Source organism: Bactrocera tryoni, chromosome 1 (genome assembly GCF_016617805.1).
Source record: "Bactrocera tryoni isolate S06 chromosome 1, CSIRO_BtryS06_freeze2, whole genome shotgun sequence".
Taxonomy (NCBI): domain Eukaryota; kingdom Metazoa; phylum Arthropoda; class Insecta; order Diptera; family Tephritidae; genus Bactrocera; species Bactrocera tryoni.
This window is the reverse complement of record NC_052499.1, coordinates 13,659,794-13,782,261: the sequence shown is the minus strand read 5'-3', so window position 1 is coordinate 13,782,261 and position 122,468 is coordinate 13,659,794. Positions and strand designations below refer to the sequence as shown.

General features: G+C 36.3%; 11 protein-coding genes across 24 annotated transcripts in view; 5 read left to right on the top strand and 6 right to left on the bottom strand.

Moving 5' to 3' along the window:
* LOC120782604 (protein dimmed) overlaps positions 1–8,421 on the bottom strand; it is a 22,020-nt gene extending 13,599 nt beyond the window's left edge. The window contains exons 1-3 of the mRNA XM_040114967.1: positions 8,069–8,421; positions 4,846–5,513; positions 4,465–4,772 (exon numbers count right to left, since the gene is read on the bottom strand). Of these exons, the coding sequence (XP_039970901.1) occupies positions 4,465–4,772; positions 4,846–5,165 (628 nt within the window). The 5' untranslated portion in view covers positions 5,166–5,513; positions 8,069–8,421. The remainder of the gene's footprint in view (positions 1–4,464; positions 4,773–4,845; positions 5,514–8,068) is intronic.
* Positions 8,422–15,837: 7,416 nt separating this feature from the next.
* Positions 15,838–18,744, bottom strand: LOC120782608. Of its 2 annotated transcripts, XM_040114976.1 has the most exons (5): positions 18,519–18,744; positions 18,312–18,412; positions 18,192–18,244; positions 16,591–16,773; positions 15,838–16,505 (listed from the first exon to the last, which is right to left on the bottom strand). In XM_040114976.1, the coding sequence occupies exons 2-5, from the start codon at positions 18,343–18,345 to the stop codon at positions 16,047–16,049; spliced, it is 729 nt and encodes a 242-aa protein (XP_039970910.1). In that variant the 5' UTR covers positions 18,346–18,412; positions 18,519–18,744; the 3' UTR covers positions 15,838–16,046. The 2 variants fall into 2 exon arrangements, with proteins under 2 accessions (XP_039970910.1, XP_039970909.1); XM_040114975.1 differs by lacking the exon at positions 18,519–18,744 and having other exon boundaries at positions 18,312–18,493.
* A 2,562-nt stretch (positions 18,745–21,306) lies between these two features.
* LOC120782607 lies at positions 21,307–26,220 on the bottom strand. Of its 4 annotated transcripts, none has more exons than XM_040114972.1 (5): positions 26,111–26,220; positions 24,391–24,474; positions 24,258–24,310; positions 22,111–22,299; positions 21,307–22,036 (listed from the first exon to the last, which is right to left on the bottom strand). In XM_040114972.1, exons 2-5 carry the CDS (start codon positions 24,431–24,433, stop codon positions 21,566–21,568), a joined length of 756 nt encoding a protein of 251 aa, XP_039970906.1. In that variant the 5' UTR covers positions 24,434–24,474; positions 26,111–26,220; the 3' UTR covers positions 21,307–21,565. The 4 variants fall into 4 exon arrangements, with proteins under 4 accessions (XP_039970906.1, XP_039970905.1, XP_039970908.1 ...); XM_040114971.1 differs by lacking the exon at positions 26,111–26,220 and adding an exon at positions 25,662–25,812; XM_040114974.1 differs by lacking the exon at positions 26,111–26,220 and adding an exon at positions 25,737–25,756.
* Positions 26,221–32,253: 6,033 nt separating this feature from the next.
* On the top strand, positions 32,254–35,819 carry LOC120782606 (ELMO domain-containing protein 2). Its single transcript, XM_040114970.1, has 3 exons — positions 32,254–32,477; positions 33,176–35,182; positions 35,251–35,819. Exons 2-3 carry the CDS (start codon positions 34,655–34,657, stop codon positions 35,680–35,682), a joined length of 960 nt encoding a protein of 319 aa, XP_039970904.1. The 5' UTR covers positions 32,254–32,477; positions 33,176–34,654; the 3' UTR covers positions 35,683–35,819.
* Positions 35,820–36,099: 280 nt separating this feature from the next.
* Positions 36,100–38,558, bottom strand: LOC120782603 (secernin-1). Its single transcript, XM_040114966.1, has 4 exons — positions 38,138–38,558; positions 37,826–38,013; positions 37,472–37,751; positions 36,100–37,398 (listed from the first exon to the last, which is right to left on the bottom strand). Exons 1-4 carry the CDS (start codon positions 38,285–38,287, stop codon positions 36,922–36,924), a joined length of 1,095 nt encoding a protein of 364 aa, XP_039970900.1. The 5' UTR covers positions 38,288–38,558; the 3' UTR covers positions 36,100–36,921.
* A 162-nt stretch (positions 38,559–38,720) lies between these two features.
* Positions 38,721–96,314, top strand: LOC120782601 (serine-rich adhesin for platelets-like). 9 transcript variants are annotated; one of them, XM_040114963.1, is made up of 13 exons: positions 38,721–39,095; positions 42,665–43,257; positions 43,329–43,525; positions 43,594–44,708; positions 44,778–44,865; positions 84,009–84,561; positions 84,640–85,126; positions 86,733–88,896; positions 88,964–89,192; positions 89,283–89,435; positions 93,332–93,845; positions 94,071–94,225; positions 96,226–96,314. In XM_040114963.1, exons 2-13 carry the CDS (start codon positions 42,903–42,905, stop codon positions 96,246–96,248), a joined length of 6,033 nt encoding a protein of 2,010 aa, XP_039970897.1. In that variant the 5' UTR covers positions 38,721–39,095; positions 42,665–42,902; the 3' UTR covers positions 96,249–96,314. The 9 variants fall into 9 exon arrangements, with proteins under 9 accessions (XP_039970897.1, XP_039970891.1, XP_039970893.1 ...); XM_040114957.1 differs by having other exon boundaries at positions 94,071–94,941; XM_040114959.1 differs by having other exon boundaries at positions 38,721–39,114; positions 94,071–94,941.
* LOC120782760 (myb-like protein AA) lies at positions 96,268–98,476 on the top strand (the record flags this gene model as incomplete). Its single annotated transcript, XM_040115221.1, has 1 exon — positions 96,268–98,476. A coding segment is annotated over one exon (1,173 nt), but the record flags the coding sequence as incomplete, so codon positions are not given.
* A 2,152-nt stretch (positions 98,477–100,628) lies between these two features.
* On the top strand, positions 100,629–104,803 carry LOC120766631 (laccase-3). Its single transcript, XM_040092248.1, has 4 exons — positions 100,629–101,094; positions 102,524–103,378; positions 103,453–104,192; positions 104,268–104,803. Exons 1-4 carry the CDS (start codon positions 101,037–101,039, stop codon positions 104,520–104,522), a joined length of 1,908 nt encoding a protein of 635 aa, XP_039948182.1. The 5' UTR covers positions 100,629–101,036; the 3' UTR covers positions 104,523–104,803.
* A 497-nt stretch (positions 104,804–105,300) lies between these two features.
* LOC120766630 (enhancer of yellow 2 transcription factor) lies at positions 105,301–106,097 on the bottom strand. Of its 2 annotated transcripts, none has more exons than XM_040092247.1 (3): positions 105,993–106,097; positions 105,845–105,915; positions 105,301–105,729 (listed from the first exon to the last, which is right to left on the bottom strand). In XM_040092247.1, exons 2-3 carry the CDS (start codon positions 105,898–105,900, stop codon positions 105,504–105,506), a joined length of 282 nt encoding a protein of 93 aa, XP_039948181.1. In that variant the 5' UTR covers positions 105,901–105,915; positions 105,993–106,097; the 3' UTR covers positions 105,301–105,503. The 2 variants fall into 2 exon arrangements, with proteins under 2 accessions (XP_039948181.1, XP_039948180.1); XM_040092246.1 differs by having other exon boundaries at positions 105,971–106,044.
* Positions 106,098–110,045: 3,948 nt separating this feature from the next.
* On the bottom strand, positions 110,046–112,320 carry LOC120766628 (tubulin alpha-1 chain). The gene is made up of 2 exons (XM_040092244.1): positions 112,199–112,320; positions 110,046–111,599 (listed from the first exon to the last, which is right to left on the bottom strand). Exons 1-2 carry the CDS (start codon positions 112,199–112,201, stop codon positions 110,250–110,252), a joined length of 1,353 nt encoding a protein of 450 aa, XP_039948178.1. The 5' UTR covers positions 112,202–112,320; the 3' UTR covers positions 110,046–110,249.
* Positions 112,321–113,441: 1,121 nt separating this feature from the next.
* Positions 113,442–114,585, top strand: LOC120766629 (40S ribosomal protein S3). The gene is made up of 2 exons (XM_040092245.1): positions 113,442–113,553; positions 113,814–114,585. The coding sequence occupies exons 1-2, from the start codon at positions 113,524–113,526 to the stop codon at positions 114,516–114,518; spliced, it is 735 nt and encodes a 244-aa protein (XP_039948179.1). The 5' UTR covers positions 113,442–113,523; the 3' UTR covers positions 114,519–114,585.
* Positions 114,586–122,468: the final 7,883 nt, after the last annotated feature.

The following is a 122,468-nucleotide window of genomic DNA, read 5'->3' as shown; positions in this document are numbered from 1 at the left end:
ATGTGGTTCGATGCTTTGGTGCTGTTTGTCGTGACATTTATGTTTTATTGAGATTCTTTCACTTGGGGTTTTCAATGAATACACTAATGGTTAACATAAGTATATTCGAAGATGAAATGTCGATATCTTCGCGTGTTTTTTACTTTGCGACGACAATATTTTCTAATACAGGATGTCTTAGTTTAAAATGTTTGCCCCGAAGCCAATGTAAGTTCGAAACATGTTCATATCTGGAATAAAAATAAAGGATTAAACGAATAGACAGTTTTTAAACGGCGAAAAGATTTGTTGTCATATTTTTTGTACCAGAATTGCTCTTGGGGATGTGATTGGAAAATCAACAATCGACCAGATATTCACCACGCACCAAATCTTGGGAAAAGACCCGTGAAAGGAGAATCGGCACGCACCACCTCTTCGTCGATTTCAAAGCTGCTTTTCGACAGCACGAAAGGAGCTGCCTTTATGATGCGATGTCTAAATTTGGTATCCCCGCAAAATTAATACACAGTTGTAACTGATGTTGAGCAATACCAAAAACTCAGTCAGGATGGGCAGGGACCTCTCCGAGACGTTCGAAACCAAACAAAGTTTCAGACAAGGCGACTCCCTTTTGTGCGACTTCTTCAATCTGCTCCTGGATAAAATAATTCGAGCTGCAGAACTAAATAAGAAAGGTACTAACTTCTATAAGAGTGTACAACTGCTGGCGTATGCCGATAATATTGATATCCTTGCCATCAACAACCGCGCCGTTAGTTCTGGTTTCTTCAGACTGGATAAGGAAGCCAAGCAAGTGGGTCTGGTGAGGAACGAAGGCAAGACGAAATATCTTTTATCATCAAACAAACAGTTTTCGCACTCTCGAGTAGGCTCCCGCGTCACTATTGACAGTCATAACTTCGATGTCGTAGATAATTTCGTCAATTTTTCGTCTCCCGACGAACAAAGACCAAATTCTACAAGTCATTCATCATCTCCGTCCTGCTTTAGGGTGCAGAGGCATTGACGATCTCAACATCTAATAGGTCGGCGTTACGAGTTTTTGAGATAGAAAGGTTCCGCGAAAGATTTATGGTCCTTTGCCGATTGGCGACGGCGAATACCGCAGTCGATGGAACGATGAGCTGTATGAGTTATACGACGACAGAGACAGCGGCTGCGCTGGCTAGGTCATGTCGTCCGTATGGATGAAAACACTCGAGCTCTGAAAGTATTCGACGCAGTTTCCGCAGGGGGAAGCAGAGGAAGAGTAAGACCTCCACTCCGTTGGAGAGATAAGATCAGGTGGAGAAGGACCTTGATGCATTTGGTATCTCGAATTGGCGCCAAATTGCTAAAAAAAGAAACGATTGGCGCGCTGTTGTTAACTCAGCTAGAACCGCCTAAGCCGTGTCTACGCCATTAAAGAAAAAGAAGAAAGCGAGTTTGACTACGTTCGTAGCCATTCGACTACAGAAATTTAAATAGAAACCCGTACCTTTAAATGAAGTAGAACCACAACCCACTTAGTGGTTATCTTATAACAACCGATTAAACCTTTGTTCAAAAAATAAATTGAAATTTCAAAAATATATAAATCAACGTATTTATTTACAAAATAAATAACATACTAAACGCATAAATATCTACAAACGAGCATATCAGTTCAAAATTAAAAAAACAAAACCAGTTCAAATAACTCAATCTCTAAAAGTGATCTTCCTTATCTTGAAAATAGGAACTAAAAAAGCACATCTTTCTAGTAAAATTGAAATTTATTTGTTTTGACAAGAGCTTAAAAAAATACTCCAAATAAGTTATAAAAAATGTTTGAAACGGCAAAACAAACTTTAAACCTTTTCCGTTTCGCCCACCCTTTCAGTTAAAAAATGGGGCTAATAAACATACATAAATGTTTGTCATTTTGGTTCACGATGAGTCAGCTTGCACAACGCAATTTATAGTCATCAAATTTATAATATATAACTGTATATACATACATATACTTATGTTTTGCAGCACCCTTGCCTATCCCCTTTTGCATGCGCTGCCACCTCATTCAATTTGAATAGAAGAATTATTAACCAAAACCGTGACTAAAGATGGTTTTATTAGCGGCTGCAGAAGGGGAAGAAGGTGTATGGTATAGGGTATTGCCACAAATACCACGTGCAACATGCATACACATGAGAGTATCATCGGCAATTTTAGAAATTCGCATTGGATGGCACTGAATGATCGATACTTCCGCTTCCCCTTTCAACTTAGGCGAGCACCTTTTTTTTGAAGGATTTCATGAGAAAAGTGTGAAAATTCTAATTAGTCACACTTAGCAGCTTATTGTGGCTGCTGTAAGCAGTAACTAATATAGAACTTGCACGCAAATGCCTGTGGGTATGTGTGTGGTGTGGTTTTATGTCTATGGGTGAGCTGTGTGCAAATGAATTTTGTGTTTGCCACCACCCGATCGTATTAGCGGTGCGGTGTATTACATCGAGTTCAAGCTGGTGTTCTCGCTCAAAGGATCTACATTTGAGTGTGCAGCTTGCGGCATAAATTCGCGGTAACACCCGATTCAAGCTATGAGTCGTCAATTTAATTCATCTGTTCAATCGGCCAAAAATATAAAATCGTGCACAATTTTTTTTTTGTGAAAAATACGAAATTTAAGGCAAATTATTATTATGCGATATTAAGCCACCCCGTGGCTTCAGTTGTGGGCGTACACGCTTGACCAATTTGATTGATGTTCATATGTCAAAAAGCATGATTGTATAACATTAACATCGCGTGCAAGATCTGCTTATGAGTAATAATTAGTTCAATTGAGTCGGCGAATATTTCAATGAACAGCTAAAATTTATATAATTGAAGTACAACCGTTAGAAACATACAAACTATATACATATGTATATACAGGTTATTAACCTTCAAAAATTTTGGTATGCTCCACAACGTCACGTGATAGCTCAAAAAATATTAACAAACTCACGTCGTCGCTCACAAGGAGTGAACGACAAAGATATCCAACCAATTTTATAAGATAAAAAGAGAAGAAATCTCCAAACTATCAGATCTCCACCAAACCTGAAGTTCTTTTTTGTAAAATAGTGGCAAACTGATCTCTTCAAAGTTCTAATCTATATATATATATACATATGTTCAATTCTGTTTTTAGTTTCGAATTCGGGAGATTTTGACTACAGTTCCTTGAAAATTCCTCGTTGAACTCGAAAAAATAATTGAATTGCTGTTATTACTTAACGTGTTCGCTTAAAAAAGAGATATGTTTATTGTTTCCTTTACAGCATTCCTTAAAGCAATTGAGGCCTTTTAATTTCACATTGGTAATACTACCCGAACCTATGGTTGGATAACATCAATGATCAGCAAGTAGCTGAAAATTTTTCGCTCAAATAAAAACAATTATTACCTAGCGAAGCCCGTAGATCTATGATCCTCCTCATGCCATTCTTACTCTCAAGTACCTGAGCTTCGACAGGCGACATTGTTTCTGGGAGAGTACAAAAAAAAAAAAAACAATTCAAAAAACTAATCATTCTTCCCCGAAACAAATTATGGCAGCTTGTGTGATTTTATACAGGTTACGGCAAGCTGCGATGTCATCTGCACAAATTAGGGTACTGTTACACAGATCAGTGTCGCTTTTGCGATCAAAGAGCAGAGACAACAGAGGCTGGATTTCCCCGCAATGGCAAGAAGAAGCAGTCAGGCTATCGGATAGTTGTTTTCGATGAGAGAATACATTGCAACCATAAACCCAGGAGCTTCACTAAGTCTCTTTGAATTGACTGGGTTAAACGAAGTTGTAAGATTGGATTATAAGAGAGGACAAAATAGACCACAGGTGGCATGACAATCCTTAAAATTTAATCTAATCGAATCAACTTACTCTCAAATCACTCGACTATGACGTCCATATACCATACACGAGATATGTTTAGAAAACAACAGGAGTTTTAAAATTTCGTGTTTGGGCAGTCTAAAGTCAAAATTTTTTTATTATGTGGATATTTGACGAGTTTTTACAAGGTTAGCGATTTTCGTTTGTCAAAAGCTGACACTTCGTTACTTTTTCGTGAATTCATGATCAAAAACAATATACTACCGATGCCCCAACCGCCATATTCGTATGACTTTTTCCTATTTCTAAAAATAAGGAGCTTTTTCTCCTCGTCTACCTCATTTGAGGCCTCGTTGACCTTGTTTGAGTTTGAGAAGTGTTTCGACGAGATTGTGAGAAGCGCTGGCATAAGTGCGAATGGGAACTATTTTTAAAGCGACAGCATAAACGTAGACGAATGAATATTTTCTCCGTCAAAAAAAGAAAATTCCAGTTATTTTTTGAACACATCTCGAAAATAAGCCGAGCAAAAACTCCGAGATTTGACAAATTTAAAATTTCATCTAATTTCATCTAAACGCTAAACCAAAGATCTAAGAAATATTATTACTACTCACTTCTGTCTTTTAGAATGATCTTCTTCGGCGGCTCCTTTTGATAGTTGCGCTGCAAACTCAAGCCCGGTTCATTGCCATTTTTATCCTTTTTCACCATCTCACTCAGAAAAGTGATATAACTGATGGCCAACTTCAGTGTATCCACTTTACTCAAACGTTTCTCATATGGCAAAGTGGGAATATGTGAACGTAGACCCTCAAATGCCTCATTGATACTCTGCATGCGACGACGTTCACGCAAATTGGCCGCTTGTCGCTGTTGAGCCATTTGCGAGGCACACTTCAAACGGCGCGTCTTATGCAAGCGACTAAATTCGAAAAGAAAGAAAGCATTGATATCAGAACTAAAACGAACCGCCATTGTAACTGCATGTGACCCACCTCTTTTCATTGTTCTCTTGATCACTATTGAAGCCACTGCTATACGCATCATCTTCATCACTCTCCGAGCTATTATCATCATCGCCGAAGAAAAACTCTGAACTGGAGCTGGAACCATTCGTCGCCTGTGAGCCTTCGAAAAAGTGTCGCGCCATTGTCGCTTCCAAATCGAAATTGTCGAGGGAAAACATTTTTGCGGTAATATTGGTCAAAGGTGCGGACTGACGTGTATTAATATTGTTGTTGTTAATGTAATTCCCTTCACTTGTTGACTCGTCCAATCGTTCGTAAACACAATTATTTAATTGAATAATTGGCATTTAATAGTTTTGGCATTTTCCTTTCAAAAATTCTGCTTTCTAAGTGCGCGCACGCGTCGCTTCCGATTTCAGTACTCGTATTTGACTTATGACTTTCGTCACAAAACGGTATGGCTTGTACTCGTTTATACGACGGGCCGCGTGTCCTACACGTGCGCTTTACACCCGAACAAGTGTTCTCCGGAAGCACACAGCTGTTGTCGTCTATTGTTTGTAGATTTGTTGTTAGATAACAATTAGTTTGTTTATCATCGGTATCAATGTTGTTGTTACCACCCCTCTACACTTCGGCTCTACCGACCACGTGCGGTGAATTTGATTTCCTTATCAATTAGCTGGGAAAGCGTTCTATGTAAAGAGATAAATATGATTATTATCTGATGATGTTTGTTCGGACTCTTATTGGACGGTTTATCATTAATTTATGATGACATTTTAAGTAGGGATATTTGAGGTTATTGATTTTTGCATATGTATTGTAATAAAAATGTTTTACATGAGTTTGGTTATCAAAAACATTTTGGTTTACATATTATTATCACTCATTATTTGCTCAAATATGGAAAATGTGCTGGGAGTACTAGACGAGAAGCGTTTGGCCTAACAACAAAGGAACTTTTTCGAAAGAAAACATGGCTTTATTCTTCGACATAATCTTCATCTACAGTAAGGCATACATACATATGTTGTAACGATACCTAATCGAAATTTGTGTGAAATCGTTTTCCAGCGAAACGCCTTTTGAGTCTGGGAAAGAGAAAGTAATTGCGAAGAGCCAAATGTGGTCAATATACGTATAATGGATGGGGAACTAGTTCAAAAAATAATTCCTTCAATTTATAGATTGTATCGCAAGCTGAATGAGTCAAAGCGTTGCTCAATTGAAAGAACATTTTTTTCATCGAGAGAGAACTGAGAACTCGGTTTTATCATGTTATTCATGCATTCAATCAGTAGTTGATGGACCATTGACGAGTTCTGTTCGATCGATATTGAAAAAACGCATTATTCCCTTTTTCATTCGTAAAAATGTGTGATGATATAACCTACGCGTTTTTTTTTTCAAATGCCAGTGATGTTAACTAACAAATTGTCGATGGTCGAAATAATAAAACTTTAGAACGGTAAGATGAAGTGTCATACAACTTTCATAAACGGAGATCCATTTCGATGATTTCTACTTTTTTAACGAAAAAACACATAAACTTCAAATTTAATGGGGAATGTTTCCTATCTTTCGAAAGAACATCCTTTGGCATTTATTTTTTGAAGATTATCTCTTTCAAATGTTGCCCGCGGCAATGTTGTACACCATCTTGAATCACTGCCTTATTGCTGACCAAAATTTGGCTCGAAAACGTCGGTTCTTCTTGGAACTTTTCAAGAAGGTCAAGCGCCTTAAGTTCTTGCACAAGCCGTATTTTGTACGCTTTCAATTAACATATCCACGTAAAATGCTCCAAGTCGTTCCATATGTCAATCCGAGTTGCTGCGAACGGCATCGAATCGACTCTCCACGGTCTTCGTGTACACTCTCAACTACGGCTGCTCTATTTTCTTCACTGCGCACTGGACGTGGTCTGTTCGGTCGAATATTATCAAATAATGAATACTGGATCCCAAGATGGTGTTACAAATAATACGCTGAGTATGCCGAATATGTTGATCATAAGTTGAGCGAAGCGGTCGAAACACATTTTTTCCAAAACGTGAACACGACTCACGAGCGATTTGTCAAAAAAACTCTTTTGAAGAAAGTACCTCTACTTTACCGTTAGTATTATAAGTATTTTAGTTAAGTCTAGTATTCTAGGGCAAGGAAAGAGAATATTCTAACCAAGAGTTGATAAACTTGCTAAAAAAACTTCTAAATATCGCCAGATTTGACACAAGTAAAAAATTCAAAGAAAAATTATACCATCGATTTCAGATTTACTTCAGCAGATTTTTGGACTCACGATTCACCATGTGATTTATATCAGAGCTCTGAATCACATGAACAGAAATTCACAACAAATTCGTAACAAAGTGAAAATTTAGTGGAAAGTGACTTACAAATTACTGAGAAATATTCTGGACTTGGAAAAAAATTTAAAACTTCGATACCTAGTGTGAAATTTTGGAAATATACATATCGTCACATGAAGTGCAATATAACGTAACAATATTTTCCAAAATTTGCAGTGGCATGAATGAAACACGAAATAAAATGGAACATGAGTGAAACAAAATTTTAATATTGGTTAAAACTGGTTTATATCTGACCGCAGAACCAGGAAATGTTGAACATATGTAATATTATGTATGTATGTAATTTGAAGTAGTGAAGCCTAATCAATAAGACTCGTAATTTCGAATTTTTCGATGATGCGTTATTTTGCATTTCAGGCGACGATTTACTTTTTTTTGTTTTTCCATATTTCGATTAATAGTTTATACCGTTAAAAATATTTTAAACGCTTTTTTCACAAAACCATAATTTTCAAATTTGTTTGAGTGATAACTCAAAGGCAAATGATCCGTTCATCATGAAATTTTCTTCCTGTTCTGTATATGATTTTACATACAAAGACTTATCGGTGTTTTGATCTGATCAGAAATCGAATTTTGGCAGGCCAAAAATCAAAAGCCAAAATTTGCGGTAAAATTCTATTTTTTAAACGCCGTCATTTCCCTTTTTTTTCATTTTCAATCGTAGGTCATTGTACGGAGAATATCTTCTAGTTTAAGAAGAATTTTTATTTTTTGATTTCATCTAGAAGACCGGAATCACTGCAGCAATGGAGTTACTTTTTTAAATTATTTAAAATTTCAAATATTTTTTCAAATTCAATTATAAATGAAGCGTTTATGCGCATTTTCATATTATTTTTAATTTTATCAAATTTTTACATTAAGATTACCTCATTCAGTTGCTAATGGCTTTAATTTTTCATATGCACAATTCATTTGTAGTTTCTGTTGAGTTGCTTTCTTTTGTATTTTATTCGTTGTTTGGCGCACTCTTTATTTGCAATTTCATAATGATAATATTTTTACATTTGCAATTAAACACCTAACACCACTTTATATTAAAAACCATTGAGTTCACGCATTGAATGAGAAATTACGAATTATGCATTTTATATTAAGTTTTTCTATTTTATTTATTTTTTTAATTAAAATGCACTTTTATATCCCGTCGGGTCTGACCATCGCCAAATTATATTTGAACCGCTTTTAGGCGCATAAACGCGCGCCACTTCCGTTCATGAGATCGCACAACAAATGAATGCCTGGCGGTAGTGTAAAGTGGCCGTTCAGTTACCGATATCCTGACAATTGATAAGTGAATGTTTATTGCACCCTCTCTGCCGCCCCACCATGCAGTAATATTCATTCATTTGAGGGGTTGTTTTTCCTGTTGCAGGGTGGTGGTTGTGCTGCCAGATTGTTTTGCTGCCGGCAGTGATAATCAACCAAATCAACGTGTGTATATGTATTTGTGTGTGTTGCGGTTCTTTGAAGGCCACAAGTTGGGTTGAGTGTAAGTTTATTTCGACAATGATGGCGGCAAACTTCAAGGAATGAACTTACTGGGCGGAGCTTAGCACTGTGCCAATCGGAGAGTGAATCGTGTGCTTAGTGAAGGAATGCTGGCATTTTTTTTTTCTTTTTTTTACTATTTAAAGGTGTCAAAGTTCAGTACGACAGGTAGCGCTATGAAATGCTTAGACATATGGGTATAAATAAGATATATCCATCGAAGATATTTAACGACAAGCAAGCAAGGTAATTACCATGTTTGCGTAAGCAAAAACTAAAGAAACAAGTAAGGACGGACAAAGTTCGAGCGCAATCAAACATTTTCTACTCTTGCAACTTGCAAGAGTTAAGGCCAGACTAATACCTTCAGGTGTAAAACCAGCCAAAATCCAAGCAATTTTATATATATATACATAAATACATACATATGTATACTATATAATACGTAACTCATACACTGACCGACAAATTCGGCATAGTTTACTAGAAAATCATTATATGCAGTTTATGGAAGTCGAGGTAGTATCGAGACCCGATTTTATCTCTTAACTATTATCATGCTCTTGTACTTAAAAAATGTTCTCTAGGTTTCATTAAGGTACCTTACATACAATCACCAACCATATGGAGTAAAGTCAGCCGGATGTTCGAAAAACCTGGTAATAGTTATATGGGAGCTGGGTCAAGTTTTCACCCAATTGTGTCTATTTAAGGCACAAAGATATACTGTTATGAGTTAAATTTTCTGTAACTTTCATTGAAATAACTCACATATTGGCCGACATTTCCAGCATACAGTCACCAGGAAGTTCGAAAATCTCTATATTAGGTATAAGAGGGCTCATTTTTGATACACAGTATTACTATTGCCAAAACATGACTCTCCATGAATTTCTATTTTACATCTCACACATTGACTGTTATTTTTGGTAAAAATGCAACTATAGTTACTGGAGTCCACATTTTCGGTACCTAGGGGCTCGATTAGTTTTGGTTGGATTTGGACAATTTTTGGTCATATGGTGGTATACTTTAAAGGAAATTACTGCAAAATTGTATCCCGTTATATTAATTGCTTATTGATTTGTGTAATGGAAAGTGAAAAAATCAAGTATATGAGAAGGAGGCGCTGATATAGTCCGATTTCGTCCGTTTTCATAGTGTGACATAAGAATATAAGGAGAATGTCGCTTACTTAATTTCGAAATCCCAGTTCATGAGATATGGGATTTCCCCAAGAAATGAGCGTTGCCACGCCCATCGTCCAAATTTCACACTGGCTCCCATAAGCTCTCTCATACCTTCTCGAAGGTGAAATTTAATGTCTCTGGCGATTTAGTTATTGATTTATTGCGCTTTTAGTAGTTTTTAACAATACCGTTATATGGAGAGTGAGCGGAGTTATTTTTCGATTTCATCCTTTTTGACACTTTCGGTAGGAATTTTCATAATTTTTGTGCTGAGCGAATTTGGTAATTGTGGCTTTATTGGGTTAAGAGATACATACAGACCATAGGTCGGTCCTACGCAAACATTTTCAAAAGTTTTTGCCCACAGATGGCCCTTGCTTCTCTTAGAATACTTTTTATCCACTTACGCGATCTGTTTTCAGGTAATCAAAAATTATATACAAACTTCAAATATGTTTTTCTGGAAAACGAGCTTTTCTTCAACCAACCAACCCACTAGTTTCTAGGCTACACCCATCTCTTCTATATCGTTTCTATGCTATTTAGTAGTCCTTAAAAAATACTGTTTGTATGTATTGATTGTGCGTTTTTGCCTTCGTACTAATTTGTTTATACAGCTGCACAGCTGCTCATCACACAAATTTTCGTTAGTTCGCTTGAACATAGTTTGTTTATCATTCCGATCCGCAGGACAATGCAATCATAACAGTCTGCTCGTAAAACAACAACAGCAACGATCGAAATGATAAAAGAACAATATGTAATTTGTTCGATGTTAGCCGCAAGCAACAACAATTCGAAAGATACGAATACATGCTTGTATGTACATATGTGTGACTGCCGAAAATTAACCCTCATAAACGTATCTGTGGGGTGATGACTTTCATGCATAAAGCACTTCATTATGTACTTCTAGGAAATTTTAGTGTTTGTGAAACTAGTTGAGAGTATTTCGTCATTAATTTATACTCGTAAGGAGGGTAAATGATTTGAAGAGTTTAAAAAAAAAATCGAATTTTTTTTTTTTAATTTTCAAATCATTTATCAAACTAATTAAAGTTTTTATTACTAGTTATTTTATAAAATAATTATTTATGACATGATATCCAAATTTTGAATATTTTGGAAATATATTTTAAAATGACAAAATGTTTCCTGCTGGGTCACATCTTTATTTGCGTTCATTTCTGGCGCGTTTTAAAAATTATGTCATTGAATGTGGCTAAACAATTGGATGAGGAATTATATTTTGACACCCTTGTCACTGGAAGTGCAGTTTTGAATAAGCAAATAATGAGCGTTACCCCCAAAGCGTGAAGGAGGTACTCGCGCATAATAGTATGGCTTATATGCCAAACTACAGAAAAGTTTTTGAAGACAATATAAAATGATGTGTATAAAAAATAAAAATAATAAATAAAATTTAAAATATTTTTATAATTGCTTTAAAAATAAGTTAATAAGTTTAACTGATTAAAATCGTCTTCTTCTCTATGGGCGTAAACGCCGCTTACGCGCTTATACCCGCGTTTACAACAGCGCGCCAGCCGTTCTTTCTTTTCCCTGTTTGGCGCCGATTGGAAATTCCAAGTGTAGCCAGATCCTTCTCCGCCTGGTCTTTCTAACGGATTAGAAGTCTTCCTCTTCCTCTGCTTCCTTCGGCGTTGACTGCTCTCAGAGCTGGAGTGTTTCCATTCATTTGTACGACTCTCTCTCTTTAATTAGGCTTCCGTTTGGAGTTGTTTGCAATCAACTGATATTCGAGCCCTGTGTTACACCATAGGTAGCTGTAGAGTGGTTGTCTTATGACGCAACTAAGCCTTTAGAAGGTCCATTGTGATTTTTTACACCCTAACAAGTACAAAATATGTAGAAATGCTAAGTTCTTTCTAGTTTTAATGCTGAAAAATTGTACTGGTTGACAATTAAAAACCTTATGCAAACAGAAAATTAATTTTACAACGTGGCAATTAGAAATAGTGTACGACATAAAACATCATTAATCAGAATTTGAGCGATTTGAAAACATCGAAATACAGATATACCAACAAAACGATTAAAAAAGAGCAACATACTTGTTTCAGAATGAAGAATGCATAGATTTGCAGCATTTACTGCCTGCCCAAAACCCAAAATTCAATATTCAAGCAAATGATTGACTCAGTGGAAGTTAGACTATTGATTTAATGAAACATATTACAGAATTTTTCTCTTAACAAAGTTAATAATTTTGTTTTCTTTCATAGCTCAGTTTGTAAAAAACACTGAATATGCGTATTAAAACCAAGTGTATTGAATTGAGCTCTTACCTAGTATATTATACCTGAAACCCAGAAAGACCGCCACACAAAGACTTTTACTTCCGCTAAATAAATTGTTTTGCCCAACTTTAACCGCAATTAATTTTTCATCATTTTCCAAAATGATTTCAAAATCTTTTTCCAAAAATATACCTACTTAAGATCGCCTATCTTGAAAGGATTACTTCAACGATAACTTCATAGAGCCTTATCACACGAGGCAACTTTTGTTGCGGCAACTCTTGGTTTATAGGCGAGGGGGCGACGAGGAGAGGGGAATCGCGCCGAGTTTCCAGTGTTCAGCAACTCGCTTTGTGTTCTTATTCGTAGCAGTTCGCTGCGACGTTTTTCGGCATTCGTGTTCTTTCTTTCGTAGTACATAGTTGCATTTGCGTATATTGTTTTGAAATTAATATTTTGAATATATTTAAAAAATTTAATTTCATCTTTTGGTAAGTAATTTGCAAATATGTATACAAATATACATAATATAATATAAATATTTTAGTAAATGGAGTATGACGAAAAAATCTAATTAATTAAAGATATTGTGAAATGTATGGAGGAAGCCATACAAATTGATTCAGACGATAGTAAAAGGGTGATATATGTTTGTTTTAATAAATAAAATGTATTTCTTAATTGACAGAGCTGATTAATATATGTGATAGAGTGGCCCAAATACCTATAAGGAAAAAGAACGACAATGGGTTAAAGTAAAGAGTAGACAATGGGTTAAAAGTAAAGTGAAAGAGAATGAGAAAAAAACTCGAGCAGAGTTGCGCAACACAAGTTGCTCGTGTGAAGGTAATGGGCGACAGCAAAAGAGAATCGCCCGAGAATTAGCAACTAAAGTTGCTTCATGTAATCGCAAACATACTCGTATGCATTTCCCCCTCTACAAATGAACACAATATAAAGAAATGCATGTAAAATATAATGGAAAGGACGAGAACCAAAAAACGAATATGGGATTATTGGAATGTCACTTAAAAAAAAAAAAATAAAAATAAAATTATATACATATGTGAACAATTGAGAAGGTAATTCCACAGTTAAAGCACATATCAAAACCAAACTGAACTATAGTAAAGTATCAAAAAAGGATCAAAAATTACTATCCCGGCGCTTATCACACACACAAAATCTTCCCTCCTCTTGAGTAATCGCGTCCGAGTTCGTAGTCTATTGACGCTGGGTATTAAGTGCAAATCCGCTTGAGTGCACGCTTGAAAGCGCAAAAAGTGGATGTGGTAAACAAGTAATAAAGGTATTTCCGTGAAATACATATATACACACATTATTATAACACATATACATACATATATATATATGTATGTATATGTAGTATTTAAGAGGATAAATATATGGAGCTTTGTGTAGTAACTATATGAACTTAGTAAGGCAGTAACAAGGATGGTGTTGCTTTAATCATATTTGTCCTTAAATAAACAAGTTTTTAGAAATTTCACATCCAAAAAATTAATTTGAGATTAAAATGAAAAAAAACCGCCTGCAGAAAGTGTCAGAACAAATCTGCATTTCTGTTCAGCAAAACTCTATTTATGGGACGTCAACTTTGTTTTCTCTATAACACCAAGGTGTGTGTTTTAAAGAACTAATTATTATTTGAAATTGGTTAAACCAATATACATACTTCAATCTGTAAACCGTTAAGTTTTACAGACATAGTCTCCTATAAAAAGTTTTCGAAAATAAGCAATATTCTGTAGATCTTGTGACGCGTTGCTCTCTACTTCTGTTATGACAAAAAAAGCTCAAGGAAATTTTAATTAAATTCCCCGGAGAAATGAAATTTCCAAAAACTGTATTTTGCTAAGTTGGTTTGACTGTCCTTAATTACAGGAATTGTCCGAAAAGTAATAGGTCTGATTTTCTTCCGCCGCGACTGTACTTCGAAGCGTGCGCGTTCCTAGCTAACGAACGAGCGGCTAGTCAGTTGTTTCCGAGCACCTCGATAGTCAAGACAAACATTTTCGCGCGATGTGTTTCTGTGAGCGGTGCAAGCCGAATATGCAGCGTTCGTTAGGGCAGAGGTATGCGATTAAATTCTCTGTGAATCACGGTAAGTCTGCGACAGAGGCGTTTGATATTATCAAGCACACTAACCCAGATGTTGCTTTAGCAAGAAGTGGTGAGTTTCGGTGACATCGAGCCTTTTTGGAGGGCCGGGAAGAGGTCGCTGATGAATGAGCAAATCAAAGGCATCGTCCATCATGAATTTTTTGCTTCTTGGACAAACCGTCAACGCCAAATTTTACATGGAAGTCCCTAAAAGACTCAAACGAAGGGTCAATCATGTCCGACAAGACATCGCAGCTGATTGGAAGTTGCACCACAACAACGCCCCAGCTCACACCGCCTTTCTTGTGAACAGCTACCTAACCAAGGCCGGCATCGCAACGCTTCCGTAGTCGCCCTAAAACCCAGATGTGGCCCCACCGGACTTTTTTTTGTTTCAGGCAAGGGAAAAGGCCGATGAAAGGCAAGCATTTTGAGACAACAGAGGAGATCCAAGCAGCATGCACCTCGGCTCTCAAGGCTATTCCAGAGAATGCCTTCTGTGACGCCTTCAATGCTTGGAAATCGCGTTGGCAGCGCTGCATCGAGACAGAAGAAGCCTATTTGGAAGTTTTTTAATAATTATAACGAGTGGTTCAATGATTTTTTTTTTTTAATCGACTCAGTCTTATTACTTTACGGATAAACCCTGTACTATGACATAAGTATATGAGCCCGATCTATCAACAAGTTGGTTTATATCAGCAGCTTAAGTCGGCACATCTCAGTATTGCGTCACGATTTTTACAATGGTTAAAGTTATCGCACAAAGAAATTGTCCAAAATTTTGTATTTCTAACCAAATTTCGTGTGTGGAATCGTAGCGAATGCTGGAAAAGACTCACGGTGATTCAGTTTTATCAAAAACACAAGCCTACGAGTGGTAAAAACCCTTCAAAGGCGGTCGAGAGATTATTGAAGACAAGCCACATTCTGGACGACCTTCGTCCTCTTCAACTGATGAAATATTAAAAAAGTGAAGGATATGGTGCTTAAAATCGTCAGCCAAGTGTTAGAGAGATGGCAAGAGAGCACGACATCTCTCGCGAGTGCGTTCAAATGATTTTGGTAGATATTTTGGATATGAAACGCGATCTTGAAAGAGTAACGTAAACAGGTTTCTTTGGGAAGCTTTAACGTGCGAATTCCGATTCCACATTCATAGAGTACATTATAACTGCGAATGAGACATGGATTTATGAATTTGACATGCAAACAAGTCAAGAACCATCGGAATATAAAGAAAAAAAACGAGACGAAACCAAAAAAACACGCCAAAGCCGTTCAAAAACCAAGGTCGTGGTTTGGTGCACTCTGCGTTTATTCCGGACGGACAGACGGTCAATAAGGAGTTCTATTTGGCCGTATTGAGGCGTTTGGGTGAGAACATTCGTCGAAAACGGCCGGAATTGTGGAACGTTTTCAGTCGATCGAAGAGATAAAACAAAATTCGCTGAAGGCCTTCCCAAAAATTGCTATGGAAAGTGTTTCGAGGACTGGAAAATTGTTGGCATAAGTGTATTACAACTGGTGGAGATTACTTTGAAGGCGACATAATAAATATTGATGAATAACTATGTATGTAAATGTTTTGCGTTTTATTTACAATTTCCGTAACTTATTTTTTTGTCATAATGTATTCTGATACTACTTTCACTTCTTTTGGTGAAGGTTCTTTATCGTTTGGAAATTATATTCACAATATCTGGATCTTTTTAGTTACATATATCTACTGCTTATAAAAATACATATTCCATTTTCATTTGACATAGCTCCTCCAAATCTCACAACCGCAAAGCCTCAAATGTGGCAAACTTATGCTTGGGATCTATTCGCTCCGCAAATGTTCTTCCCTCAAATGTAAACTCCGTGTATGGTATTTGATTCAAAATCTCGAAGTTAAATTTTCGTCCAATACGTTGCGTATGTATCGATGTGAATACTGAACAGACTGCACTTGGTTTGAGCACACGCACTTCTGCAGCTGGTAAATCTTCTGGTGGTAATGTGCCCTTTTGCAGACGCCGCGCATACTCAATTGTATATTCGGTTAGAGAACTGGCTAAGCCACGTTGCACATATTTGGAACTAGTTGCGAGAAAGACAATCTCAAGTACACAGTCTATTTGCAGTGTCTTATAAATGTCGGCACTGGTATCGATGCGTTCCAAAAAATCGTTGATACATTCTATAGCGGGAGACCGCACTGTATCAAAGAGTGTGCAGTTTTCAGATGTCGATGACTATGGATATAGCAAGTTTTTGGAATTAAAAAGTGTTTGGCCTACATTCGAATATACATATGTATGTATGTGAAAGATGAAATACCATTAGGTGATTAACAGCGATGGCGGCTAGCTCCCCATTGGCAATATTACGCGCTGCAAAGGAGATATCCTCTGTGAGTAACTTTCGGCATAAACACTGCAGCTCTTCAATCGCTTGTGGTGAACTGGGCGTTTTGGTAGCGATGGAAGCATTCTCTTGTGGTATAAAATTGTCGGTAAACAGCTGGAAAGAAAGAAGAGTGAATTCAACTTTAAGAAGCTACGTCCAATTTATGGTCGTCACAATCGTCCTGTCAGATCAACAATTGAGCGTCTAGTGGAAAAATTTGAACAGTACATTTGACAGTACAAAATGTTCCCGTGCCAGTGAGACGAAAAAGTGCCCGTAATGTCGAGAATATTGTTGCCGGTAGCGCGTCAATTGACGAAGACCCAAATCAGTCTCTTACACGTCGTTCTCAAGCGTTGGGCATCTTTATAACGTCGTTGTGGCGAGTTTTGCGAAAGGATCTTAGTTTACATCCTTACACGTTCAAATTGATGCAAGAACTGAATCTGCTTGACCACCAGAATCGTCGCATGTTCGTGAATTAGGCTGAGCAATAACAGCCCAAACAAAATGTTCCGGATTTTCATCAAAAAATCATCTTCAGCGAAGAGGCTCATTTCTGGCTGAATGGCTTCGTCAATAAGCAAAATATGCATTGGTCAAGCAGCAATCCACATGTACTCCATGAGTCACCATTGCATACCGAAAAAATTACGTTTTGGTGCGGTTTATGGGCCGGCGACGTCATTGGGTCGTACCTCTTCCGTGTTGAACAAGACCGACACGTTACTGTGAAGGGGAATCGCTAAAGCTCAATGATAACCGAACATTTTTGGCCCGAATTGGATGATATGAAGTGGGACAGTACGTGGTTTCAACAGGACGACACCATAAGCCACACAGCGAATATCATAATCGATTTTTTGAAAACCAAGTTTGATGGACGTGTTATCTCACGAAATGGCCCAGTCAAATAGCTCCCTCGGTCATGCGATTTGACGCCGTTAGACTATTTCCTGTGAGGCTACGACAAGTCTAGGGTCTATGCCAACAAGCCAGCGATGATTGATGAACGATTTATGCTTGAAAACCGTCGAAAATTGGGTTCAGGTTTGGACTTCAACAAGCGTGCCCGTGGTAGCCATATAAAAGAAGTCGAATTTCATACATAATGGCATTGAATGTACTTTCACAGGAATAAAGAACCTTTACAAATAAAAGTAAGTTTTCACACAAGGACTTGATTTGGATCCTACAGTTTGTATGGTAACATGCAATAGTGATGCTTCTTGAAGAAAAAAAGGACGTGTGCCAAATCGTCAGATCGAGATCTCAACTATTAAAAGACTAGTTCTTAAGTATTTACAGGTAGACGAACTTGACTAAATCGAATCAGCTCCTCGCGCTGATCATTTACACATATACTTGTAGATACATTTTGTAGGGTCTCGGACGTTTCCTTCTGGATCTTACAAACTTTGTGGCAAACTTAATTGACTATTCAGGATATTAATATGTAAGTAAAGATTGTAAACGAAGAAGTAATTAAAAATATATTTTTCTTTCCATAAAGACACAATTTAATGGCTTACCTTTACTGCCTCATCGTACAGCTCTGCAGTGATCGTGACAATCTCCAATTCACCTTAGAAAAACAAAATAATTTAAATATTGATTTCTGTTATTGAAAGTAAACCATTAGAACTACATACCATTGCTTATAATATTCGAAGGCTTCTCACTCATTTTGTTTTTTGTAGTAAGTTCTTAAATGTGTCTATAAAAAAAGTTGTCCAAAATGTGAACAATTTTCCTATTTAAAAGTCAAAGATACCGAAAAAACAAGCAATGAACACAAAAGCGCCGCCAAAAATCAACTGACCAAGAATATAAACGGCATATGGATTCAAACTACTCACCGGCCGCTGACAGTGCACGGCAACCGAGCGGGAGGCAGCTGAATGTTGCAAAATAACAACAATGAAATTATGACACTCTCGATAAAGGTCTAAAATTTTTACCGCCACTGATTCGACTTACTGTTCGGCGAGTTTGTGTAGAAGGAAGCAAAGTGTTTTCTTAATGAAGCAATTGACAAATATTGTCTAGGCTATTGTTTATGCGTACCGAACTGTTTACATCCATATGTATGTACATACTACATATGTGTTCATCTAGAACATAACAGTGAAATTGATAAAGGTAAGGGTGGATAGGGGGAGTTGTGAAATTTGAATAGTTTGCATTAAGGTGGCATAAAAAAAATATATATTAGGCATATAAAAAACAATGACCCGCTTAAGGGCTTATATACAATTAGAATTTTCGAAAAATCGATTTTTTTAATTTTATTTTTTATATAATGTACATATATTTAATATATATTAAAAATACACTCAGAAAATTTCATATCGTTCTGGTGAAATATTCACTTTGAAAATAAGTTACTCGCAAATTAGAAAAGTCGTTTCAGAGCGCTGAGAAGTACAAAACCAAACTTTTTTCTCAAAATGCTGTTTTCAAAGTCTGCGACCAACATTAATCGAAAAAGGCTAAGCCGATTAGTGTCAAATTTTAACACGAGCTTCTCAAATATATTTTTTAGTAATTAATCGAATATTTTTTCTAACCGATAAACATTTTTTTTATAAACAATTTAAGACCGAAATTTTGGTCAAAATTCGTTTTTTTCATAGAAACCGCTTTTTGTAAAAAAAAATATTTTTCTTATTCCTTAGATTAATTACTAGATTTAACATTATTTTAAAGAAATCTGTTTGGTTTTTTTTAATTTCAGAGGATCCAGTTCAGAGATATAGTGGTCCCCGCAAAACGTCTTTTTTGAAAGGAGCTCGCGGAGATCAGCTGTAGTTCCTTTCCAAATAAATATTTTTACTAATACTAAGTCTTAAAATGCAGTTATAAAATAAATTTAGATCAATATTTTTAAAGGTTATGTCAGAAAAAATTCTGGAAAATTCGCTTTTTCGACCATCTAACTGTATATGACCCTTTAAGAAATGAATTGAATCACAAACCTCACTAATATAAAGAAATACAAAAACCTGCTTCAGAAATGAAACCCTGTCCTATTCATAATAAAACTAATGTAATAAAAATAAACCAAAAAATATATTTCACTTGTTTCACCTGCGCCATCTGTCGGTTGAATAAAAATATTATCACTTCAAAGCGACCTAAGAGACTGAAAAAATTATATTATCTTTAATGACAATGAATTTGACGAAACTTCAAAGCCAAATACAAACTTCGAAGCCTTAATACTGTACTAAAATTGTGCAATAAAGAGATCAGCAAGATCTGCTGGAAACTGTCTTATCCAACATTATCTTATCAACGCAAAGCACTGCTCTACTATATAATACCCAAATACTATTGTTATTTTAATATGTATACCTACACATACATATGTATATTGTGTAAGCTTTCTATTTTCTTCTATTTTTGGAACTAATAAAAAAAGTCCATGAACAGTTGGAACAACTCAACAGCCGTGCTTGTTATGTGAGTAAATTTATTTAATTGAAACGTTTATTTCAAATTGAATGATATATTGCCTGCACCCTATTCTTATTTATACACATACATACATCAATTCGTAGGGGAACATAATGTATAATGACCATACAGGAAAAAATTTCGGCGTGCCTTTTATCTTAAACGGATCTGAATATGCTGAAATATTTGGTTCTTCCCTTGCAGACGGCGCTATTTTGCAAAGCTCTTCTCCAGTAACTAGTGAGTTGCTCCCAAATAAAGTACTATACGTTTCGATTTCATGAAAGCTGTTAAATTTTAAGCTGCCGCCAAATGACTAATTGTACGAAAAACTTTTTCAAGCCGAAATTAAGCCATAGCAGATCACCCTGAAGAGGATCGACTTCTATTAGGAAACAACTTCTTTTCTATACATAGCTCAGTTACTAAAGCTCAGTTACTAAAAATATATCAATATTAATCCTAATTATGCAATTGTTGCTATCCTTATATATAAAATGAGAGAAAAACTTTGCAGTGCTCTTTCCTACAGGGTATATTGAATATTTATGTAAATAAAAGTGTTCTAATTTTCAAGTGTGAAAAATTAACAACTAATCATGAAAAGAGACGACGCCGAAAATATGAACTAAGTATGTTTATTGGTGTGCAGAACATTAGGGCGGTGTGATATTTGCAGAAAAAAAAATTAGAAATTATATCAATTTCATTTAAGTATTATTTCGGTGACTCGGTGCCATATTTAAATTATTTATAACAATTCTTTGTATAGTCATGGTAAATAATATTTTCTTTTCCGTAAGAATTGCAAGTTTTTACCAATATGTATAGTATATAAGCTGACTATTTTCAATTTTCAAAAGTGTACCACATGCTTTGACCATCTTTCGGACCGTTTCGGCGACAGTCGGGTATACGTAACCGGAACGGACCCGGATTTTTACCCGGTCAAGGACTGTCAACTCGGCATAATTCTACCGCTACAACAACCATGTTTGAGTGACATCACATTGATGTTTGGACTCTGATTGTTCCACCATTTTTATAGTTCTAAGATTAATAGATGGCTCATATGTATGTAACACTCTTATCGGTGTAATCCTTAATGGCCATTCTCATTACATCTGTTGATTATATATAGTATATTTATTTTTATATATTTTATGTTACTATATTACTGATAAGACCCAACTTTTTAATCTTGGCTTTATTTGACTTTCCATTAAAATCGGTTTTTGTGCTAAGTTATACAAGTACTACATGTAACTCAGAAAACGATAATGATTTACTGCTAATAATTATTGGACAACGGCCTAGTGCAATAGCGTTTCAATCATAAAAATAGCTCTTTGGTTATCTGTATTTTACCAAATCATATCTCTTTCAAATAAAATGCACACCAGCCATTCTAAGTCAAATCAATACTGCAACTGTGTTTATTCTTACTTTACAACAAAAACACAGCATGTTCTGTTGTTTTGTGTATGGGATTAATAGATTGATCGAATGTTTTACCATTATAGGTAAAGCGTGTATAGGGCACACTGTTGATCACTTTGAAATTCTGCGAACGACCAGCCTTTTGTGAGAAAAAGGAAGTAAAGATTGCAGTCACAGCTTTGGGGCGCTTATCGCGTAGTTGGGGATGCATTTCATTGACACCAATGCCTTCGGAGAGCTCACGCGCCAACTGTACGGTGTAACGCGATAATTGTCTTCCGATACCACGACGACCCCATTCTTGCAAAGTTGAAAGGAACATAAACTCCAGGAGCGTGTCAATTTTATATAGCTCAAATACATCGTTCTCCGAATCTACCTCGATCATAAAGTCCATAAGGCCCTGAGCTTGTGGTGATTTTGTGTGCTCGTTGCGGAATTGTATGAAGAAAGGCTCTTCACCCTTCGGCGGTATGTACTGTAAAATCGGGAGGTATTGTGATTCAAAAATAACATATACATACTTTTTTTTAATAATTTATTTTTATTTACTTGTATTTTATTGAACGCAACTCCCACTATCTTTCCACTCTCCACGTGCTTGACTACCAACGATACACCGTCATATGCTGCTATGCGGCATAGTTCGCGAAGTTCGGCACGCGCTTGCGCATTTTCCGGCAGATTGATTTCGCAGGCTATGCAAATGGACTCGTGCAAAAAGAATGACTTATCTAGTATCTGAATAAGTAAGCGGAAAAGAAAATTAAACATTTACGGCAAAATAATTTAGAGTTCTTTTTGAGTGCATATTTCTCGACGTAGAAAAATTTAGGCATATTGGGGGTTGGTATGAAATTTTCGTATTACATGCGAATCATTTAATAAATTCGACGATAGTGATGACCTGGATATGTGGAAACTTTTATCCAAATGTGATCGACTCCTTTTGGTTAAGTTCATCGTATTGTTCAGGTTAGGTAATGGGCTGATATTCGTGAGACCACGATTAATCCAACTTGTCCGTCGTGATGTCCAGAACTCCTTAGTAAGGACCAAAAAGACCATCGCATATCGACAAAATGCTTAGAGCTTGTCATAAATGTATTGACGTGGCTAATATCAATTCCAGCCAACTTGTCGAGTTCGTAAAAGTATGTTGCCATACTAGATGGTATATGATAGTGAAGGAGAAAGAGTCGAGATGTTTCCATCCCATCCCACAAGTGCAGGTTGGTGACTAACGCTTACACTTGGTCAGTATGTGAGATTTCCTAATAATTTTAAATTATTATATGTACATATGTCACTTATCAAAACTCCCATTAACTCCAGATACCATAATATCATGACTGATTTCCTATTTTCCTAATTTATTAAAATCAACACCTCGCAGAACAAGTTAGTTTTACCAAGAACCTAGAACTACTTACTGGCTAGTCTTAATAAAGAAATTCAATACCAAAAAAGGGTCCAATGGACACACAGCTCCTTTTTTAACCGAATACTGATTTCCAATGCTAAATTTTAGTATGATTTATTTTAGCAGACAACTCATATATTCACATATTTTTACTCTTGAGAATATGCCATGTTCGTTCCCGCCAAAATTTATCGCTTTCTTATTTTAGTTTTGTGCTGTCGGCCTGATAACCAGCACACTTAGCTCTAGTAAATCTAAGTAAGTAAAGCTATTTTTTTGGAATAGAGATTGTAATCATTAAATGTTTATACGAGGTGTGTTCGAAAAGTATCGCGAATTTTAAATTTCTTAAGAAAGTGTTTATTTATTTATGAAAACCTATTTCGACCCCTTCAAAGTAATCACCCCTAGATATATTACACTTCTCCTAGCGTTTTTTTTCAATCCTCAATGCAGTTAAAGAAGTCATTTTTCGTGATCTTATTTACATAGCTTGTCCTTCGATGCAGATTTTCTCTCCTTAAACGTAGCGTAGCTTCGTCTTTTCATGGGCTTCTTCAATTATTCGAACAAAAAAAGTCAATGGGGCCCAGGTCTGGGTAATATGATGGCTGCGACACCATTAATGTGTTGTTTTAAGCCAAATATTCACACACAAGCAACGATGCTTGATCAGGGGCGTAATCATGGTTTCGCTCTTCCACAAATCCGAGCGTTTCTGGCAGATCGCACAACCCTTTGGCATGAACTCATGATGCACGACGCCTCTGTAATCAAAAAGAAACTATCTTTCCTTGATGTAGTCGGGCGTTCGCCACGCTCTTCGTTGTTCTCATCTTCTCAACCCTGTGAGAACTTTTTATACCACCGATAAACCTTGCTTTTGTTCAAGGTAGCTTCACCGCATGACACAGTAAACATTCTGAATGCGTCCGCGCACTTAATTTTGTTGTTCACACAAGATTTTATACAGATTCTTTGATCTATTTTTTGGCATAAGCAAATATCGGAGACGAACGAAAATGCGTCCAAGCCAAACAACTGACAAAAGTAACTAAACATTCAAAATCGCCGACCTCATCAGCAAAAGTAAGGAATATGAGTACCAACATAACGCAACCAGACAATCGAAAATCGGAACACTTTTCGCACAAATCTCGTAGGCGGGTATGTATGTACATATGTAAATACTGAATAAATGTAAAACAACACTAATAAATTACCTCCAAAGCTTCTTCCAAATCTTAATAAATGTAAAACAACACTAATAAATTACCTCTAAAGCTTCTTCCAAATCCGATTCAGTTAAACTTCTCACTTCGAATTCATCTAAAAGTGGAAATAAAAAAGTGTTTAAAATTAATAAATGCTTTCAATTTGCAAAATTCACACTCAATACGAGTACTTGCCGTTATTAAATTTACCCCATATTCGACCATTATTGGCTCTCATCTTGTAATATTTCGTATAGAAATGGTATGGAAACTAAAAATCTAAAAACAAATTTATTATTTAAATAATCTTTATATACTTGTATATAAAAATTTCGTGTTACGTTGTTTGTCCGCGATGGACTCCTAAACTACTGAACCAATTTCAGCAAAACTTAGCACACTGTGTGCAGTTCGAACCAACTTAGAAGATAGGATAGTAAAAAAAAAAGCAATTCGTAAAAAAAAAAATTGAAGCTCTGTTAAGCGGACATCGCCATTAACCATGCACAGTGGCCGGTCGCACAATTTGTTGATGTTTATTAAATACAATCTATTAACTGGACAGACAGACTGATTCGTTATTTTTTCCAATGAAATTTATTTGAATGATAATCAAAATGAAACCTCAAGCACAATCCCTTGGATTCTTATGTAGTATATTGACAAAAACGTTTTCGCCTTTAATCGTAAATTAGATTTCCACTGTCTTGAATAGTTTATTATACATATAAATACTGGTATAAAGTATATATGACAGCAACGTGTGGCTGAATCCACTAGTATTAACTATAAATTACGCTTAAGATGATAATAATAAGCGCTCAATTGTAAAAAATATCTTGAACCTCTCTCTTCTCTTCGTTAAAATAATATTACAGCCGAGAGGTGTAAAAACACTGTTTGTGCCATAAAAGAGAAATTTATAACCGCGTCACTTTTTGAAACGCTGTTACAACAAATTCAACACTCTGCATAGCAATTGTAATCAATTAGTAACGGGATATGATTGTACAAAATTACGAGAGTGTTGAATCGAACAGATAACCGATATTAATCAAGCATGCACACAATCAATTGCAGCCACTTCATAAGGAAACTAAGTGCTCACTTATGTTGTAAACAACTGTAAAAGTATGTTGTCGTTACACATGTGACTTGTAGTTGACTTTGGAAGCAACGAAAAGCCGCTTTTACGTTATTCATTATTCACCAAACAGAACAGTGTCACATCAGCGAAATTGTGGCGCTTGTGCGAAGAAAATCTGTGTACGTTTCGGTAGCAATCATCTGTAGTCGTTTATGAATAAAATTTTAATTTTTTTTTTTATTTAGTTCACTTCACGAAATTTTGATAACGAAAAGCATATTTGAGCACAGCGTATAAGTGAGCATCACATATTTACTCGCTACACAAAAACTTTTTAAACTTTTATTCATAACTGACTTCAAACGAACTCTTTATTTACCGTTATTATTGAAATTAAAATATTTTGAAGTTTATTTTACTATTTTTCTTTAATACCACCTCCAACACACTTAACTAAAACCGTTATTACAGCACGACAGCACGCGACTAAAATCTCTGCTTTGAGCGCAAGCATATGTAGTTTAGCTTATGCTGTCAGCAGCTTTGTGTTTTTATCAATTCCATTATCTAATCGTGTATGTAATAATATAATAGTTAGAATAGTTAGAATAAACATAAGTATGTGAGTGCAATTTCTATCGATTTGCACACCTGGACACACATAAATATATAAAGCTGTAATTACATATTCAAAAGCACACAGTTTTGTTAGTGCAAATTGCACTATTATTTCACATTAAATCATTATTGCTAATTAAAAAAAAAATATCGTACGTAGGTGTTAGCAACATTTATAGAATATTTATACAAATAATAATTCATGCGTACAAACAATTGCTTTAAGAAAATGTTCACAATTGGAATTTCAGTGCGAAATTATATGCCCGCACATATTTGCATTTCTCCAACATTAATTTTCCCCGACAACTTAGACATGTAGTATAATGAACATGTTTAAGTAGTTCCCTGCTTATATATTCATAGTCATAGTACCGAGCTGATTTTATGGGAGATTATAAGTATTAACAAGTAAGGAAGGGCTAAGTTCGGGTGTCACTGAACATTTTAGACTCTCGCACGATAAAATGATAATCAAGATTTCATTATCCGTCATTTACATATTTTTCAAATACCGTATTTTTGTAAAGTTTTATTCCGCTATCATCATTGGTTCCTAATGTATATACTCGTATTATACAGAGAAGGTATCAGATGAAATTCTAAATAGCGTTATATTGGAAGAAGGCGTGGTTGTGTACCGATTTCACCCATATTTCGTACATGTCATCAGGGAGTTAAGGAAATATTATATGCCGAATTTCATTTAAATCGGTCTAGTAGTTCCTGAGATATGGTTTTTGGTCCATAAGTGGGCGACGCCACGCCCATTTTCAATTTGTAAAGAAAGCCTGGGTGCAGCTTCCTTCTGCCATTTCTTCCGTAACATTTAGTGTTTCTGACGTTTTTTGTTAGTCGGTTAACGCACTTTTAGTGATTTTCAACATAACCTTTGTATGGGAGGTGGGCGTGGTTGTTATCCGATTTCTTCCATTTTTTAACAGTATATGGATATGCCTGAAAAAAACGACTCTGCAGAGTTTGGTTGACATAGCTATAGTAGTTTCCGAGATATGTACAAAAAACTTAGTAGGGGGCGGGGCCACGCCCACTTTTCCAAAAAAATTACGTCCGAATATGCCTCTCCCTAATGCGATCCTTTGTGCCAAATTTCATTTTAATATCTTTATTAATGGCTTAGTTATGACACTTTATAGGTTTTCGGTTTTCGCCATTTTGTGGGCGTGGCCCATCTTCGAACTTAACCTTCATATGGAGCCAAGAAATACGTCTACCAAGTTTCATCATGATATCTCATTTTTACTCAAGTTACAGCTTGCACAGACGGACGGACAGACGGACAGACAGACATCCGGATTTCGACTCTACTCGTCACCATGATCACTTTGGTATATATAACCCTATATCTGACACTTTTAGTTTTAGGACTTACAAACAACCGTTATGTGAACAAAACTATAATACTCTTCTTAGCAACTTTGTTGCGAGAGTATAATAAATACACAAACCATACCTTGCCAACTTTCTGATGGCTAGTTAAGAAAGTATTTACAGATGACACTCCCATTATATCGTGCGTGTAATCGTAATCGTGGGTGTCATTATTAGGTATGTATTTGCCTTAGTCAATTGATCTATTATAGTCAATCTAATAATAAATTGGTTATAATTAAACTATTATTATGTGCATGTTAAAATTTTGTTTATACATTGATAGCTGGACGATCATATATTGTACAAACTTAATTAATGACTACAATTTTCTTGACAAAAGAATTACGAGTTTTGAATATTTCAAAGACAGTTGCGGCTTTTCACGTTTTAAGTGGTTACATTTGTTTACAGGTTTTAAAAAAACGATATTTTTTTATTGTCTTATTAAATTCTACAACACCTCTAGAGTATTATCCTAAATTTTCAAGTTGATCCGAGTAATAGTTTCGGACATACAACCTTGAGAACTTGTGCGCTCGAAGCTAGCCAGGCTAAATGCGCCGTCTTGAAACGCGTTTTTCTCGAAACTGTATTTTTGAAGTCGGTTCGCAAGACTGCCCGAGAACTACTCAACCGATCTTCATGAAATTTCACAAAGATCTTTGAGATACAATTCTTAAAAACTTGGACGAAGGTTTTTTTTCGATTACAACTTCATTACAGTTCACTGAAATTTAATTTTTTTTTTGTAAAAATGTCTGTCAAAAATGCAGTTTTCAGTTTTTTCATCCGTCCAAGTTCTAAGTTAAGGTTTTAACTAAAACACGTATTTCTTCACTTTAGATGATCCTGTAAGGAGTTATGCTACCAACGCGGGCGCATCTTTTTTCCGAGGGCTCACCGGAAATGGTGAAACAATGGCCAAGTTTAAAATTCTTTTTCCAAAAATTTTAGATTTTTTTAATTAATAGTGTATATTTGTAACAATAAAAAATTCTAATAAAATATTTAATTTTTTATATGAGAAAAAAATTGTTGAAAAGGGCTGTTTTCTAACCGAGGAAACCCATATAACCCCTTAAGAAAATAATTGTATAAAAGGATGTGAAATAAAGAAGTTTCAGTTTAGATGAACTCACTAGGATCACGCGTGTCGTTATTCTTTTTAAAAACTCCTCAGCGTACGCATAAAATATAATTTACATTGCTAAATTCCTGCTGGGTAGTTAAGAAAGTTTTTGCAGATGACACTCCTTTGGAATGGCGCGTGTAATCATGCTCTTGTGGGTCATTATTAGATATTTGCCTTAGTCGAGTGATCTATTATAGTCAACGTAATAATAAATTGAGTATTATTAAACAATTATTATGTTTATATATCGATAAAACGGTCATATATTGTACAAATTTAATTAATGACTGTAACTTTATTGACAAAAGAATTACGAATTAATAATATTTGAAAGAATGTTGCGGCTTTTCGCGTTTTAACTTCGATTCTCCTAACCGCAGTCTGCTCGAATAACCGCCGATCTATATCCGGTGTGAAATGGTGCGTCCCTGTTTCTTCCGTTATTGCATATTCAACCAAAAACACGGATTATAATTATTTTGACCAATCTCAATATTGCAAACGTCCAAAATCTTTTCGGCATCAGTAAAATTGTTCTTATGAGCATAGCGCACCATTAACCCACGAAATAACTTTTGATCCATTCCATACAAATCTTGCGATACTCGAACTTTCATTTCTGTAACCTTCAACAACTGGGAACTTTATACATAATACGTCAATTTAAAAGGTTGAATCTTTCTACAAAGCATGTGGATTCAATTATAGTGCCGTGTGATCGAAAAAACTATACGAAAGTATATGGCGCCGAAGCAAAGCTTTTTAAAGAAAAAACTTCAGTGAAAACTTGTATTATGTATCTATGAACTATTGTAGGGACCGCGTGTCAAAATTAGCTAAACTGAATGTTTGGAACAGATCTAAAAGCCACAACTCTGAAGCTTAATATTCAGTTATTATCTACTATATAGGAGGAAAATCACTTCTGCGTTGGTAAATCAAAAGGACAAATAAATCGAGTGGAAACAGAGTTGTACAAATCTATTCTATAATACAAAACGTACAGAGTTTGTCCGCAAAGTAAAAGGACTGATTTTATTCCGCCGCGACTGTACTTCGGAGCGTGCGCGCACCGACTGGATTCGATAGAGGGCGTTCCTAGCTAACGAACGCGGGGCTGGTAAGTAGTCTCCGAGCACCTGGAGAATCAGGACAAACATTTTCGCGCAACGTGAGTGGTGCAAGCCGAAAATGCGCCGTTCGTTAGACCAGAGGTACGCAATTAAATTCTATTTGAAACTCGGCAAATCTGCGACAGACGTTTGATATGATCAAGCAGACTTACCCAGATGTTGCTTTGGCAAGAAGTGGTGTGTTTCGGTGGCACCAGCCCTTTTTGGAGTGGTCGCTGATGAAGACCGTCCTGGGAGACCTGCGACTTCGACTAACAACCGACAATGTGACTCGTGTCCGCACATGTGTGAAAGTGATGCCCAATTTTTGAATAACGTAATCACAGGTGACGACTCATGAATCTTTGAGTATGATCCCGATGAAAGGTAAGCATTTTGAGATGACAGAGGAGATCCAAGCAGCATGCACCTCGGCTCTCAAGGCTATTCCGGAAAACGCCTTCCGTGACGCCTTCAATGCGTGGAAATCGCCCTGGCAGCGCTGCATCGACGCAGAGGGAGCCTATTTTGAAGGTTTGCATTTTTATAAAGATTTTGCATAAAATATTAGTCAGGCCTTAGGTTTCATAAATATTCTATTCATTGAGGTATTTGGATATCAAAAAGTTGCAAGCGTCTTGCGGAATTTGATAAAGAAAAGTTCCTTCTTAGCTGTTTTAGGAGATGTAGTTGATGGAGAAGATTAATCTCAGATGACTCTCTCATCAGATCTCTTTATGACCACTTATGACTACACATAATATATAGTATATTACACAACTAATTTCCAATCGAAAAGTATCGATTATCGCTGTATCCCTGTCGCTAAAATTGAAATGATAATGGCTGTAGACCCCCACATAATATTAATTGTAATCTAATTATATTTACTGTAATTAAAACAATGTATCGGGACTTACATCGAAACTCGCTCACGCGCTATTACCGAGTAAATTGACGCGTGACTCAAATTATTTTGTCTCCCGTTCATAGCCAATGCATGTGATATATTAACCATCATAAAATAAGGTTATTACAGTCAGATTTCATTTAAGGAAAGTACATTTTTTTATAAAAGGTCGATAACTGTGTGCAAATATTAAAATCAGCTTTAATAAATTATTAAGAAAAACATGACTTTCGATAATTTTTAGTATTATTCTTATAAGCACTAATGAGATAAGAACCTACGGAATTCGTGTTCTATTAATATATTAAGTATATACATATGTATGTATACATACATATATAGTTAGTATATTATATACATATGCAGATTGAAACTCGAAAGTGTCATGTGACTATTTCTGAGTTCGAATTTGATAACTTGTGTCTCTTTAATCAGCGAAAGTGGCCGGCTGTTATAAGAAGATCATTTTCGTTCGCCACCATTAGTCCCAACCTACAAACAATTGTATTTAAATATATGTACATATGTATGTATTAAAGAATTTCGCAAGTCAACCAGTGAGATGAGCTTCATGACTCGCATCATGTGTGTATGTATCAATATCAAACTAGTAAGGTAAGATCAAGTTCGGATGCAACCGAATATTTTATACTCTCGATATTTGCAAGGATCAAACCTGAGGATACTTTCAGATGTTGGGAAAACTTTTTATTAAAACATTTTGCAAATTTACTATTTACACTATATTTTGCTACATGTTAGCGGTATTTATAAGATGTGGGTAATTTTGTAAGTAAGTCTAATAGATATAGCGTTAGTGGTTTGTGAGATACATACATATTTAGATGAAAGGGGCCACGCCCTCTTTTTAAAAAATGCAAACTCCATATCCCCTTGTCTACAGCGATTCTTCTTCTTCTTAATTGGCGTAGACACCGCTTACGCGATTATAGCCGAGTTAACAACAGCGCGCCAGTCGTTTCTCCTTTTCGCTACGTGGCGCCAATTGGATATTCCAAGCGTAGCCGGGTCCTTCTCCACTTGGTCCTTCCAAGTGGAGGTCTTCCTTTTCCTCTGCTTCCCCCGGCGGGTAGGGTTGTGCGCTGGGTTTGGGACCCGCCACGTAAGAAGCCTACCCCAATGAAAAATGACAAACAGCCTCGGATGAGAAACCCCTCTACAGCGATTACCTGTACCGAAATAAAGTCCGTAAATTAATTTGTGACTTTTTATTGCCTTTCTCATTCACGTCTCGCCCCCTGATCATTTACTGGCGTACCTAAATAAAAGCGTTGCACTGTGCAATTTTAACCGCTCACCATTAATGCCGTCGCGGCATCCCTAAATAAAGCGGCAACATTACGTCAATTTCGCACTTACTTTTTAAAATTAGTACAAAAGAAATGAAATACAAAACGAGTTAATTTATTACTATTATAATACTTAAATCCATTAGTACAAGCAATAATTATCGCGCGATAAAAGATTACTCGGAAAAATTACAAATTCTCCGCCTTCTGCAACCGACTTTAATTTTTAACGCGCTGTCAAAAACGAATGCGATGCGGTAACGTTTATTTAAGAAAATTGTCACTGTCACTTTTATTTAGGGACGGCAGTTATACACATATACCTTCATATCTACATATCTCTTATGGTTTTAGGAATTACACTCAACAGTTAGGTCAACAGAAGTGTTATACTATGTACTACATGTTGCGAGCGAATGTTTAAATTGTAAGCTAAAATGGCATCATAATAATTTTTGTGTTAGTAAGGTAGTCTGGCATCACTGGAATGTCAGTTTGTAGCTACAAATTCAAATGTATCCTTATTTAAATCAGTACAGTTCAATTTAATCAAATTTATCAACGAGTTCCAAATAAACCAACAATCACAAAGCAGTGCGTTTGCCAATTTAATACTCAAGAAAAACTCTGCAACACTTGGTTATTGCCCTAGCAGCGCCTAGTGTAATAATTTCAATTTAAAGGAACAAAAAATCGTGCTTGAATCTATTTAATACTCGTAAGTGAGAAAAGTCGGACTATCCTTGTGTTTATAATACAATTTCCGTCAAAATAATAGTAGTTGTCATTGTGCGGTATTTCTTCAAGGGCATAGGATAACATAATTTCCTGCATAATTCAAACATATGTGGGACGATCTATTGTTTTCTTAATCCAATATATCGGTCCAACACCATAAAATGAAATACATGCCCCAATCATAATACTGGACCTGTTTAACCGTTTTGGTAGAGTATTTTGGATTATACTCAGAGTTGGTTGGTCGCCTTACGTATTGACGAGATGTTCTTGCCCCGTATAGCATGATTTTGGGTTCATCTGTCCATAAAATGTTTCTCCTTTTCGCTAGGGGACAATAGAAGTGGTCAAACTTCAGCCGTTGAGCCACATGTTTTGTTTTTGATAACAGGTGCACTTTTCTTGGGCTTTGAGCTTCTACATCACAATCTCGCAAACATCAACGAACTGTTTCTACACTTGCCTCCAGACTCAGTTCTTCTTTAATTTCCGTTGCAGGTGAAAATGGTTCTGCTTTGAGAATCTTACTAGCCGCATAGCTTCCTTCTTAGTTATTGTTGGAAGAAGGCCACGTGTTTCAGAATTCGGTTTGTATTTTAAGGCATTTCGAATCATCGTCGGTGAACAACTTCTTTATACCTTTTACCTTTTGAAATATTTTTTTTTTTATAATTTCAGTGTATCTATATAACAGTATTTTAAGAAGATTGTCAAACAAAAAAGGCAACATAAAGAAGTTATAAACACTAACCTATTTGCCACAGTAGCACTACTATTATTTTGACCGCAACTGTAAGGGTGCGAAAGAAAATTGCGTTTGGAAAAATGAGTGTAAATCTCCAAATCGAGAAACTGGGGGAAAACAACTATGACGTATGGTCTTTGTATGTGCGAAGTGTTCTCATAACGACAGATCTATGGAACGTCGTATGCGGAAAATATGTAAAGGCAGAAAATGCCACCCCAGAAGAAGCGAAAAAATGGGAAACTGTTGACCAGAAAGCGTTAGCATGTTTAATTTTAAACATTACACCAACGCAGTTGATGCACATAAAGTCCTGCACAACCGCTGCAGAGGCATGGACAAAGTTGCGGGACATTCATTTACCAGTAAGTCCAGTTAAGAAGGTACAGCACTATCAAAAATTGTTACGTTTAAACATGCAGCATGGCGAAAATGTAGTTGACTATGTGAATGAGTTTGTCGCAACAGTCGACAAATTAGCCGAATTAGAAATTCAAATCGGGGACGAGCTACAAGTGGTAATGTTGCTTTCAGGCCTTCCCGATTCGTGGGAAAATTTTATTACCGCAATTGAAACGAGGGACAAACTACCAACATTCCATACAGTCAAAGCGAAAATTCTAGAAGAAGGGGCACGTAGGCAAGAAAAGGAACATCGCAAATGTACGCAAACGGTTTACGCAAAAGATGCTAATCATTATCAAATATCATCCCGAATAGGAGCTCCTAGAACATTTCCTTTGCCGAATATATTAGAGGTTTAGTCAGACAGACAGAAAACGGAAAGAAGTTATTCAGGGCCTACTATTTGGATGATCAGTGATCACTAATACACCTATTTGTGATACAAGAAGTATTAAATTACATAGCATGTAACATATAATTGCAACAGAGTATAAATATCCGATAATAAATGTACCCTGAAAATTAACTATCAGTTATATAACTTGTATTTACCCAACACCTCTGGAGTCTCGTTATACATAATGTCTAGACATTATATACATACATATATGGTGTAAATCACTTATTTTCTGAACTATATCGTATGGCAACGTCATCATCAAGCTGATTTTGACATTTATATATTTTTATTTACATTTGCACTGTATACAAAAATAAATCATAATCGCATCACATCTTAAAATTGCACAGAAATCGACAAAGAAATAAAAGTAAGGGCCTGAAAGCTACGAACGCATAGTAATAATTATTAATCTACATACGTGGCTCCAGTGCAAATACCACATAAGAAGGGCAAAGCAGACAGTGCACAGTAATCGCTAGATCGATAGCAAAGTTTCCATGACAGCAGAGCCATAACACTGCCGTAGTTTTGCAGATTTTTTTTATAACAAAACAGCAAGCAAATTCACAAATAGATACACAACACCTACGCTTACGGCATAAAAATGTTTTTGTTCGACTGGATGCTGCAACGTATTTTGCCAGTGATCTTCCTTTATCTAAGGCCGTTCATTAAATGGTTTTTGCACACATTCACGAGACTATGTGAGCTGCAACGCATTGTATATGGTGCACAAGCCGGTGCAAGTCGCACACGTCAAGTTGAACGGTCGTTAATGCTATCACAAAATGTCGATATACAGCAATTACTGCGCGAATTGGATACTGCAGTAGAGACATGTAGTGAAGATGAACTACGCCAATTACCTGTACGCGCTGTTAGTGTAGTACAACGCGTAAAGCGCATAAAATCAAAAATCCATCCTGACTTTGCGCCTCTCTTTGGCACTTGTGTACTGCACATATGGAGTTATCGACATCTGCTACATCAGGTAGAACAGTTACGTGCAGAGCCATACGATGCAAATAACTTGGATCACGAACAGAAGTTATTAGAATTGTGGAACCGTTTGATGCCAGAAGAACCACTCGAAGGACGCATCACAAAGCAATGGCAGGATATTGGCTTTCAGGTATGTAAATATATTTTTATAAACTGAACATAAAATGAAAGTAAATGTATGTACATATATAATCACAGGGTGACGATCCCAAAACGGACTTTCGTGGTATGGGTGTACTTGGTTTGGAAAATCTTCTCTTCTTCTCACGTGAATACCGTGACGCAGCACATCACGTCCTGTTACATTCGAAACATCCTGTATATGGTTATACATTCGCCATAGTGGGTATTAATCTCACCGCGATGGCATATCGCTTGCTCAAGTCTGGTGATGCTAAAGTACATTTCTATAATGTGGCGAATTCACTTAATCAGGCCTGCTCGCTTATACATTTTCATAAATTTTACTGCTATTTACTTTTCGAATTCGACCGGTTCTGGTTAGAATCGGAACCAACGAATATAATGGATTTCCGTGAAATATATCAACGCTTTGAAATATTAATCATGGAAGCTTTACATAATGACAAAACACTATTCAAAACGAATCTCGTAGTGGAGGATGTTTAAAAGGTGAGACAACAACGTTTTAGCTAATAACTATATAAAATCTACAATGTACAATTTAAAAGAATGTATGTAAAAATAAGTAAAATTCTAGCACTATTAATTAAATATAATTGAATAAATGTTTAAATGCAATATTATGCAGCTTTTCACTGTTGTGAAGCAGTTTATTTTCCTTTTCTACTGATTATTATCAAAAGCATAATTAACAAACTGTTAAAAAATCTTTACCATATAAAAAAGAATTATGAAGTGTGTTTAAATTTCTAAAGGTGCCAAAAAATTGAGTAATTTCAATTTGTATTCCTTGAAATAATAGTAGTTTTTTTTTGTTTATTTTGCTATTTAGCTTTATTTCAATTGCAATCGTTATTATTCACCATATTAGTGCGGAGCGCAGCGATAAATAAATTCAATAAATCTAAATATTTGTATGAGCTTCATTGTTTTATCGATTTATGTGTATAAAGTTTTTTTATTCATAATCGTATCCATGCAATTATGTGTTTATATGTGTATGCGTGTAAATATATGTATGTATGTAAATGGGTATGGAATTTAAATATCGCGTTTCTATAAATGTTATATTTACTGTTACACAAAATTGTCCCTTCAATGATAATTGAGCTTAATCATAGCATGCATTACAATTTTTATATACTCTCGCTATACTTCGTCAAAAAGTTTCGTAGCAAGCTTATCGTGCAGAGTGTTAAGTGCCTCATTGTTCTTATAAATACACATTTATATGAATAAAGTGGAATAATACTTATAAAATGAATGTATGCAAGCATTTTTTGTGTTTTGCATATAATCACAAAACTAAAAGCTATTCAAATTATATGCAATAAAACTATAATTTTAACATAAGAAGTCGCGGCTTTTACAGTATTGTTCTTAAGAGATTTAATCTTAAAACAATAGTCAAAGAAATCGTTAATATTTATCTTATTACATGAATAATGTACCTATATATAAGTGTTTAATAAAATAGTCATTGAAAGATCACAAATTTCAGCTTAAAATTATGAATGACGAACAAAAAAAATATCGTAAAAAACAAATAAATTAAATTCGTATAAAAATTACAAAAAAAATATCACTTAAGAAATGCATATTCGTTAAAACAGAAAACCCGTTATTCCAAAAGGCTAGTAAATGTCTTCAGCTTATATTTTACGAAATACTATGAACGTTTATGTTTGCTCTTCTTGCTCTCCGAGAAATCCTAAGTTCTACCGCTTAACGATAGAACTTCACCTCAGCTTCCACACAGTCTTTCATTAGTTCATCCAACTCCTCGTCAGCAGTTGGATGTTCCGCTAAATACGCGTTTAATTCGTCAACACAAGCAGCCTCCAGAGCTTTCAAATCTTCTACAGCATTCGGTTTGCGTTGAGCATGAAGCTTATGCAAGAGTGTGTGTGTGTTATCAGGTGGCACTTTGGTGAGTGGTGAAATTTTGGGATTAGGTGCAAAGACGAATGGTTTAAAGACTGATTCACTTGCATTAGGTGTCGCCGTAAACCAATGACATGAAATTCCATTTGTAAGCACAGAGACACTGGCTGAACGTGACGTTGCGCTATCGGCCGCCGAACGTAGTGTATCAAACATGCTAGTCAAAGTGTAGCTACCGTCTCCTTTAGGTTCTTCACCACTCCATTCAGCTTCCGCGGTTTCAGCTGCATCAAAACAGCTGGCAAAATTTAAATCACCCTACAATTTGCAAGCAGAAAGATAAAAAATATATAAGAAATATTTTGAAAAAAAAAAAATAAAAATGATTTACTTCGCCATCCCAGAGCCCCAGCGATTTGAGAGCATCACCTAAATCGTCAGTTGATTTATCAATCGCAGTTTTAACGCTGAGTCCTTTATTTGTTAAACGGAGGAATCCATCAGCAACCTGATGTGCAGCCCATAACTTTGCACCGCTGCTCACTAACCATACTTCTTTAGTATCACAGACCACAAAACTGAATTTTGCATTGTCGGACCCATGGTTAGCTACTAAATTACCAATGCGTTCCACTGCGTCAACAGCGGTTTTAGCGATAGCCAAAGTCAAACTATAAATTTATGAAGAAATACAAAAAAAAAATTTTAAAAAAATTATAAAAATATCATTGAAAAAATAACTCACCGTACAATATCAGTTGATCTAAGGGTATCACTATCGTTAGCTGGCTCCTCCGCTGACCAGGAAACAGCAATGCAAACATTATGGTCGTTAGCACCCACGTCACCACCCCAAATGCCGGTTTGAGTCTTTTGCAATATCATACGTAATATTTCACCATTCGCTTTAACCACATCTGCACCACCATCGGGCTAAGCAAATTGAAGGATGTGAAAAATGAAAATGCCACGTCATAGTATAGTGATCAAATTCACCAAAGATTACTCATCCAAGCAATCTTCAGTTAGATACAGACAATAGACGACATCCGCTTACCTTCCCCTCAAGTGCGAAATTGGCGTTGTAATATTGAACCTCTTGTGCTTCTGTTAATGCATCGGCATCTAAAGCATTTCGACCGAAGATTATAGTATTTTCAGCTGTATTTGGAGATTGTATGATAAAACAATCACCAGTTGCAGACATATCGAAAATTTTACACAATTCCAAAAGCAAAGCAAGTTATCAACTTTCAATTGATTTTTCGCACTGGCTGCTCTTGCCAAGTATTACTTTGATTTCAATTATAGATATTATAAGATCTTTGAAATATAATGGCACACACACGAATAATGGCCTATTTACAATTATTGGATAAGATTTTCAAATTTTATCGCAAATTTTTAATATACTGCAATAATATTGGCAAATTAGAAAATTTTTCAATGGTGTGCAAATACCGGCCACGGGTGGAATGTGAAAGCGAAGAGATATGTGTTACCAGCTTCTTTTAAGAAATAAAAACAAAGAATATGCCTGAAAATGTCATTTTAAAATATCTCTGTAAAGAGTGGCAGCACCTTTTCAGTTTCTCTTGTTCTCCTTCATTATGATAGAAAAGATGGTGTAGTGATCGCTTAAAAAACAATATATTTTGCTAATAATCTACACTTTAAGTGTAGAAAAAGTTTTCGACGTATAATTTAAGTGCTACGCTTGTCAAATTTTATCAAAAGTGTAAAGATTTTCAACTCCTTAAACCCCAAATACCGTCTTAAATATTTGTGCATTCGCGACGTATCTATCAACGAGGTGTGTTCAGTGTTGGCGCGTGTAAAATTTTTCTGCGGGAAAGGCCGTGTGGGATACGGACATTATTGCCATCCCTTTTGCTCATTTCATTAGTCCAATCAGAAAATGTATGGTTGGAAGAGCGTGCCAGGTGGATTATTTCAGCGAATAATGGCTAAAGCAAAAGGATAAATGTTTGAGAAGGGGAAATCGAAATGTGTGTGTAAGTAAATACTGAGATGGTAATGTAGTTCTTGTTTTTGTGGGCATTTCTAGTCGCTTTTGTTGGAATATCTTTTCGCATTCGTTTTGTGGTATTCGTCCGTCATGTAGTTGGTTCGTTTTTGCTGTATAGTTCATTGAAAAATTTAGTTCAAAGACAAAATAAAAAGAATTATAAGAAGTTTTTGTCAATAATTAACGCAAAATTATATATTATACAATGTCTGTGGTTCACAAATTGCGTTTATATCTGATGTGTACAAGTGGAGAAAAACATAAATTGAATTGTAACAAAACGCACTGAGGAGCAGAAAATCAATATTATCGCTCAAATAGAATAGAAAAATTTGCTGCATAGTTTTCGTTACCCAAAGGGCGCAGCACGATTGTCAAATTAATATCGGTTGTGATAATGAAAACATAAATAAAAGAAAAATGTGGTGCAATATTTAGAAAATATTTGTGTTCAACAATAATAATAGCATATCTATAAGAACTATTGAAAAAACAGTGCGCCAATGCGAGTTTTTTCGGCGCTCTGTTGGATTTTAATGGCTTTTGATACATGTTAGCACTTGCCGTGGCCGGTACATAACTTGATTGGCCTAAATAGAAACGTGTTCACTTGCTAAAAGAGTTTAAACAAAAGACTACAGGTGCCAAACAACTGAATGATGTTTAAGTAATGTTTAAGTCTGTCTACATTTAATACTTTAAGAAAAATCAATACTTAGTTCTCGTTAAAATTCGTGCTCTATTCGAATTTCTATGTGTACATACATACACGTATCTTTTGTGTATACTTTGCCAGAAAATATGTACTTGGTTTATTTGACAATCCAAAAAGTTTGTACGTGTGTACAACATTTCGATGCCTCTCTTGCTATAGTCTAAAACTTCATATACATTCATCCCGCTAAACAGGATCCCTGCATTAAATATGGAACACTTCCACCTTCAAACCCTTAAAACCACCCCCAGTGACACCAATTTAGAACGTTCAATGTTTATAAAAATCTCTTGATTTTGGCTTATATATTTTGTGTTCAATATGGTATTTCGACTTCCTTTATTTAAAAAGTAGTGAAATATATACTTACATAATATTAAATAAAAAAGTTTACTATAATATATTTTTATGATGGAGGGTATATCTTTTTGATATATCAAACAGTTGTCCCATTTTACAGTAATGTTTATATCGGTTTTAAGTTTAGTGTATTACAATTTTTTTGTAAGGAATAGTTTGCTGTTACGATACAAAGTGTATGGAAATCTTAACCTCTCACTGGGTGGAGGGTACATACATACATACACATGTATGCATTTTTGCTTGTAAACATCCTTACGCATGTTTTCACAGCCACCCTGTAACAAACTACAACCAACCCAGATTTATGACCTAAATTCCTCAATTCCCTCGCCGTCATTCCAATAGCCACCCACTATTCTGTATGTACCTATGTACATACATATATGAATTTAAATGTTGATGCTGCAATTGCTATATTTTATCTCTAGTAACGCCATCTTTCTCTTTTGAAAATAAGGAACTGTTTTGATATCTTTATGTGAAAATATGTGGTTGTTCCGTAACTTATAATTTTTACGAAAATATTTTTCAAACTCAATTACTTTATTACCTACTCAGACCTTCCCCTAATGTTTGTCAGAACTCATCGTGTTTTAATAATATTTTCATTTTCTTAAACTCTATAAAGTTTCCTGTGCTTTCAAAGACTGGAAATGGATTGTTGGCTACTATTATTGTAATTGCATCGTTGTGTTGAGGTTATTCCTTTTACTGATTCTTCACTTTAAAATTATTTAATAAATTATGATATTGAAATTCTTTCACACCTACCTTGTTATCAATTGCATTTCTAAAAATCGAAATATTCATACAAAGTTAGTCAATACTTGTATAATTTATGAATTTTTCCTATAGGCAAACTTTATTTAATATTTAAAAAATGTTGAATAGGGAAATAAGAGCGCTGGTCCAATTTATATTCAATAACAACGCATCATTTGTAAACAAAAAGATTTGAGAAATAATCACACTTTATCACTCTTATGCATTGCTGCTATTTATATTTTGAATTCATTTGTAGCGTTGAGAGAATTTTTGGCTGTCAAAAATTTTCTTCGTGATATTCGGAAAAGTTCGTTCACCTCTTTGTTCACACACAATCTTTCACTACTTCACGCGTTTGCCGTTGTTGTTGGTAATGTTGGAAGTTTACATTGTTGTTTTGTTGCTGCTCTTTTAAAGTTTTTCACCTTACTAACGCCTATTAAAGCAATGGATACGTAATTTATCCAGCCATTCCATGTTTTCTAATTCTTTCAATGTAGTTGTTGTTGTAGCGGCATAAAACATTCCTGCAGGAATTTCGAGTCATGCTGCCGAGTTGACAGTTCTTGACCGGATAAAAGTTTGAGTCCATTCCGGTTACTTAGACCCCACTGTAGATGTGGTCATTGTGGTCGGTTCTAAAACTTTACTTTATGACTTGAATGTTGATTAACGTACATAAATTTGAAGTATTTTATGTATGGGGATGAAATTTGGCTGAAAATGCCGTGATAGCTTTTAAAACTGAGGATAAACAATTTCTGTTATAAGAAAGTAAATTATTTGTATTGATCATAAAATTATGTGTAATCACGTTTTTTCGCTGGTTTTATAGCTATGTTACAACCACTTTACAATCGTGTTGAACATTATTTATAGAACTTGTTGCTTATGCTGCCTTAGTGGCTGTCGGCCCAATTCACCTTGACATTGATATTGCGAATTCATCCGCTTCGTCGCCACTACCATCGCCAGCTGTTTCTCCCGCCAACGCATTGTTGCTCACATTCGCAGCATTTTGCCATTCGTTTGCCTTTGTTATTATGTACATTTAAGTGAATGAAAATATATAAATAAATATACCGAAACTGGTCGTGTACATTTTACAATGACGTCTGAAATCAAAACAAACTACGAACACAATGTTGTTGTTGCTTAAAAAAATAATATATTTATGAATAAACAGTGGGAGCGGTAAAATTTTTTAAGTTTTGTATTTTGTGAAGTTGTCAAATTTTGTTGACAATGTATACCCATTATAAATAAAAAAGTGTCCATACCAGCACTTGCTTTTGATTGCATTGTTTGTATGGCAGTTACATATGTACATACATATGTATATGCTATATAGTAGTGAGCAGTTTCTTGGGTAGAAAATGGCGTATGCAAATCATATATCAATATCTCAAAACCTGAGGAACTAGTTCGCATACATACAGAGGGACGGACAGAAGGACGAGACTAAATCGACTCAGCGCCGACGTTTCCATCTGGATGTCACAAACTTCGTGGCAAATTTAATATATTCTGTTCAGTGTATAATTATTGCTATGAATAATAATCACAACGTACAGTTTAGATATCTCTTCTTCTCAATTATGTGTTTATATAGAAGTTGTAACTATAATATAGCATTAGTGGTATAATTTTAGTTTTTTTTATTAAGATGTCTAATTAAACTATACTTCTTCTTCTTCTTCTGTCATTACTAGTGAATTTGGTTACCGCTGCATTATCTCTTAAATGCATCGCTAAAACATTATAGTGGAAGGGGCAATTCCTCGGAGAAGTGTCAAAACTGCACACCAAACGACTTATTTATTTTTTAAATTTATATACAAGTTTTAACTGTTATGAGGTACACAGGCTAACCTACAATAATTGATTTGTCATCATTGTTGGTTGCGGTGAAGTACGGGTGAGCGCTTGCATAAATCGTAACTAACCAGTATGAAGGAGATGGTCGGCGGATGTTGTGTTTGTTCGGATGAGCGTGGATGGCCCGAAAATCCGCTCGTCTATTGTGATGGTCAGAATTGTACTGTTGCCGTGCATCAAGCTTGTTATGGAATTGTAACTGTCCCAACGGGACCATGGTATTGTCGCAAATGCGAATCTCAAGAACGTTCAGCTCGTGTGCGTTGTGAATTATGTCCATCACGTGATGGAGCACTTAAGAAAACCGATAATCAAGGATGGGCACATGTGGTATGCGCTCTATACATACCGGAGGTACGTTTCGGTAATGTCACCACAATGGAACCGATTATTTTGCAGTTGATTCCACAGGAGCGTTATGCAAAAAGTAAGTTTTAATTGTATTACCCGAACAAAATCATAATAATATTACAAAAATTTCTTTTTTTTTTACTGCAGCTTGTTATATTTGCCAGGAGTCAGGCAAACCCAATCGCGCCACCGTCGGTGCCTGCATGCAGTGCAATAAATCGAATTGCAAACAGCAATTTCATGTAACATGCGCACAAAGCTTAGGCTTATTGTGCGAGGAGGCTGGCAACTATTTGGACAATGTCAAATATTGTGGCTATTGCCAACACCATTACGGAAAATTGGTTAGCTGAATGCTTAACATTTTTCTTTAGAGAATTTTCAAGTAAATACTATTTCTATCATTTTACAGAAGAAGGGTGGCAATGTTAAGACCATACCGCCCTATAAACCCATAACACACGATACGTCGTCTGACTCGAGTTTGTCACCCGAAAAGGAGCTCGATTCCGGTATGAATGCGACTGCCTCATCAACTTCGGCGACAAGCATCAAAATTACCACTAATATAAATACTGCGTCTACCACGAAACAGCGTAAATCATCCACCGCCTCCAAACAATCAAACTCATCATCGTCGTCATCTAGTGCTGCTGCAGCAGCTGCCTCTTCAAGCGGGTTTGCTAGCAGCCTACACGGCAGCAATTTCTCAAATTCCAACACTGGGTCTGGTAATATTAATCTAGGGGGCGTTGGTGTTGGTTCAAGTGGTTCTAATAACACTGGCAACATATCAGCCAATAACTCGTCCATTGGTAGTGGCAATTCGTTGAGTGGAGGAGCGGGCGCAAGTTCCACAACGAATCTGAAAAATTCTTCGAACAGTTCGGGCAGCTATAAAGAAAAGGATAAACATAGTAAAAATGTCAATAAAACATCAAGTTCGAGCAAAGAGAAAGATGGCTCTTCATCGTCGTCATCATCGCGCGATTCCCGTGAGAAATCATCCAAATCGTCTAAAAACAAAGAGTTCTCCAATAATAATCCAATGAGTGGCGTATCCATGAATAGTTCAAATGCCACATCAGCTAGTACAGCGCTTAATATGAGTAGTTCCATGCATGATAGCCATAGTCATGGTGGCAACCTGTCCACTCAAAGTGCAGCACAAAATCTTACAACTACATCGACAGCCTTGAGCATGAGCGCTAGTGGCAATTCAAATAGTAGCAACAGTGGCAGCAAAGAGGCAACCAAGTCGTCTGGTACTTCGAACACAGTTGGAAATAGTGGTTTTGGTGGCAATAACAACGCGGCGGACCTGCATGCCAGCAGCACTGATAACAGTAACTTTGGCGGCGGCACGCATATGGACACTGCCACAAGTGTGGGTAGCATAAACGTGAACTCTGCAAATGGTGGTGGCGGTATGACAAGTGCTGGTGGCAAAAGCTCAGGTAGTTCAGTAGCGAAGAAGCGAAAAGCCGATTCAAAATCAAATAATAGCCTAGGAGACGACATAAATAGGTGCGTAACTATAGTGTTAATGAAAATGCACATTTTTTTATAAAATTTCTTGTTTGTTTCTCATTTCAGCCCATTTAGAGATATGATTAAAGACGTCAGTGTTACGTTAACGCCATTAACGGATTTTGAAAAGGAAATCGAAAAGAGTGCGAAAAAGGTAAGTCTCTGAATTACATTTAGAAGTTGTATAAGAAGTCTAATCATTAAACTGTAGTAATGCCAATCATTAAATTAAAAAATATGAATTAATTGAAATTCTGAAATTAAAACAAAAAAAAAACGAAAGCGCAATTCAGTAAGCAGTCTCTAGTCACTATTCGAGACATTTTGAATTAAAGTCTCAAGAAATTCTAGTGACTGTCACGAACTGTATTGCAAGATCGTTTCAAGTCACAAAAATTGTCTCTATTTGAAAGTCTCAAATTTAAAGACTTATAACTGTCACGATAGAGAATTTGGTATAAGTCTGATAAATGATTATATTGTGCTGGAAAACTAGCTTCGATCTGAATAACTATTTTAAAATTGTTGGCAGTTATGCTGGTAATACATATATCAAATTGCAGTTTAAATTCCCTGAGAACTTAAAATTGTTATTCTAAACTGCTTTTGTACTCTGAAATTGAAACAAATCAAAAATGTTAACAAACCCGTTACATTTTGTACAATATTTTAAATTAAATATTTTTAAATTTGCCAAAATGACAAAGATTTTGTTTATTTGGTTTTTTGTTTTTATTTGTGGATCAAATTTCACGACTACAAAATCAATAGTAAGCTAGTGGACTTTTATCTATGTATGTATATATTTCACGCAATACATTTTACAATACATTCGCTTTTTATACACTGAACAAGGTATCTTAAGTTTGCCACGAAGCCTGTAACATCCAGAAAGAAACGTCAGAAACTCTATAAAGCATAAATATGATCAGCGTGGCGAACTGAATCGATTTGGCCATGTCCGTCTGTCCGTATATACGTAAACTATTCCCTTGGTTAGATCCCTTAGAGAAAATGAAAATTTGCACACGTCCAGTTCTCCGAAGAAGCTACTGTTTCATCGGATTCTCAGATATCGTACCAACATAGCATATAGCTGCCATACAAACTTATCGATGTAAACCAAGTTCTTGTTAGAAAGAAAATTTATTTAACATGACATTTTTATCAAATTTTGCATAGATTTTTGTTCAAGGCAGCGTAACAATTGTTTATATCGGACCACTATAGCATGCAGCTGCCATGCAAACTGATCGTTCAAAATTCAGACCTTGTATGGAGAACTTTTTGTTTATCTTTACGAAGTTTGGCATAGATTTCAGCACAATCCCCGAATATATTGTTCATATCGGATTACTATATCATATATGTACTTATCTGCCGTTCAAACTGAGCGATTAACAATTAGGTTCTAGTAGGAAAATTTTTTTCCGAAGTATATTTTGCTTCGGTGCAACAGAAGTTTTTTTTTGTTGTTTGATCAATATTATGGCGAATATATTAATATTGAGTAGTCGAAAAAATCTTTTCGTATTTCTAAACAAACTTCAACTTATTTTTTTATATTTATACTAATAAATAAATAAACAAATATGTACCATTTTGGTCGACCACTTTTTCCATTTTTCTGCTAGAGACATTATTCCATAACTGTAAAACTTTCATCAGTGTAAATCAAAATTTCGAAATTTCCACGCTACACGCGGTACACGAGCTGATACAGCATCTTCTCCGAAAACTTCACAAATTTCATTGGTGGCGTGCGTGGCTCTCCCCTTTTTTATTCCAAAATTTCAATATTTAACGAATTTCTTCATTATTTTCACTAATTTTTGAACAGTTGTAACTTTTTTTCAACTTCCCCGAATTTAATTTTTTTTAAATGAAGCTTAAACTCTCACCTTTCCAACACTATATGATATGACACAATGTTATTGGTAGCACTGGATAGATACGACTGCAACGACATTTATTGAAAATATACCAAAATACTTTTTCGACTACCCAATATATTCGTTAATTTGATAGTTATATTACCAATTTCGAATCGAAATTTTCCCAATTCAGTTCAATTTGTCCAGCAATAAAATCAAATGAAAGTAATAAATTACAAGTGTGCGTTTAAAAATTATTTGAAACATTTATAAAAAGTCTTTGCCATTCTAACTGCCACGGCTAAGGAGTTGTTTATACAAAAAACCTGCTGCGAAAGGGGTTCAACAATTCCCATGCTGCTTCTGTCTATACAACCACAAACAGGCTATTAAATTTCCTGTGCATGCTGCACTGTGTTTATCCTTTATATGTTTTTTTTTTAATAAATGTACTCGTCTTTTAAATTATTGTTCCTCTAATGTTGAACAAACCATAAACGAAATTGCTATAATAAAATAAATGAAGCACAACTGTCAGGAGCCACAAATTGTAAAACATGTGCCCTTTCAAGCGACACACTTTTACGCTTTTATTCACCACATGTCTGTATGTGTGGTATGTACTATGCTATGTAGGAATGGGGCACGTAATAAATTACCACCTATCGATTTTCCATTACGACGTGCAATATTTTCTTATATATAATTTTTTTTTTTTTGCAATACTTCCGGGTTGAAGTAAACCCAAATAAGTTCACAGGCAGTGGCGGGCGGTAGATACGCGTTACACACATACAACCACACGCGCAAATGTATATTTATTGTTTTATGGCTGCGCAACAGTCGCGTGCAGGTTGCATTAGCACCCACCCCCTTTGACGTAATTTCAGTTTTATTTTTCTATTTTTGTTTTTCTGCTTTGGATTTCGCTTTACTTTTACGCATAAATAGCAAGCAACTTGTGCGTTGCGTTTTCGCTGCAACTTGCAGACTTAATTTGTGAACATTTCTTTTGCATGTGTTTATTCTCATTACGACTTCGTGGCTGTGCCGTATTATGAATTGAAAAATTAAATCAGTCGGAAGAATTGCCTTCATGCGCCTATGAAAAGGGGTGCGCTTTTAAAAACAATCCCTTCAAATACCATATTTCGGGGTGTTTGGAAATTATTCAAGTGTGTGTTTTCTTTTTTTGTGTTGAACAATGGTGTAGTGAGTTGTGCCTCTTTTGTTCTAGCAGCACAGGCGTCAATAACACCACGGCCTTTTCAAGTTAATGACTCTCGAACACTGTTGCTTGAGTCTAATGTTTGCACAGGCTTACTACTCACACTCCTTCAATTAGTCAATAATTCTATAATATTTGAACTATTAATGCATGGAATCGAAAATTAACGTTATGCTAATGTTGATTTTAATTAATTAAGTAAGTAAGCCAATATTAAGACGTCAAATTTAGACTCATAAATACAAATACAATACGAATATTTAACAAGCGAAAATGTTAACTTCGGACGCAACGCAACTAAAATACCATTCATAAACACAAAATATTCCTTACCATAACTTCATTTGAATACTATAATATTTGACGTAGTGATCCGATATGAACAATTTCTTTGGAGATTGTATAATTGCCTTAGGCAATAATAGTATACAGATAGATAGACGCACCATAGTACTAATTTTCTGTTATAAAAACTGTTGATATGATTTAAATCCAACTAATATATATTTTTATTATTTACTTCATGTCAAGTGATGTTGATAGCAGTAAAAATATTAGAAAAAAGCAATTCCTTAATAGTATTTCAAAAACAACTAACGTACATACAAAGATATTCAAATACAAATTTCAAAAATGCTGAGAACAAAAAAATAGAATTATAATATCTTACTAAAAATAATAATAATATTTTTTAAGAGAACTATGTAATTGAAAAAATTAATAATAAAATTTAAATTAAAATAATACAGATGCACATCTTCTAGACATAGACTGAATTAATTGAAATTCCAGACCTTTGGAACTTACTTCAGATTTTCGCCTTATTTTTCGGCTTAACAAGTTCCAGCTTTTCCTTAACGTTTTTCCATAAGTTTTCGATTGTATTCAGATCTATAAGATCCATAATATCAACATCAAGTTCTAAAAACCACTTTTTTGTAAGGCCCGAAGTATGTTTCGGGTCACTGTCTTCTTCGAATTGACAGGTTAAAAGCAAATGGGAATATGACTTCATCTAAAGTTTTAACTTATATGTAGCGATACATTTTTCTTTTATACAAAAAATAGGTCCGACACTACACCATGAGAAACAGCCTGAAATCATTATATGTATTACCGTCATGGGGTTTGAAGGACTTAGGTGTGCAGCGGACGCTAATTTCTATAGGTACTTTTTGGGTGTCGGACCCACGTGCAACCAACATTTTCTATCATAATAATTTTTATCAGGCCATAGGATGTTGAACCATTTTTTTTTTTTTTTTTTTCAATTATAGCGCCACCCCAATTAATGGGCAAATGCAAACTGCATACGATTCAGTTTAGTCGAAAAGGTCTTTTCGTATTTCTAATTAAAATTCAACTTATTTATATCTATAATGAACCAAATATGTATGTACCATTTTGGTCGACTACTTTTGCCCATTTTTCCGCTAGAGACATTATTTCGTCAGTGTAAAACTTTTCTGGTTTCTCGGCGCAAAACTGTGACAAGTAATTTTCACAGCGTTGTCCTAATGGAATGGATCGGTTCTGGCCGTTTTTTTTCGATTGCTTGCTTCTATCTCATCAGTTGTTGACGGTAAAATGTAGAATCAATCGTTCGATCAGGCTGGAGCAGCTCATAGTGGATGATTCCTTTCCAATCCCACCAAAAACTTGACCTTTCGAGGCGTCAATTCTGGCTTGCGACCATTTGCTTCAAGTTCCTTAGCGATATCATGGCTGCTTATGTGATGATCCTGGTCAAACTTTTTCATAATTTCATCGACTTTTTCAACGATAACCAGAGCGAGGTGCATCTTTCATTGTTGTGGTACACGAACTGATACATCATCGTCTCCGTAAACTTCACAAATTTCATTTGTGGCGTGCGTGGCATTCTTCCCTTTTTTTATACAAAAATTTCAAAATGTAGCGAATTTCTTCATTATTTTCACTCATTTTTGACCATATGCAACTTTTTTTTTTCAATTTTCCCAAATTTAATTTTTTTTGTTTAAATAAAATCTCACCTTTCCAAGACTATACATATATGATATAACACAATGTTATTGGTAGCACTGGAGATATACGACTACAACATCTATTAACAAAATACGAAAAGACTTTTTCGACTACCCAATATTACTCGGACAAGCTTGAAAACTTAGAACAATATTCTAGAGTTGTTGTAGAATTTAATAATACAATAAAAAAAGATAAATTTTTTAAAACCCCTTAACCCATGTATTCCTTAACTAAATTGGATAATTCAGAGAAATTTATTGGATCATGTGACCATTAATGAAATCAAATAGCGAAACCATATGTTTTTACAACTTATTGATGTTGAAAACTAAGCATGTCCTTTATTTGCCAACAATAAAAAATGTTTCGCAGCACTAAAGGTGGAAATGTCTATAGGGTCTATAGTGTAAAATGTTGCTTTTTATTAATTTCTACCATTTTAACGTGTCTACTTTAAATTTTCGCGGAATTATTTGTCTTCTCAACGTCTAAATTCATTTGACTGCTTAAAATAATGCCAACCTCGCTCACTGACTTACCTTCACAGGCTAATGGTAATTCGAAATTGTATAGTAAAAGTGTGTGGGAAAGCAATTCCACTTTTGTGCCACATACGCTGTTTGCTCTTGTTCTACTGGCTACCTGCTTTTGACAATGTTTTTCACATCTCCTGTGAAGGTCACTTGCAATTGTCCGCTCTTCTGCTCTCGGTCGCGTGTTAATTGCTTTTCTCTGAATGATCCGTTGAAAAATGCGATTTTCACAAGCCGCTGGCACAGCAACATTACGACGGAGTTCCTAAAATTGTGTTGTTGCTATTATTAGAATGGCTAAGTTTAAGTGACGTGTAGCCAATTGCTAGAAGGGAGTCGTCAGAAGCCCATCGAAAGGCACAAATTCACTTTAGTGGCAATAAAGACCGAACTAAAGAATCGTTGGCAGTGTTTGTTGACAGCACCCGCTGACTACAATGCGGAAATTGCTATGTGTTGTTGCTACGTTGCTTTCATCAGTCGTTACAAATGCCTTGGTTGTTGTCACGTGTTAGTCCGAACAACGTTTTATCTCACTTCCTTTATTTTAGCCACTTTTCGCATACCTAATCTGTACTTTATTACTTTCGAAATTTTTTTTTTCATTTTATTTATTTTTTTACGGCTAACTACGGCGAAGTCAACGCTGACAGTGGCACGATGAGCATGACGACCGCACGCTTGCAGTTTTGGCACTTTGTTTGTAACGAATCGCCAATTTAACATAGCTGTTAAAGGCAAAGCTAATGGCAAATATAACGTATCAATGCGCTTCGAAAATCATTCTAAGTGACTCGCCCAAATAGCTAAGTGTGACGAATCTGGTTATACTTATTATGCTTATATTGGTAATCTCAACGTTTCGCTTCGTCTCTTCAAGTGACTTGCTTCCCCTTCAGTGGTCGAGGGATTGTGAGGTTAGGGTGTAGCCCGTTTAAGGTAGTCATTTGTTATTTAATAGACTTGTCTTGACTTATTAGCTTGTTTAATAATCTTAAAAGCCGATAGCAAATGATAAGCGCTATTCATATGTACGTAATTGGGTTAGTTTGGAGTTTGGTGCAATTGATCTATTGAACCCTTGTTTGATGCGGCGCTTTATTGTTTTTCGTTTTCATAATTATTCTCTGGGATTATGTGATTTGCTACACTTTTAAAAAATTGCTTTTACTGATAATGCGAGAAACTGTTTGCTTTTTGTTTTATAAAAGCTTTAAATAAATCCCAAAAAGCTCTTAGAACTTTCCCTGAAATAACGATTATTTATGGCATAAAAATACGGAAGTCCTCTGGGTTCGTAGATACAATTATGTTGAAGTGAGGTAGCATTAGTGAAACTAAATACCGATATGATCTCTAAACTGTATCCGTTACCAAATTTTGAAAGAAATTAACTGGCAGAAACTTTTTTTTGAAAAAGAACCAAAGAAAGTGACTTTCTACACTTTTTGACTGCATCCGTTTATTGAAGCGACATGCATATTGTTTGATCTCTGTTGTTGTTCTAGCGAGTACCTAGTCCCCGTTAGAATGGTGAGGATTAGCTAAGTTGTTGTCAACGTCATCTAACGGAAGGCCAAGAAACGTTCTTTTACGATGGGGTCGGACCAAAGGGAAACGGTTGTTAGATGAGTGGGATTGGTAGGACATGCAAAGAGGTGGCCAGTGTCATGCGCAAACATATATATACTCATTGCACGCAGAACATATATTGGAAATGTCTATTCTGGAAAGGTACAGTATCCAGAACGAAGATGCGCCCGTTTGATCTCTCTTAAAACGCGCTTTCATAGCGAGTTAACTAAGCCCGTCGTCAACTTGCTATCACTAAATGATGTCTTAGATGCCAAGTCACCATAAAGAGTCGACAAAGAACTTGACTTGCTCGACTTTTTCTTCTTTTCACCAGCCTTTTCTTACTTTCGCAATTTGACGCCAATTCGAGATACCAAGCGCAGCCAGGTCCTTTTTCATCTAATCTCTCCAACAGAGTGGAGGTCTTCCTCTGCTTCCTCGGGCAGGTACTGCATCGAATACTTTCAGATACTGGAGTGTTTTCATCCATTCGGACGTCATGGCCTAGCCAGCGTAGTCGCTCGTCTCTTAATTCGCTGAACTCTGTCAATGTCGTCGTAAAACTCATACAGCTCATCGTTCCATCGAATACGGTATTCGCCGTGGGCAATGCGCAAAGGACCATGCATCTTCCGCAGAACCTTTCGCTCGAAAACTCGTAACGTCGACTCATCAGTTGTTGTCATCGTCCATGCCTCTGCACCATACAGCAAGGCGGGAATAATGAATGACATTGAGAGTTTGGTCTTTGTTTGTTGAGAGAGAACTTTGAGAATTCTCAAGTGCCTACTCAGTCCGAAGTAGTACCTGTTGGCAAGAGTTACTCTGCGTTGGGCTTCGAGGCTTACATTGTTGTTGTTGTTAATACTGGTTCCAAGATAGACGAAATTATCTACGACTTCGAAGTTATGACTGACAACAATGACGTGGGAGCCAAGACGGGAGTGTGACGACTGTTTGTTTAATGACACGAGATATTTCGTCTTGCCCTCGATTTACAACAACAGAAATACGAAATAAATTTAAATATGCTGATGTTAAAGTCCTTGTTAGAAGGCAAACAAACAGAAAGTCGACTTTAACCTCAAAATTATTGGATTAAATTTTTCGAAAAAAAGAGAATCCTAATGTCCTTGTTAGAAGGACTTTAGTCGAGAGAACAAGCGAGTTATTAATTTTGAGCCCATTAGGATTCTCTTTTTTTCTAAAAATTTAATCCAATAATTTTGAGGTTAAAGTCGACTTCCTGTTTGTTTGCAAAATAATAATTTTCGCTTTGACAAAACTTCTTTTCTCAATGCGCTTTTGTAATTTTTCAAAACATTTACTTGCTCCCCACTTGAGAAAAATCGGATTTTATTTATGTTTACATAATCATTATCCGATTTTTATATTCTTTAATTAAAAGTGATTTGTGCGTTGTCTCGCTTATTAGTTAGTAATCTAACCTAACTTTTGTCTAACCGTTTGTTGGAAGCCGGATATCAAAAGCACTTACAATTCACAATTTGCTTACACAAGTTCTTTCGGCCAAATCTCATTGACTCACCGCGTAAAATGGTTGTTAGCGTTTGCCACACTTGACACTTGAAGCTAGTTTGTTTGTGTATGTATGTTTGAGTGATTCTTCTCCTTATTTAAATTTTTCAATTTTCTTTATTGCTTCTTCGTTTTTCTTCTCTTTTGTTTACTTCGCTGTGCAGCACGTTCCCCGTATTTATTTAGCCAGCAACGGTACTTACGCCAATCACGTAGTCAAACTTGAATAATATTCTTTACCTGGAGACCCACACCTGCCTTCACACTCACACACACATGTATATGCACACATGCGAACTCGTATATGCATAAATTTGTGTATGTTGTCTCATCAACGTCGCTGTTGGCTTTGTAATTTTAAGCGATTACACATGAAACGCCCACCACTACTGAGATAGTATGTGTTTTTGCGCCGGTTTGTGTGTAAACATGCACTCTGAGTGCATGCCTTCGTGCACCTGCTTCACACTACCGAACCAAATTCTTTATAATAATATTTGAAGGCGCAAAGAACTCTTTATAAAAACGTCTTACTTCCAACTCGATTCTTTTCTACTTTATCAATACATTGGCTCGTGACAAAGTGTACCACTTCAGAACGCATTTTTATCAAGATTTTCTTACATGTTTTTATTTTTTTTTTGCAGAAAAAATAATCAATTTGTGGAATATATAATTAAGAAATATCACAGCCTACCTTCTTTTTCTTCTTTACTGGCGTAGACACCGCTTACGCGATTATAACCGAGTAATCCTTTTCATTGGGGGCGTTTTTCACGTGGCGGGTCCCAAACGCAGCCCACTACTTCCAATTTCGGTTTCGGAACTTCCTTACTTGCTTTGAGTTCTCATCGATAAATGTTGTAACGACGTTTTTTAGATTAGGAAAACTTTTACCAAAATCTTTCCTTTCTCGACGTGATTGACAAAAATTTTCTCATGCATTGTCTATTCGACGATCCGTACAGAAGCATGGTAAGAAAAATCAAAACACTATGGAATTTTTGCAAAACTGCAAAAATCATGTGTAAAACAGTAGATCGGAAATATAAACAGTTCTTATTGGTACTCGATAGATTGGACTGCAAGAACATGATCGGAATACTCACTGGTTACTGCCTGCTGGCAGCAAACACCTAGAGAATGGGGCTGAGAGACCGAGAAGACTGCAGAAAATGTCAAGAGCAAGGCATCAGGCAAACAATGGAGCATCTCTTGAGCACTTGTCATGCATTGGCAAGGATATGCTTGAAGCGTCTGTGGACTTACGGTATGAGACACTAGAAGAAGTATCACGGTATGAAACACTAGATGTGGATAGTGAGGTCACAGAGTCTACTGACATTCGCATCAAGCGCAGGCATCCTAAAGGTTGACTACTTCTCATGAACCTCTTAACTGAACTCTATCTGGCAACGAAAAGGACCAAAACTGATCTTTCCGTGGCTCAATAGCTTACCAGACTAACTTAACGTAACTCGAAATGTTAACTGACTTGACAAGCCCTTTCAATCGCTAATCTATACGAATACCCTTTAAGGCTCTGCATTGCATTTCTTCTGTGCCCTTTTGATCTTCTAAACTACCTTTTTTAACACTCGAATGCACAAGCCCTGAAATTTCCATGTGTCGAAATAACGATTCCGGTTGGCAATATCTTCGAAGTATAAGAAATCATTATCCAAAGCTACAGCTTTGAAGTGAGACGTTTCTTATATCCATACACTCGTTCCATCAACTACAGGGAACCTCAGTTCAGGAAAATAAAAAAAAACATCTGGAACTTTAAAGCTCTGAAGATGCTAGTAATCGATCCTGTCAAAATCTAAATTTATAGATTAATGATTCTTTGGTCCGCTGGTATAAAAAAAACTCGGTTACATATAGATCCTTCCTCAGATATTACTCCAACTGGAAGTATCGAAATCTCTTGATGATCACTTTCTTCTGTAACGATTTTTTAAGAAACGGTATTTAAAAAAATACACTGATTACTTCGAGTTGGCACATATTTTAATTACTACCGCAGTAGTCAGCTGCCAACGCTTATTAGATCATAAGACTAATTAAATCAACAACAAACATTAATTCAATGCCCTGGGTCTCACTCCTCGAGCAATTAACTGACATGGGTGTAACAATTCCCAAATAATAATATCGAAAATTTCACGTATGTTTGTTTACAAAACTCAAACCACTAAAACACAATCACAACGATATTTCCTTTCACGGTTCATTACAACTATTGCTTTGCGATTTAATTAGATTTCCTTGCACGATTCCTGCCGATTATCGGCAGTTGCGCTGTTCCTTTGTTATTGTCTGTTATTTTCTCTATTACCGTCTTCAAGATTTTAGCGTGCAACATTGTTCCTTCCAACACAAACATACCAACAATCACATCAACACACATACATATGTATGTTTGTATTTGCATTACAATTACTCGATTTAAATATCTCAACAAGAATTTGGCAAATAAAACACGTTTTCCAGCTTCCTTCCGCTGCGCCAGACGCCCATAACCATCAAATAATTAAATTGCCTTAGAAAAGCGCACACACATGCGCACACGCACTCGTTACCGACAAATGTTTGCGTTTGCACTCGTACGCGTACACATAACTGCTCAATCTGTGGTTAAAGGTTACCGTATCAGCCCAAACCAGGAACAAACCAATTGCTTTTGCTTTCATGCAATCAATGGGATATCTGGCGGCAAACTGATTTACACACACACATGCACGCAGCCGTTTACTTCTGTGCATCCCACAGCGCCAATTTTGCATACTGCTGCCAACTGTGCTTGCACACGGCTGTGCCTTCAGCTGCTCAACCAGTGAATAAGCAAATTTTGTTCTTAACAACAACAATAGTGTTGGCGCTGCTACTCCTTAGCAGTGTGTGGTGTGGCGTGGTGTCCTTATTACTGCCTGATTTTATTTCACCACCACAACATTGCCGTTGCAATTCAATTTATGGGAGCGTCCCTTTAGTGGCATTAGCTTGCGCTCATTTCGCGTTGCTCGCCAGCTCGTCTGTTCACTTTCTTGCTGTGTGCCTTGTTACTCTCTTGACATCGCGCCATTTGTGTGAGTCCCTGCTTCCTGCAACCTGCATCCTGTTTCTTCGCTTCTGACCGCTCTTCTTACGCTGTCTAAATGTTACTACACCATGTGATATATGTATGTAAATATCTATGTATATGCGCAGACAAAGTCATTGCACACAATCTTTTTTTTTATACCCTGAACAGTGCCACGAAGTTTGCAGCAACCAGGGGAAAACATTGGTGACCCTATAATGTAAATATTTATATAAACGAACAGCTGCTTGAGCTGAGTCGATTTAGTTATGTCCCTCTACCTGTATATAGTTCAACTTGTCTCTCAGTTTTTGAGATATTCATTCGAAATTCTTCACACATCTTTTCTGCCCAAGAAGCTGCTCATTTCATCTCGGAACCGCCGGTATCGTTTCACTTTAAGATATAGCTGTCATACAAACAGATCGAATTTAAGATCTTGTAGAAAAAAATTATATTGCAAGACGTCTCCACGAAATTTGGCGAAATTTGTCTGGCGACATCTGGGCTGCAGAAGCGTTGGGATGCCGGCCTTTGTTAGATAGCTGTTCGCAAGAAAAGAGGTATGAGTCGGGGTGTTGTCGTGGTGCAACTTTCAATCGGCTGCGATGTCTTGTCGGACTTGATTGACCCTTCGTTTGAGTCTCTTGAGGACTTCCACGTAAAACTTGACGTTGTCGGTTTGTCCAGGAGGAACAAATTCATGGTGGACGATGCCTTTGACCCTTCCCGGCCCTCCAAAAAGGCCTGGATAAGCGTGATCATATCAATCATATCAAACGTCTCTGTCGAAGATTTACCGCTGCATTTTCGGCTTACATCACTTACAGAAACACGTCGCACAAACATTTTTTGTCCTGACTCTCCAGGTGTTTGGAGACAACTGTCCAGCTGCTCGTTCGTTAGCTAGGAACACCCTCTACCGAATCCAGTCAGAGAGCGCACGCTCAGAAGTACAATAGTGGCGGAAGAAAATCGATTCTATTACTTTTCGGACAAACCCTGTATTATTGTCCAAGGCACTGCTACAATTTCGAAACAAATAATACAGCTCGTACGACTATACCATACTAATTGGTCGATCAAAATCATATAGTTACTAAAAGAAATGCACCTGTGAAGGGTATTATTTTCTTTTTTTCTTGTTTCTGTCGTATTTTTCTGATTTGTTAGCGCCCTTTGGCTTTTAATCTACTTGGGAAAGTTTTGTCATCCCCTATTGGCCTGTAAGGCGCACAACGACTTCAATAAGCGTACACATGTATGCATGTATGTGTATGGAATAGCTGATGCATACGCTGAATCCAGAATGCAAATACTGTGCTCTCTATAGAGTTGGCTGGAGATTGGTTTGATTATTGCCAACTGTTGGCTGCTTCCTTATGGCGGGATGACTGTTGACTGCGCTGACTGAATGTCTACGTGATTCCCATAACGCACTACAGCCCATTAGGCAGTCGTCAGTTAAGTCATTGACGTGACGTCTGCAAAACAACCCTCCACTCTAACACAAACACATGCACACATACGCAATATTTCTCAGTTTTAGTTTACTGTTTTCAAAAAAAAAATTCAATGCGCTCACGTGCATTACCGTGTCCTTAAGGTTATTCATCTATTGTTCCAGTGCGTCTAATGCACTGCTCCGTAACACGTTCGATGTGTAAATAATTTGGACAGCTGGAAGGAGCTTTGTCTAAACTTACTTGAAAGTGAATTAATTCTTGATAGCTACAATTAATTTTTCTGATTGTTTTGTGGGCATTCTCTTCACACTCTGCATAACTGTAATTTACATTTTAAATATTCATTGAAATTCATGTCACCCCCTTCATCTGCAGCTATTCCAAATGGTAAATTTGGTAGCAGGAAGCGGAGAAGGTCACTAGCGACCACCACGTAAGTTGAAGTTGGAAATTATAAAGGCTGCGTTTCGCATTGCCATTGTCAAACTGAAAACGTAAATCTTGTGCCTGCATAACCCAACACTTTTAGCTATTTAAATTTGACCTTGATATTACTAAAATATTTAGGGGTTTCATATCGTCTCATAAAGTTATAAGTCATAAACAAAAAAAATTAAAAAAAAAACACAATGGTTGTGAGCACGTCGGTATAAATTTGTTGTGGTAAATCACTGTTTGATCAGTTGATTGAAAAAAAGCAAAAATTACAATACTTGAAAAAATAAGTATTTCGCCGTCAAAATGACAAGGAGAAGTGAAAATTTTAAGATAATGGATGCACAGTGCAAGAATCAGGCATCAAACCTGATAATACTTGACTCAAGTGCGTTATACCATTCTAAGCAAGTCTCACATTCAGATTACTTTCCAGGCGACGACGAAGATGCGGACGAAATGTTTAAAATTTTTTCGTTGAGCTTACTTTACTTATTAAAGAATCGTAATGGCAACATAATGTACTTAAGAACTTTGACAAAAGTTGCTTCAATGAAATGGTTCGCCCCTACAATTTCGCCGCATCTTAAATTATATAAAGAACGACAGTGTATTTAACACAAATTCTAGTGGAGCACAACTTCCTTTAGACTTAGAACTAAAAATAGTGCTGTTTAGGTTGGGATCTTCCGGTTATAACGAACGTGTATTTAAAGCAATATTGAGGTTAGAAGAGAATTTTCTGTTTTGGAAACAAAATCTTACACTTTATAGTTTCGCCTTCCATATTCCCTGCACCCGTCTAGTCCTCCCATGCTTGGGCTTTGTTATATGTTTTGTCACCTTCCAGTCCACCGAAATGTTGTTCTCTTTTTCAAATCGTCTATAATAAATTTGAGACGTTGGCTTCTGTAATTAAAATTGATTACTTCTAAATTGTATTTTATTTAATAGATATACCTCAAAATCCCTGTTTTGTGTCAAAAATTCAACCAATGATTTTTCTTCTTCCAACCGCCACTTTCTTGTTGTGTTGGAAAGCATTCGCTTTCCTTTTGTCTAAAAACACATTTAATTAGTAAAATTGTATATATTATGTTTTTTTATGTTACCTCTATAATATTAATCCAAAAACATTCGCAAATAGCTAATTGAAAGGAATTCAAATTTAAACACAAATTTAACCATAACACAAAAGCAAACTGATGTAAACAGAAATCAGCTGATCAGTTATAACGAACTAAATACATAGCGTTCAGAGTTGTATTTACGTAAACTTATTTTAGTATGTAATACAACAACAAATTTTTTAAACTTGTATAAAAATTTATGATTTTTTGATTTTACAATGCTTTATGACAAGTTGTGAGCACTCTAATTATCAACAAACACGTGATAGTGAGCAAAGGGCTCTCAGTTTCAGACTAGATAATGAATTTTGTGTAAAGTGGATTTGCAAGAGATAAGAAAACTCGACACGTGTCGTTTAGCAAAGTAATCAGCTCTTACGTACTTGTTTCTTACGTCAATCTTAACTGAACCAAATTTGTTTCTATGTAATTATGTATGTTGTTCGGAGCTTCGAATCATCGGCGACCGTCAACAAGTTGTAAACGATATACCGTTATAACTTTATTGAAAATTTAATTGCTTCCACATCTGTTTCTATCGACTTAAGTGAATCTTGTAGCTTCAAATTTATTTTTTCTAAAAAAATATCCTTCAACCAAATTTTTCCTCACATTGTCCAATGTTGTAATAAGCTTTAATGGCTTAAGTGAATTTGTGTCGGCAAAATGTTAACATTTGCAGGCAATCTATTTTTATGCTTGTACTTATGTATATACTGTGATATATACATATGTATGTATGTATGCTTGCCTTCTCATAGTTTTGACTTTTACTTTTTTCATGTTTCAAAAATATACATACATATTTGTATATAAATCTTTGCGGCAGTAAACATAAATAGAAAGGCACAAGCTTGCGGCTGTCTATGCCCGTCAATCTAAGGTCCCTGTGCCTGTCTACAATCAAAATTTAGCTTCGCTCTAAAATATTGAAAGTTTTCTTTTATATTTGCATTGACTTGTTCGTATATTTGCTTTTTCATATTTTCCAGCGCTCTAAACGTATTCGAACGTCTTTCCATAGCATGCCATTGAATCGCCATGCATCTATGCAACTATCTAGTCTATCTAACGCTGCAGTCAGTCCGTCACAGTCACAGTCTCTGATCTCTGATCTATTTTGGTGGCCCTTGGCGGCAGCAGCTTCTCCTTTTTTACCGTGCCTTTGTTGTGCTGTCTTCTTAGCTAGCATTGGTGTTTTGTGTACGCAATCGACAGCGTTTGTTGTAACATCTTCTTCGTCTATTATGTTTTCTGCTCTGCATTCTATTTACTTTTTTTATATACATACGTTGGCTTTTTGTTCTGCCCTTCTTATTTTTGTACATCTTCTAGGCACAATATCTTCCTAGTCATTCTCTCAGCCAAATCAGCTTTGGCCCGAACTTCATTATCGCGTTGGTATTAGTTTTTTTTTCGTTATCGTCATGGGCAACCTCTTTCCCATCACTAACTTCATAATTGCCCACATTTACATGCAAAGCAGCATATATACATACATAACTATGTGTACATAAATATGTGATTATTATCATTTCGTATCATCGTAGTCTTCGTAGACGTCGTCGTAAGTTCTTTAGCGCGCTACCGCTGTACATAGAGGTTTCGGTGTGATGATAGCACACAAAAGGCCGCTGACACTGCGCCTCTTCCTGGTATTATTATGCCGACAAACATATAAACACACATTGCATTCAATGCGCGTTGCAGTGCACTGTTGTTGCTATGTTGTTGTTAAATTATTACACCATCATTTCTTACAGCACCTCCAACCAAATGGAAAGCACTGAGAGCGTCTACACACGATTTCTTTGCAATTCTCGATTTCATTCATTTTTTTTTATTTTATTTTTATATTTCTGTTTCATAACATTTACCTCTGCGTTTACATGCGCTCTCTTTTATTGCACGCTCGCTCTTTAGTCTCTTACAAATTTACTCTTTCAATGTTGCTACTTTTATTGCCTGCCACCACAACTGTACGCTCTAAACTTCAGCTGTTTTTAGTTGTTTTCATTGAATTTTGTTTGTTGTTTTATAGGTTTTTTCTTTGCATCGGTCTAACGACCTTCTTGTGTCTAACTGAGGCGGGCGAGCGTATGTATTTGCTTTCGTTAGACTTGTAATAAACAATCGACCACGAGTCAGCCGTTCGTCTACTAGTCACATCGCGATAAGCGCTAGAAGACAACTGTCAGCAATATTCGTATAGTGTGGCAGTCAACGTGTTGATTTTGGCTTATGGATTTTTCCTTATTGACAGCTGCGCGATTGTTAATGTAATCACTAGTCATATTTTAACGAAATCAGTGTGAATGCGCCTAAAAGTATGCTTTGATAACTTGTTATAACTCTATATTCGGTACGTTTCTAGCAAAATTTCCATTGAACGAATATGACCTTGAGAATTTCTTTCGTGTTTTCAATCGATAAAACTGAAAAAGTGCAATAAATACTTTGTATACTATTTCACGTGTGAATGAAACCAAGTTCTCTCGCACCAATTCTTCGGGTTTAGGTAAAGTCTACTTTAAAATAAGTGTATATCAATATCTGGTTAGTAGCCATCTGTCAGTTAAGTCGTGGTTAACTTAACCAAGACTTCTTAATTCGATAAAGAACATTTTTTTAACTAAAACTTAATTGAGAAATGGCTGCTAATCAGATATTGTGGAAACGGCCCTTAGTGTTTTATTCTCTGTTTATTCCAACTTTTTGTCAAAGCACTGTATTTGTGTATGTAAATTATTCCGAGTAGTTGGTGAAGCGGTAAAACACACCTCCACTTAACGAAAGCCAGCTATAATAGAAACAGTAAACAAAACAAACAACCAAAAAGCTATTTTACACATACAAACATACATTTATACCTAAAAGTACATACATACATACATATATTTATGCTGTGTGCTATATGACTTAACACGCTTCACAACATTGTAAGGAACAATCGAAAATTGTGCTGAAACCATACGAGTCGCTAACCTTACACTCTTTCCCTGCCTACTCACCTCAATCAGCAACTCTTTTCCCCACACAGGCGCGCCGACGTTGTCGCCGTCATCGAACTCCATAGGAGCCTCCTAACAAATTTATAAAATGTACTTATTACTAAATATGTGTGTGTGTGCGTTAACAACACTAAAACAACAAAGTATGATATGGTATCAACAACAACAACAGCATAGAGAAAATAAAAGAGTCAACCGCAACATAAAACAAACCTATAAATTTAAACATGCGAGTGCGAATGAACTTCTACACAGCAACAGGATAAGGTATGTACAAGGTACGTACCGTACGCTGTTGCAATGGTGGATTACGCCGAGGAGTGTGGCAAAGAGTAGCTGGCTGCCAACAGTGCCACCTTTGTTATATCACGACCAATTGCAAACACCACAAACCACCGAACATTTATGCCTGCGTGTGTGTGTGTGTCTGTAAGTCGTGTTTACTCTAAACAACAACAGGCCGTTCATCAGCCGGTAATCGGTAACTCAACATAACATAACCGGTGTGCATGTGTGGTTGATTGCTGCTGGGCTGGTGAGCATGTAGCACAGAGAGCGCAAAGAGAACTAGAGAACTAGTCATCCAGAGAACGCCGCAAAAGAACACAACCAAGCAACATGAAGAATGAAGGGCGGCTGAGTGGAGTTACAGCTCGAGTAGCTGATGAGCGCAAAGGTACAATGGCTGTTTTAACGATAGGCAGATCAATGCAGGCACAGGCAAGCCTAATGTTTGTTGAGCTGTGAGCACGACATAGCCGATAGACCAACCGACCGACCTTCTGAGCGAATCCCAACGCTGGCGTGTAGTCAGTATTAACCGTTCGGTCTTAGCGTTCACGCCACTCGTTTCAATGTACGGTTAGTAAATGTGTTTAGTAAATGTTATTGCCAGCTAGCGTCTATGCTGCCGCTGCTACTGCCTGCGCCTGCACTGTTGCATCAATAGGAACAACAACAAATAAGCTAAAATTTATTATCGCCGCATTTGCTGTGTAGCACATACATATTGTGTGCACTATAGTTTCTAGGAGATCACAGTGTATATATATGTGTGTGTATATGTATATGCAACTTTACCTCTACTGCAGCAAGCAGGCAGGCAAGCAGCCGCCAGCCGCCACAGATATAGGCGAATAGTCAGCCGGTTTGTTGGTTAGTCAGTGACTGAAGTCAAAGTGTCAGCCGGTCGCTGGGTCGGTGCATTCATTCGTATGTTTGTTATACAAAGTGTTTTTGTTTAATATAGCTTTCGACTCGACGTGTGTTTTGTGTGCGTTCAATCACTTTTATTTATTTTGTTTTTGTAAATTTTGCTCCGTCGGCCGGGTTTTTGTCGTCTCGCTTTTGTTTGGTCTTTCGTCGGCGCGCTGGCCTTCCTGTGGATTCTGGTAACAGCGCGCATACATCTGTCTGCACGTCGGGTACAACCGTGTATTGCAGCAAATAGTCGCCGTCGCGTTCGGTGTGGCAGACAGGCAGCCAAAATAGGCAGCAAATTATCGTTGCCGCGTTGCGTTTGAGCCGTTTTGTCCGCATTGCAGTGAATATACTAACATAAATATACAGACGAGTGCGGATTTTTTTTTTGTACATAATTCGTGTTTCGAAACGTTTTTGGTATTTAATTTGTGCATATCTGCGTGATTATTCGACAGCGGCAAAGAAATATCTACATAGCCGTAATAAGAACAACAAAAAAACGAGCTTAAATTGCTTTGACCGCATCGGAGCAATTATTTGTGATTTTTTCCTTTAGAATGTAATTATTTTTTCCTTAGTTTTTGGCTTGGTTGCAGCTTTTAACTGCACATTGGAGAAAAAGTCAAAAAACCATGCGGCGAGGCATGCGATTTTAAGCTTTGTTGTTGTAGTAGCAACATTTTTTTAATATCTCATAACCATTGGTTATTGGTTGGCTTTTAGTTAAACACAGTCTGTCAGCTTAAATTGGTCCAGTTTGTCTGGACAAAAGCCAGCGTGTTAAAAAAGCAATGAATTGTTGTTGCTTAACAAATTGCCCAAACTAGCTCAAGTGTTTTAAATTTCGGCATGAAAATGTACATACATACTTCGTACGCGTCATGCGGATAACAAATTTATACAATAATAGTTAATATTATTTATTTATCAACACAGTGAACAACAAAAGCAACACATGGAAAGTAATAAGAACACCCCTCCAATCCCGCATAGAAACAAGTTGGAAGTAGACAAAAAACATGTTTTCATTATATAATTTTTTGTGAACACTTTTTGTGAAGAAATATACAAAAATATAAAAAAGTGCTGTTAATTTTAGCAAAGAAAGCTACCTGAGCCAAAGTTAGTCAACTCAAAGAAATAACAAAATGAAAGATCACACCGGTGTCTATGGAAAATATAAAAAAATAGTAACAAAAACAGCAAATGAATAAGCGTTTAACTAACACAGCTGCAAGCGTAAAACCAGTAGATATATAGAAATATTTACATATATAAATATACAAAGAAGCTTTATGGATAAAGTGTAGCAACAAAACAATGAAATAAGTGAAGCTAATAAAAGAATTTCGCCTGTTCTCAAGAAAGCAAAAATCTCGCACACCGTCGCTCTACAGGTGAGCTGTGCTAGTGTTTGTGTTTTAAGAAGTAGAAGACGGCAAAAGTGAATTAAGCAACAGTTAGCTATAGCCAACTAGCCACGAGCACTGCTCGAAACAGTGTAGAATGAGGAAAAGCTGAAAAAATGTATAAGAAGAATAGCTATTTGGCTAAAAAGTGCGACGATAAGGTAACGACCACACAAAGCATTCCCAAGAAAAGGTCTAAAACACACACACGTGCACACAATAATAAAATTTACAACAAATAACAAATACAATTACTTTAAAAACGCGTGTAGCCAAAGCATAATTGATAGTAAAACGCTCCACGAAGTGAAGACGAAACAACAAAAATAAACAAAAACAACAAAAACGTTGAACACGTTAAACAACACGCACAGGAAGCCAACAACGGTGGAGCAAACAACGTTGACTTGACGCGAGCACCACACGCACATGCACACGCAAGCAAACGTACAAAGTAAATGCTCAAATCGACAATTATTTACCGCTGTGATTCGAAAAAAAGTAGCCAAAATCACGCCAAGACTGCGTTCCTCAGCGCAAAGCGTGGTGTAAGTCAACAACTCCGCCGCCTTCAACACACACTCAAACGCGCATATGCACGCACATAGCTACCTCCGAAAAATTCTAAACCACCGATTTATATACAGATATTTGTTTATTTATACGAAACAATTTTTTGTTGTTGTCGAAGCGTAACAAAACAAAAACTAACACTACATCAAAATGATGATGATGGATACGGCAAGCGGCGAACAAGCCGGTCCACTTGACAGTCCACGGGCCGGTGATGTACCCGCGATTGCGGCCACCTTCACAGTCGTGAAAATGGACGAAGCGCACACCGAGGCAATGGATGCGGAGAGCAATAATAATAATCACATTGAAGTGCACGAGTACAAGGAGCATCGCAAGAGCAAGAAGAAGAAACGCGATAAGCGTGATAAGGAACGACGTAGCGAAAAGCACCATCGTCGCGAACGTGATGGTGAACGTCATCATCATCGACGTCATCGTGATCGTGAACGTGATGATGGCGAACATCATCATCACAATAATCATCATCACCAGCACGCGCATCTGAATCATTCTACCTCAGCATCGTCATCGCCCTCCTCATCGGCGTCATCGTTTTTATCAGCTACAATATCAAATGAATATATTGCCGTGTCACCCGCCTCTTCATCGCCCTGCTGCAGCGTGGTGTCAGCGGTGAGCAGTAGCGCCAGCGTAGTGACGGCAACTACGGCAACGGCGTTGTCATATCCGCACAATTTAAAAATACGTTTCCTGCTTTCCGGGGTAATAATAAAACACACTTATATTTTTGTCTAAATATGTACATACCATATATGTAAATATAGCCATATAACGTGAAATGTAGTTAGAAACGAATACACATAGTTACTTGTGTCCCTACATGTTGTATACATGCTTATATTCATATGTACATACATAAGTAATTGGCTTTAACACATATGTGGCAAGAATTGTTGTAAATAAATGTTTCGCTTACAAGAGTCGTCGGCGCCTATCGTGTGCTAAATAAACAACAAACTTGCATACACCTATGCATCCAGTATATGTATGTATGTATCTGTGCAGATACATACATATCTGCCGCTTAGACCGTCATATTTGCTGTGCGCCTGTCAACAAATGCCGCGCCGCATATAAATTTGTATGACAAGCTTTGCCTCTCTCTCCGTCTATATGCAATATGTGTTTGTTTGTTTGTATTGCTTTGTCGGCGTTGTGTGTAGTCTTATTGCCGGTCAACGGCACCATAATCGCCTGCTTACCTCACACACCCACCACCACCGTCAACCGTTGCCATAATCGGCAACACTACCGCCGTCGCGCTGCTTTTTCTCTCGCGGCAACGTCACCAACAGCACCGCTATCACGCAATTAGTTGGCTTCGTCATCGACGACAGCAAAGTCATAATTGTTTTTTTTCTCATATTATTTCCTTTATTATTTGAATTCCACTTTTTCATCTGTTTATTTTTCATTTGCATACGTTTCCCACGTGCTTCAAATGCTCACAACTACACGTTTTACATTTTTATAAACACACAAACACGCACACAAATGTAACTACTTATGTACGTATATTTGTTGTCGAGATTTGCTTCGGCCACGAAAAATCGCCTAAAAAATATTGTAATATTAATTGTAAAATATTTCACGAAAGGGGTGGTTTCGTCTACACTGTCGGCCGTCGGCTGACGGCTGTCGGCAGCTGTTCCATCCTGTCGCTTTTTCGCGCTTTTCGCTCACACAAAACTTTACTTCGTTTATACCTCGTTGGGAGTGTTCTGTGCGGCAACAAGCGCGAAAACAAGGCAGGATATCCTGTTGTGCCGCGCTCCTTGTGTACGCGTTCGCGCGGTTCTTTGCTTTTGGGCTTAACGTATATTCGAAGTTTCTTTTTATTGCCGCGAAAATCAAACCGTTTAAGTATTATGCAAATATTTGAAATAAACATAGGCTAAGGCCGGATTCTATTTATGTCTAATTGTTTGTGTAAATGTCTCGAGAATATGTCCCTTTTCACAACAATCAAAATGTTACGTTAAATTATATATATACATACATACATACATATACATATATGTATGTGTATACAGCCTTGCTTTTGCTGTGTAATTCAATGCTTGAGGTGTTTTTTTTGTACGTGTCCGCTTATGTCGTTTAAGGATGCGGAAAATATTCCCACGTTTATTATTGGCTTTTTATGAATGCCAGGAATTTGCTTGAAGAATTTTTCACTCACCTTGGGATACCTGATACTTGCAGCAGCAAACACAAATCTTTGCACAGGGCGTATCGGGCAAAACTTATAAAATATAGGCATGAAATGAATACACTTAATTTCTATTTTTAAATCAATTCCCCTTAAAAAAAAAAGTAAATTAAAGTTTTGTGGTGAGCTCCACAGCTTAGCGCAAGTAAATTCCAATTAAGAATATTTCTAAGTTATATTCTTAAAAGCTGTTGAAAGCTATGTGAAAAGTGACTGCTTGTCGCCAATTGGAGACTCCAAGCGAAGCCAGGTCCTTCTCCACCTGGTCTTTCCAACGGAGTGGAGGTCTTCCTCTTCCTCTGCTACTTCTGTAAGAGCTCTTAGTAATTCGAAAACGCAACTCTCATTTACATTTCAAGTTTTGTAGTATATAATGGATTGTCAAAAAAGTCTTGCGGTATTTTTATTGATTATTATTTTTTTTTATTGAAATTGAAATGAATTTTTGATGACTCATGCCCAGCTCTTGACCGATGCTACGGCTGCTACAATGCCGGTCTCTTTCGACCAATTCAGCGATTTTATCGCAATTTTCGACGACAGGCCTTCCGGAGCGTGGCGCATCTTCGACCACCTCTACACCAGAACGAAAACTTTGAAACCATCGTTATGCGGTGGAAATGGAAACTGTATCGAGTCCATAAACTGCACAAATTTTATTGGCGGCTTGAGATGCATTTTTGCCTTTATCGTAGTATTACTGTAAAATATGCCATATTTTCTCTTTATTTTGCTCCATGTTTGCGACGCTATAACTCGCGAACGACTTAAAAGAAACGACAATCAATCAAACTCGTGCTAGCGCGTGAAATGAGCTTTCCAAAAAGGTATAGTATGACCCGATGTGACGAATAAAACTAGAACTACGCGCTTTCAGCGCCAACTAGCGAAAATACGGCAAGACTTTTTTGACAACCTATTATTTTCGTTGGATTGTGGGTTTTCTTTTCTAAAAGCAGAAAGTAGAATAATATCTAGAAGCCTAAATATAATAAAAGGTGCGCAACTAAAGTCCCGTTTTTGGTCAATAGATGGCTCCAGCAGTCTGTGCTGTTCATTTTTAATATAACCAAAATGTGATCAACTTTACCTAGACATTTGAAAAATAAACTGCGTTTCCACCTTAGTGACTTTGTTTATGTGCCATGCCTATACTTTTGGTTATGCGAATGTGTCTGATTTTTTGTCAGATAATCGTCATTTGCGAGAAGTATTGATTTTCTTCATTAAAACTAAGAAATCGACGGATAGAGCGCATCGGAAACTCCAAAAAGTTTACGGAGTCGCTGCCCCAAGTGAAACCATGTGTCGTGATTGGTTTGGTCGCTTTAAAGACGGTAATTTTGACTGTCAGCGTAAGGAAAGGCCAAAAACCTTCGAAGAATTGGAGACGTTGCTCGATGAGGATCCGTGTCAAATGCAAGAAGAGCTTGCTTCAGCATTGGTAGTCGCCCACCAAGCCATTTCAAAGCGTCTACATGGCCTGTGTATGATTCGGAAACATGGAACTTGGCTTCCTTATGACCTCAATACCAGTAGAAGCACGAAAACGTGATTCTGCTGCATGACGACTTTCGGCCTCACGCTGCCAAACCCGTTAAAACCTAACTGGAAACGCTTAAATGGGGAGTACTACCCCAGCCGCCATATTGCACCGTCCGATTATTATTTGTTCCATTCGATGACACATGTTATGGTTCAAAAGCAGTTCCACTCACAAGCCGACATTGGAAAATGGCTTGATTCTTGGATAGCATTACAAGATGAACAGTTTTATCGTATCGTTTGCCAGAAAGATGTGAAAAAGTTGTGACTAGCTATGGGGTATCAATACTTCGAATAATTCATAGGAAAGGGAAGGCTTTACATCCTTACAATAAAATTGCATTTTCATTAAAAAACAAGTAAGGAAGGGCTAAGTTCGGGTGTCACCGAACATTTTATACTCTCGCATGATAAAGTGATAATCGAGATTTCATTATACGTCATTTACATATTTTTCAAATATCGTATTTCTGTAAAGTTTTATTCCGCTATCATCATTGGTTCCTAATGTATATACTCGTATTATACAGAAAAGGCATCAGATGGAATTCAAAATAGCGTTATATTGGAAGAAGGCGTGGTTGTGAGCCGATTTCATCCATATTTCGTACATGTCATCAGGGTGTTAACAAAATATTATATACCGAGATTCATTGAAATCGGTCCAGTAGTTCCTGAGATATGGTTTTTGGTCAATAAGTGGGCGAGGCCACGCCCATTTTCAGTTTTTAAAAAAAGCCTGCGTGCAGCTTCTTTCTGCAAATTCTTCCGAAAAATTTAGTGTTTCTGACGTTTTTTGTTTGTCGGTTAACGCACTTTTAGTGATTTTCAACATAACTTTTGTATGGGAGGGGGGCGTGGTTATTATCCGATTTCTTCCATTTTTGAACTGTATATGGAAATGCCTGAAGAAAACGACTCTGTAGAGTTTGGTTGACGTAGCTATAGTAGTTTCCGAGATATGTACAAAAAACTTAGTAGGGGGCGGGGCCACGCCCACTTTTCCAAAAAAATTACTTCCAAATATGCCCCTCCCTAACGCGATCCTTTGTGCCAAATTTCACTTTAATATCTTTATTTATGGCTTAGTTATGACACTTTATAGGTTTTCGGTTTCCGCCATTTTGTGGGCGTGGCAGTTGGCCGATTTTGCCCATCTTCGAACTTAACCTTCTTATGGAGCCAAGGAATACGTGTACCAAGTTTCATCATGATATCTCAATTTTTACTCAAGTTACAGCTTGCACGGACGGACGGACGGACAGACAGACATCCGGATTTCGACTCTACTCGTCACCCTGATCACTTTGGTATATATAACCCTATATCTGACTCTTTTAGTTTTAGGACTTACAAACAACCGTTATGTGAAGAAAACTATAATACTCTCCTTAGCAACATTGTTGCGAGAGTAAAAACAGCGATAACTTAGCAGCGCACCCAATATATGAAGAGATGTTTAAACTCACATATAAAAATCAAGCTTTTAAATATTATAAAAAAACGCTACAAACTTCACATAAAGTTTCTATAATTACTTAAGAAAGATTTATCCGTATTCCATTTTATTATATAATGTGTTCTAAATTAGTATGCAAAGTCAATTGTTGTTTCTAATTCGAGAAATAACTGTTAAAAGCTTTGAATCAAATGCGAAAGCATAGCAAGTCTTGTAAAAGCTCCAAGTTTTTATGCATAAATATTTGGTATTACGAGGGCACTTTTATAATCAACGCATTCTAATAAAAAATAATCACTTATATAAGCCAAATTTCACCATTAAGAAAAAAATAAAAACACGCTCTGCGGTTCGGATTTTCCAATTTGATTATGGGCTGAGGTTTACAGATTAAAATGTGTACCTAACGAGAGTTGAATAATTATTCCACAATTACACACATTTCGAACTAATATTAAATAATAAAAAATTCCACTTTTAATATTTTCACTCATAAAGCCTCTATTGAAGAAATCATTATGTCTTATTAAATTCTCCTATGAAATTAGTTGTTTTCTGTTATTCTACTTTACAGTTAAATTGTTACGAAATCCGTTCAATTCCTAATGAAGTTTTTAAGTAATTGTTCATGACTAATAGGTAAACAATACAGCCTCATACATATCGCAAAACGGGTATTTCCCGCTTGAAATGCTGCAAAGCAAGCAGCAATAAGCTAGCAGCGCTACCGAACCGGCTAGCTGCACATTTACAAAGCTGTCATGTGTATGTATGCATGTGTAGTATTAGCAATCTAAGACTGCTTCAATTATGGTACATATACGCCCCAATCAGCGCTAAGCCTTCGAATTAATAGTAGAATTTTTTTCTTATTTCTCATACCAACTGGCATATTGCACTAAATTTTCGTATTATATCAGCGCTACCGTTGGGAATTGAAGAAAAACAACAACAAAAACTTCCTCAAGAGTAAAAAGTGGAACAAATCCATTATTGTATAATACGCACGGTAGCGGTATGAGTATCCCAACTGATTTCTTTGCGCTTGAATGCGCTAAGGGCTGCCTGCCTAATGCGGCGTGTTTTTGCCGCGTTGATAAACTACTTATAATATTTTATTATTTGTTATTTATTTCTTGGCTTTAGCCATTTTTATTTATTTATTTATTTTTTTAGTTTTTGCTCTGCCAATACTAACCACAACTACATGCCATTTACCTAATACACATTGGCTTAGATAAAATGCTTGCAACACCTGCGCTGCAACGTGCCACATGTCTTTAGCGCTCATATCCGACAGTTGCATTGAACTCTACGTACGCAATTTATGCAATTGTTTAACTCCACCTGTTTTTATATTCGGTTCTGCTGCTATTTTTGTTCGATTAAGAGGGGAACTTATATTTTTCTCCACCAATTACCGGCACTTTCTAGTCTATAATCTTGAAGATAAATATAATATTTTTTTATGCGGGTTAAAGAAAGACAGCATAAGGGTTGCTGAGTGCTCCCTTTTGGAATTTTTTTTTTTTAATTTCGGCTTGGGCCGCAGCCACCAGCTGCATGCTGTCGACAATTGATCGACGTGTACCGAAGGCGAATTGCGTATAGTATAAGGACAGCTGTTTGGCAAAGGGATTTTTTCTTCCGATTTTATTTTTTCAGTGGTTACCTTAGTTTTTAATGCCACACATTTGTACATATGTATGTATGTATGTGTGTGTGTGTGTGTGTGTATTCCCCACGTCTTCATTTTAGCGCTCAAGTGCGTCCATAAATTGTTCTTGTGCATGTGTAGTTGCTTCCCTTCCGCTGCTTGGCACATTCACCTATGTTTATGTTTTTTGTTTTACTTTAATTTGTGTCTTACATTGCTTCTTAAATTGTTCGATTTTCCTTCAATGCCTTGCCATGTTTATTGTTGCTGCCGCATCTCGCTTTTGTACGCTGCCAGCTGCACTCGCATCTACAGCTGTTTACAGCTATCTCATATATATCGTCCTCTGTCAGGATTAACCTTCATCAAACGTTCAAATAATTTAATGAAAAAATCTTACCTCATGTTCTATGTTCTAGTATGTGTGCTCTCGATCATTTTTCATTCTTTGCTCAGCTTGTTTTGATATTTTTAAGCACCTCTCTTTCCGTTTAAGGAAGATTGAAATATTTTTTTTTGCTTTATATACAAAGCAGGTATGTAATCGTGCTGGCAAAGTATGCATTATTTACAGGGCTTTTTAAGCGAATGCAGCACAGCAACTTAATTCATACATAACATACAGTTTTTTCGCTTTTTTACTCTCGCTTATCGATTTTAGCCCATCTCGGCTGTACGCGCTCACGGAAATCCGATATGAAATTTACTGCTTTCCTTGCAAATATCCACTCATACCCGCATTACAGCATGTTGCACTCGTCCATTTTGATTTATATATTTATACACCCTTGCATAATTATTCACCCTTTATGAATGCTTTGCATTTTTTTTTATAGTTTTTTGGTCAAGTTTCGATGCAAACTTTCATAGTCTGTCTGCCTATCTGCTTTGTATTTATGCATATTCTCTACTTTTGCTTGTCACTAAACGCGCACGTACACTTATAATGCTATGGTTTATTAAATTACAAACCATTCCAGGAAAAGCCACCCCTTTTGACATTAATCAACCACCTCCCCTGCCATTGTTGCATACCTATTAGCAATTTATCACACTGTTTATAATTGAATATACTCGGTACTCGAACTGGAACTTTATTTAATCGGCCCAAACGACATCAGCTGCTAGCCAATACACGCATTTATTCCCTGGTGTACTTGTGTGTAAACCAAAATTTCAATTGTTTTTCTGATAGAATTATTTTTCAGTGCTTCTGTTATCGTTTTGTTCCTGTGCATATGTCATATTTCAGTTTGACGCTGGAAAATTTATGCAGCAGCTGTTGAATATACCCTACAATGTCAACACTGTCACAACGGGTGTTTCGTATGCGTAATTCTTTGTCATTACGAGCTTATCTGCAATCGATAAATTTCATTGCCAGCCTTTTAATGACATTTCGTTACAAATTTACGGTCTATTGCGTGTAAAGTGCAAATTATTGAGCGAATAATCGTTAAAAATCAACATTTTACCATTCGTACGTGTAATTTGAGCTCTTCAGTGCTCACTTATCCATTATAATACCATTATCAGGATCAAATAAAATAAAACACTTTGGTGACAATTCTTCCATTTGGATTTAAGAGCACACACTTGTCGCCTTCCTTTTCCATTAAACTTTGTTTCAGATTTGTGATATTTGCTTGACTTACCACTAGACACCTCTAGTACCGTCAAAAAAGGCAATTTTTTCCACTTTTATTATGGGAGGATAAAAACAGATCACATCCATTTTTTTGCATATATGTATATTAAGAGTTATTATTGAACTACAAAATAAAAATTATTTTATGTAAAAAAAAAAAATGGCGGAATATCAAAGATCCCGTTGATTGACGTCTTCTGCGGCGTCAACTTCCTGGCTAGGCTTCTTATCTAAAACGAAAAAAGTTAATGTTTTTTGAACTATGAAGCTTTTATCAAGTGCATAGTTGAGCGGTTTTGAGAATTTCGAAAAATTGGGGATGTAGGCCTGGATTTTCTAAAAACTGTCATTTTTACCCTTGTTTTTCGATATTAAATTAGTTAAACCACTGTCAAAATGCCACTTTCCTCGGAAAGGCGCTCTATCACGCACTTGAGTATAAAATTGTCTGTAAAATACGCTTTAGTTCATGTAAATCTGTTAAGCAGTTCGCTCGCAATTTTGACGGCCGGAAAAAACAAGTTAGTTTCGAGGAAACGAGCTTCAAAGTTTGGGTACCCATACAGCCGCTGCAGGAAGTGCAGTGTTTCTGGGGCCTACTTCTTTCTAAATATTCGAAGTAAGTCTATGAAACTTCGGGACTATATTTCTGAATAGTTTTTCAATTGATTAGAGCGGAAAAAATTTTTGAATTTTTTGAAAATTCTAAAGGTATCATCCCCCGTTAATACTTCATCTGCTTCGTAATTTCTATACGGGCGAAATTGCTGAATTGAACAAACAACTGGCATAATGAAATAGAATATGAATATGAAGTTATGGGCTGATCGATTTCTCAATAAACCTTATTGTGATCCTATACTATATTGTTATTTGTTAAGAAATATTTTGGTTTTTGTTAGAATAATACTGCCAGGGCAATGTCCTGAACCTTGCAACTAGATAAAAATTACTTTATTTCTGAATAATCGTCGACGAATCGCCGCTTATGCGCTTGTTACATTTGCGATCTGCTATCTTGTCACAAAACTTATCTGCAAGATTAACAACAAAGTTCCCATTGAATGGAATATTAGATAGTGTAATAGTTTATCCTTAAAGTGGTACAAACTACTTTCATATTATCTCTATGCCAATTGTTTGGTCGATTTTTCTACATGAAAGTATTTGTTCAGCTATAAGTCAGTTCAAGAGTCGTGAAACAATTTATTGGATCAACATATTTTTTGACGATAATGTTGAGATTTCTTATGTAAAGGGATTAGTGGTCAGAGATAAAGCCAATTGGATCAACATATTTTTGTCGATAATGTCAAGACTTCTTATGTCAAGGGATTAGTGGTCAGACATAAAGCCTTCAGCAAAAAACATACATACATATGTATGTACGTACTTATATGCGCATATTCTCAATTTTTGTTCTAAGATCAACATTACTTGAACAAATTTAAGTCTACTTTAAATATTTACATACAGATGTAAAGATTCATGGCACACATATTACATATGTATGTACGTGTCAATATGAATATCACCTATCTAAATTGGGCTGGCACGTGTATTACCAAATATTATCTTACTTATCGCATTCATCGAAAAGATAACATACAAGTATTTTGCAGCATACATGCTATATTGACGGAATTGAAGCGTGGTCAGATAAGTACCGCCTAACATATCTGCTAAACCCATATAGTACATGTGTGTATTCAATATGGCTATTTTACTTACTAAAAGATAGTATATTTTGCAGCATAGAATTTATATTGACGAAATTGAAATGTGATTAGATAAGCTGCTTTTCTTTAATAGTTTTTGTTTGGCTGCTTAAGCATTGTCGTCTTAAAAAAAAGTTCTATTTATAAAACATGTCTCATATGCATACGCTTTACTATTATCAGCAATAAACAAATGCCAAGATTAGATGATTGTTTGTATGTACGTCTTTTTGTAGCCACTTGGCCACAATTACTTTACTGAAAACAAAAATATATGTACATATATTGGCATATATATGTAAGTACCCATATTGTGATAACATGTGCACAAGCTTATTAATATTCCCACATTCTAGTTTATGGCATGACTAGTTAGTTTCCGGTAAATTCCGAAATCCCACGCTGCGGTTCAAATGCCGTATACGTCACAGTTGTGTGTTGCATAAGTTGTAATCACGGTATTTACATAAAATAATCAATACACAACCAGTGCATAAATAGCTTTTTCATCGACTATTTTGATTGTTTGTCACACAAGCTTTATTGATAGAAATGTGCTAAGCAATTTCATGGAATCTTCTTAAACTACTGATTTTCAGCACGCATTTTAAACTTATTTCTATTTTCCGTTTTTTTTTTTGGTTGGTAGTTGATATGTATATTAGGGTGGGCAACAAAAAGAATGTTATATTTTTCGTTTCGTACTTTGAAAAATTCAGCACGCATTTTAAACTTATTTCTATTTTCCGTTTGTTTTTTGTTTGGTTGGTAGTTGATATGTATATTAGGGTGGGCCAAAAAAATGAAAACTATATTTTTCGTTTCGTACTCTGAAAAATTAGTTGATAGACACCTCCAAGAAGAGTTCTCCAAGCAAGAACCCTTAGTTAACAGTTCATCCTGGTATGAGCTAAGACATTTTCTTAGAGGTGTCTATACTATTTTTCATAGTACGTAGCGAAAAAAAGAATATACATTGTTTTTGGACCCACCCTAATATATACTTATTTAAAGAAATTTCGATTGCTTTGTTGTTGCGGCAGAAAACATTCCTAAAATTATTTTGAGAAATGTTGCGAATTGACTGGCTTTATCGTACAAAAATCCGGGTCCGTTCCGCTTACGTAAATCCGACTCTCGTGGTAACCGAACCGAACTTAATCGAATATTTTCGAAGCGTCTTCTTAATGGATGAAACCCATCGGCAACGAAAGATAAAATAAAAAAAAAAAAAACATGAATATTATTTGTGGGCGATCTGAGCTCGGGAAAAGAAAGGGGATGGTGGTCATGGTTGCATTTTTTAGTGTTAAAAACTGCTTATCTCGATTTCTGGCAAAACTACGCGTCCTATAGAAATAAGTTTTATGGCAATGTTATAGGTATTGAAAAGCTCTATAACTTTTGTTTGTAGAGTTTGTTCTCATAACCTTCAAATTTATGTGAAAAATCAAATAACCAAGTTTTTGTGCTTTTATTTTTATCTTGTACAACATTTATTTTACGAAATTTTGTTTTAAAATTTATGTATGTATTTGTTTTTTATTTCCAATTTTTTTGTCCTTATATTGACCTTATCTCGAAAAAACCTAAAATCAATCAAAAATTCTTGAGTCAACATTTCGATTTTTTATACCCTGAAAAGGGTATATTAAGTTTGTCACGAAGTTTGTAACACCCAGAAGCGTCAGAGACCCTATAAAGTATATATATAAATGATCAGTATGTTGAGTCGATTTAGCCAGATCCGTCTGTCTGTCCGTCTGTATATACTATACGAACTAGGCCCTCAGTTTTTAAGTTATCGTTTTGAAATTTTGCCAACGTCATTTTCTCTCCAAGAAGCTGCTCATTTGTCGGAACTGCCTGCCGATATCGGACCACTATAACATATAGCTTCCATACAAACTGAACACATAGTTACTAAAAAAAATGCACCTGTGAAGGGTATATTAGCTTCGGTGCAGCCGAAGTTAACGTTTTTTCCTGTTCTTTTTAAGGTTAGTATGGTTTGCTTTGTATGTATGTTGATATCTCTGGTTTTAAATCTACTATGAATTTCTTTCTTTTTGTAATTTTCAAGGTCTAATCCGTTACTGTTCCCATTTAAAGAAAGAATTCCAATTTAAAAAATCGAAATTATTATTTTTAATATAAATAACTATTTTTTACATATTCATAAATGAATATCTCTTTTGGTCGCGTGCACGCAGAGATTTCGTTGGCATGCCATTAAAGCTTTGCCTCACGCTCTTAAAGCCTTACACAATACCTCACTTTTCCTTGCATGTGATTAAAATATAAAATAAGGAATTAAAGGAAGTTGTTAACATAACCTTTTAGTCAAGTATTTAATTAGACTTAAAGGCTTATGACCCTTCAATTTGTAAAGGAAACCCAGCACATACATATAATAAGCTTTTAAATGTCTGCCAACAACAAACGTATGACCAGTACCTACAAGGCTAAGTTAAGTGTGTTAACAAGTCGTGTGGAGTGAAGTAAGTGGTAAGTAGGTAACTATTAACTCCGTTCGAAAAGGGTGACGCGTGTGTCCAACGACAACTCGCCGCATTGCTTATCGTCTGTTAAACGAAACGTGCAAATGTTTGAAGTTTCCTTTGTTTCCTTGCATTATCGCATGCCACATGCCGCTTGCCGTTGCTCCTCCATCCCTTCTACGCGACGCTGGCGCGTTTCATCTCGTGACTCCACACGAAGCACCAGCAGCAGCGAGCATTGACCAACTTAAACACTAGCCATTGTCCACTGACAGTTGGCGGTTTTCTTTCGCTTTTGACCGAACGGCATATGCCGTGTGGCAACAATAACAATTTAGTTGTAAGCATGCGTGCGTCTGCGTGTGTTTGCGGCGCGTTGAGCGCCAACGCATGTGCATGTGCCACACATTAGTCGCCAGTAGGCATTCGCAAAATTTCCATGGGGTTGCTGCGGACGTTCAAGCGTTCAAGAGGGCGCTCGGTTGCCTGTGGCTGTGGGTTATTATCCTTTAATGTACACCGACTGCGAATTGTTTGGAAAAAACGAACGAAAGCAGGGCAAGAATGTGTAGTGCTTCCTGCTGTTGCTAAACCTTTTGTTGCCTCGCAAATTCACTTATGCACTTATTTGATTATGCTTGCTGTGCAACTGTGAGTTCTTCACTTTTGTTTTTTTTTTTCAACTCACATTCTTGCTACGAAGCTACAAAGTTGAATATGCGCGCAAATGGCAAAATTTCGTACTTCTTGCTTTTTTTTTTTTGGTAAAATTTGCTTTCTTTGATGGTTTCATCTAATTTTAAACAATTGGGAACCTCACATGTTGCTGTTGTCTGTTGCACATGTTGCCGCTGCGGTTGATGTCCATCTTTTATTGCCGTTAGCCCGGCCTACTTGCTGCAATTGCTTGGTCGTGGTATCACTTGCTGCACATTGAAATTCTTTTGCATCTGTTGTGTTTTTTTCGTCTCCTTAATGCGGTTAACAAATCGTCATCATTTGCAATGCGCAATATCCTCATTTCCTCATTGTAACTGTGCATGCAACATTGCCAACATTTGTTGCTCATTTACCTTTGGGAGTAAAACATTTGCATGCCTCCGTTTTTTCTTCTTCTTTTTGTAACACATGTGTGTCTGCTTACACATAAATATTTAATTGGGCTGAAAATTTTACAATTTTGAAATACACCCCCTTTTGCATTTAAAATCCGATTACATGCTACACGCAGTCCTTGGAGATTGTAAGACGAGACAATCGGGCGCTCAAAACGTGGCCATATGCACTTACTACATACAAACATATTAGGGCAATTCACAATCTGGTGCAAATGGTCTCGCATATTTGCAATTTGCATACAGAAAAGTCAAGTGTCGTTAATGGTTTGCAAATGTGCCATACAATTCTCGCACATCCCCTAATAATGTCATGTTGAAAACGTGTTTGCAACAAAGATAAAAGGAAATTGTTTTTATGAAGTGTGTGGTAAAAAATAATTGAGATCCAAGAATTTGGCTAAACTATTTAATTAAAATGTTTAAAAGCATTGTATCATAGTGTTTGATTTGATTACTTTGGCACGCGTTAATGGCTAATCAGAGAGAAAGAGAGAGAGAGTTACATTTAGATGTCACTGCCCAAGAACTGACATTCCTAATGGATTTTTCTTTTGTTTTATGTCGCTACAACAAAAAAAATTGCTTTCCAATTTCGCGATTTACAAAAAACCGATCTTAAGGCATTCGGTTGAAATTCCCTGCTCCCACACCTTATTAAGTATTATTTTCAGTTCGGTCTTTGAGCTTGGCCAGTGTTGAGCTATTTTCATGTTCATGGCATGCGAAAGATTCTCTATCGGGTTCAAATCGGGAGAATTTCCTGGCCATGTCATATGCGATATCTCAACATCTGCAAACATTTTCTGAACCTGCAAAAAAGAAAATATAGACAGATGACATTTTTCTTAAATATAAACATGAGGATATATCGGCGATGAAATAGCATATAAAGCTTACCGATTTAGCTTGATGACACGGTGCGTAGTCATTCTGAAAGATGGCCTTAGAAATATGCCCATATTGTTCTACGACTGACACGATAAAATGGGATATAACCTTCCGATACTTCTGAGCGTTCATCATCTCATCAATAAAAAGTAAAGGACCTCGGATATAAAAAGAAAAGCACGCCCAGGCCAATTGGTTTTCAGGATGCTTAACGTTTTCGTCACACAATTTTCGGCGAAACGTTCCCCCGGAAATCGGGGGACATACGGTAAATGGTCGCTGCAGTGCAAATTAAATCAGGTTCCATCCGACCATTTTACCGTTTTCTACTGCTCCAAGGACCAGTTTCGGTGCGTTTTCGTCCAATTCAAACGAGCAAGCCTCATTTTCTTGGTTCAAAGTGGTTTAGCCGCTGGTTTCCGCGCATTCAAAACATACACTGTCAAATAACAAAAATTTATTCAAGTATCAGCATAACCGTTACAATTACATCAAAAGTGTGTTATATTCATATGAATATTCACTGGTAAGGTTTGCGTGGCCACGATTATGTGCTAAAGTGGTCCGATCTGAAAAATTTATTCGGAAATTCTACCGTTGCTATGTAAGATGATCCATGCCAAATTTCGTAAAGATATCTTGTCGAATAAAAAAGTTTGCCATTTAAGAACTTGATTTTAATTGTTTAGTTTTCTTTATAAGATCTCTAATGACGGTGTTACAAAGTTCATGGCAAACTTAATACATCCTGTTCAGGATCCTGCATTCAAAAAACACCTTCGAATAATCGTGAAGACAGCGAATAGATATTCATAAATATACGACACCGTATACGGAAAATCAGTCGAACACTTTTATAAGCGAACAATTAAAAAATCGTCAACCTTCATATTTTGAACGATTGGAAATCAATTCATTTTGTAGCGGCAGAATTCTGTCGAGTTGACAGTCCTTGGCCGGATAAAAAATCCGGGTCCGTTCCGTAACGTAGACCCGACTGTCGTGCGAACAGATACACCGCTTATGCTTATAGATTTGATATCCATTCGTCGTGATGAGCGACCTGAAATCAAAAGGAAAAAAAATCCAACTTGTCAAGCTACTGGCTGATGTCAAACAATACAATATAATACAAAAAAACTTGGTTTTTTTCACAGTTTCTTTTGTGTTACTCTGAATTTAATGACTTGACAAGCTCCATTTCATTATTGTCACTCCGACAATGTGATTTTATTTTTCATGCCACAAAATGCCATTTCCTCTACCACATTTAGCCACAAAACCATTTATATTTGTTTGTCTGTCTTCACACGTCTTCTTCTTGCTTTCACGCTGCCTGTGTGTGCTTTATCGCCACTGCATTGTTTGCGCTTTGCATTTGGCTTACAAATGGCCTATGTAAACTTCCTGTGCATGGGCATTTTGTGTTGTTAATATCCATGTGAGTTTCTAAATTGATATAAATGTATTTTTTTGTGAGTTTTCTGCATTGTTTTTGCTGCAATAATCTTTCTTCTTTCACCACATGTTTGTAGTTCTGACGTTACGCAAATGCTCGCTGGTTGTGTAGCTAATACTGATCGTCTTCAGTCAATTTCAGCATTTTCCGCTTAGCCATCCATCCATGCATATTCCTATACTATAAAGACCACATGCAACATTGCTGCAATTCTATGCATACGTATCTCTATACTATTAGCTGTTTTGTTTCATCGGTCTGTCAGTCAAACACGCACTCACTTTTCCAAACTCTGTCAGGCCGTCAGTCAAATGTTGGACTACACATAGCTTTTTGCCTTTTGTCGCCTACAGCCAATGCTATACGCACACACATTAAAACAGAAGTATGTACATTGGAGCGTATATGGAGACTAGAGCTTAAATATTGCATGCCTTTTACCTTTAAAGCGAAGAAGAGAGTGTCAATATAAAAGTTTAAAGAACAAAGAAATCATAAACACATCTCTACAAGCATATTTATATACTTAACTCACACCTGTAAAAGTGTCGCCATACTCAAATCTCTCTTGTTTACCATGCATTTAGCTCACAACACATCAGTATTGCCATTGCTATTACATTTCACTTAAAAACTCGAAGAATGTTACTGTCTAACGGTACTTGGTAACATATGGATATTTCCATTACGAAGCCTAGGTTATAAAAGAGTTCGCTTTGAATATCCCGCTTTTTGAAATCCTAAAATCTTTACCTAAAATATATTTTAATAAACAATAACTAGTTCTAATTGTCTGAAACTAGACCTATCAATTCCAATTTATAACTAAACGATTTTATTACAAGTTATCAATCCATGCGTTAATGTCCTACAAACACATGCTTCACAAAAACCAGCACCAACCCTAATGTTTCCTTACGCATCGGAATTTTATATATTTTATAAGTCTGTATTTCTCATTTGTATCTCTCTGCTCCCACTACCTACGCTGGTTTGTCACATGTACATATATTACCACTCTTCAGACATTTTCATTACGTTCACATTTCTTATATCACACCACTTGATGTAAACCAAGGCGACCCATTGCTGTTCCACTCATTTCCCATTTTTATAATATAGGTATAATCTTTTATGTTCTTCCTTATTTGTGTATCTGAAATTTGTTGCGTTCACCGTCAATTCTTCACGCACTTCCATTTACTTACTAAAAAGTGACTGGAATTGCAGTGAGCGCACAAGAGCAGCGAAAGAGAGTCCAAATGAGAAGCCAGGTGGAGAGCTAAAGGCAAGAGTCGACGGTGACATATGTTTGCATCAAGCATTGTATGCATACATTCGCAACAACAACAAATAAGAAACAGTTTTGCTTGCTTGCAGCACTGATTTGTTGCTTTTGTTGGCTACATTTGCAGCGGAAATGGTAAAATAGCAGCAGGCAACAGCAGCAACAATATTTTTTTATGAGTTCCTTTTACGGTATTTTCTGCTACACACATATGTACATGTATGTTTATTATTATATATAGTATATATGTAAAGGTATGTGTGTACATACTTGGGAACTCTAATGGGCCACCAGGCACTCAGCAAGCACTTTGGGTATCAAAGAAGCTAAGCGTGGTTGCTATGTGTGCCCTGCAACATTGTTGGTTTATAGCACATAATTGCACTAGCTAAATATCATGTGCTCTCATTAATTTTCGCTATTAAAATTGTGTGATAGTTTATTAAATTAACAGCATTATGGCAGCAACTAAGCCTGAAGTCTGAAAGCCTGTGGGAACCCATTACCTTCTTGTAGTTAAAATTATCTTTTCCCCCAAAGAAATTTCGCAGAAGTCCAAGAACTTATCTACAGAAAGTGTGTCTAACATTACAATAACCACTCACTCAGTTTAACGTAACATTTATTTTATAAAAAGTAAAAGCCTTAAACGACATATTACATTTTCCAAAATAACCATATTAAATACAAACTGTCTTTTTTCAATTTGCAGCAAAAAACTGAACTGAGTCCACCCGCACATCAAACACACAGCAACGATGCGAATAGCACGCAAAGCGGTAGCAACGGCTCTGGCAACAGCAGCCACAACTCGGCCTCATCAGGTACAACATCCGCTTCAATATCCGCCTCAATCGCCTCCTCTGCGGCGGCATCAACACTCTCCACCGCCACCGCCTCGCACAAATACACACTCTCAACGGATGCCAAAAATGGTGGTGGTGGTGGTGCAACAAATTTAAGCACCAGCAATATCAACTCGTCGGCGTCGAATGCACATAAATCCAACACCGCTGGCAATATAAATAACAACAACAACAGCGGTAGCAATTCAAATGCCCAAAATTACACCAGCGCAAAGGAGCAGCATCATCGCGATGACCGTTACACCACACAGGCGCCAACGAACAGCGCTGCTAATGCCGCCAGCAATGCAGCGAATGCGGCAGCCAACGCGCCCAGCCTATATGTCTCTGTGCCACTTTCCACCGCCAATGTACCTGGAATCAATTTGCCAACAAGTAGCGCAGCAGGTGGCGCAACAGGTAAGAGCACGTGCCAAGTATTACATTTATACAGCGAAATGTAGACATTTATTTAATCACCATCTCTTTTCTATGCAGATCACCATGCCCCACCGTCACAGTCGACGCGCGCAGCTGCAGCAGCTATAAGTCAGCAGCAACAACATCAGGGTGGTGCTGCAACAATTAATATGACGGCGGGCAGCACGTCGGGCACGCATGCGACTGCCACATCCACAGCACTCGGTGCTGTTGGTGGTGGTGGTGGTGTTGGCGCTAGTGGACTGTTGGAGCGGCAATCGCCACGCATTCATCATCAACCGCCGGCGCTTTCCGAACATCACAGTAATAGTAACAGCAGTTATTTTGCTAGCTCGGCAACTGGTCTGCCAACAACGGCGCATAGCAGTGTCATACATCAGAGCGGTAAATCGCCATCGGGCAATATGATGTTGAGCGCAAGCAGCAATCCCAATTTGATGGCCACCACAACGGAGACTGGCAACCTGAAAATCAGTTATGAAAAGCAAACAACGCGTGTCAGTCAGCTGCAAGAGCAGGAAACAGCACCAGTGCGAAGGAGCAGGTGAGTGTAATTAAATACAAAGTTTTCCATTTTTTGTTGTTCTGCTACCATGTTGATGTAAGTATATGCTTTTTTGAGCAGTTGAGAACACATAAAAAAAACTCATAAACAAAAGCACTTCACCACCCACAAGTTGTTTTGCATGCTTTTCTATCAAATACTACACAAAATAACCAAAAACTTTTCCAATTGCTTTTTAGCGCTTCGCGTGCTAACACAGACATTTTTCAATTCCCTAATCATTTCTCTTTTTTTTACTAATTTTTATTCAATTTATAGATTTATTTTTCGTTTTTTACTAATAATAATTAAAAATATAGTTTATTCTTTTGACTCTATTATTTTACTTATTTGAAAAAATCCGTTACTTTCTTGAATACCCAAGTTAATTGCTTTTGCTGCTGTTGTTGTTAACGCCCAACTTCGTATCCCGCCAACTAAGTGTGATTATTGTTACTGAACACACCACGAAAACGGTGTAATGCCATAGGAAGTATACGCATCGCAAAATTGCAACGAGAAAAGCAATTTTATTAAAAGAATTTCTGTAAAACGGAACACTACGAAAATTTGATTGAAATTTTGTTGCAGGTACTTTCAAAGAGTTATTCATTCAGATGGGATGAGCCAGTAGATTTTTAACAAATCTGTTAATCTATTATCTATTTAATTGTAAAGTTTTGAGTGTGGGCATACAATTAAAGCGAATAGCGATTTGAACAATAAAATCCCCACAAAGAAATTAATTGTTGCCGGAATCGTAAAATCATTGTGACTTTTATTTTTCTGTATCTGTGAAATTTTTAAAAGTAAAAAAAAATATTGTTTAGACCAATTAAAGCCTCCCAAGCCAAGCGGCATTTAAAATATATATATATATATATATTTTTAATAAATATTGTATACAAAGTTCAATTCAATACTAGCAGCATTTTCAAACATCTCGTTTTTGTACATATTTTAAAATGCTTTTAGTTTTTTTGATAATTAAAGTTTGTTTCGTCCGATATTAAACACACACAAACCAAATACCTGTATATATACACAGTTAAACAAATTACATATCAATATAAATCCTTGTTAAACCGAAATTTAAAAAAAAAATTTCTTTAAATTGATCATATGATTTATAATTAACAAGACATGCCACCTAACATTCGAAAAAGGATTTGTTCCTACCACCAAAACACATACATAAAATATAAAAGTATTTATAAATGTGTAGCTCAAAATTAATCAACAAAAAAATATTAAATACCTTATTGATTAATATTTGCAATTCACCACACGCATCCACCCGTCACGAACACACACACACACACATAACCATACAAAAGACAAACAGCAATTAAGCCGAATTTGAAGTGAATACTGAAGAATGTCAATATTTTTTCTCTGCTTTCTCTAATTTTTCTCTCAAATCAAAACGAAAATCTTAAATGCGAAATGAAACTTTTATTTAATAAATGTATACGAAAACTCACCACTCACGCAATGCAATCAAATGGCTGTATTCAATCACTTTCCACAACCAACAAAAAATGCTAATTCGTCTAACACCGTAAAAAACCACAACAACCACCAACCTGCTGCTTATATGCAATAGATCGCGTTCGGGTGAGAGTAGTATGCAAGCGTTACAGGCGCAACATCTACAACAACACCATCAACAGCAGCAGCAGCAACAGAGTGGCCAATCACAGCAGCAGCAGCAACAACAACAAGCGATGGCAACACAAAAAACCAATTCTCGCTCCGGTAAGAAAAGGGCCGCAGCTGCCGCAGCAGCAGCCGCCGCTTTGGGTGGCAATAAAAATCGCGATTCACCAATTGAAAAGCTAACAAAATCATCACCGTCGCCAATACAACAACATTTTCGCAACGAATTAGCAACGCCTACACCACCACCAAACGCACCCTCACCACTGTCACTGCCACCGCCCAGCGCTTCGACACCGACACCAACACCCACACCTACACATACACCGTCACCATCGCCGGTTGTAATGTTGCAAGGCAGCAGTAACAGCAATGCTTCCAATACAGCATCACCAACAAGGCAAAAGAATGCCAACGGCAACGGTGGCAACGAAGCAAACGGCGCTGGCAACATGAATGCCAATGGGGGAAGTAATAATGGTGGCGGTGTCAGTAGCACTTCAACAAATATGGTCGCGACGAATCTTACGCTGGCTGGTGCAACATCCAGCTCAGGACTCACATCCGCGGCCACTTCCTTCGCCAGTCATGATTGTGACAATGCTGGTGCTACTGTCAAATCGGGTAACAACAACGGCGAAGTGGTTAATCTTAGCTCTAATCAGGGCGCTTTAAATAATGCCAGACGTGGTGGTGGTAATGCCTCAAGTACTGCAGTAGAAGGTAGCAATATGGGCGCCACCGGTGCGGGTGCGTCTGGTAAGAACACAAACGATGCACCTTTGATAACCACAAATGTAGGTGGGAAACCACTGAATAAGAAATTGTTACGTGCTCAACAAACGCTCTATCAGCAACAGTTGGCCGCGCAGCAACAACAACAGCAACAGCAGCAACAACAAAAGCGTTCACCTGATCACAAAAATGGTGGCGGTAGAAATGCAAATCCCACCACAGGCGCAACTGCTGCCACTTCCTCCACCTCCTCAACCAGTTCCCCTTCCTCTAGCACGGCCACAGTATCGCCTGCTAAAGCTTTAAATAATCTAACGAATACTAAACCTAATAGCAATCCTTCCATTGCTCCTCCCTCAAGTAACACTGCAACATCAACTGCTTTTACTAACTCAACCACTAGCCACAATTTGAATAACAGTAGCAATAGCAATATTAATAACGGCAATAGTAGTAGCAATAGCGCCACTAACACAAGTCAGCTGCAAACGCAACAGCATCAGCAACAACAACAACAAACCGCTCAACAGCAACAGCAAAACAATGTTGCTGCTGCTGGCGACAACAATAATGATATCATAGAAATTTTGCAATTAACCCCAACCAATACTTCTACTTCTTCAACGCTAACTCATCATCAACATCATGCCTCTAATCATCCACCACAATCAAAAACCTTGCAATCCCCCGCAAACTTGGCAACAACTTCTACAACCACATCGGCTGGTATACACCACAGAACGCCAGATAGCGGCATCTACTCCTCCTCGTCCTTTGTGGCGAACAGCAGCACCGTCTCGAATGCCTCCTCGAGCAGCAGCAGTAGTAGCGGTGGTTGCGGTGGATTAAAATTCAGTTACGAACCTCAAGCCGCGGTCATCGATTCGCCGGCAGCACATTTACTCACCGCCGTCACAACAGCAACAGCGTCGTTAACCGCAATGACGACCAATATCACCACAACCACCTCTACCACAACCATTAAAGACTCACCGCCCAGCTCACCAGGCTCCGAAATCGGTGCAGTGGCAACAGCGCCACGGAAACGCGGACGTAAAGCAAAAGATCCACTTGCAAATGCGAATGAGACAAAAGTTGATGTCAAAGTGTTTCAGAATGGTGGTCATGTCTTAGGTGCCACGCCCACAACTGCCGCTGCAGCAAATATGGCGAACAGTGCGCCGACAGGTGTGTCCAGTAGCGGTTCGACGTTGCACACCGCTGCCCACATGCTCGGCAATCAACTCAATCCGAATAGCAATGTGGCACAGAAGCTCTCCGACCAACTGCACATGGAAATACAGGATCACAGCATCTACACCGCAGATGCTGTAACACCGCAATTCGTGGGTGTACCTTTCCCAGGCAAATCGACGGTAAGTGAAATAATTTCGTGCTCCATGAGTTTCATTTTTAATTTAAGTTTCACATTTTTACACACAGCGTAATTCTACTTCGACGCCGATCTCAACTAGCAACAACACGCTCACAATCAACTCAGTCAGCGCTGTAACACCCGCAACAGAAATGACCGGTGGCACATCACTAGCATCGATGTTCGGCAGCGGTGTGAATGGGAATATGTCCATACCGCAAAGTTTGGAACAACTGCTCGAACGTCAGTGGGAGCAGGGCTCACAATTTCTCATGGAGCAGGCGCAGCACTTTGACAGTAAGTTGACGCTTCAATTCAGTTGTTAAATATTTTTAGTTACGAAATTTTATCCAAAGAAATAAATTAAATTTCTCTTGCATTTTACAGTCGCTTCTTTGCTCTCCTGCCTGCATCAATTGCAACGTGAAAATGTACGCTTAGAGGAACACGTGACCAGTCTGATTGCACGTCGGGATCACCTGCTAGCTGTGAATGCACGGCTTGCCGTTCCACTGAAAACGAATACTACGCAGAGCCAAGGTAAGTGAAATAGCGCAGTGCGGAGAGAAATGTAAACAAAAGTCAAATGGCTTGTACAAGTGAGAGAAAAAAGTATGCAAATATGCATGGAACCAAGTTAGATAACTAGGAAATTGCAAGTAGTACGCAAAGATTCTCTCACATGTGTTTCCGCAATGCAGGCTATACCCACAAACCCAGAAAAAACAAACAAACAAAAACTGTGCGCGGCTGCTTTTTCACTTACGGCTCTAAATTTCAATTATTCGCAAATCTAACAGAAGTTCAGACACAAACAAGCGAAAAACTTGTGCGAAAATATGCATACAAAATGAAAAGCATACAAATATATACATATATATAGTTTAGAACGAAATTCAAGTTTAAGTTTTTTTTACTGTTTTTGGTGTTAAGCTTAAAATTAATTGTTTTTGTTTTTTATTAGTTTCTAGCTTTGCTATGTACTTTTCCTCTTCATTTTGGGGCCCAGTATTTATATATAAATAATTTAATTTTTTATTGGTTATTACTTTCTTTATATAGTTGATTAAGTGTAACGTGAATTGGCCTTTTTGCTTTGGATTATAAATATATATACTTATATACATAATACTGCAATAAAACATAAATAATGCATTTTTGGAAATTTAAATTTTTTTCATGCTGATATTTTGTTTTTTTTTTATTAGTTGACACATTGAAAACAAAACGTCATTAAAACCAAACGCAAACAAAATTGAATTGTACATATATTTGATTAGCATTTAAACATTTTAAGATTTAGTTAATACACCCTTCTTTATATTTATATGAACGTATATTTATGTATGTACATATGTACTATATACATAACCTATGTACTTGGATGTGTGCGTGCACACGCATCAGCGCTTGAATATACAATATTTGTATGTATTAGAGATTTATTTAAATATAATTTGCATACTCCTATATATATACACATAAATCGTCAATAATAAAAACAAAAATTAATATAGTTGCACATACAATAATAGTTTACCAAAACGGTAATGAAATGAGTACAAAAACAAATTTTGTTTGTAACAACCAAAAAAACATTCATACTATATATATAACACACACGCACACATAAACATATACATATATACATAGTTTGTAACTAATTAATATTAATTTTCTTTCTACAACTTTTGGTTTGTATAAAAATTATTACTTTTTCTTAAATTGGCTGGAAATAAGGAACACTGTTATCATTCAATTCAAATTGTATATATGTATGCATGTGAATATGGGAATGTTGCCAGCGTATTTAATGATGGTGGTGTATAAAGTAACATTTTTAATTGAATTTAACGCTGAGAATAGTGGTGATTACAATTGCAATGAATTTTTGTTAATTATACTTGGAAGATTTCTAAATTTCGAAAAGCTTAAAAAAGTTAATAAACCTCGTTGAATTGCCTTCCAATAACGCTTTCGAACTGCCGGTACTCACAGCATACATATTTACAAGCATTTTCATCACTCACCGCATCCAAACTCATGTACACCAATCACACTTCTAACACCCACCCATTCGTACGCTTCTGTGTAAAATGCTAAGTATCAAATTATATATATTTAAATATAACAAACCTATACATATATCTACTATAATCATATGTATGTTATACTACACAAAAATATTTACTTTATACATATAATTAGTGTTTAAATTTATATAAAATATTTATTTTCCCACATCTGTCATATACATATATTCACCTACTATAAACCAACCCACCAGTCAATCATTCACGTACATTTAAATTAATATTAATTAAATTAGTAATTAAAATTTTTGAAATTTGCTGAATATAAAATGAAAAACTTTTAAAAAATTTAAAATTAAAAAATGGTGTTTGTTTATTTTCTTTACTTTATCCTTTTATTGAAAAATAATAAGAAAACTCCTTTTTGGCGTGGCCATGAGAGTAACCCATTTTCCCCAATCATTCAAAATAAAATACCCATAAATGTGTTTTTATGCATTAATTTCTTTTATAAAAAAAAACTTACAGCTTTTACTTTGGAAAATTTCATTTACTCCACTATACTCTATTTTTTCAATTATATGTTTGTATCTATATACAATATATGTATGTACTGCTGTGGGCAAAAAATAGTAAGACTTATTAATTTAAATTTCACGCGTAAATCCATTCGCCGAAATATTATTTTTCTAGGTTGTCAGTGACATCTGTGCCAAATGTCACATCAAAATAATCATTAATGTTTAGTGTACGCTTGTCTTTCTGAAGTACATAAAGTACATTTACGTTGAGTAAAATTATTCAACAAAGAAGTGCCATTAAATTTTGTGTGCGAAATTAAATTTCTGGTGCCGAAACGTTCGGAATGTTAGAAAAAGCCTTAAGTGATAACTTTTGTCTGGAACAAGTTTTTTTGATTGGTACAAATCGTTCAAAAAGAGTCGAGAACGACGAGGACCACGTCCAGGACAGCCATCAACATCTCCTGTTGATTAACACGTCAATAAAATAAAGGAATTGGTGCTAGATAGTCGACGATTAACAGTCAGAGATCTTACTGGCATCGTTGGAATATCGGAAGCATCAGTTAAAACCATTTTGAAAGATCTTTTGGCCTTAAAAAAGTGAAAGCACGATTCGTTGCCAAATCACTAAATATTTTCGAAAAACAGCGTCTCGTTAACGTCTGCGAAACAATGCTTTCCTACTACCAGAATATTGTGAAACGTATTATTACTGGCGATGAGTCGAATCTGTTGAAAATCGTGGCAAAAGTGAGCCGAAACCGACAAAACCACGTCAAAGCAGGCCACAAATCAAGGTTATGTTGACAGTTTTCTTCGGTGTGATGCACTCCGAACTCCTTCCGACCGGCCAAACTGTTAACAAGGAATAATGTTTGAAAATTATGCGGCGTTTGCGCGAAGCTATTCATAAAAAGAAGCCGGACTTATGGGTCGACAACTCTTGGTTTCTGCAACAGGATAATGCACTATCGCATACTGCATTGATTTTTTGTTAATTTCTCGCCAAATTTTCAACAAATATCATGCCACAACCAGCGTATTCGCTTGATTTAGCTCCGTGTGATTTCTGGCTATTGAACAAACTCATGCGACCGCTCCGGGCACCGCTTTTAGAGCCTTTTGAAGACATTAAACGTGAATCGCTAGGCGCATTGAAGAATTTTATAATTATGAACAAAGTCTTACTATTTTTTGCTCCTCGTAGTATATGTATACTCTACTGAAAATTCTCTTATGTATCCCAGCATTTTCCTTGGTATTTCAAAATTTATTCGGTGTTTTTCCTCTGCTAGATTTATATTCACGGCAACGGTTGGCATTTTTTATTCACTACTCTACCTTATCTCACATCAATTCTTTCCTTGGTACAAGTTGGTTCTCTTGTAATATTGGTCAGGTTAATTGTACGCAACGAATTTCGAATAAGTCAACTGAGGTTAACTGGTATATATAGTAAGTGTATGCAAAAAACGTGCTTACGAGTAGTAACTTGTTATTCGCTTTTGACTAGGGACAAAATAAGATATTAAATTTCAGTTGAAATTCGTTCGAAACAAGAATGCGAACCCATAAGAACACATATTATGAAGATAACTTTTTGACAAAAATAGATCAATTCATTTTCTCACACTCAACAGCGTCTAAGCACAACTATTCCTTTTATTAGTACCAAAGTGAGACCCGGATTTAGAAAACAAAAAAAGATTTTTTTAGGTTATGTACTTCTTATAAACCTCAATTTTGTTAACACTGAATTAAATTGAAATCCTAAGCCCTCACTCTCCTCGATCGGTTGAGAGGCATAACACATTACTCCTATATAGCTTTTCCTTAAAAAAAGTACAAAAAGTTTGAACTGCAACTAACGATGTTACAGCCACGGCCGTATCATCGACAGCGATATCCACCAGTGTTGCCACCGTCTCGACAACAGCCCCAGCCGCAGGTGTTGCAACAGCGACCTCGGCAATAGCAGCTGCCTGTGCAGCAGCAGCAATAGCAACAACAACTGCAGCGGTTAATGCACTTGGCGGTAACAATGCGGGCACTGGCGTCGGAGCTACAGGCGGTACTGGTACAATTGGCCCTGCCAATGCCGGCACCGCTTTAACAACTGTTGTAACTGCTGCAGCAACGTCACTTGCTACCGCTGTGACCACATCGCTCACTGCTATGACTGTGAATACACGCGTGCCCAATACGACCACAACGCCATCAGCTGGTGCAGGGGGTGGGGCACCAACTTCGCGGCTAAATACAAGTGTGCCACAACAACACGTGTTGGAAAATGGCATCGACTTTCGGCAAGCAAGCGCAGCAACGACGACAACGTCAGCGCATGGTGGTACAATTGGCAGCGGTGGAGGCGTTGGTCCACCCATGGGTATGAGGTGAGTTTCATTAATGGTGTTAAAGACGAAAAGTCGAAAATTAACTTAAACATTTGAAACTTAACTATTTGTTTTATGTTTTCTCAAATTTTATTTCTTCTTCTTACCGCTTGTCACCTCTCCGTCACATGTTTGTTGCTCATTCACATCCAATCGCTGTCCCGCTTTGTTTGTGCGTTTTGCGCACTTTTCAACTGCTTTTGTGTGTTCTATGTTGACACTCAGGCACTCCACGGCCAGCTATGTAAATGCTTCAGGAATACCAGCAACCAGCATTGCAGGCAATCTGCCAACAGCTATGCATCCCAATAGTCTCGAAGGACTCAGCAACATGCATACAACAGCTGCAACCACAGGTGGCGCAGCAACCGCTGTTGTTGGTATGTCCACAATGACGGCAAATCGTCTTGCACAGCAACAACAACAGCACCAACAGCACATGCAATCATTGCATCAGCAGCAACAGCAACAACACCAGCATCATCAAATGTCGCTTGCGGCCGCACAGCAACAACAACAGCAGCAACATATAGCACAAAGTGCCGCCGCAGCAGCGGCCATGCATCATCACCAACAGCAACAACAACAGCAACAGCAGGCTGCTCATACGCACTTGCACGCCACCCATCCGCTACATCTAGCACACACGCATACACATGCACCGCACGTGCACACGCATGCTCCTCATACACATCACGCACATCAAACGCATCCCAATGCCCAAGTTAACGTCAACGTCAACTCCGGCATCGGTGTCGGTGTCGAACCACATTCACTTGCATCAACGCGTCTCGGCAGCGTCGGCGGAAATGGCGGTATGGGGGGCATGGTTGGACCACACATTGGCAATAATAATAATCCGAATAGCAGCAACAACACCGCGGCATCACGAGGTGGGTCAACAACCGCGACGACAACAACAACATATGCTATTGGTAGTGGTGTGAGTGGTGGTGGTGGTGGTGGTGGCGTTAGTGGAGGTGTCGTTGGTGGCGGCGGTGGTGCCGGTAATACCACATTACTCGCATCGGATAGCAGCCACCCCACATCCGCCGCCGCGTATACTCCTCACTCGCTCTATACTCATCATCAGGTAGTAGTGGTGTGGCGTGATGGCTTGTTAAATGTTTAATGTTCCAAAGAAATGTTCAAAAACCAATTCATAACAATCGATTATTCAGCATTCGAATAATAATTGCTTTCCAACAGACAAAACAACTCATCAACTTTTTAGCATCAACACTTATGTGTTTGTTGTTTACCAAAATTCACAAACTTATTTCGAAAATTAATTTTTGTTTAAATATTAAAAGCATTTTTACCACTTAATGATGGCTATTGTTATACCCCAGGGTATACATATTAAGCAAAGAAATTTGTAGCACCCAGAGAAAAACGGCGAAAACCCTATAAAATATATTTGTAAATGATCAGCATGGCGAGCCAAATTCGTCTATATGACTGTGTATATGCACACGTACTATTTTCTCAGTTTTTGAGATATCGATCTGAAATTTAGAACACGTAATTTTCTCCAAGAAGCTCCTCATTTGTGTAACCACTTTATTATATGGCTATTATACCAACTGAGCGGTTAAAATCAGGTACTTCTATGGAAAATCTTTTTATTTGAGGAACTATCTCCACAAAATAAGGCATGTATTATTGAACAATCTCTGAACATATTGAATCAAAATCAAGTTATAGATCTTTATACCCTTTATGCAGCAATAAATGTACTTGAGAAGGATACTACAGCTTCGACGCAGCCGAAGTTAATGTTTTTTTCTTGATTTAAATACAAATTTTTGGAATTGCCAAAACTGTCTTTCCAAAGACAAACATTCGGATTTACCTAATTGGAATTGAACCGTAATTATGTCAATCTCTGCAGCAAAAGTTACGACACTTTTAATGTTTTAATACATTTTAATTTTAGTTTTGTTTCCTAACCTCAAATTTTTAAATAAATTTTAGGTCAGTCCATGCTATTGGCTAAGTGTCAAAAATTTTTCTGAATTTTTCCATAAAATAAACAATTGTTTTCTATAACAACAAACACATTGCAGTCATCATCATCAGCATCATCATAATCATGAAAATAATTGGGATTTTGAGCTAAACGTAAATGTGTAAAATGTCAAAAAATATGTTAACCCCCTTTCCCTACTTTGCAACAATGTTCAAATTATTGTTATGAAAATTCTCATCAGGCCACATCAGTCACTAATCACCAACAACAACAACCACACATCATTGTTTAATGTTGGATAATAACATAACATCAATATTTTCAATGCAAAAATTTATTAACATTTTGTTTTAATTTTACTTTCTTCTCTGCACGCACAAACATGTCATTCTAACGGTGCAACAACAGTCGCAGCTAAGACGCGACGATAACCTAGTAAAGCCCAGCTGAAAATCGACAGCAGCTTTATTGGCCTTTCGCCCTAGCCGTCAGCCACAACGGCACACGACAGACCAGCAGCAGCAGCAGCAACAACAAGCAGGAAAACGAGCGTCAAAAAAAGCAAAAACTCCACAAAAAACAAAGGGAGAAAGGGCAGCATTGCAACAAGCAGCCAGACAACAGCCAAAGTTGCAACAAAAAACGAAATTGCAAAATGCTCACCAAAAAGAAATTCTCCCACGCAAAAAAGCGAAGAAACAAGAAGAAGAAACAGCTGCCGACAGTGATACCATTAAAATTTCCTCCGATGAAGAGCAAACGCCGGCAAAAACAAACAACGCAGGCGATATTTACACGCTGGACTGCAATGTTGCGTCATTTGAACAACGAAACCGCTGTGGCACACCCAGTCGTAGTCCGTGTGATAACAGCAGCTCATCCTCGGCAATTTCCTCTTCACTGCGTTCGTTAGACTACGAAGCCGAAGCCGATGAAGAGGATGCCAATGAATGTGAGGGTGTGGAATTGCAGCGCAAACTGGCTGGTGGCAATGACAATTTGATGCACGTACAGAATTTTCTCAATTATTTCGATGGACAACAACAACAACAGCAGCAGCGACAGCAACGCAGGCAAAAGACACCGGCAATATGTTATGTCACACACTTACAACAGGAAATGTTGCGTCAACAAGAGGGGCATAATGTAGATAATTATATGGCAATGAGTTCGACAGAAGCTAAGCGTCTTAACACGTATGTTGAGCAACGCGCAGTCGATGAGTTGTTGACGCCACAGCAGCAATTGGATTTCATGTCGCCAACAACAAACATGACTGCTACTACCGCATTGACAACAACAACAAGTACCACAACAAGCACTGCAAAAGCAAGCAGCAAGCCAGGTAAATTCACAATTTCAACAAAGTTTTTACGCAAGCCGCGTCACAAATTGAAATCAGTGAATTTAGCGCCGACAGCGGATGTAAGCGGCGCATTGGGAAAAGCAACGGCAACAATTGGCGGTGATAAGCAGTTAGCATTGCATGATCAGCAACAGAGCAATGATAATAACCAATTGTTATTGCAACAAGAACAGCGACAGCAACCACCATGTGCCGACGAACCGAATGTGAAATTCAATTCGAATTTCTCCATTAATTCACTTTTGAATAAAAAATAATGATATTGCGAAGCCAAATTGAATTTCCATTATATGTACTCGTATTCAACTGTGGCCATCAATATTTGTGCATACAAAGTATAATGATAGGAATTGTACTATAGTATTTCAGCTGATGAAAGTTTTAGATTTTTAGTTTTCTTAAATCACGACATTTCATTTAACGCGAAATTGCTTTTTTTTTTGTTTAAGAATATGTCTACCAAAGCAACACTAAGACGGAAAGGGTTACATTTTTGCATAAATTAAAAGCATTTTAAAGATAAACCATTCTTTCAAATACTCAAATATATTTACTATAATATTGTTCGCAAAAAGTAAAAATAGAAAAGTTATATGAAAATCACAAGAAAACCCACCAAAACCACCACATGTAAACAATAAACAGTCAGCTGGTTGAAAAAACCAGAAAAAGCCTTCATATCCATAGTCAAAAGCAGTAAATAAACTGTTTCTAAGTGCATACCACAGTTGCCAATTAGCAAACATACATATGTATATTTAAAAGTAACCTTAATAAGTAGAAATCAAATTTGTTATGCTCAATAATAAATACGCGTTTATATTTTATATTAGCTGAACAAAGATTTCCCTTTAAATCTGAGTAAATTCCCTCGATATTGTTTGATACTATTCATTACCGTGTAAGTATGTATAATCAACGAACAATTGTCCCTAATAGCTGCGTAAGTTGTAATTTTAACCAAAACTATTATAGAAGAACCCATATTGTTTTTATTAAAATAGTATTTTAATTAGTCTCTTTTGTTTTAAAGTCGATGTCCACATAATTTTAGCGAATAAAGGAAATATTTAGTGCTTGTCCGTATACCTATAAGTACTCATAGTAATAAAAGTTTTTATATAGTACATATAACCCAGCTAAATAACATCGTGCGTATGTAACTGTATAATTTATGTTTGAAGAAGCACATTGTATATATAGTATATAATATTAAGCATGACGACTTTAAAAAATTTAAAGAAATAAAATGATTAAAGCAACTGCTAAACACTTCGAAAAAACTCTATTTTCATTGTTGATCAGTAAACTTTGCTAATATATAGAAATCGCTAAATATTACACAAAGAACTCCGGCTCTGCAATTCAAATCGGTTATTGGTTTATACAACATGATGAAGTGCCGTCATAAGCATCAGTCAAAGCGGCAATAGAGCTTAGAAAGCAAAATTGACGTTTTCAAAATTAATACAGATTTTAAAAACATATTTGCAATTTTAGATTTCGTGAGAGCGCATAAACACACGTACATAAATCTGCATGAACCAATGTAGTACTTTGTAAACAACTTAATTGGCAATATGAATTTCAGAAGCAATGGCATACGCTTTAAAAAATCAAATTTCCAGTCCGAATACTGCAACAGTTGAACGTCTACTTATACGGTACATACGGTTATACCATATATATATGTACATATATGTACACAATGAACCCCAACGCGACACAATCTTCTTCAAAACTTCTTTACATTGCAATTCATACGCTCGCATCTCACAGCATTTTTCGTATGATCCGATATTGTTGCAATAGCTCATTTCTTTGAGCCTCAACTTTAGCTGACATCGGAGTTGTTAAGTAAGTAGAAGGTAGGTTATGGATTCAAAAAGGCTTTTCGCAAAAAATAGTAAAATAATTATAGACAAAGACTTTGTTGACTAGAAAGTAAGAGTCTGTCATGATGTTTTGTGTGTAATCTAAGATCAATCTCTATCTACATCGTCTATGAGTGTAGTACTAAAAGGAACAATCTATTTAATAATACGCTAACCAAAATAACCATATTTGCTTAGAAAAAACTGGGACCCTGAAAATCACCTAAGCAGTTGTTAGAGTTTAACGTAATTACCAAGAGCAGAAACGGTAGCATTTTCCTACAGGTTGATCTTCTTTATTGGCGTAGACATCGCTTACGCGGTTATAGCCCATTTTACAACAGCGCGCCAGTCGTTCTTCCTTTTCGTTGTTTGGCGCCAATTGGAAAATACAAGTGTAGATAGGTTGTCGATGCGCAGAACACCATAAACCTTCCGCACAATCTTTCTCTCGAAAACTCGTCCGATTCATAAGCTGTTGTCATCGTCTATGACCCTGCTCCATATAGCAGGACGGGGATGATGAGGGACTTGTAGAGTTTGGTCTTTGTTCGTTGAGAGAGTACTTTACTTTTCAATTGGTTACTCAGTCCAAAGTAGCACCTGTTGGCAAGAGTTATTCTGCGTTGGATTTCGAGACTGACGTTGTTGTTTGTGGTTCCAAGATAGACGAAATTATATACTACTTCGAAGTTATGACTGTCAACAATGACGTGGGAGCCAAGACGACTGTTTGTTTGATGAGAGGTGATTTCGTCTTGCCCTCGTTTCATTGCTTCACTTTTTTACCAAGTCTGGAGAAATCAAAACTAACGGCGCGGTTGTTGAGGCCAAAGATATCAATAACATCGGCGTATACCAGCAACTGCACACTCTTATAGATGACTGCACCTTCTCCATTCAGCCCTGCAGCTCGAATTATTTTCCCAAGGATTAGATTGAAGAAGTCGCACGATAGGGAGTCGCCTTGTCTGTAAACTCGTTTGGTATCGAACGGCTCGGAGAGCTTCTTCCCGATTCTGGCGGAGCTTTTGTTTTTGCTCAACGTCAGTTTACACAGCCGTATTAGTTTTGCGGGGATTCCTACAGGTTGTGTGCTATAAATACGAATCTAAGTCTGCAGATCAGAAGTATGCTGGAACTTTCTTGTTTTTTTTCCATTCCATGTTTATGGTATATGAATGTAAGTCACGGTAATTAAAAAATGTAAGAAGTATTCAAATTTCGATTCTACTGAAAACTTAATACTCATACATGTGTATATATGTATGTACATATATCATTCTGCCAAGATAAGTAATAACTAACAAGAATATGGTAAGATAAATTTATATATGAACATGAGTACATACACATGTACACCCAATATGTGTGTATGTGCATATACATATGTATGTAGCCAGTGATAACTTCAGCGCATATTTGTATAGGCTTATATTAGGACGATCTGATATCGACAACTTGTCTCCAGATTTTTGAAAAAGGTATAACTCAAGTCAACAGGTTTGCTTCTTCTTTTATAGAAAAAAAAAAACTTTTATAGAAAAAAATCGCTAAATGTACAGCAAAATATTAAGTTCATTGCGTAACACAAAAAAAAAAATCAATTTAGCTTTATAATTTCATGTGCGACCATTGTTTACTGTTGGAAAAGCAGAAACTTTTAACCTCACTTATGTCATTTTAACCAGAAATTCAGAACCTTATTGTATATACCAGCAGCTATAAAAGCATCATCTTTATGGGCGCGTTGAGTAGTTATTCAAAATACGGTAACGGTATATTTATTTAAAAATAAAACGTCAAAAAGTAACGCCAGTACGATCGCATAAGTGCCGACGGCTTTTGCCGAAAAACCTGTAGATACATAAAAGTGTTAAAAAATATTATTTATTTAGTGTTTATATGTGAAGAACTGGACATTACACAAAGCTAAAAATTACCAAAAAAAAATTTTAAAATATATAAATAAAATAAAAATGAACTCACTGCTAATAATTTCTCTGGCGATATTTGTATTTGGTGTGCTGTGTGAAGGTACTTACTAGGTACATACTTCCTCTAAGAAGTTAAACACATTTAAAGATATACATACATACATATACATATGTATATATATTCATATGAAAAAAGTATTTTGGAAACAAATTTTTTCGAACTCCGGTAATGATTGTTTATTTTGGACTATATACGCTAAAATATGGTTGAAGAGACTCCACGAGTGTCTCCTGTCACGACTAAATGATCTCACACTATTACAAACGACATGTATTCTTTCAGTGGTCCAATCGCGTGCATCTAGTTCTTGGAGGAATTTTCAAGCTATTGATTTTTTTAGAACAGAGTCTGTACCTAATAAATAAACATAACCAGTAAACATGGTTAGTCCGCAAAGTAATAGGACTTTGGGTAGAGGGCGTTTCTAGCTAACGAACGAGCGACTGGTCAGTTGTCTCCGAGCACCTGGAGAACAGGACAAACTTTTTCGAGTGACGTGTTTCTGTGAGTGGTGCAAGCCGAATATGCAGCGTTCGTTAGAGCAAAGGTTCGCGATCAAAAGGGTCTATCTGGTCCGACAAGACATCGCAGCCGATTGGAAGTTGCACCACCGCAACGCCCCGGCTGACACTGCCTTTCTTGTGAACAGCTATCTAACCGAGGCCGGCATCCCAACGCTTCCGCAGCCGTCCTACAGCCCAGATGTGGCAAGCATTTTGAGACGTCAGAGGAGATCTAAGTAGCATGCACTTTGGATCTCAAGGCTAGTCCGAAGAATGCTTTCCGTGACGCCTTTAATGCTTGGAAATCGCGCTGGCTGCGCTGCATCGTCGCAGAAGGTGCCTATTTTGAAGGTTTTTAAAATTTTTAACGATTGGTTCAATAAATTTTTTTAAATCGACTCAGTCTTATTACTTTCCGCACAAACCCTGTATAATTTCGTAAATGAAGATATTCAAGCGAAAACTTTAAAGCTTTTCTACGAAAGATCTTTATTTTACTCACAAAAATATATTCACAGTTCGAAGGCTTTTTAATATTTGAGAAATCTCCATTAAAACTTAAAGATATTAATCAGAAAGAAGAAAATATAAAGCATTCTATTTATAAACACTGTGCTCTCGATATTGATAAGGTTTTACCAAGATTCAAATGTTCGGTCCGATGTATAAAGCTTCAGATTTCAATGGCTAATTTCAGCTTCAAGGTTCCAGCTTGGGAACTCGACTTAGTTACCCACTCAAAATCACTAATTATTCCAAATCGAAGTTCAGTAAGACATCGAGGTGAGAACTTTATAACTTCGACAATTTTAAAGCATTTAAAAATCTATATACAAGTAGGTACATAGTATGTAAATGATCGTGGTCCGTATATACATATACATAAGTATTATTTCCTCCGCATAATAGGCTTAGAGGACTTCAAACACAAGTTTAATACTTTCAAAAATCATCTTTTCTTCAAGCATACATTAGCAAATATGAACAGATGCTGGAGCTCTTTCCTCAGCCCACGTACGCAGAAAGCAAAGCTTGGCGCAGTGGTCAATATAAAAATTTCGCCGATCACCCTTGTAAACGCACATGCCGCGCCAATGAGTCGATGACATGCTACTATTACTTCGTCGTGCACTACGACGATACCTTTAATCCGAGTTGTGAGCGTTATCTCGAGCAACGATTTCGCTTTAAGGTTGGTGGGCGTGAGTATATCGACACGTACGCAGTGCAAGATTTCGAAGGCTTCGACGATTGCAAGTATGCGGATGGCGTGAAGACGGAAGTTATGGTTGTTAACGGGCAATTACCCGGCCAAACGATCGAAGTGTGTCAAGGTGACATGATCGTCGTAGATGTTATCAATAGCATGCATGACATCACCACTATACACTGGCATGGCTTGCATCAGCGGCAGACACCGCATATGGATGGTGTGCCATATATTACGCAGTATCCAATTGAACCCGGCCAAGCGTTTCGTTATCGCTTCGAGGTGGATCATGTCGGCACGCATTGGTGGCATAGTCATGTGGGGCATCAACGAGGTTTCGGCATAGCCGGCGCGTTGGTGGTGAGACAACCAAAAGTGGAAGATGTACATGGATCTTTATACGACTTCGACTTCTCGGAGCACACAATTATGCTGCAGGATTGGATGTACGATCAAGAAGGCTCAGTGCCGCAGAGTATACTAATTGATGGTGTTGGACGGAAAATACCACCAGTAAATGGCAGCAAACCGATCAAAACGACACCTACCCTCTACTCAACCTATTCCGTTGTGCGCGGCGGCAGATATCGCTTCCGTGTAGTCTTTAACGGTAAACGGAAATTAATTATACTATTTTTTATTATTTTATGCCAAAGTCGTTTCGTTTACTATTACTCGTCACAGGTGTAGCCAATTGCCCGATAAGCATAAGCATCGATAATCATGAACTCATCGTCATTGCCAGTGATGGTAATGATATTGTACCCGTAAAGGTGAGCAAGATCACATTGCATGGTGGCGAACGTTTCGACTTTGTTCTGCACGCAAACCAAGCCGTCGAAAACTATTGGATACGCGTTAAGGGCTACAACTTCTGCAAAATTAATAGGTTACATCAGGAGGCAGTATTACACTACGAGGGTGCCAAGCGACGTGCGCTCCCAAAAGCGAAGGTGTTCTATTTATACGAACCGACTGGCAAAGAACTCAATACCGTCGATAAGCCACCCAACAATGATGAAAATCTAATCACAATTGTCGACTTGAAAGCATTGGAGAAACGCTCGGTACCAGCGGCCGTGCCACAACGCACCTTCTACACCAGCATGACCGTGCGCACCAAAAATCAGTTCCTCTTTCAGATGGACGATATCACTTTCACAATGCCTTCACGTGTCTCTCTGCTGCAGACACGCAATCTAGGTATTGGCCAATTCCTCTGCAACAAAACCCAGCAAGCTGCAATGGGCTTGAATTGTCGCAGTCGTCATTGCAAATGTGCGAATGTGATCGAGGTGCCGGCGTTTAATGATGTCGAATTCGTGATCTCGAGCACCACTGAAACGGCCCATCCCATTCACTTGCATGGCTACACATTTCGTGTGGTTGGCATTGGCGTACTGGGAGCTGATCGCATTCAAAATGTTAGTAAAGCAATAAGTTCTTGATTTCCACCACATTCACATATGTACATACACATGTATTTGTTATTTTTCCAGATAGAAGAGATTGATCGTCGCACACCATTGCCGCGTCGGGAGCGAGGTGCACCACTGAAGGACACTGTGCAAGTGCCAGCCTACGGTTATACAATACTTCGTTTCTATACGGACAGCCCCGGATATTGGATCCTGCACTGTCACATATCCACGCACTCGGAGATCGGTATGGCCGCGGTATTGCGCGTGGGTGTGCACAAAGAAATGAAAACGTGTCCGGTGAGCAACTGTGGGCTCTGCAATTCCGTGCTCTGAGCAGAAGATGATGAGTGCCTCCAGTATTATTTTTTTATTAAAGCAAAAGACATACATTTATATTTATATAGAATAATTTAAAATTAAAGAGCATTATTATACGTTTTTACGCTGCCACTCACTATTTTATTGACGTGGTTATATTGTAACATGTTTAAAGAGTGGATTTAGACGGGTTCTTCGAGTTCAAATGGTCATCATAATGCGCTGTTCCGACAGGACAGAAGTCGTAGGTCGAGTTCGTGTCAACGAGTTCAACTCCCGGCATCAGTAAAATCATATAAATACCGAAATTTAACCAGTGTGGTTTTTAAACACATCAATGGATCAAAGCCTACATGGAACTTATTTTGTAATGTTCCTAAGTTTAAGATTTCACTCGAAGAACCATATAATTTAACTCGGTGATTTAAATAGATTGGAAGCCTTTCTCTGACAATCAAGTCCATACGCACGTGGCTACAGAACGCTATTCGTCAAATAGCTCGGAAAATGCGCTCGACTCGGCTTTATGCGTCCACTCTGCGGGCAACCTTACACCCACATGCCGTAAGGAACGATTTTGTTACAAATAAACTTTATAATTTATAATTGTTGGATATAGAGTTGCAATCATATAAAGATGATGACGTCAGTACAATGTTCTTTGACCCTTTTTAAAAGTATGTGTCCCTATGTCTTCCACCAGTCAAATAATGTATAAGACAGCTCAAAAATGTACACTCTTAAACATATAACACAAATAATTATATAAAGCAAAAAATTAAATACGGCTTCATAAATTTTGTACACACAAAGATTTGTTCATTCCAATTACGAAGAGGACTTCACAAAAAGCGAGTAGAAATTGTGATATTAAAACATAATCCTTTAACTAAAAATAATACGATGCTCTAACAGTATTATCAGCATTTTTTGTATATATATATGTTTGTATAATTAAAATAGTTAATTCACGGCATCCTCATCTGTAACTTCCATTTACAAATCGATACCTTCTTGTGCAGCTAAAATTGCCTTGATCTTCATAAGTAGTTCTTTTTTCACTGCATCGGGAACAGAGGCACGAGCGCGTGGTGTAACGTCGGCAATTAATTGTTCAACTTTTATGTTGTTGCCTTTCTCCTTAATGATATTACGACACATCAGACGCACCTCATCACGCCAACCACATTCAGCCAAACGATTACAAAGCAAATCTTTTAATCTAAAATAAGCATTAACTCAATTTAATATTTAATATGTATTCTCCGTAGAAATGTGCCGGTATAAGCAGAGATTGATAGAAATGTCAAGAATTACATATGAGCGCTTGTACTTACTTGGAACGATCACCACTGAGAATGGTAGCCTGGTCCACAGTCTTTGTTAATGTCATATTAGTTGGTAAATTCTGTAAGAAATTGATGAGTTCCGAAAGTATTGCAAATAATAACTGGTTATATTATCTTCAAAATAATTTGCTTTTACTTTGAATTTAATTCTTGCAAATTGTTTTATGCCTTAGTCCGGGTTTGTTTACAACAGAGAATAATTGACAAGGCGACGAAAATGTGCACAAAACAAAAATATCGATAAGTCTTTTGATAAGGCAAATAGATGTAGTGGATATAGGGATTTAGCGAAAAATACTAAATTTTTAGGTATTCGCATATTATGAAATAAATTATGAAAATTTTAGCTTGTTTCACAAAGCATTTGTCAAAATAACGTATTATATAAAAATATTTCATCGTCTAAAATAGGAAATTATATGAAGAAATAAAATAGAAATTTCAAAACTCCGGTGGCAACTTTTGTGGGTAAGGCAGTTCATTTAATACTGACTTTTATTGCAATAGCTATGTTCCCAAACACGAAGCAAATTGACAGATTTTATGAGAAAATTAATGCGAAAAATTCGGGAAATAACTATATTTCTTTTCTCATAATTTTTAATAGCCAAATTTTTACTGTACATATACCCTTCCAATAGGGATGATATGATTTCTAAGTGTCGTTTCGACCATTTAAATATGTCTGGATATACTCAGAAGCAAGGATTCCATTATTTTAAGAAATTGTGTCATTGAATGGTCTCCAAGAAGTTGTGAGTTATTTGAAGTCATTGGTCTTTAACAATAAACCAGACTTTCTTCAAGCTGAAGAAGTCAATATTGAACGTGCTATTAATGACAAATGATTTGTTTTAGTGGAAAATTACTCGAAAATTGGGTTCATCGAATTCCTTAACAATTAGTGTGTTTTTGTTTATCACTATTATTGGAAAACCCTGTATTTGAAATGAAAAAAAACCGGAAATAACTGATTTATGGATAACTGTTTTCAAATTCGCTCAAAATGAATGGGTTTTCATTAGAAAATCTTAAATTCTAAAATTTTCCGGTGATATTCCGCGTAGCTTCCATATTACAGTCTTAAACATATACATACATACATATGTATGTATGAATATGAAGATCACCAAATTTAGCTTTAGGTTTAGAACCATAATACCATATTATTTGCAACTTGAGTTTCTGCATTCATTCAAATGAACATATGTTACTAATTTGCCACCAAAACAGCAGTCATGCATGAAAGCAGTAATACATATTCATATATAAAAATATAAGTACATATGTTTGTATATTCACACGATATAAACATAACCATAAGACGATCAACATTGAATTTGCAGAAATGAGTAGCTGTATACGCTCAAACAGCATGTTTCAGAGCCGGCCTCCGCAGTGGCCATACTTGGATAGCTTTTCAGAAACTAGTATTTTATGTATATGTGTAATATATTTGTATGACGTTATTTTTGTATTTTTGGTGTCTTTGGCTTTAAATGGTAGAGAATTTTTTCTTGCATCACTGGCTAGTTGTTGCGGTTTTGTAGCTCTCACCAAATATTTTCCAACATTTTTAGCCTCTCCTAAGTGTGTATATAAATATATATACATGTGTAAATACACATGCATGTGTGTATATGGATGTTTTTCACAAACATTTAGGTTGATCTATTTTCGCTGACGTCGCCATCTTAATAAATCTATTTTGAAAGATGTAAACTATATTTTAGGCTCTTCCAAAATGGTAATGCTTTGAGAGTACGCTATGCAGCCAACTAACTGCACATGTGCGTATGTATATGTATTTAATTGCATGTACATATGTATGTATGCATCTACCTTTCACGACTTCTACTCGTTGAAGTAGAAACAAACCAAAAATTTAATAAGATAATGAACGAAAGTGGCAGATGTTCGCTTTTAACGAAATTTCTTAATTATTAAATGATTTTTTTGCTGAAATACCGTTAAAAAATAAAATAGCTGTTTACAAATTTTCGAAAGAACTCAGTTAAGGAGGTAAATTTAGTAATAATAATATTATATTAGTACTAATATGATAGTATGTGTACATACATACATACATATGTATATGTGTATGTAGATATGCACGTCTTTCTATTTAATGGCGTACACTTTCATTCTAAAAAATTTATCAACTCTATTTCTTGATAAAACCGTGGAAAACACCGCAAATATTTAGATAAAAATATATGTATATAGACATACCTACAAATGTATATTTGCAGCGTTTACGTTTTGTTAAAATTTATATTCGAATAAAACAAAAGTCTGGTATTAGTTCCATATGTTCAGTTCCCTACTACCGGAATAATCACTTTCAATATCCGGCTTTCATTGTTTTAGTAGCAGCTATCCTCAGGCGGAAATATCATGATAAAGTCTGTCTGGCACGAGTATCAGTATCATTATTTAGACATATTGAGGAGCGAAATGGAACCATTTGCTTTCAATTTCATGTCCCTTGGCTGGACTTTTATGCAGGATACTGACCCAAAGCACACAGCGAAGGTCATAAAAGATTGGCTTAAGAACAGAAACAAATGTTTTGGATTGGCCAACGCAAAGCCCTGACCTTAATCCAATAGAAAACTTATAGAACGAAGTTAAACTTAAAACTCCTGCTAAAAATTTCAGAAATTTTGAGAATTTATGGGAAGGTATTGGTAAACCATCTCAAAGGGGAGATGAAAGAAGCTTGTAGAAAGCATAGTACTGAGATGTAATGCTGCGATTGGAAATCGGGGATATAGGACCTAGTATAAAAAACGTAAAGTATTTTATGACACATGACAATATTTGATTAATTTTTATTAATTTCACATGATTTTTGCAGGTTTTGTAAATTGTGCAACTTGAATATTCAATACTAATTATTTGTGAATTACTATTGTATGTACATAAGTGCACACCTTAAAACCTCGCTCAACACATTTACAATGAATGCGGAAAAAGTATTGATTTTTTAGAGGGCAAACACTGCGTTGGAACGTTTGAAGAAGAAAGGATAATGCGGCAAACAGACAATCCTATGAGTCATGCTTATATGTATGTAAATATAACGGCCGGCTACCTAGCGACAGCTATGTAGGGTATATATGAAAACTTATATGTACATGAAATCAACAAATACTTACATATGTACATACATATGTATATTCTTACAAATATATTCTACAAAGCGAATAAGGGTGTATTTCATAGATACGTGCCCACGTGTGTTTGTTGTACAAATCGTTACCTACTTTAATAACCTCGCCCGGCGTATGACAAAAAAGTGGAAATAGGTAGTACCTACATATGTATGTATGTATGTACGCACTTATATACTACACACCTTTGCAGCTGGCGTTAAATTAGTATTTTCTCCCAATTATACATATGTACATATGTGTAATTTTATAAGTCCACACTATTTTTTCATATTTACATACATATATAGGAATATAAAATAATAACTTTTAAGCTCAACAAAATAATGACTTATTTGGAAATCTACATTTCTCAGCTCAGCCAACGCTTTGATGATGATGTCATATGCGCATAAATACTTCACTTCACGTTGGTGTTGTTATAAACATGCGATGTAGTCACCAATGACGACGTTGGCAGCGCTGTTTTCAATTTAACGAAAATAAAAACAATCCAACATACTTAGCTACATACCTGTTATATGACTTACTATTATGTATATGCACAATGCCAAAAGCCTTTTGATCGCCTTCAAAGGAAATGTTAAAACTCTTTGGGAGAAGCACTGCAATCGAAATTCCCTACTAAATGAACGACTATAGCAAACAGACGCAGCAGGGGAACTAATTACAGAAACTTATTTTTGAACCATAATGAGATCACTGATAATTACATTATGAAGTTGCAATGCAATGGGCTTGATCATGAATGTAATAGCAAAGCAAAGCAAAACGTTAATGACTACCTAGAAAGCAGCTAAATGTGCCGGCGTAGAAAGCGTGAAATGCAGCGAGACCTACAAAGCACAACGCTAAAAATATCTAGCAGTTCGAGTGCAATGAACTTAGGCGCTATGAAAAAGTAGAAATCTGGAATATGTGCATCTCGTCATTCAAATCTTCTAATAGACAACTAATTATAAAACTAACTTCTATTTTCCCCACCCATGTGAATTGAAATACATATTTTTGAACTTCAAATGCAATTTTCATTTAATTTACTCTTCTTTTTAGTATTCTTGTGCATGTTTCTTTTTCAATGTTCAATTTTTTTTTTGTATAATCGTCAAAAATTATTCGTTTTACTCCTTGATTCGAACATCAGTTTTGTTCAACTTAAACAAAATAAATTTTCAGCAATGGGTATGCTTCTTTCAATACGCTCTTCATTCCGTTGTTTAATATTCTTCAGCACCTTCACCTTCACCGTCACCAGAGTCCATACCGACTTCCTCGTAATCCTTCTCGAGGGCAGCCAAATCCTCACGAGCTTCGGAGAATTCACCTTCCTCCATACCCTCACCGACATACCAGTGCACGAAAGCACGCTTGGCATACATCAAATCGAATTTGTGATCCAAACGAGCCCAGGCCTCGGCAATGGCTGTGGTGTTGGACAACATGCAGACAGCGCGCTGCACCTTAGCCAAATCGCCACCAGGCACCACAGTAGGTGGCTGGTAGTTAATACCGACCTTGAAACCAGTGGGACACCAATCCACGAATTGGATGGTGCGCTTGGTCTTGATGGTAGCAATGGCGGCATTGACATCCTTGGGCACAACATCACCACGGTACAACATACAACAGGCCATGTATTTGCCGTGACGTGGGTCACATTTCACCATCTGGTTGGCTGGTTCAAAGCAAGCGTTGGTGATCTCAGCAACAGACAATTGCTCGTGGTAGGCCTTCTCAGCAGAGATTACAGGAGCATAGGTAACCAGAGGGAAGTGAATACGTGGGTAGGGCACCAAGTTAGTCTGGAATTCAGTCAAATCCACATTGAGGGCACCATCGAAACGCAACGAAGCGGTGATAGATGACACAATTTGGCCAATCAAACGATTCAAGTTAGTGTAGGTAGGACGTTCAATGTCCAAGTTACGACGGCAAATATCGTAGATAGCTTCGTTATCAACCATGAATGCGCAGTCCGAATGCTCCAGTGTTGTGTGGGTGGTCAAAATCGAGTTATATGGTTCGACTACAGCAGTCGACACTTGAGGTGCTGGGTAGATAGCGAATTCCAATTTCGATTTCTTTCCATAATCGACGGAGAGACGTTCCATCAAAAGGGAAGTGAAACCGGAACCGGTACCACCACCGAAGGAATGGAAGATGAGGAAACCTTGCAGACCAGTACATTGATCGGCCAATTTGCGGATGCGATCCAAAACCAAATCGACGATTTCCTTACCAATGGTGTAGTGACCACGGGCATAGTTGTTGGCAGCGTCTTCCTTACCAGTGATCAACTGTTCAGGGTGGAACAATTGACGGTAGGTACCAGTACGGACTTCATCAACTACAGTGGGTTCCAAATCAACGAACACAGCGCGAGGAACATGTTTGCCGGCTCCAGTTTCGCTGAAAAAGGTATTGAATGAATCATCACCACCGCCGACAGTCTTATCAGAAGGCATCTGGCCATCAGGCTGGATACCGTGCTCCAAGCAGTACAATTCCCAGCAGGCGTTACCAATCTGGACACCAGCTTGACCGACATGGATGGAAATACATTCACGCTGTTGAAATATAAAGAGAAAGGAAATATTTATTAGTTATCGTAATTGGACCAAATGGTTTAGCAATAGGCAGTGGAGAAAGCATACTTGAGTATAGGTGAAAATTATTTTTTAAATCAAATATTTTACTACTTTACGATAAAGTAACAAGCCTCAGATTCTAAAACTAATTATATTCTCTATGAATTGGTGCTTATTTGCTTCCGGAAATAAAAAGTTCGGCTGTACATATTTTCTTCAAGTCGAAATGACGTAGCTCAACGGCGCCGCAGTCCGCGTCGACGTTTACTGCATTGGGTGCGGTCACCGGCTCACAGTATATAGATGTTAGATTTCTCCGATGAAGAAAATATAGTTTTAATTTTCGTTTCAAGTTTTTCTTTCATACTTTTTAATAGTTTGCAAACCAAAAATTTTTCGAAAAATATATGTATTTACTTTTGTAGATTTTTGCTAACGTCATCAAATCACGTTTTCTCTCTTGCCGTAATCACTACACTTTTCTTTAATTTTCACCAATACTCCACTTCCTTTTCTGTCAATTCGCCACGAACTTATACAATTTTAATTAAATCTTATCAGATTATTGTTTAACTTACCATTTTGAGTTTTTAGTTTTTAATAATACACACAAGAAATCACAAAGAGATTGGACAATCTAAGTTATCGACGTTCGGAGTAGCCGGTTATGAAGCTTACCAAACTGATATCGAATGAGTCAAAAATTTTCCTGCAACTTCTATTTATACGCTCAACAAAACGATGACGACGCCTACTATGCGTCGTTTTTCTCGGCCGACATTTTCGTTCAGTGCCATTATTTCGTTAGGTTTATTCGTAGAGGTTGGTATTGAAGCTGTGTTTATTACTATTTTGGTTGTGTTTCATGCATTTATTGATTTTTACCCAAGATACTTTCGGTAAATAAATTCCAGATGGTTTAACTTATGTAGTAATTAAGTTTAATGAAAACTTAAAACAATTTAAATACACTGATTATGTAAAGTTCTGGGATAAAATTCTAATCGTCATGAATTTGTTTACGCCTACGTACAGATAGAATGGCCTACGTGGGTGTAACTCCATCTGCATCTTAAAGGCGGAGTTTTCACGAAGCAAAGAGGGGCTTAACATTATATAATAAAAGTTTTGAAGTTGTCGTTTAAAATATACGCATATATAAGGAATCGAAACCAAAATTAGAATCAAGTGTTTATTTAAAGTTAGCAGTTGTTTTTGACAAAACTTTTAAGGGATTATCTCTCAAATATGTGTATCATACATCAAGCAAAACTTTAACTCAATTTTGAAAATTTCCACTTATTATAAATTTTTAACCGTTATTCGAAGTTCTGAATAATCGTTGCTACACAAGAGAAAAAAGTGTATAAAAATATAATAAGTAAACTTGTCTAATGTGCTCACTTTTTCCCTCAAGGGTTAATCACCGGAAACAAAATTTCTTTACCATATGATTATATATTTTGGTATATTGAGTGTATTAAAAACACATTTTTAATCAAAACAACTCTAAATTTCTGTTTTATAATCAATATTAAAAGATTTTCTATACAAATGAAAAATGTGTTCCTCAATTTATCTCTCAAAAGGTTTTGCATAAAGCATGTTTAGGCATTTAAAAATATAAAAAAATAAAACAACTAAAAATGAAAATAAGAAAGCAAATAATCACTATTTTTCTTAGAAGCTTTTTATAATTTTGATATGTTTAAATTCATTATTTCAAATTTTTATTTTAAGAAATTTTTTTTCATGCAATACATCCCTGTTGTACGAAATTTATCGATACCTTTTACGTTTACTCGACGATAATGCAGTTCTATTTGACTGCAATGTGGCTGGTAAAGCGGTGCGTCTTTCTTTCTGTTTGACCACGTTCCGTGCGAGACGTTTTTAATACAAAATGAGCCTTAATATCTCGAAAAAACGCAAGGTAACCAAAAGAAAATGATTTTATAGATATTATTACGTTGAACTTTTGTTCATGCTATTCAGTGTTGGGGGAAAGTAACGCTAAAAATTATAATTGGTGTTAATATAAAAAAATGTCATGAAAACTAACCTCAAAATGCAAACATCAACTGGGTGGCTCCTATTGCAAGCGAGCGCTTTAAGTAGATATTTAATTATTTTCATATAAATGATGAATTACAGTGGTTTATTAAATATTAATTTTGTTGTTTACTTTTACAGTTCGTTGCCGATGGCATGTTCAAGGCTGAATTGAACGAGTTCTTAACTCGTGAACTCGCCGAGGATGGTTACTCTGGAGTTGAGGTGCGCGTTACCCCCGCCCGCACTGAAATCATCATCATGGCCACCAAAACACAACAAGTGTTGGGTGAGAAGGGTCGTCGCATTCGTGAGCTGACCGCTATGGTACAAAAGCGTTTCAATTTCGAGCCTGGTCGTATCGAATTGTACGCCGAGAAAGTGGCCACTCGTGGTCTGTGCGCTATTGCACAGGCTGAGTCTTTGCGTTATAAGTTGACCGGAGGTTTGGCGGTGCGTCGTGCCTGTTACGGTGTATTGCGTTTCATTATGGAATCCGGTGCCAAGGGCTGTGAAGTTGTTGTATCCGGCAAATTGCGCGGTCAACGTGCCAAGTCTATGAAATTCGTTGATGGTCTGATGATCCACTCTGGTGATCCATGCAACGATTACGTTGAAACAGCTACCCGTCACGTCTTGTTGCGTCAAGGTGTTTTGGGTATTAAGGTGAAAATTATGTTGCCCTACGATCCCAAGAACAAGATCGGCCCCAAGAAGCCACTGCCCGACAATGTGTCGGTTGTGGAGCCAAAAGAGGAGAAGATTTACGAAACCCCTGAGACAGAATACAAAATTCCACCACCCAAGCCATTGGAGGAATTGGTGGAAGTACCAAAAGTTTTGTAAATTTTTAATTTAAAAAATATGCTTTTATATAGAAAGTAAATGTGAAAAAATAAATGAAAAAAATCAACACTGCCATTTTCAGTTGGGGGAAATAGATCGGTTAGGAAATAAGTGTTTGTAAATTAAATTGAAATTTTGTTAGTGTAATAAACTGTTTTTCAAACAGGAAATGCTAAGAAACAATTTATTGACATAAAATTTGTTTGTACGGTGCATATAATTGTGTCTAGCGAGAATTTAGCAAGTAAGAAATTAATATTAGAAGGCAGTTTTGAATCGGACCATTCCTAAATACGAAGCAAACATTAGCATTTTTCACCACAACAGAAACAATAACATAATTTCAGATTACCATTTTTTATCTGTTAATTAATTTCATTTTATTAATGCTTTTTGATGGAACTTGTTTGAACATGCAGAACACATTAAATAGTTTTTCATGGAACGCTTAATAATATTATATATATGTATGTATGTATAATACTTTGTAATCATCAATAAATTGTTTAATATTACACATTTAAACTATTACGCATACATATGCATGTGTATTTGTATATTATGCAGGTGTTATATAAGTATGTAAATATATTAGGTGTATAAAACTGTATTTGCAGCGGGGGAGCAATGCGCTCAGTTTGGTGTTATTAAGTTAATCTATACTTTGGTTTGTCGGGGAGATATATGTATGTACTGTTATATAAACATACATATATGCATATGTATATTTTATAAGCTGTATGCAATTGTGTGTTTGAATGGTAAAAAGGACTGTGTGGCCCGTTAGTACATATTTATTGTTATTAGCGTGCATGTGTGTTCATGTTTATGCATGTAATCAATTTGTGTGTTCTTTGTATTTTTTATGCGCTTATGTTTTACTATGTACATACACACATATACATATATGTATATGTATATGTACATATGTATGTATATATGAATCCGTTTGTGTCTATGTAAGCATACAGGTAGTTAAATACATAAATATATATATGTATGTATATATAAGTATGTATATTATATATAATTAAATGCAAAGTAGTTCATTGCCGCTGCATAGTTTAGTCTTTAACAATTCATAGCTGTTTAAATTAATCATTTATATTTCTTTTGTTGTTTTTTCTTCACTTATGCAATAACCGAAAGTCTTACGTATTTGTATGTATGTTTATGCCTGTATTTAACATTTGTTTGATAATTATTATATTAATATTATTTAAGATTGTACAAAATGTTGAATTCTAAATGTTAGAGAATTTAGAGGTACCACAATGAATGCCATTTAACACTTATCAACGATAAAAGCCGAAATCAGTAGAGCTAAAGCGTAAGTAGAGCAACATTAGGGTGTGCGTTATTGCTCAAGTTGATTTTTTGCTTGCAAAAGAACGCTGAAGTTTCAGGCTTTGCGCTAAAAACAGCTTGCAATGCAAACAAACGCGTCTAAATCTTAATTTTCCATTACTCATACATATTTATATGGGATTTTTGATAATTTGCACTAAATTTACTTTTTATCTCCAAAACAAATAAATCTACAGCTTTGAAAAAATGATATTCTATTAAAAAATACCGCTCTACAAAAAAGTTCTAAATAAAATTTTCCATAAAAACACTCCCTTATAAGTTATAGGCACTGTAAGTTATGCATTGAAATGTACTGTATACATATGGTACACCATGGCGTATGAGCAACGCAGAATGTGCGAGCTTAAATCACTTGTGTGAATGCTCAGACCATTTGCTTTGTAATATGCACTCCATATAACTTGTAAATGAACGTTTTTACGAAAGACATGTAAGGAAGATTAAGTTCGGGTGCAACCGATTTTTTTTTTTGCAGGCATCAATGATAATGAAATAATTTAACGTGCAAAATGTCAACCAGAGCATCGGAATGCAAGTAATTAAAAATATCAAGACTTTTTTGTGTTGCGGAAATTTTGTATAGAATATAACTTTTCTAAATTTCTAGTATTATTTGTGTTTTAGATTAGTTATAGCCAAATATCCCATGTTATATAGCACTCATGAGAAAAAAATGAATCAGACACGACTTAAATTGAAAATAAAGAGCTTGTTTGAGTTGAAACCGTTTTTTAGTGCAAACACTGCAATTTTAGTGGACTTTTACTAAAAAAGAATCAATTTGGGAAATCATAACATACCACAACATATACCCTACATACATATATATTTATAGAGTATGTACATTTGTAAATAAGAGTTTTACGACAGTCAAATAATTTAATACATTCAATTTCACATTTTTATAAATTTTTTTTTTACTTATTTAAACATTAACAAGCGATTAACAATTTCGAAATTATATCACTGATAGCCAAGCTGCTGCAACGCCTTCGAAAGCTATTGCAGCGCAGTTGTTTTGAATTAGATTCTCGCATTTATGATAGGAAGCCCAGGGTAGATATTTTTCGAAAAAAAAATCATAGTAGAAAAAAGCCTATCGGAAGCGAAAGATAAAATAACAAACATGCGGTGAATATGCTTTTTAAGAAATAATATAAATTTTCTCAATATTTTGCCACTACAGATGTATGTACACATATCCATAATGTACACCCACGCACGTGTGTATGTATGTATGCACATAAAATCTTAGTTTAAATAAAATTAAAAAAGTTGTTATCAATTCTTTTTTTGCTATAAAAAAATTGTTAACTTGGAGATACGTGTGATTTTCGTTTGCATTTCGCATTTGCACTACCTTATTTAACATAATCGACACGTTTACGTCTACTCATATGCATTTTCAGTTTTGCTTTATTTTTTTATTTTTTAATTTTTTTTTTAATTTGCTGACTCTATAAAGTATAAATTAAATACAAAAACAAAAAAATCATTTATGTAATTTTCTTAAAATATTTTGTTTATTTGTTGAAATTAAAAAAAAACGTTAAACCGTTTGGGTGTCGCCACAGTTCAATTAAGGAGTTATATATATGTATCTATGTACATAGTTGAAATTTTCAAAAAATCGATTTTTTAAATTTTACTTTCTTAATGTACATATCGTCACCTGAAATGCAAAATAACGTAACAACATTTTCGGAAATTTACAGTGGCATGAATGAAACACGAAATAAAATGGAACATGAGTGAAAAAAAATTTAATATTTTTTAAAACTGGTTTACATCTGAGCGCTGAACCTTAAAATGTTGAACATATGTAATATTATGTATGTAATTTGAAGTAGTGAAGCGTAATCAATAAGACACTCAATTTCGAATTTTTTGATGATACGTTATTTTGCATTTCAGGTGACGATACGTATATTTAGAAATACACACAGAAAATTTCATATTGTTCCGGTAAATATTTTCGAAATTACACGCAAATTTGAAAAGGCGTTTCAGAGTGCTTGAAAGTCCAAGGCCAAACTTTGAAAGCGTTTTTCTCAAAATAGTGTTTTCAACGCCGGTGACCAACATTACTCGCAAACGGCTAAACCGATTAGTCACAAATTTTGAAACGAGCTTCTCAATATATATACATATTTTTTAGTAATAAAATGAAAATTTTTTCTCACCGATACATATTTTTTTGTTTTTATCAACAATTTAAGGCCGAAATTTTGGTAAAAAAATCCATTTTATTTTTGAGAAATCGCCATTTTGTCAAAACAATTTATTTTGCTTATTCCTTCGATTAATTAATAGATTTAACATTATTTTAATGAAATCTGTTTGGTTTTTTAATTCCAGAGGATTCAGTTGAGATATACATATAGAGCTCACCGCAAAACGTCTTTTTTGAGAGGAGCTCCCGGAGATCAGCTGTATTTCCAAATAAATATTTTGACCAATACTAAGTCTTAAAATACAGTTAAAAGATACCATAATATGTGTACACATTTTTGTATCAATAAATTTAAAAGTTTTAACAGAAAAAAATCTGGAAAAATCGCTTTTTTCGGCCTTCTAACTGCATGTGACCCCTTAAAGTAGTTTCTCAACTTTTAAACTAATTTTTTGAAATGATAAACAATTGAAGTTTATGTTCAAAACCTTTTTTTCTTTAAGCAAGACCGGCTTCGTTTCGACCAAGGCTATGCTATCATAATATATGTAACTATATATGCATGTTTTGTGTTAAGGGGTTATTCTAGTCTAGAAATAAAAAAAAAAAACAATTTTTTGTTGTTTTATATTTTCAAATTTTTACAATTAAAGAATGTGTGTACAAGAGGACTTTATAAAAATTCAAATTATTTTCGGAGATAAAGGTACTTTGCTGACCCGGCATCCAAACTGGTACGACCGGAACTGAAACTTTAAAGGCGTCTTTCTCGAAACCAACTGTCTTTTTCAAAACGATGACTACGTTTTCTCAGATTCTATTTTCTACCAGACCGATATACTTAAAATTTTACCGTCTTCTTAAAATACTTGTCCAAGTCTGGAACTACCCATATCCTCAAATTTAAATTTTTACCATTTTTTTTAAATTTGAAATAGTCAAAAAAGTGGTACAAAAATTGTGTTTTTTTTCAGGCAGTCGCCATTTTCTATAAAAAAAATCAAAATTTTTCGTAGAACCCGACATAGCTTCGTTATTCTAGATTAACAACTTTATTTTGGTTTCAGATTTATAGGATGGCTTAAAACGTGCGTATCATTTTCTGTTCATGAACTAATTTTTGAAGTTTTTGACTTATTTCTTAATTTTTTTCTGCATTCTTGTAATTGTTTTTGTACCCTGAACAGGGTATATTAAGTTTGTCACGAAGTTTGTAACACCCAGAAGGAAGGGTCGTAGAACCTATAAAGTATATACATATATATATAAATGATCAGTATGTCGAGCTGAGTCGATTTAGCTATGTCTGCCTGTCCGTCTGTCTGCATATATACGAACTAGCCCCTCAGTTTTTAAGATATCGTTTTGAAATTTTGCAAACGTCATTTCCTCTTCAAGAAGCTGCTCATTTGTCGGAATTGCCGATATCGGTTAACTATAGCATATAGCTGCCATATAAACTGAATGATCGGAATCAAGTTCTTGTATGGAAAACTTTCACATTTGACAAGATATATTCATGAAATTTGGTATAGATTATTTCCTAAGGCAACAATGTAATCTCCGAAGAAATTGTTGAGATCGGTTAATTATAGCATATAGCTACCATACAAACTGAATGAAGGCCTTGTATGGCCTTGTATGGAAAACTTTCACATTTGACGTGGTATCTTCAAGAAATTTGGCATGGATTACTGCTTAAGGTAATAACATAATCCCCGAAAAAATTCTTCAGATCGGATTACTATAGCATATAGCTTCCATACAAAATGAACATATAGTTACTAACAGAAATGCACCTATGAAGTTAACGTTTTTTCTTGTTTTTTTTTGTATTTAAAAAGATTGTAAATATATTGAAATTTACCAAAAAAAATCTTATAATGTAAATAAATAACTAATAAAAAAAATAGTGAGGGAAAATATTATTTGCCTTTTTACGGCACTTTAAAAATTACGTGAAATTTAGGCCTCTAGACTAGAATACCCCCTTAAATGACCTGTATTTTGTTATCAAGTTGTGAATATTTCTTGTTCTGCATTTATTGATCAGCATATTCGATATTCAGATTTTGATAAAATTGTATGCAAAAGTCTCCCAAGCTTTCAAGATAGATATAAACCAAAACTTTTGACTGTTTATGTAATTATTTATTTTTGAATCGAAAAAGTTGCTTCAGAGTATATTTTGAAAAATTTCTTTCACGGAATTTATATGTACGAAAAAGTGGTACACACAAACATACTTTTATATGTCGTTACCTAAAATACAAAATAACGTATTTTACTTATCACTTTTCATAAGTTTACAGGTGAAAGAAACACGTTATAATAGAAACCACTCATATTCAATTTTGATTGATTTCTGGCTAGAAAGAAGAAATTTCCGCAAAAAAAAATAATAATAAGACATTCTACCTAAGTGAGCAGCTACTTTGTTTTCGACTGAATTTTTAATTATTTGATAAACAGAAACATACATACGAACTGTTAAATAGGTATATAATGCTGTTGTTTGTGCAAAAAAGCTTTAAGATCCTTCTAAAGTGGCATAAAGCGTTACCAAATAGTCTGAGAAATTCTGAAGGGAGGAGTGGTTTTGATCGGTTGCAAAACTGAGTTCATCCTGTTTCGGTAGACTCGATAGAGCAAACGATTGAAGGGAAATATTGAAAAAATATATGTATGTTTTGAACTGAAAAACAAGATTTTTTTTTGACGAAGAACAGAATTTGCGCTGGTTTTAAATTTATTTCTCTGCCTTATAGCTAGAAATTTTCGGAATTGTGTCAACCATGAGAAAAATTGTTTGACATTCCACTTTATCAGAGGATATATTGCTTTCTTTCCTGCATAATATAAAAATTATAAGTCAATTTGGGCTATAAAAATATATTAAAAATTTGAATGTAATTATTTTGTTTATTTTTATTAATCAGAATTTTCAGAGTAGATTATATCAGATTAAGAGGTCGATAATAACAGCAATTGCACTTGGACAGCTGAGAACGCTGGTCCCTTGTGGTCATAAGACCTTTAGACTAGAAAATTCTTAAAAAAAAATAATTTAGAAAAAAACTGAAATAAAAAAAAAACAATTGAAAAAAATATAGTAAAAATCCTCAGTCGTGATGGCCATCAAAGCCTTCGTCGATTCAGCTTTTATATCCTCAATTGAGTCAAAACGGTGCCCTCGGAGTGGTCATGTGAATTTGCTGAATAGCCATAAGTTAAATCAGGGGATTGCGGTGGGTGCGGCACGATATTAGTTGAAAATGTGGCGAAATGATCACCAATGCAGTATGAGATGGTGCATTATCGCACTTCTTTGTTCAATAAATTCAGACATAAGTAGTAAAAATCGAAAAATTCACTTTTAGAGCCTCACGAAGCAACGCGTATCTCAAATACTAACGAATATTTTGTCGTGAAATTTAGCGTGACATGTATGCTACCAACAATACTACCAACTTACAGAAAAAAAATTTACCGTTTCGAAAAACATGCGAAGAATAAATTAAAAATAGTAATGATTAATAAAAATTTTTAGGAAAATTGTGGTTTATTTTGAAAAAATTTTCATTATCATAGAATATGTACTATATATGTATGTATTAATCAGGTTAACCGGCATGAAGTCAGTTTTTTTTTTGTGAAAATTAAATACTAATTTTGAATGGGTACGTACCCAAAAAAATTATTCAAGCTAATGATCATCGCTTTTTAAACATTTTGACCTAATTTCTGGCAATTTGTGGTACTCGACGCGTCATTCACAAAGGTTGTCGTAATTGTGAAGTTAGAGCAGAAAGTACAGATGCAAGAACGCTGCCTTGAGCTGCATCAGAGCATATGTGTCCCAGATCCGATTATGTATATATGACTTTATCAGTGTAAGGGTTGATTTTCAAGGAGTCAAAAAAGCGGCAAATTGTGTTCGCGGTTTCGACCTAGCAATTTTAAAAGCATACGCGATTTTATAAAAAAAACGACCCGCTCTAACGTACATATATAAATGTGTACATAAAATTATTTAAGGGGTCATATGCACTTGTGAATTTCAGAAACTCGATTTTCATAGATACATATCGAATACATATATATTAGAAAATATTTTCATAAAATTTGAAGTTGATCTTTCTAATAGCTTCGAAGTATGAACGTATTTGTAAGAATTTAAATTTTTCAACAAGCGTAAGCGACTCTCAAAATTTAAACGCGAAAACGGAAGACTTCTCCGACTTGGCTGAACCGATCGACTTAAAATTTTTATACGACTTTCTTAGATAGCACATATTTGTCAGGTAATGATCAAGGGAAATATAATTATAATAATAATATAATAATTTCATATTCAATGAAATGTAATTTTTTTCATAAAAATCTACTTTTTTGGGACGCTGCAA

What these genes read in the sequence shown, in the direction of transcription:
- LOC120766629 (XM_040092245.1), top strand. Translation starts at nt 113,524, where the DNA reads ATGAGCCTTAATATCTCGAAAAAACGCAAG. An exon ending in ATATCTCGAAAAAACGCAAG is followed by an intron (nt 113,554 to 113,813) that starts GTAACCAAAAGA and finishes TTACTTTTACAG; the next exon opens with TTCGTTGCCGATGGCATGTT.
- LOC120782607 (XM_040114972.1), bottom strand. Translation starts at nt 24,433, where the DNA reads ATGAGAGCCAATAATGGTCGAATATGGGGTAAATTTAATAACG. An exon ending in ATTTGGAAGAAGCTTTAGAG is followed by an intron (nt 22,300 to 24,257) that starts GTAATTTATTAG and finishes TTACTTATTCAG; the next exon opens with ATACTAGATAAGTCATTCTT. An exon ending in TTGCGTTCAATAAAATACAA is followed by an intron (nt 22,037 to 22,110) that starts GTAAATAAAAAT and finishes CCGATTTTACAG; the next exon opens with TACATACCGCCGAAGGGTGA.
- LOC120782606 (XM_040114970.1), top strand. Translation starts at nt 34,655, where the DNA reads ATGTTTTTGTTCGACTGGATGCTGCAACGTATTTTGCCAGTGATCTTC. An exon ending in GGCAGGATATTGGCTTTCAG is followed by an intron (nt 35,183 to 35,250) that starts GTATGTAAATAT and finishes ATATAATCACAG; the next exon opens with GGTGACGATCCCAAAACGGA.
- LOC120766630 (XM_040092247.1), bottom strand. Translation starts at nt 105,900, where the DNA reads ATGACATTAACAAAGACTGTGGACCAGGCTACCATTCTCAGTGGTGAT. An exon ending in CTCAGTGGTGATCGTTCCAA is followed by an intron (nt 105,730 to 105,844) that starts GTAAGTACAAGC and finishes TGCTTATTTTAG; the next exon opens with ATTAAAAGATTTGCTTTGTA.
- LOC120782608 (XM_040114976.1), bottom strand. Translation starts at nt 18,345, where the DNA reads ATGAGTGAGAAGCCTTCGAATATTATAAGCAATG. An exon ending in TTCGAATATTATAAGCAATG is followed by an intron (nt 18,245 to 18,311) that starts GTATGTAGTTCT and finishes TGTTTTTCTAAG; the next exon opens with GTGAATTGGAGATTGTCACG. An exon ending in TCGCTGTTAATCACCTAATG is followed by an intron (nt 16,506 to 16,590) that starts GTATTTCATCTT and finishes CTATATCCATAG; the next exon opens with TCATCGACATCTGAAAACTG.
- LOC120782603 (XM_040114966.1), bottom strand. Translation starts at nt 38,287, where the DNA reads ATGTCTGCAACTGGTGATTGTTTTATCATACAATCTCCAAATACAGCT. An exon ending in ATTTCGCACTTGAGGGGAAG is followed by an intron (nt 38,014 to 38,137) that starts GTAAGCGGATGT and finishes CAATTTGCTTAG; the next exon opens with CCCGATGGTGGTGCAGATGT. An exon ending in AGATCAACTGATATTGTACG is followed by an intron (nt 37,752 to 37,825) that starts GTGAGTTATTTT and finishes ATAAATTTATAG; the next exon opens with TTTGACTTTGGCTATCGCTA.
- LOC120782601 (XM_040114957.1), top strand. Translation starts at nt 42,903, where the DNA reads ATGAAGGAGATGGTCGGCGGATGTTGTGTTTGTTCGGATGAGCGTGGA. An exon ending in GCACCAGTGCGAAGGAGCAG is followed by an intron (nt 85,127 to 86,732) that starts GTGAGTGTAATT and finishes TATATGCAATAG; the next exon opens with ATCGCGTTCGGGTGAGAGTA. An exon ending in CTTTCCCAGGCAAATCGACG is followed by an intron (nt 88,897 to 88,963) that starts GTAAGTGAAATA and finishes TTTTACACACAG; the next exon opens with CGTAATTCTACTTCGACGCC.
- LOC120766631 (XM_040092248.1), top strand. Translation starts at nt 101,037, where the DNA reads ATGAACTCACTGCTAATAATTTCTCTGGCGATATTTGTATTTGGTGTG. An exon ending in ATTTGGTGTGCTGTGTGAAG is followed by an intron (nt 101,095 to 102,523) that starts GTACTTACTAGG and finishes CTTTTCTTCAAG; the next exon opens with CATACATTAGCAAATATGAA. An exon ending in GAGCTGATCGCATTCAAAAT is followed by an intron (nt 104,193 to 104,267) that starts GTTAGTAAAGCA and finishes TTATTTTTCCAG; the next exon opens with ATAGAAGAGATTGATCGTCG.